Raw genomic sequence first — 144,179 nt, 5'->3', positions numbered from 1 at the left:
CCGACCGAACCTGTTGGGTGTGGAGTGGTTCAAGCCGCTGGGACTTTCACTTCAGGGCATCCACGAGATCCGCAGGGACGAACTCGACTCCATCATCGAAGAGTTCAAAGAAGTCTTCGATGGTAAGCTGGGGAAATTTGTGGGGAGGCCAATCTCCTTTAATCTGGACAAGGGAATCACCCCAATCAGGCTCAAGCCCCGCCGAGTTCCATTTGCCCTGCGGCCCAAAGTAGACGAGCAGCTGGATAAGCTGATCGCCCAGGGCGTCCTGGAACCGATCGATCATGCCTCATGGGAGACCCCATTGTGACCCCACTGAAGCATGATGGGTCTGTGCGCATCTGTGCTGACTACTGTTGTACCATCAACAAGGCGTTGGCACAGAGCGCATACCCAGTCCCAGTGGTGCAACATCTGCTGCATTCCCTGGGATCTGGATCAATTTTCGCGAAACTGGACCTGGCCCAGGCTTACCAGCAACTGCCAGTGGATGACAAAACGGCGGAGGCTCAAACAATTGTCACGCACAGGGGGGCATTTAAATGCAACCGCCTCCAATTTGGAGTCAGCGCTGCCCCTGGCATCTTCCAATCCATGATGGAACGCCTTCTCCAAGGCGTTCCAGGGGTGGTGCCTTACTTCGATGATGTGCTCATCTCCGGTGACTCAAGAACCCAACTCCTTGAAAGGCTCAGGCTTGTCCTGCAGCGGTTCAAGTCCAAGGGTTTGAGGGTCAGGCGGGACAAGTGCATCATAGGAGTACAGGAAGTCGAGTTCCTGGGCTTCCTCATTGATAGCACAGGCATCCACCCCACCAAATCAAAAGTGGAAGCAATCCATGAAGCTCCAAGCCCAAAAAACAAAATGGAGCTTCAGGCTTTCCTTGGGTTGCTCAACTTTTACGCCATTTTCTTAAAACAGAAAGCCACAGTTGCTGAGCCACTCCACCGCCTGCTGGGAAAATCGGCTTCCTGGAAGTGGGGCCAGGAAGAGGAAGCGGCATTCCGGGCCATCAAAGGACTATTGACGTCCAAAAGCGTCCTCATTCAGTACAGCGAGACGCTCCCCATCAGACTGACCTGCGACGCGTCGCCTTACGGGGTGGGGGCAGTCCTCAGCCACGAACTGCCCAATGGCTCGGAAGCCCCAATCGCGTACTTCTCAAAGACTATGTCCGGCGCAGAATGGAACTATAGCCAGCTGGACAAAGAAGCCCTGGCCATCGTGGCTGGAGTGAAGCGCTTCCACGAATATCTCTACGGAAGAAGCTTCACCATAGTCACAGACCACAAGCCTCTCCTGGGACTCCTCGCAGGCGACCAACCAACCCCGACCTTCATGTCCCCAAGAATGACGAGATGGGCAATCTTCCTAGCTGGCTACTCCTATAGGCTCGTGCACCAGCCAGGCACAGCCATAGGAAACGCTGACGCCCTCAGCAGATGCCCGTCGAAGAAGCCGGTCGAAGACCCAGCCCCCACGCTCCACCTACTGCACATTGATGACGACGCCAGCTGCCCGGTGTCATCCGCAGATGTGGCCGTCCACACCCAAAGGGACCCCACACTCCGCAAAGTGAAATCCTGGATCCTCAGAGGGTGGCCATCGGGAAAGCCAGAGGAAAGGTTCAGCCCGTTCGCCAGGAAACAGGAGGAGCTGTCCACCATGAAGGGCTGTCTGCTATGGGGAGACAGGGTGCTGATTCCAAGCACTCTGCAACGGCGAACGTTGGAGACCCTGCACAAGGGGCACCCGGGCATCGTCCGCATGAAGGCACTGGCACGGAGTTATGTCTGGTGGCCCTCCATGGACAAAGACATTGAACAATGGGTCTCCAGATGTGACCCGTGCCAAGAAGTTCGCCCAGCGCCGCCGCAATCCGAGGTCGCGAAGTGGGAGACCCCCAGCAACCCCTGGTCGAGGGTTCACATTGACTTCGCGGGTCCGATGCAGGGGCGACACCTCCTCATCGTGGTAGATGCCTTCTCCAAATGGCTCGAGGTGGTGCCCATGGCATCTACCACAACGGACGCGACGATCCGAGCCCTGCGCCGTCTCTTCGCCACTCATGGTCTACCGGATGTGCTGGTCTCAGACAACGGCCCCCAGCTCACATCCTTGGCCATGGAGTCCTTCCTGGCGGGACTGGGCATCTGCCACGCCCTGTCCGCCCCTTACAGGCCGGCCGGAAACGGACAAGCGGAACGCATGGTCCGACTGACCAAAGAGGCCCTCACCAAGATGGGCCCGGGGGACTGGCAAGAGCGCATAGACAATTTCCTCCTCACCCAGCACATCACGCCACACGCCACCACCCACAAGAGCCCGGCCGAACTGTTGATGGGCAGAAGGTTGAGGTCACCCTTGGACCGGCTGCACCCCCAATACAGCCCGGAAGTGACCGCAACCGCCAGCCGCCCGCTTCGCGCCTTCAGCAACGGAGATTCAATTTTCGCGCTGAATTTCAGCGGCTCTCCTAAGTGGCTGAAGGGGAAGATTGCCAGCACAACCGGCCCCAAATCCTACATCGTCGAGTTGGAAGATGGACAGTTCGCGAGACGTCACATCGACCAACTCCGAAAAAGGTGGGGGGGAGCGCATGAAAACCAGCCTGACGAGGGAGACCTCCAACACCCCGGCGAGGGCAGGCCTACAACAACCCGGCGAGGTAGGCCTACGACACCCCGACGAGGTAGGCCTACCACACCCCTGCGAGGCAGAGCAGCACCACCCCGTCAAGGTTGGCCCAGCCCACTACCAGATGCTGTCACGCCGGCAGCCCAGCGAGGTAGACCAGGGCCAACCGCACGGAGGATGGCAACACCAACCCAGCCAGGTGGGCACCGGGCACAGCAAGGCCAGGGACCACCAACCCAGCCCGCAGGTAGACCGGGACCTGCCCAGAGGAGGAGCAACGCACCCCACCAGTTACAGCAGCCCATGCCAGCCCAGCGAGGGAGACTGCAGTTCAAGGCGAGTAGACCGGGACCCAGCCAAGACGGGCAACCCACGACCCACGGGCGAGGGTGGCACACAACTCACCGACGTGGGGGACCCCCGCCCATCACAAGAGACAGCCAAGAAACGACACCCCGACCAGGATGGCCCCAGGCACCAACCAACGGTAGACCAGGGACTAGGGGGAAGGGGAAGCCGACAACAACCCGGCCAGGGAGACCTGCAACACCCCGGCAGGGGAGACCTCCGCCGCCCCGCGGAGGCAGCGCCGCAACAACACCCTGACCAGGTCGACCACCGCCAGCCAGACAAGGTAGACCAACGCCAGCCCAACCGAGGGGACCAACGCCACCCCTGCGAGGTCGGACGGCACAACAACAACAACGAGAGCCAGCACCACCCGAACCGAGCGGAACCGCCACCCGAGCGGCAGCAAGCCGGACCGAGACCGAACCACAGCGCCCGGGAGACCAGGGAGGAGCAAGCAATGGACTTACCGAGACTCAGACGCTCTTCCCGGGTCGGAACCGAGCAGCCGAGGCGAGGCGAGAGATCCACAGGACAGGAGGAAGACCACCAGGACCAGCGATCCAAGGTCTGCGGTCCGGCCGGAGGCGCTGGGGGTGGCCCCGCTCACTCGACAGCCGAACCGAGCCCGGTTCCGGAGAGGGAACCAGGAGACGAAAGAGCCCCGTCCTTCCAGGCCGGAGACGGAGGAGAAGTGAGACTGCGCAGGTCAGCTAGGGTGCCGAGGCGTCCGGCGTACCTGCGCGACTACGTAACGTTTGTGAATGAGATTGACATTTCGGACTAAGGGGGGAGGAGTGTTATGTCCTTATAAGGGCATCCGCCCTGATTGGCTGCCAGCCATCGGGCGGGAGATTTGAATCCCTGTCAAGGGGCGGTGCGTCTGCCGGGAGCGAATATAAGGAGAGCTCCGGCAGCGCGCCAGCAGTCTTGACTCGTTACTTTGTAATGAATAAAAGTTGCTTAATGTATCGAGCTGGTCCAGTCTTCTTTTCCCTGCGCCGGATCTAACAAAGAGAACTTTACAAGAGCTACATGAAAAAGAGCTAATTTTCTCAGAACTGCATCAGGTTTATATCATTCTTTCCTCTTTGGATGAAAGTTATGATGATTATTTGTCTTCACTGGAAGTTTTGACCAGAGATGAACTAACATTGACTGGCATAACCGGAAGATTGTTAGAAGAGTCCAGAAGAAGGCAAGAAAGAGACCAACTGAGAGAGAGACAACCACAGGAAGAAAAACTGTCTTCAACTGCCTATACTGTTAGAAAATGTTTTTCTTGCGGGGCTAAGGGTCATATAGCTAGATTCTGTAAAAAGGGTAAGAAAATGAATACTGGTAATCAACAGAGAGTCAAAAAGAATGTTAATCTAGCTATATCTAGTTCCACTACTGTAAACCATGATTTGTGGGTAGTTGACAGTGGGGCATCGCAGTCTATCACTAGAAGTAAAGAGAGGTTTGTAAACATGTCTAATAGAAAACAACATATATCATTAGCCAATGGGTGGAAAATGAAAGCATCTGGAGAAGGTATTGCATATTGTTCATGTATAAATGAGCAGTTACCAATGTTGTATATATCTAAACTAAAATTTAACTTGCCATCTGTAGAAGCATTGATAAAAGTTGGATTTGTAGTAAGCTTTAGGGGAGATAAATGTTTGATAGAAAAGGATGGTACAAGTGTTACTGCAAAGTTAGAGAACGATTTGTTTGTTCTGAAAGATGATTCATTACTCATGGCTAATGCTAACTCAGTTTATGATAACAGGAAGCCGCATGATGAATGTATTCATTTGCTTCATAGGCGTTTGGGACATATAAACTTTAAGGTGTTAAAAAGAACTGTAGAATTATCTGAGGGGATAAAATTAAAATCTTATAAAAAATACCTCAATTGTAAGCCTGCTAAGACACCATGCTAAGTTTTAAGCATGGTAATATTCAAAGTCCTGTATTCGACAAGGAAATATATCCTTGATTGGTAGTCTATCTTATATTAGTAATTGGTCTAGGCCAGATATATCCTATAGTGTAAATCAACTGGCTAGGTATAATGCTAAACCAACTTATAGGCATTGGAAAGCTACTAAACAAATACTTAGGTATTTGAAACAAACAATGCATTATGCGTTATATTTGGAGCATAGTAATGATCTTGTATTAACTGCATATGCTGATTTAAGTTTTGCAACTGATTTACCTACACGTAAATCAACATTGGGTATTGCAATACTGTTGGGTAATGCTTTAATAGGCTGGAAGTCCATCAGGCAAAAGCACATTAGTTTATCAACTATGGAAGCTGAGTTTTCCTGTTTATCTTTGATGTGCACAGAACTAGTATATTATAAATAACTGTTATTAGATATCGGCTTAACTGTAAACGATCCATTTGTAGTTTATGAAGATAATCAAGCTGCAATTAAAATGGCAAATAATTTAGCTGTAAGGACACGATCTAAGCACATTGATATAAGATACTTGAATGTGAAACAATGTGTACAGAGTAAAATTATTCAATTAGAATACTGCATGACTGAAAATAATATTTCAGACCATTTTACAAAAGCTCAGGGTGCAATTAAGCATAAAGTGTGTTGTGAGTGTTATGGTTTAAGAATGTAAGCTATTATATATTGTCCTACCCAAAAGGGAGAATGTTAGGAAATAGCTATTGCCTAACTGGTTGGGTTGGCAATATATATAATTCATCAATGCATGTTTGCAGTCAAAATGTAAGGTATAGCTTTAAGACTGTAATGCTGTATTGCATCATATTGTATTCTGATTGGCTAGCTCTGTAGCCAATGTACTTAAGAGGAAACTTGAATCATGGCTTATTGTTCTTATTACATTATTATTGCTACCTCTGCTCCTCTCTGCCTGTTCCCTCTACGCATATTCCTTAACAAGATGCTTCTTGGGATGTTCACAACTAGGAAACAAAGCTTTTTCTCAGTATTGTTCTCCTTCAGGTCATAGTTGGAGGCCTGCTGCCTTCAACCTAGAGGTATCATGGTATCTTCAAGACTCCTATCCCTTGTTAGGCTTTTCTTCCATGGATTTATGTCATTCAAGCCCTTACTTGAAATCCTGAATTTGCTATTGTAGAAAGTGAGGATAGAAAGGAAGCCATAAGGCTGAAAAGCAGGCATTGTGAGAAGGTTCTAATATTTTAAGGTCTCTATTGGTCTGAGCAAAAATCCAAGTAAGATCAACAGACTGTACCAATGCATAATTTCATTCACATTCTGGTTTCCCTTAGATTGTTGCAAGATGCTTCACAGAGTGGCATTGAGACCATAATTTCCCCCTGTTATTTAATCCCACTACTTCGTGATCAGAAGAATATTGTTATGGTTAATCAAAGTTCTGTTCAATTTCAGTGAAACATACTGTAAATTGGCTTACTCTTACAGTCTTACAGGAGCCTATGTCACTAATACAACATGGGTAGCTTGAACTGAACCTAGGAGAAGGGGGAATTCTGAAACAAGGAAGGGGATCTTCAAACACGAAACCCACAACTAATCTACTTTATTTTCTTGGGGATGGAATAGGAGCAGGGAAAAAGACTCGGATCTTGCCCATGGACACAACATGTTATGAAAGCCCATACAGTGATCCTGAAGAGCTCAAGGACCGGAAATTATTCTTAAAAAGGAGCAGTCTGATGATAGATGAAGTGGACCTGGGAGAAGGCAACTTTGGGTGTGTCAGGAAAGGAGTTTACAAAATGAAGAAGTAAGTGCACACCATGTTTTCTGGATAAATTTCTCTTAATGTGCTGAGACAGATCTCTGCGGTTTTCAGAAGTTGCTATTCCCTATGAGAAAAATCAAATTTTATTATTTATTTATTTATTACTCATATTTCTATGCCACCCACTCTCTGAGGACTCTGGGCAGCTTACACCAAAGACAGTATACTAAATAGCATATTGCCCCCAACCATCTGGGTCCTCATTTTACCCACCTCAGAAGGATGGAAGGCTGAGTCAACCTTGAGCCAGTGAGATTTGATCTGCTGATATGCTGAACTAGCAGTCAGCTGAAGTAGCTGCAGTACTGCACTCTAACCACTGCGCCACCTCAGCTTGGGATAAAATATACAGTCACAACATGGGGGTATTACAGTCAATATATTCCTTTGCTTTGAGGTTCTCCTCTTGGTTGTTATTTTAAAACCCCACATTTTGTTTTTAGGAAATTATGTTACATTCATTCTCTTTCATGGAGTTTGCTGTGGTTACTTTTTGTTATATATATCTTTGACCAAGATAAGGGAGCTATGTTGGCAGATATTTTCTGATGACTGTCATTTTATTTTTCCCAGAATCCCAGAAATGTTTTGTTTCAGGGCTAGTATGATGTAAAAAAGATGTTGAGACTCTAGAGAGAGTGCAGAGAAGAGCAACAAAGATGATTAGGGGACTGGAGGCTAAAACATATGTAGAACGGTTGCAGGAACTGGGTATGTCTAGTTTAATGAAAAGAAGGACTGGGGTAACATGATAGCAGTGTTCCAATATCTCAGGGGCTTCCACAAAGAAGGGGGAGTCAAGCTATTCTTCAAAGCACCTGATGGCAGGACAAAAAGCAACGGATGGAAACTAATCAAGGTGAGAAGCAACCTAGAACTAAGGAGAAATTTCCTGACAGAACAATTAATCAGTGGAACAACTTGCCTGCAGAAGTTGTGAATGCTCCAACACTGGAAGTTTTTAAGAAGATGTTGGATAACCATTTGTCTGAAGTGGTGTAGGGTTTCCTGCCTAAGCAGGGGGTTGGACTAGAAGACCTCCAAGGTCCCTTCCAACTCTGTTTTCTATTCTATTCTATTCTATTCTATTCTATTCTATTCTATTCTATTCTATTCTATTCTATTCTATTCTATTCTATTCTATGAAATAAAATTGCACTCATTAGGGGATGACTGCCCAAAATAGTTGACATTTCTAGAAAGAAAGAGAACAACGATGAATCACATGTGTTTGGAGTTATATTCAATTTTTTTGTTTGGAGTTACAGTATATTCATTTTTTTTTGTTTGGAGTTATATTCATTTCGAAACAATTCAGGCTCCTCACATCAAAAGTTCCCTACTTTTGCTATCATGAGTGGCATCTCCATCTAGGGTTGATATGATAGCAGTGTTCCAATATTTGAGAGGCTCCTACAAAGACGAGGGGGTAAAACTATTTTCCAAAGCACCAAAATGCAAGATGAGAAATAATGGATGGAAACTAACTAAGGAGAGAAACAACCTAGAACTAAGGAGAAATGTCTTAATGGTGAGAGCCATCAACGGGTGGAACAGCTTGCCTTCAGAAGTTGTGGGAGGTTCTGTCACTGGAGGCTTTCAAAAAGAGACTGGACCATCATTTGTCTGAAATGGTAAAGGGTATCCTGCTCAAGCAAAGGGTTGGACTAGAAGACCTCAGAGGTGCCTCCCAACTCTATTCTACCTTCTACCTTCTCGTTTTCTCTCTCTTCCAGGAAGCAAATTGATGTAGCCATCAAAATGCTAAAAGATGGCAACGGAGTGGTACAGCAGGATGAAATGATGAAGGAGGCCCAAATTATGCATCAGCTTGACAATCCTTACATTGTTCGTCTCATTGGAGTGTGTCATGCGGAAGCCCTCATGCTGGTGATGGAGATGGCATCAGGTGGCCCCCTGCACAAGTTTTTGTCTTCCAAGAGGTGAGTTGATGCCATCACATCATGCAAGAAATGTATACTTTTCCAGGATGTGGGCTTAGAACCATTTATGACCCATCAGTTCAGTGTCGCTGAGATAATCACAAAGTCATATATTCTGGAAGGGGTCTTTGATGTCAACTACTCCACTTCTCAGCTCAGTGCGGTGGGGTGGGAGAGGACCTGGGAGGCCTGACACAGGCCGTTTGTGAGTATCTCTCTGCTCAGGGCCTGAAAATCCTCCCTGATAAGTTGCCAAGTGTCCAAATTTTGACCACATGCCCACAGGGATGTTGCAACGGTTGAAATATGAAAAACAGTCATACGTCACTTTTTCCAGTGCCACTGTAGCTTCGAACAGTCACTAAAGGAATGCTTGTAAGTCAAGGACTACCTGTAATAAGGAAATGAGTGAGGGAAGGGTTATGCGGTGCTTGTAAGATAAACCTTCCATTATCTGGAATTATCCAAATGTACTTGGTCTACAAATCCTAGAATATAACAAGTAGCCAAGTGGAGAGGTGAAGTTTCAGTCCATAAGGAGCAGATCAAGTAGAGGCAGTCCTTTTTTTTTTTTTTTTAATTAAATTTGTATACCGCCCTACTCCCGAAGGACTCAGGGCGGTGAACAGGCACGAAATAAAACACATAAATACAAAAGTTAAGACATGATTAAAACCCAATTAAATAATTTTTGCCCGAGACAATTTAAAACTCCCAATAATTTAAAACGAATTAAAATTTGAGTTTAAAAATTTAAAAGAAGGGGAAAAAATTAGGCCGGCCTGCTGGAATAGGAGTGTCTTCAAAGCACGGCGGAAAGTGCGCAGATCCGGGATCCTCCGTATCTCCAGGGGGAGCTCGTTCCAGATAGTAGGTGCCCCCACAGAGAAGGCCCTCCCCCTAGGGGCCGCCAGTTGACATTGTTTGGCTGACGGCACCTGGAGGAGCCCCTCTCTATGAGAGCGTACCGACCGGTGGGAGGCTGTTTGTGGTAGTAGGCGGTCCCGTAAGTAGTCAGGTCCGAAGCCATGGAGCGCTCTAAAGGTGGTAACCAAAACCTTGTGGTTGTAAGTCCTTGACTTACAACCACAATTGACCCAAAGTTTATATTGGTGAGACAGTTGTCAATTGAGTTTTGATCCATTTTACAACCTGTCTTACCAGGGTTGTTAAGTGAATCACTGCAGTTGTTAAGCTAGTAGCATGATTGTTAAGTGAGCCCGGCTTCTCCATTGACTTTGCTTGTCAGAAGGTCACAAAAGGTGATCACATGACCAGGGGTGGGTTCTACTTACCTTTACTACCGGTTCGCAGCAGGGCCGCGCGCTGGTTTTACTACCAGTTCTATGACGTTGGGGTCGGTCGGCGGAGCCTCCCGCCGGTTTTACTACCGGTTCTATAGAACCGGTGCGAACCGGGGGCAACCCACCACTGCACATGATCCCCGAGACATGGCAACCAACATGACTCAGTTGCCAAGAATTTTGATCATGTGACCCTGGGGATGCCGCAACAGTCGTAAGTGTGAAAAACGATCATACCTCATTTTTTTCAGTGCCTTTCTAACTTCAAACAGTCACTAAATGAACTGTTGTAAATCGAGGGCTACCTGTAAGGGAACACGGTTGTGAGATTTTTTTTTTCCTCTTCATTTTCCCTTAGGGATGAAGTTCCTGTGAATAACGTGGTCGAACTGATGCATCAGGTGTCCATTGGAATGAAGTATCTGGAGGAAAAGAACTTCGTCCACCGGGATTTGGCTGCCCGAAATGTGTTGCTTGTCAACCAGCATTATGCCAAGATCAGTGATTTTGGGCTTTCCAAAGCTTTGGCAGCTGATGACAGTTATTATATGGTGAGCAAGAAGACAAGATGGGAAATCAATCCTGCTGGCATTTCAGAGAGACCAATAAAGGAGAATATTTGTCGCTCAGAGTTGGCATGAGGGGGGTCCTTGGTGCTCTCTGAACTTGCTTGTTTTCTTGCAGACATTTATTTTCCCCTTATTTCTGACATGTCTACTTTCTTGTCCCCAGATGGGAAACGAATACCGGTATAAGTTCCTTACTAGCATTGATGATGTTACCTAGTTTGGGTAATGAAACATTTGCAAGAAAACAAGCAAGCTCAGAGAGCACAAAAGACCCCTTATTTCAGAGAGAATTTTGTTGGAAAGGATAAGGAGGGTGGGAAGGATGATTTCATTCTCACTTTTTACCTCACCTTTTATTTCACCAGGCTGGTCTGGCCTAACCTTTCCCATTCTTTTTTAATGTAAATTTTAATTTGCTCTTAACCTGGGGTTTTAAATTTGTCTTGGGCTAAATGGATTTAATTTGATGTTATTTTTGTTCTTAATTTTTGTATTTTACGTGTTTTATTCTGTGCCTGTTCACCGCCCTGAGTCCTTCGGGAGTAGGGCGGTATACAAATTAAATAAAACATAAAAACTTTAATGCAAGCATTCTCTGTTAGCGCTTCCTGAATACATAAAAAACAGAGCAGAAAGTCATTTATCTCTTTTTCTTCTTACCTTTTTGCACTTCTGTCCCTAGTCTCTTATCGTTTCTCTTTATTTATTAGAACAGAACAGAACAGAACAGAACAGAACAGAACAGAGCAGAGCAGAGTAGAGTAGAGTAGAGTAGAGTAGAGTAGAGTAGAGTAGAGTAGAGTAGAGTAGAGTAGAGTAGGGATAGGGATAGGGATAGGGATAGGGATTAGGATAGGGATTAGGATAGGATAGGATAGGATAGGATAGGATAGGATAGGATAGGATAGGATAGGATAGGATAGGATAGGATAACAGAGTTGGAAGGGACCTTGGAGGTCTTCTAGTCCAACCCCCTGCCCAGGCAGGAAACCCTACACCACTTCAGACAAATGGTTATCCAACATCTTCTTAAAAACTTCCAGTGTTGGAGCATTCACAGCTTCTGCAGGCAAGTTGTTCCACTTATTAATTGTTCTAACTATCAGGGAATTTCTCCTTAGTTCTAAGTTGCTTCTCTCCTTGATTAGTTTCCACCCATTGCTTCTTGTCGTACCCTCAGGTGGGTAGTTTGGAGAATAGCTTGGCTCCCTCTTCTTTGTGGCAGCCCCTGAGATATTGGAACACTGCTGTCATGTCTCCCCTAGTCCTTCTTTTCATTAAACCAGACATACCCAATTCCAGCAACCGTTCTTCATATGTTTTAGCCTCCAGTCCCCTAATCATCTTTGTTGCTCTTCCACTCTCTTTCTTTATTATTATTTATTAATATTTCATTTTTTTCAAAGCTGCTCATCTCCCATCTCCCTCAAAGAGAGGCTCTTGATTATTAGTTTATGTTGGTTTTTTTATGTGTAGGCTTTGCAAAATGTGATAACATTATTTGAAAAACAAAACTAACTATCATGGGGTGTGTGTGATATACATTATATACCTAAATAAATAAACAAATGAATTGGTAAACACTCTTAAGTGCACCTGTCTGTGTGGGTGCCACAGCAGAGTCTGTCCTATTGAATATCAAAAATCCACCTTGATAGAAATCTGTTTATCTTATGACCTTTAAGATAAAGCTGCTTCTAGAGGTATGTAGAGTTTAAAAGAATTTCAAGAGTTGCAAAGGAGACTACATCACTTTCCGCCATCATTTTGTATTTTAGGAGAAATAAATATGTGCTTGTACAGGTATTCCTAGACTTACAACCATTTGTTTAGTGTATGTCCAAAGTTACAATGGCATTAAAAAAAGTGACTTATGACCGTTTTTCACACTTACGACTGTTGCAGCATCCCTATGGTCATGTGATCAAATTTGGGATGCTTGGCAGTTGGTTGATATTTATGATGGTTGTGGTGTCCCTGGGTCATGTGTTCACCTTTTGCAACCTTCAGACAAGCAAAGTCAATGGGGAAGCCAGATTCACTTAACGTTTGTGTTACTAACTTAACAATCGCAGTGATTCAATTAACAACTGGCAAAAAAAAAAAGGTGGTAAAACAGGGCAAATCTCACTTAACAACTCTCTCGCTTAGCAACATAAATGTTGGCTCCATTATGGTTGCAAGTCAAGGACTACATACTTGGTCTCCTCAAATAATTCATCTCATCCAAATAGTTTTTACCTGGAGAAATTTCCATTCTGTCCTCATCTACAGGCCAAGACCACTGGGAAGTGGCCATTGAAGTGGTATGCGCCAGAGTGCATCCTGTATCGGAAGTTTTCAAGCAAGAGTGATGTCTGGAGTTATGGGGTGACTATGTGGGAGGCCTTTTCTTATGGTCAGAAACCCTACAAGGTAAATATGGATAGAATTTGGTTGTACGCTAGGGAGAGCTCAAAAAAGTTAAGGTACTGCAATTGTATGGTTGTGAGGCCACCTTAAATGAATTTTGTATTTTTGTTATTTTTTAATTGTATTTTTATTGCTTTATGTTGGTTTTGATAAATACATTTTGACGTTTTGGCCCTACTCTGTGGGTGCCTCTGAATTAGAACCTGCTTCTGGATGCGTGCAATTGGCTCAAGATATTTTGTAAACAGGATTCAGCAAAAATTATTTCCCTCATATGAAGCTTTATTAAGTGTCTGCTGCAGATGGGAAGTGAAAATAGTTCACAAGACACCTTTCCAGTCAAAGCACCTGATTTCATCATTTTATTTTCTAAGAATAGCTTTGAGGTCTCTATTTATTTATTTGTATCCTGCTTTTATTATTTGTACAAATAATTCAAGGTGACAAACATATCGAACGTACCTTCTTCCTCCTATTTTCTCCACAACAACAACCTGTGAGGGGGCTTGGGCTGAGCAAGAGTGACTGGCCCAAAATCACCCAGCTAACTTTCATGGCTAAGATGGGACTTGAACTCACACTCTTCTGCTTTCTGACTTGGTGCTTTCACCGTTAGACCAAGGTGGCTTCCTATTGGTTCAGAGGTGATGGCAGAAATACAGATTTTACTTGAATATAAAGCTTGCTTTGTAGCATGTTAGATTCCACTTAATTACTTTTAATATTAAAGCAATCTTTAGATAAAGGATTAGATGTGGCAGGGAATCTGGTGAATATCAAGGAAGGTCTTGCCAAGTGTCTTGATGTCTCCAAAGAATCTAGGAAGTAGGAAGCTGGATTGGTTTGTGTATTTGCTTATTTAAGAGATGCCCATCTTACACAATATAAACCTGGGAAGCTAACAACAATCAAACCTGTATAACATATTAAGAAATTTGTTGTTGTTAGTCGCGAAGTCGTGTCCAACTTATCGTGACCCCATGGGGCCTTCCTGTCCTCTACCATCCCCTGGAGTCCATTTTAAGCCAGGGGTAGGCTTCAAAAATTTTAGCAAGGGGTTCTCTGCCCAGTTGCTGGGTGGGCATGGGTGTGGCCATGGTGGGCATGGCCTAGTCGGCCTCCTGCACCACAGCAGGCGGGGGGAGAATAGGACATTTTTGCCCTCCCCGGGCTCCAGAGGCTTTCCTCAAGGGCGAAAACGGCCTCCCCAGGCTGGAGGCCAGAAACGGGCCCATTTCCGGCCTTCCTGAATTTACAGTAGGCCCATTTTTCGCCCTCCCTGAGCCTCCGCATGTGCCCTGCACTTACTTGCATGCAAAATGAGCCTGTTGCAATATTTTCAGAATCAGACTCAATAAGATCAACAAGAGTTAAAGATTTAACTATATATTCTTTTATTTACATTAGGCATTCTATATTCACTGAATATTCACAGATAGAAGCAAGGGAAATGGTGTAGGTAGCTCCTTATATATACAATGGGTGGAGCTATATGTGGGAGTGGTGAATTATGAATACATTAAGAAGTGAAGAATAAGTTAACCCCTGATACCCTGTCTGTACACTATTTACACATTGGAGAATAAGGCATTTATATCTGACAAATCCCCCTCTAAATGCCGATTCGTTATACAACACCAGTTACATTCAGATTCAGGACAATACAAAACATACAACTTAGAGGTTAAGTATTTATGCTGTTTAGAAGGTAAAGGCTTCGTTAATATATCAGCTAATTGTTCTGAAGTGTCGCAATGCACTGCTTTAATAAATCCATCCTGAGATAATTGTCTCACATGTTTAAATTTTATATCTATATGTCTGGATCTTTGTCCAATGGCATCAGATCTAGATATTTCAATGGCTGCTTTATTGTCTTCATGCATAACAAAAGGCAGAGCAGGTTTTTTCCAGACATCTGAAATTAAATCATTAAACCATACAAGATTATTTGCGGCCTTGGATAAACAAACATATTCCGCTTCTGTTGTTGAAGTAGCCACTAGTTCTTGTTTACCAGTGTACCAGTAAACTGGACAGTCATTTAAGAGAAATACATAACCGGATGTGCTTTTTCTGCATGAGGTGTCTCCAGCCCAATCTGCATCTGCATAACACGTAAGCTTTGGTTCTTTAATATCATTAGGTTCTAACATTAAACAAAAGTCTAGTGTACTTTTTAAATATCTTAAAATTCTTTTAACAGCTTCCCAGTGGTACATTGTTGGTTTGCTGACATGCCTAGATAATAAATTGAGTGGTAAAGCGATGTCCGGTCTAGTCCAATTAGATATGTAAAGGAGTGAACCTATGATTGATCTATAGAATGTATTGTCCTTGAACTCGGGAGAAGACTCATCAGAATTCCTTAGAAAGTCAGTTTGCATAGGGGTATCACAAGGTTTGGCATTGTTTAAGTTGCATTTATTTAAAAGATCTATGATCTTATCTCTCTGGGTAAGTTTGAATCCCCTTTTTGTCTTATTAATTTGGACACCAAGGTATTTGTTTACCTTGCCTAAAGACTTCAATGAGAAATGTTCATTTAGTTTAGTTACAAAAGTTTCTCTTCTTTCTTTATGTTTTCCTATGTATAAAATGTCATCCACATAAATCAATACAAATTCAATGTAATCATCACCCCTCTTGACAAAGAAACAATTATCAGCAGTGGTAGCGTTGAAGTCCATGGTCTTAAGTACTTTTACTAAACAATCATACCACCGTTTACCAGATTGTTTTAGCCCGTATAAACTCTTGTTTAACAACCAAGTCTCATTTCTGTTCGTGTATGGACTATGAGGTGCTCTCACGTATATTTCTTTATCTAATTTTGCGTGTAGGTACGCAGTCTGTATGTCATATTGGAATACATCTAGATTGAGTGCTGAAGCTACCACTAGAGCTGTTTTGACACTCTCTGTTCTTACAGTGGGGGAATACGTGTCAGTATAGTCCTCTGGATATTTCTGTGCATAACCCTGTGCAACCAATCTAGCTTTGTATAGAGTATTTCCTCCCTCTAAATTCTTAATTTTATATATCCATCTGGTACCAATAATTGTCTTATCTTTAGGTGCAGATGTAGGTGTAAATACATTTAGTCCTTGTAAACTTTCCATCTCTTTCTTCATTGCTAATTCCCATTTTTCTTTTTCTTCGTGAGGAAGTTTTAACACTTCCTCGTATGTATTGGGTGTTGTTGGTTCACCATTCATGTGCATTACATAATCCTTGTATTTATTTGGCATTTGATTTCTGGTGTTTCTAATGATTTTCTCGGGTTTACTATCGTTATCATGCAAATATCTTGCTTCCTTTTTTGTTAGTGTATCTGTCTTTATTTTGAGTTGGCTATTTGTCCAAGTTTTGGTTTTGTTTTTATATTTGTTGATATTTTGTTTTTCTATAGTCCCTTTCTCATGAGATTTTGTATCTTCATGTTTATTTGGGAATATCTCATTAAGATGTAATTTAGACCAGTTAGCTTGTTCATGGAACACAGCTGTTCTGGAGACTATAAATTTGTTGTTACTATCAATGAATCTGTATCCTTTAGTGCCAGTCTCATATCCCATAAATCTGAGTCTCCTGGACACATTTTCTCCCTTTCTTCTTAATTGTTTAGGTATGTGTACGTCTGCTGTGACTCCAAATATATGCATGTGTGCTAATTTTGGTTTTCTATTATACATCACTTCATATGGTGTCTTATTTATAATGCTGGACCATGTTCTATTTTGTGTGTAATTTGAATAATGTAAGGCTTCTGACCAGAATTGTTTGCTTAAGCCAGCATCTTCCAATGTGCATCTAATCATGGTTTGTAATGTGGAATTTTTTCTCTCTGCAATCCCGTTTTGGAACGGAGAAAATGGACTAGATGTGTAATGTAACATTCCTTTGTCTTTTAACCATTGTGAGAATTCTTTAGACATGAATTCGCATCCTCTGTCTGTCATAATTTGTTTTATTTTGATGTTGTGTTGTGTTTCTATGCGTTTGTAAAATTCTTTAAATTTTTGAAATGTTTCATCTTTGTGTTTTAATGTGTAAACAAATCCATAGCGGCTATAATCGTCCACTATTGTCAGGAAGTAACGTTTCCTATAAGTGATTGATGGAGTTAATGGACCAACTAAGTCCATGTGTACTAAATCAAAAATTTTGTTAGTTGATCTGGTAGATTTTCTTGGCCTGGGACTAGTTTTTAGTTTTGTAGATTTACATACTGAGCATTCCAGATAATTTTCACAATTCTTTATTTTAACACCTTCTGCGTGTTCAGTCATTTTTTGCACTACAGGAAAACTGGCATGTCCTAACTTCCTATGCAGTATGTGAGCACACTCATCATGAATTGGTTTACCTATCTTTGGCTTCTTATCGTTGTGTGCATCTGTGTGATCATGAGATATTTTACATTCATCATTGTCACTGTTGCTAACATTCTCATCATCTATTTCAATACAATCTTCCATATTTGAATCAATGTTATGTAACCATTTTTCTTTTGTTATTAGGTAAGGTAGTCCTCCTTTAGTCACCACAGTGCCTACATTTATTTTATTCTTTTCCAAAGTTGCCTTTCCTTTTGAAAAGACAATGTTAATGTCAGAATCTCTGCTTAGTTTTATGGCACTTAATATGTTATGAGGTATTTCAGGTATTAGTAATACCCCCTCTATTTTTCCTAAACCAGGCAAGGTTACATTTCCTCTACCTAATACTTGAACCTTTTCTTGGTTAGCTACCTTAATTACAAATTTATCTTCTGCAAATGAAGACAATATACTTTTGTTATTAGTGGTGTGATTAGTTGCTCCAGAATCAATAAGCCAATTATTGTTCTCACTTTGTTGTGTGTTAGTGTTGTCTTGTTTATTTAATCCATTCAGTGAACCAGACTTTCTATCCTTTGAATTGTCTCTGCCCCCTCTATTCTCTCTGTGATTTGGTGGGCTCCTATATCTATGCCTTTCTATGGAAGGCTGTCTATAATCGTATTTGTTTCTGTATTCTGATCTATATCTTTCTTTTAAGAATTTTGGGCAATCTCTTCTATTGTGTTCCCTGGATCCACAATTATGACATTTAAATGTTCCACTATATTTTTCTTGGAAAGCTACTTTCCTATATGGTTTATGTTCTGTGTGATTGTTAGAACGATTCCTTCTAGAATTATCTTCTGTTATCAATTTGTTAGATAGACTTTCTATGGATAAATACCCTAGATTGATTGTGTCTAAATGTGACATAAAATTGTCCCATGATGGGTCAAGTGAGTTGATAATGACACTTTTCATTGTTTGGTCTGAAATCACTTCCCCCCTCAAATGCAGTTCAGCTCTTATTTTGTTCAAAGATATTAAATGTTCACTTATGGAAACCCCTGGTTTTATCCTAGATGAAAAGAAGTCTTTAGATATTCTTGTGGTGGTGGCTACACTGTCACTGTGAAACAAATTAAACATGCATTGAATAATTTCTGAAACAGTCAAATTTGGCTTAATGCTGTGATACATTGCAGGAGACACACTAGATATTATTAAGAAAAAAGCTCTATGGTGTAAACAATCTATTTTTAGTGTCCAAGGTCTCTTTGGGGGACTAGTGATAAAAAACAGTAAGTTTTCCTTCATAAAGACAACCTGGAGCTGTTGATACCATTCTTGTAAATTAATGCCATCAACCCTTAGTTTTGGGAAGTCACTGGGTAAATTTCCGACATTATTGGGTCCATTACTTACAACCTGAGGTAGTCCGTGGTCTCGTAAATGCAGAAAATTGCAAAACGGCATGGGGATGCTCGCTACGAGTCTGCATGATCTTCTCTCCTGTTCATGTCTTCCCGGATCGTCAGCGTAGTTTCGCGCATGCGCGTTGCCCATTTCTTCTTCGGCGTCGTCGTGGAAGGTTCTCCTCATTGCGGCCCGCTCGCTCTGCTCCTCTTCAGATGAGTCGGTCTCTGGTTCGACTTTGGGGGTTCTGGCGACGGTGGCTGTTCTTCCTCTTCTATTGAAAGCGTTGGTGCTTGCTTCGGTCTGCGGCGTAGGGCGGTATCGGCAGGGCTCTCTGGGTTCCGGCGTCAGCGCTCTAGTAGTCAGGATGGGAGCGGGCAGGTCTTGAGGCATTGGCTTGCTCGTTCGCTTTTTTGGTGTCTTTTTAGTAATTTTCAGTTTTGGCCCAAATGCAGCAAAGAGCGTTTTCATCGCTGATTTTATTTGGTGTTTTGTTGGATCTTCCTCGCTTTCTGGTTCTGATTCTTCTGAGGTGTTTGAATCTTCCTTTTCGTTTTCGTTGTCCGATAATATTTTTCGCGCCAGAAATTTTGAATTGAGCTTGCTGATTGGCTCTTCTTCGTTCATCTTGGAGGCCGGTTGAAACCAAGATGGCCGCCATTCAAATTTTTGCGCGGGATCATCGTTTTTCTTCTTTGTAATGATTTTCTCCGCAGTCATATTACTCACTATTTTTGGATCTTTGGGTTTTTCATTGGTGATGTTTTTCTCTCTCGCTGCTCCGCTGTTCTTTAGCATATCTTGGAGGTTCGCGATGAGGCTTTCATCATTCTTCTGGCTTTTTAATAGTTTTAATATCTCTGACCTGAGTTCGTTATTTTCTATTTCGATTTCCTCCTGATCATCAATTATTTCTTCGTCTTCAGTGGTGTATTCTTCGGATTCTCTCGAAATTGCATTCGTGGATTCGTTGATTATTTCTTGTTCCGTTTCCATTTCTTTGCTGTAGGCCCTGGTGTTGGGCCTATCTTTCTTAGACATTTTAAAGTTTTTTATTGAGTCAATTAACCATCCTCTGCTACCAGTTTGTTGCAATATTTTCAGAATCAGACTCAATAAGATCAACAAGAGTTAAAGATTTAACTATATATTCTTTTATTTACATTAGGCATTCTATATTCACTGAATATTCACAGATAGAAGCAAGGGAAATGGTGTAGGTAGCTCCTTATATATACAATGGGTGGAGCTATATGTGGGAGTGGTGAATTATGAATACATTAAGAAGTGAAGAATAAGTTAACCCCTGATACCCTGTCTGTACACTATTTACACATTGGAGAATAAGGCATTTATATCTGACAGAGCCGCATGGTGACTCCTGAGAGGAGTGGGGCAGCGTGGGTGGGGCCAGCCAGGAGTGGAATTTGGGGGTTCTCCGAACTGCAAAGAATTTTAGCTAGAGGTTCTTCCGAACCCCTGCAAACCCCCAGCACCCCACCCATGCTTTAAGCTCACACCAACTGCTTCAGTGACTCCATCCAGCCACCTCATTCTCTGTCATCCCCTTCTTGTTTTGCCCTCAATCTTTCCCCGCATTAGACTCTTCTTCAGCGAGTCTAAGAAATACACCCTTTCTAAGAGACAGCCAAGGCACCAAAATAGTTTACAGGGGCTCAACTCCCTTCTTTGCCCAGCACCCAGGGGAAGAGCCAGGTTTACATAGCCTTCTGGAAGGCCAAGAAAGTAGGAGCCCTCCATCTTGTTTTGGGTTTTGTCACTCTGTATAGGCAGTAAGGAAGATGACTTTGATGGAAATATCGCATAGGCTAAAGGAGCCGAAGCATTTTTTTAAAGTCCACAACAGCCAGAACACATTAGTAAACAGCACAAAGCAACACCTCCCTAATTCACAAGAGCATAAGAAGGAGAAGGAGGAGGCATAGCACAATCAGACTTGCAAAACTCTTGTTATAGCCAGTGTCAATCAAAGTAGTTTTAGCTTTCCTGTGCACTTGATTTCATGGTCTGGTCTACTTGAGTGGGGCTGATTCTAGCGTTTTACCAAAACAGATGCTCAGCTTCATTAACCAATCTCTTTCTCCCCTTCTAGAGAATGAAAGGACCCGAAGTCATGGCATTCCTCGAGGAAGGGAAGCGTATGGAACGTCCATCCAGCTGTCCAGAAGAGATGTACAAGTTGATGAATCTATGTTGGACTTACAAGTAAGGCGAGAACCACCACCTTCTCTTTCGGTTTGGCAGCAGAGGCATGCTAAGAGTCCCTCAGCCAAGGAGGATCACATTTCTAGACTCAGAAAACGTGCTTTTCTGTACCGATAAAGAAGAATATTTGTAGCTCAAAGCTGAAATGAGGAGTCTTTGGTGCTCTCTGAAATCGGTTGTTTTCTTGCAGATGTCTGTAGAGATTTTCAGCCATCCAGGTCATGGCTGTCCCAAAGGTGCTTTTTTCAGGAGGCAACTGGACTTTCTTGTTTTTTATTTGAAGATGTTTCGCTTCTCATCCATGAAGCTTCTTCAGCACTGACAGAATTGTGAGTTCCATTCCCCAGAGCTGAAGAAACTTCTTGAATGAGAAGCGAAACATCTTCAAAGACAAATCAAGAAAGTCCAATTGCTTCCTGAAAAAAAGCAACTTTGGGATTTTCTTGCAGATGTTTCATTACCTGATGGTGTTACCTAGTTTGCTAATGAAACATCTGCAAAAAAACAATCAAGCTCAGAGACCATCAAGGACACCTCGTGTTTTTCTGTTGCAGCGTTCGCCTTTTGGAACATGACCCTCCCTATGATTTTGCAAAGCCTTGAACTCTGAAAGTGTTCCCAAGCATGAGGGCGGATTGTTGCAATTGTCATCTCGACATTTTGTCCATACCTGCAAACTAGGCGTGGGCTCTACTTACCTTTACTTTGCAACGCATGCACAGAAGCATTTTGATGACGTCGGAGTCGGTGGGTGGAGCCTCCCGCCGATTTTACTACCGGTTCTATAGAACCGGTGCGAACCGGTGGCAACCCACCACTGCTGCAAATACCTCCATGCTAGAGACCAGATTTCATTGGAGAGGGAACTTTGCCATGTATGTAGGTGTGTCATTCAGACAAGTTTATTTTACCCTTATTTCTGACATGTCTACTTTCTTGTTCCCAGATGGGAAGACCGCCCAAACTTTGCTGCTGTGGAGACACTGATCCGCACATATTATTACAGCATTGTTGACAAGAAGGAAGAGATGTCGTAGAAAAAAAATGTGATGGACATCATGGACTCATGAAAATCGTTGGAAGGCACATGTGCTGCATTACCTCTTGCCAGCTTCAGCATTTCTGAAGGGATGGTGTGCTGCAGAGCTCCATTTTTTTTTTCTCAATCATTCAAAGAATCTCCCACTCTCTCCCTTTTTACCTGGGACAGCAGGATGCTCATGACTGTTAATACTGTGATATATATATATATTGAACAAATCATAGGGAACATTCACCAAGGAAATATCTTAGGTGCAATGTTGACCTTCCAGTTTTTATTATCTGTTAATGAGACTGTGGGGATTAGAATGTTGTGAGAGCTCCCTTGGGTTAGGAAAGGAATTTTAATTTGGGGGCCATTTCTGTTTTATGCTTGTTTTTTGTTGTTTTTCCTATGTATTTGTTGGATTGTTGTTAATTGTTTCAGATGGGAATGTACAAAAATGGGAATTGTATATGCTGCACAGGGTCATTTTGATTGGACTGGCTGATCAGCACTGTAAAATAAATAAAAATGAAAAGCATCCATTTCTCCGCTATAACGCCTCGATGCTTACTCCTTTGCAACAGACAGAATCACAGAATGACAGAGTTGAAAGGGACTCTAGAGGTCTTCTAGTCTAACCTGCTGCTCAAGCAGGAAACCCTATAGCATTTCAGTCAGATGGCTGTCTAATCTCTTCTTAAAAACCTCCAGTGTTGGAGCACCCACAACTTCTGGAGGCAAGCTGTTCCACTGATTAATTATTCTGTCAGGAAATTTCTCCTTAGTCCTAATTTCCATCTATTGCTTCTTGTCTTACCTTGTCGTACCTTCAGGTGGTTTTCAAAATAGGTTGACCCCCTCTTTTTTGTGGCAACCCCTTAAATATTGAAACACTGCTATCATGTCACCACTAGTCCTTCTTTTCATTAAACTAGACAGATCCAATTCCTGCAACTGTTCTTCATATGGTTTAGACTGCTGGATCTTAGGGGCAGTGAGTCTGGCAGCTTCCCTACATCTGCTCCAGGGGTGAAATGCTACCGGTTTACACCGGTTCGGACAAACCAGTAGCAGTGGCGGCGGGTGGTTCGGAGAACCGGTAATGGCGTGTCAGGTTAAATGTCTAACTATCTTACACAACAACCCCACAGCCCGGTGAGAGTTAACAAATCACATATCCCATCATCCCCATAACCACACCTTACCTCCTGACTCCTCCCCCTGGGTATAAAACCTTCCACCACAAGGTCATCCAGCAGTTCCAGATGTATACCTGCAAGGGAAAGAACAAAGGTCAGTTAGGTTTAACTGAATAGGCCTAGGATTAATTCAGGCCTGCAATAAAAGGATTTAAGAAATATATATATGCTTGTCTTGTGAGTTATTGGGTCAGATCCATCCCTATAACATGGCGGCAGCGCAAGGCTCCGCCTACCCACCTGGACATTGTTATTTCCTGGTTTTAACCAGGAAGTAACCTGTTTTTTACCTTCTGTGCATGCACAGAGGGTACAAAATTGTGCACGTGCAGCGCACACACTTCCAAACCAGTAGGGAAGATAAGTAGATTTCACCCCTGAACTGCTCCCATTTGATGCCTTAGGATTGCAAATCCCAGAATTCCTAGTCAGCTGTTCCAGACAGGGGAGGGGGGGGACAATTGGAAAGTGAGATTGGTCACAACAAAAGGGTATGACAGGCCATCAAAACCCTCTTCAAAAGCCAGCAATCTCAGGGTTCCCACATTGTGTCTGCAGAGTATGGTTAAAAATGTCAAGATGTCAACCATGATGTTTTTTAATCTGTCTTGCATATGCAGTGTGTGTAGAAAATGGATGGAGCTAGCTGTCTTGATGTTTTTGTTCTGCAAAACGTGAAATCTGCTAAACATGGAAAGATTAACTCCTCTTTTGTTTTACAAATGGAACAATTATGCTTTTCATGGATGTTCTGGTTTCCCTGATCCTTTTCTGGCTGGCGGTTGGCAGGAAAAACCTCTGGCGATTTCATGATTTTTTAAAAAGATGTCCTGGAAGTGAATAGGTATAGGAATAATTCTCAAAAATATTTGCTACAAAAAATATTTTAAAGTTAGCCCTGAGAAATGCTGGATCAATATGTTCATGAGCACACAGTAATTCTGTATGATGCTTTTATGTGTGTGTGTGTGTGTACGTGTGTGTACATTTGTGCAAAGTAAACTCCAAATATTGGGAAAGCAAGCAATTCCTTTTTTTAAAAGCAAGAATAATATTTTTATATATTTTAATCTGCAATAATGTAATCAGGGTTTCTTACACTTTTTTTTTCTCTCAGGACTTCTTCCCACTTTTAAAAATTATCCAAGACCCAAAAAGAGTTCTTCTTTTTATAGGTTACATTTATTAATATGTACTGTATTGAAAATTAAAATTGATGCGCCTGCTGCTGCTACCGCTTCTCACAATTGTTTGGTGGGATGTTAATATTGTATTCTATTTCAACATTGGCTGGCAAATAAATTTGATTTTGCAGATCCCTGAGAGGATATTGGGGATATAACAGCTATATTTATTTATATTTATATAATTAAAATAATTATCTTAATATATAATATAAAAGCTGCTGCAAATTCCATATTTTGGATAATGGGGGGAATGGTCAGGGTAAGGTAAAAAAAAATCAAGATAGCGGCTGCAACAATAGTGACATCAAACTACTGCCTGTTTTTTATGTACATCACCCACACAACCCTATAAAAAACAGGTGGAGCTTTGATGGCACTATCATAGTTGCCATCCTAATCTTTTTGACCACATCCTGCATACATGGAACATTTTATGGTATCACCACCCTAATTACAGAGTTCATATCCTGGAAAAAAAGTCCTTAATCTCACAATAATAGTTATGGATTCCTATCAGGAATGGCCAAATTCTGAAGCATATCTATCTCTTGGGCACCCCTTAAGTCAAAGTGGAACTCTTTCCTAGATTCTACACCTATCCTTCTGAAATTAAACAGGCTTAATTCGGTAACAGTATTTGCTAAGATAGATATCATTTTAAAAAAATAAAAATTCCAAAATGAAACAACATAAGGTAGGGTAGGTGAAATAGGTCTATATGCTAAACAGAAGATGTTCTTTCTGACTTAAAAGTTGCAACTATGTTCAATTCTGCAAGTTTATTAGGTAGTTTGTTTTTCAATTGTAAGTCATTCTCATAATTTTCCATAAATATGTTCCATAAGTATGTTTTGGGGGGAAATTTCAGAATGAAAATGTGACCTTTGCACAATTCCTCTGATAGTTATTACAAAACAATATACTAAACATTTCTTTAAAAAATTTAGCTCCTTCCTTCCTTCCTTCCTTCCTTCCTTCCTTCCTTCCTTCCTTCCTTCCTTCCTTTCCTCCCTCCCTTCCTCCCTCCCTCCCTTCCAAGTACTGAATCTGGATTTAAGACCTGTATCTGGATTTAGGACCTAATGTGTGTAAGACAGAGAAAACAGTAGAGTGAAGAAGCTAAACCCTGAATTAGGGAACATATTTCTTTTGCTATCTGCTTTGCCTATCTATTAAATATACTATTCCTAAGTAGTGGTATCAGTATCAGTTGGATCCCCTTTAAATGTAATGTATAATATAATAGTGGATCTCTTTGCAATGTTTCTCCATCTTAAAAATACTTCTAGCAGTTCTGATCACTGAACCTCTCAGAAATAGTTTATTCATTCCAAGAAGTCTATGAGAACGGACCATCTTATCATTTTTTTTCCTTTGTGGAAATGTGATACTTGCAGAATAAGGTCCAATGGTTTTAAGGAGCAGCTATCTTAAAGAAGGAAATAATTGGTTTCTCTTATTTAGGACAAAGAACCCAGAGGGTTGATTCCCAGAAGGTTTGGAAATATCTTTCAAAATGAATGAGTATAAAAAAGAGGATTTTGACTGAGAACTGAAAAGAGCCAGAATGTCTGCAGGAGTTAAGAAAAAGTCAATGCTAAATCTTAGTGGTTTGTGGGGCTGGTTTTAGAATTGACAATGAAGATACTGAAGTGGTAGATAGCTCTTGACTAGCTGATAGGATCAACTAACAAGTTAGGAAACAAGCAGTGAAGAAATATGCTGTAGACTAGCACTTGGTAGAGCAGCTATGAAGATCTTGGCAAAGATATTGAGATGTTATGAAGATCTTGGCTGAGCATGAAGCAGCTATGAAGATCTTGGCAGAGATATTGAGATGTTATGATGTGTCTACCATAAAGATCAGAATTATGCAAGCAATGTTTTCCATGTGGCATTCTATGAAAAGTTGGACTTTGGTAATAGTGTTGACACTTTTGAATTTTTGTGTTGGAGAAGATCCTGAAAATACTGTGGACAGCCAAGAAAACAAACAAATGGATCATTGGATAAATCTACTCAGAGTTCCCACTCAAGGCTAAATGACTAAGCTCAATTTAGGTCCTTAGGTGAAAACCTAATTCTCTGGAGAAGGATCTGATGCAAAAGTGGGTTTCAGCAGGTTCTGACCAGTTCTGGAGAACCGGTAGCAGAAATTTTGAGTAGTTTGGAGAACCGGTAGTAAAAATTCTGACTGGCCCCTCCCCCATCTATTGTCTGTCTCCTGAGTCCCAGCTGATCAGGAGGAAATGGGGATTTTGCAGTAACTTTCCCCTGGAGTGGAGTGGGAGTGGAGATTTTACAGTAACCTTCCCCTGCTACACCCACAGAACTGGTAGTAAAAATTTTTGAAACCCACCACTGATCTGATGCTGGGAAAGGTGGAAGAAAAGAGGAGGAGAAGATAATAATTGAAAACAAAGTGGATAGATTCAGTTACAGTAGCAAAGTGGCATTGGAGATTCTGTTGGAAAATCTAAAGCAGGGCTGTCAAACTCCCAGCCCATGGGCTGGATGTGTCATGCACCAGCCACACCCATTCCCGGTTTAGCGAAGGGTCCCAATACGTCACATGACGCTGCTGTGACAACGTGAGTTTGACACCCCTGATCTAAAGGATCAATTTGGGGTCATATAACCATGGAAAAAAATCTATGTTAAGCTGCTAAGAGTTGACACTAGATTGGATGGAACATAATCAATCTTTATCGGCAGTATTGTGACTTTTTTTAATTTTTGTTGAAATAATGCAGTACAGGTTTTAAAAAGATGTATTAACTACCTGGAGGTCTCTTATTGGAATGTGCAACGTGGTTTATTGTTGGAACTGATTGTTGCCTAATTTGGAGAATACACAACGTGTTTGTTTATTGATAGAATAATAGTGAATAGAATTGAAAAATATGAAGAGCAGAGCAGAGCGTTCCTCCTTCACATAGGAGGAATATCTTCTTTTAAATAGTTTGTTGCAACTCTGATTAGGCAATAACCGTTATGTACAAATTGGATTCTTCTTTTGGGTGATGAACTCTCACAGTTTCAGTCTTAATAAAGTAAATGACTTTCTTACTGGAAATCTAGTCAAATCTTTTCACTATTTTTTTCCCATGGGTTTTTTTTTTTAAGTAGTTCAGATATGTGTTGAGATTAGCTCACAGACGTGAAGAAATGAGAGGAATCTCTTCATCAGTTTTTAGATTCTATATAATCCACTGTATTGTTTTATTTTTATTTTTAAAAGCATTTTATCAGTTGCCAGCAATTCACATCCAAGATTTGTGTTAAATTGCAAAGAAAGAAGCGGTTCTGTGTAATAGCGATGCAGCCGTTTCAGTATTTCTGTATCACATGGTCAATTTCTTGAGAAATCTTTTGTGTTTTTGTGGGTCTGTTGTGTGACTGTGTGCGGATTGTAGAATTATATTTTTTAGCTGGTTCTGGTTTTTAACTTTTTGATCATTTTATTCTCTTTGATTATATTCAATTTTTATCTGCAGAAAATGCCTCAGCAATCCCATTTAGGGACCAAATGATATTATCAATAATTAAAACTATTTGAAAGGCCCATGAAATGATCCTGCTTCTTCTTGTAATATGGTACACTGAGTGCATAATGCAAACCTTTTACAAACCAATTGTCCATAGCAGGAAGCTGTTTTTTTTAAAAAAATTCCAGGTTTTTTTTGTTGATTTCTCTTCCTTTTCCTGCTATGATAAAGTTATGCCAGGTAAAACAGGGTTGTAATTTTTATACTGAAAAGATTAAGGTAATAATTATAACAGGGGGTTGGCAGAATCTGGGGATTCAAAGGGAACAGTGCTGATTAGCAGTCCTCCTTTTACAGGCAGAGAAATCCAGAGACTTTCTTCATTGGAAGGGCAGATATTTGTATAAAACCCTTTTCCACACAGCATTTCTTCCTGACGGAAGTATTCATACAGGTAATCCCCAATTTACTACCGTTTGTCTAGTGATCATTCGGAGTTACAACAGCACTTTAAAAAGTGACTTATGACTATTTTTCACACTTATGACTGTTGCAGCATCCCCATGGTCACGTGATTAAAATTTGGAAGCTTGGCAACTGGCATGTATTTACAGTGTCATGTGATTTCCTTTTGAGACCTTCTGATAAGCAAAGTCAATGGGGAAGCCAGATTCACTTAACAACCATGTTACAAATTTAACAGCTTCGATGATTTACTTAACATCTGTGGCAAAAAAGATCATAATCTGGGGCAAAGCTTACTTAACAACTGTCTTGCTTAACAATAGAAATTTTTGGCTCAGTTGTGGTCATAAGTCAAGGACTACCTGTACAATACATTTAACCTAATTACTGAATTAATCAATGTTCTTGTTCTTCCAATACAATTAACCGTAAATTAATCAAACAGGCTGGACTCACCTAACATAGTATATTGGAAAAAGAATGTAATCACAATGAACACTAAACAAGCTTAGCATGATATGTAAATGCACAGGTTAAATCTTTACATAGTTAAATTTGTTGGAATTATAATGCAATCTTATCTCCAGTTATCAAAGAGCAGGTGTAAAAATGAGGACCCAGTTTGTGGGGGCAATAAACTGACTTTGTACATCATACAAAAGTATGAAGGCTATTGCTTAACACATTGTAAGCCGCCCTGAGTCTCCGGAGAAGGGCGGCATATAAATCAAATTAAAAAAAAAAAAATTCTGACTAGAACTAGAAAAAGTACCCTCCTGAACCCCCAAAAGACACAAGGCTAGAGCATCTGAAGGACTACAGCAGTGTTTCTGAACCTCAGCAAATCTGATATTTCTGGATTTCAGCTTCCAGAATTCCTTAGCCAGCCCATATATTCAAAGTTATGGAGGTTGAGGACAGAGGTGAAATCTAAAATTTATTACTACCGGTTCTATGGGCGTGGCTTGGGGGGGTAATGTGACTGGGTAGGCGTAGCCAACTTTTTTTTTTTTTAAAGCATTTTTTTTACAACCTCTTCAGATGAAGAGGTTGCAGAAAAAAATGCTTTTAAAAGCCTCTGACGATTAGGCAATTCAGCTGGGATCGCTAGAAGCTTTTAAAGGCATTTTTTTTCCCCTACAACCTCTTCAGCCAACACAATACTGCCTTAGGCCGTAGGATGTCAAACCACCCAGTAGGACTGTTTTACTATTATCCTTCATCTTTCCTTTTACCTATTCCTTTAGGTAAAATATTATGACTATCACTTTGTTGTTTGTATCTTATGATTTATGATGATTGCTTTTATTTAGTATCCTATGACTATCACTGAATGTTGTTTCTTATGATTTAGGATGATTGTATTTTATGATTATGATCTATGACTTATCACTTTGTTGCTTGTATGTGCACTGAGAGCTTATGCACCAGAGATAAATTCCTTGTGTGTCCAATCACACTTGGCCAATACAGAATTCTAAGTTCTGGAGTATAAAGAGAAAATAAAGAGATTTGCTTGAAATAGAATGTTTTGCAGCAGACACAGATTTATCACTGTTGGTGTTCATATTTGGTTAGGAGCTCTAAATCCCAGCTTTCCATATAGCCTCTAATGCCATCCAATCTCTTTCATCATGATGTTTATACTTCATAAATAGCAGCCACAAAACCTGCAGCATAATTTAAAAACAAACCAACCAAAACACATCTATAAATACTGCTGCTCTACCACAAAGTTTTCAGAGAATGAACTAAATCAATTGATCCATTTTTGCACCTTGAATGCTATGTGTGAAATCCTGCTAAAATACCAAAATTATTTTTTAAGAGCAGCCAAAACTTTCCGTTCCATGGAGCACATAAACAGGACTATATAATCTATTTATTTATTAAGAAAGTTTATAGGGTCACCCAACTCTATGTAACCCCTCTGCCGTTCAAGATATATGGAGAGAAACTGCAGCACAGTTGTGAATGCTCCAACACTGGAAATTTTAAAGAAGAGATTGGACAAGCATTTGTCTGAAACGGTATAGGGTTTCCTGCCTGAGCAGGGGGTTGGACTAGAAGACCTCCAAGGTTCCTTCCAACTCTGTTATTCTGTTCTGTTCTGTTCTGTTCTGTTCTGTTCTGTTCTGTTCTAAAAGAATAATGTTGGCAATCTGAAACACAGTTTTGCTGAAAGGATAGCTCTCTCTCTAGTGTGTGCGAATCCACATCCACCCACCTAACCCAGAGAGAGAGGTGGGGAGAGAGGAAGAGAGAGAGAGAGAAAGAAAGAGAGAGAGAGAGAGAGATTCTGTTCCAGTGACTCATTTCCCACTTTCTTATGATAAAAGCAATCCCACCAAACCTAGGGTGTCCTCCCTCCTTACATAACAGTGACATCAGTGCCATCTTTCAGGTCGAAGCAAGCAAGCAAGCAAGCAGATAAGTTGCTCAAGACTACTAACTACTACAGATTTTCAGAGTCTGTAATCTCGCATTCAATCTTTGGTGCTGGCAGGTAAGCATCGTCTTCTTTTCCTCCCTTGATCTCAAGATCTGCATTTGCAGTTTATCTTTACTTTTTTGGGCTCACCTGTTTTCTGATCATATATTACATTGAAACACAAGCCATCCAAACAGACCAGATTTTAACAAAATAGTAAGCCACCCCTCCCTTCCTGCATAAAGCAACCAACATTAACCAAATTTCATCTATTTGGCATCTATAACTTGGAGGTTTTTAATTGAGCATTTGTAAAAACCATCACAGAATGTACAAAATGAAACTATTGTTTATTTCTCTTTAGGGGCAACTGAGAAGTCCAAATTGTCCAGAGAAAATGAACTGTGTTCTCCAAAAAGGCCTTTGCTCAGCATAGTCCCATGCATTTATTCAGCATTTAAATTCTAAATAAGTATATACGATATTACATACTTGTACCACAATGAAGTCAAGTTTAGATGGAAACAAATTCAGTTTGTTTCTGGTAAACAAATTTAGAAGACTTTCTCCTTGTGTGTGAACACCCCCCCCCCGGTTCTCTGTTCTTCTTTAATCATTTCTAACCTTTCTTCCAATCTTTCTCTCCCTTCATACAATTTCTTTCACTTTCTTTCTCTCCATTCTCTTTGGATTTTATTCAAAGTCTTTGGAGTAAATGATTCCTCTTGACTCCATCCTACTTCATATGACTGCCCAGAGTAGCTGGGAGTTGGACAGCATATAAATTTAATAAATTATTCAAATTATTATTATATATGTTTTTGGATACTTAGCCAGAGATTTTCTCCTAAAATGTTTGCTCAGCGTATGTAATGTATGTGTTTATTACAGTATTTCATAAATCATCCTGGTAAATGGATGGGTTTGTTTTGCTGAGGAAGCAGAGCCTCAAGAAGCAGGCTTTGTGGAGATCATAAAAATCATATTAAATCTGAATTTGCAATTGTACAACAAATTTCTTTTCAAAATAAGCATATAGGAGAGGAAGGTATTTCACCAAAGAAGGGATTTTGAAACTCAACAGAGAGATCCTGAAAAAAGGCAATATTTTTAGGAAATGGATCACAAAATGATTTATCTATGAAGATTTTCATTAAGTCCTAAATTATCCCATATGCATTTTGATTACATCAAGACCCTCCCATCAAAGCATATCTGTTGTTATCCGCGCTAATCACTGTTTTCCTCTTTTCGGAGTTATCATACAAAATTTCTTAGAAATTGTTTGCAAGCAGCCAGAAAGTAGCCATCAGAAATGTAATTTCCAAATAAAATGTTTGTAATTTAGGATTCAGAAATTAGCAAATATTTAGGAAGAAACAAGTATGGTCTTGTGGAATTATTCTGGTTTATTAGTTCATTAAATTAGTTGGATCAGATGAGACAAGATTTGGATTAAAGTTAAGATACTAATGTCCAAAATGTATGAAAGAATTGGGCAATAACTTACTGTCCAGCCAAGATTCAACATGATGCTGGAAATCTGATCTAATAAATTATTTTTATATCAGGCACAGTGACAGCCTTGTAGAGTATTCCGTTTTTTCAGATACCTAGTATAGGGTAAAATTTAGTTGAGAGATAGCTTGGTGATGGTTAAAGTTAACAGGCTAGAAATTGAGAGACCATGAGTTCTAGTCCTGCCTTAGGCATGAAAGCTGGTTGGGTGACTTTGGCTACTCGGTATCTCTCAGCCCAACTCATCTCTTAAGGTTGTTGTTGTGGGGAAAATAGGAGGAGGAAGGCGTGTGGAATATGTTTGCTGCCAAAAAAAATTGCCAAAAAACCTCCAGGGAGTTGTACACATCTAGCTTTATAAACGGGACTTCTAAATTTCAAAACTGATTTGCACAACAAGTTAATGTTTGAAGTGATTTTGTTGCTGCTAAAATTGTGCTAACTTGAATCTAGAATGTCCAAGGGATTCACAATTACACACTGGATAGTTAAAATTCTGAAACAAATTTTTGTGTTAGAAGAAATGTTGCCTTTGCGGAACTTTCTAAAAAAAAAATGACCCTCCATTTATTCGCTGCTGAAAAAAATGTAATGCTATTGAAAAGACATTAAAGAATTTCCCTTTTTTATTAATAAAACGTCTAGCTTGGTTTTCAATTTAAAATAAACTCAGAATGACCTTTTTTGCCAATTGAAACAATTGGTAATAAAGCTACTTCATAATTTAAACCTTCTTTAAAAATTCTGTATCTTTTTTTAAAAAAATAAACAAGGTTAAAAATGGAATAAGAATGAAATAGAATATCGACAACAAACGTAGTTTCTTTCCATAGAAACATTGAGCGGGAGAGAAAAACATTTGAGAAATCCTAATTGGTTGGAACTGATGAACATAATTGAAAAGAGATTTACTTATTCCAAGTATTTGGTGGTCAAATGTAGAGCTCAGAATATAGTTGGGGAGATATTTATTTGAGATATTTGTAGCCCAACATTTCATACAACCTGGCATCTTTGACTTTGTGTTGTGTGATCAATGGGCTAAACAAACTAGCAACATGTAACATTGGAAACATGTAACAGACATGGAAAGACCTCTAGATTCCTACAATGGAAGTTAATGGAACTGGCTGATATGGAAAAATTATTTACTTTGATTAAAGAAAAGATTTTTTCTAGCTTTGTTTCTATGTGGAAACCAAATTTCACTTTTTGCTTGTAACCAAAAGAAATGCTATATTCATTTCAGAAACTGAGAATTAGAATTGCTTATGGTAAAATAAATACAGCATATTATTGAATTTTAAATCAAAAGATTAAGGTATTTTGCTTCTCTAACTGTATCAAAAGAAAGTTGGAAGCTCCCTCACAAATATTTTTTTCTTTCTTTATTCTATTATACCCCCTTCCTATTTTTTCCTTTTAATTTATTTGCTATATTTTATTTTTTCTAGAAATTTAATAAAGTATTTTTTTTTAAAAGAGAGAATTAAACATTGCAGTTTTAATAAATCTTGCTGATTTGCTGATCCCTAATCAAAGGAGAGAGAAAAAATGAAAAAGAAACAACTTTTCCAGGATGCAATAAAAATATAATCTAGAAAATTGGTAGAAGCTTGTTCTTAAATTGGTCTTTTAAATTAATTTTTTTGAATACCTTATTTTTGGCGCTGTGATATTTTCTCATCTCTCTTGCTCCTAGATCTTTTTAGATGCTTCTTTGATGCTTACTCAGTGTAAGTATAATTACTCAGCATCTAGAGATCGGCTGTATATTACAGTTACGCTGTTTTGTTTCAAAAATAGAGGTGTTCATTTTACTTTTGATTTGGTTGTGATCCAATCATCGCTGTCCTCTTAGCCCTCAAGATAGATAAGGATGGGCTAGAACAGTTTTTCTCAATCTCAGTAATTTGTGTGGACTTCAGCTCTCCAAATTCTCCATCATTATTGAAAGTTCACATTTTTAAATTTGCCAAGTTTAGAGCCTCATCCTATCTAAATCTGGCCCAATTGCAGTCTTTTGTGATTCAGATAGTTTTCCTTTTTGCATTGAACAGTCACTAAAGTGTAGAATAGAACAGAATAACAGAGTTGGAAGGGACCTTGGAGGTCTTCTAATCCAACCCCCTGCTTAGGCAGGAAACCCTACACCACTTCAGACAAATGGTTATCTAACATCTTCTTAAAAATTTCCAGTGTTGGAGCATTCACAACTTCTGCAGGCAAATTGTTCCACTGATTAATTGTTCTAACTGTCAGGAAATTTCTCCTTAGTTTTAAGTTGCTTCTCTCCTTGATTAGTTTTCACCCATTGCTTCTTCTCCTGCCTTCAGGTGCTTTGGAGAATAGCTTGACTCCCTCTTCTTTGTGGCAGCCCCTGAGATATTGGAACACAGCTATCATTTCACCCCCAGTCCTTCTTTTTATTAAACTAGACATACCCAGTTCCTGCAACTGTTCTTCATTTAATATGTTCACTAAAAGTGAACATCAGCGAACATTCACTGAAAACCTCCCTCCCCATAGTATACGGTGCTCTGTTCCCCAAAATGATGTACGCAGCTTCCTCCTTCCTGGCTTTTTACCCACAAAAGTCTTATTATATCTGATTTTATGAGGAATTATATCAGAGGAATTATATTGTTATTGTTTACTATGTTCTGTTGGAAGCAATGCCACAGAGAAATGCTACTAAAATAAACATGTGCTGACCTTTGAATAATCTGTTTCATAAAAATAGAAGCTAATAGTGCTATTTTAATTCCCCTGATAATTGGAGGTAAACTTAGAAATATGAGCATGAAATTGAATTCCAAAATTACTTAATACTGTTTAAGTTATGTTTACTGTTTATACTGTATACAGTATATACAGTATATACAGTTTACAGTATATACAGTATATATACTGTTTAAATAAGGGGTGATTGATGGACTAAATGAACCAACAACACACAAGAGAATTTAACATTGGCGATTTTAATAAGTCTTGATATAGGATCCGCTGACCCCAGATCAAAGAAAAGAGAAAGAGAGAGAAAAAAAGGAAAAAGGAGATACATTTTCCAAGATGCAACAACAACAACAAAAGTAAACCAGAAGATATATACAAGCTTTTTTTTAAATTAGGCTTTTAAATTTTAAATTAAATTTTAAACCATTTACTTTATTATAGAAGAGTTATTCTTTAAGATTCGGCTTTATCATTTCATTTCTTTGTTCTTCTAAATTCTTTCAACACCCAGTTCTATCACCATACATGTATCTAGCTTTGGTTCCTGCCACCTGTATCTGTTTTTTCCTTAAAATTTTTTGTACTCTTGCAAAATTAGAAAAGATTTCTGTACATCAGAAATCAAAAGAGCAATAGGTGAATTATCATAGTCAGAAAGTAATAGAATTTTCAATCAGACTTTATTTATTTATTTTAGACAAAACTTTTCAATAGATAAATTCTGGGCAGTAATATTCAAATGAATTATCTTTAAGGACCTGATTAATATGTAAACTTCTAGAGTAAATTAGTTAAGAATTAATTGTATGAGATGCGTTTAATTAAGTAAATTTTACTTGAGTTATGTTTACATCTAGTGTTTACTTAAACTGTGCTTAGTTTTCAGAATAACTTTCCTTCTTTAACTATAGTTAATCTTGTAACACATGGAGTTTAATTTTTAAAAAATGCAATTTAAATTGTTATGCAACTTTTCTGAATTTATACTATGTTTAATGGTTTGCTCCCCCAATAACTGTGAATAGTGGAAAGCAGCTGCTATTTTAGAATAGAATAGAATAGAATAGAATAGAATAGAATAGAATAGAATAGAATAGAATAGAATAGAATTCTTTATTGGCCAAGTGTGATTGGACACACAAGGAATTTGTCTCTAGTGCATAAGCTCACAGTGTAGATATAAACAGCAAGTAATAGGTCATATATCATAGTTACAAACAATAATTGATAAATTAATTAAACAAGTGTTGGTCTGGTAGAACATGATATTCTGAGACAGAAGAAATAAATAAAGGGTATCTTTCATATCCCTAATACGGAATTCTCAATGAGATATCCTCCAAATTCAACAAGACTCCAGCTCTTACACTTTCCAGCCATGCAATTCCAACACATCAAAACTGTACCCCAATAAAAGATTGGCCTGAGATCCAGCTTTATACTGGATTTTTAAAAATTTAGTTCCATATACTTCTATTCTTTGTCAGCCTTTGCCTGCTCCGTTCCTCTCCCATTCTCTACATCAGTATTTCTCAACCTTGGTAGCTTGAAGATGGGTGGACTTCAACTCCCAGAATCCCCCAGCCAGCGCTGCTGGCTGGGGGATTCTGGGAGTTGAAGTCCACCCATCTTCAAGCTACCAAGGTTGAGAAACACTGCTCTACATCGTCAACAGTGCAAAAATTGAAAGAACCTCTAGTTAGCTGCAAAGAGTTGTTTTCTCTAACTTTTAACTAATCTCCCTTGGATTCTGATCACCCTAATATGGCAGAACTACTCTCCTAATATCTTGTGGGGCAGGACTCAAGAGGTTGTAAAAATATGTGCAGATATGAGGCTGACTCTTGACAGCAAAGTTACAAACAATACCATACCTTTGAAAAACAAGAACATCACAGGGGGTTTTAAGATGCATTCAAAAGATTAAAAGGTTTAGTTTACATAAATTTCTGAACACTTAAACTCGATAGCTATTCTTTTGACAGTTAATCGGAGAATGGGATGAGGTTCTGAAATTCGTTTTCCAAGTGCCTTCCTGTTTTCCAGGCAACGAGAACACTGATATAATGGATTTAAATTTTCAGAGATAGCCTGATATCTTGAAAGATCAATTGCAGAAGAGGAGCGGAAGCAGAGGTGGTATTCAGCAGGTTCTGATCAGTTCTGGAGAACAAGTAGTGGAAATTTTGAGTAGTTCAGAGAACCGGTAAATACCACCTCTGAATGGCCCCGCCCCCATCTATTCTCTGCCTCCCGAGCCCCAGCTGATCGGGAGGAAATGGGGATTTTGCAATATCCTTCCCTTGCCACGCCCACAAAGCCACACCCACAAAGCCATGTCCACAGAACCGGTAGTACAAATTTTTGAATCCCACCACTGAATGGAAGGCAATTTCTTTTATTGGATGCCAAGTTTCTATTCCATTCCTAATGTTTAGTGTCTGCAAAGGAGAGGTCCAAAAATTCAAGATGGATGGCATAACCACACAAAGTAACAACCTCCCTTTTTAAAATCTGCATCATGACTGCCATCTTGATTTTTTTTTTTATATCTGCCAGGATACTCCAAAGCATACAAACAAAGATCCAAAGCTACTAACCAAGGTTTAAAATGAACCAAGCTTTTCACGCTATTCTCAGCATTTTCACAAGCTTGATTAAGTGTGGCTTGAGTCCCACAACATCTCAGGGAAGAGCTTATCTACTTCCTTGCCTCCATGCATTGATCAAATGCTTAAAAAATAAAACAATAATCTGTGTTTGTGGCCTTGTGGTCACAACATTTATAAATGAATTACAAGTGTGAAAAAAAAAACCTTAACAACTGTAGTGTTTAGGTCCAGATTTCAGTGAGTCAACGCTCAACTCTGATTATTAGAAAGACTGGGAAGTGAGGCCTTTCTCTGTCAATTCTGACTACAATAGCCAGATTTCATAAGTATTGCTATCTCTCTCTTTTTTCCCTCAAGTTAAAGCATCCAGCTCTTTGAACATTCCCCTCTGTTCTTCATTTGTAGAGAAAATGTGCATTCCCAAGACTACAAAGCTAATAGCTATAAACTCATAATATTGGTTTTATTGGAAGGTGAGCATTATGGTTCCTAAATGTCACTTTGGGCTTCGATTTAAATAAATTAAACCTCCACAAGTCAACCTATCACACTGGATAACAACTCTTACCAGTAGAAAATTCCTCCTAACTGTCCACCCTCAGATAGAAGCTGGGTGTTATATAGTTTTGTATAAACAAATCAAACGCACAGGAATATAAAGGTGGGTACTTATGTTGGTGGTAATCATTGTGGAAAAAGATGTTGACATAGTAGTTGAATATGAGTCAGCAGCAACGAAGGTAAATGCTATTTTAGGATGTCTCAACAGAAACTAGATGGTTTCCCAATCTTGGGAATTAATTGTTCTACTTTATTCTAGTTTGATCAGACTACACATCTCAAGTTCACTATCCTGTTTTTGGGGTACTACATTTAAGGAAGATTCATGGAAATGGGTGAATGGGGAATAATGGACTTAAAATACAGGATGGTAGATTCTAGATGAATATAAGGGGGAAAAAAACCTATATAAAAGTAAGGAAGCAAATCAACAGTGCCTATTTCTATGATTCATACCTTATTTTACTGAATAAACCATCGATTATTGGAATTGCACATCATGCAAAATTGCTATCCTTCACTATGATTCTTTCTAGAGTTGTTGTGTGAATGTATGAGGACAGAGAAGATACAACTTATGTTTTATCCAGGAGTACAGAGGTAATCAATGGCTTCTGAACTTGGATATGAAACAAGCAAACACTGGCTTGGCCAAGATAGAATGAGTCTTCATGTAGACTTTGATAGCTTTTGATTTTTCAGGCCAATAATATGAAATTTATCAACATGTAGTTGAAAGTTATTTCAACCATAAGTATTGTTTTATAACCTCAAGTATTTCCTCTTCTCCCACGCAAGTTGCAATTTATATCAGTAATAAAAGTAGTAGCTGTGGTTAGAGCTAAAAGGGGAGTGCGTGACATTTTTAAAAGGTTGCAAAGTTCTTCCTAATACTGTAACACATCACTTCTAGGTAACTGACATTCAACTTTCATCAGTGAGGCAGGTTTCATTTCAGATGTGGTTTTCTGTGATCATCAAAAATCTTGGATTTCTATTGTTGCCTCCATTGGTAACAAAATCCACCTCAGGGTTGCCCAGTTTTTTTCTAAAAGATAGATCTCCTTTTTTCTTCCAGAACTAGAGAAGAAATATATTTATATCAATATCCTGCTATGGATGGATGCATGCATGAAGAATTCCCCAGATATTTTCAAATAGCATCGGGAATCTAGAGGGATCTTGGCTTAATGGTATGGAGGTGGGTGGATTAATGATCAAATTCAGTACAAGGAGGTTTCCTATACCCCATTCAACTTGTTCTTTTCTTCAAAATCATAGAGAACAGGGCCCTGATATTTAGAGAAAGTTTAGATATAGGAAGATGATCTAAGTTTTGGTTCCAGATATAGCTAGAAAACCCTGGAGAAGAATTGCCTGACTTGATAGACCAGGCTACTCCAGATGTTTAGGTCTATAATCCATCAGGCATAACCATTGACTAGGCTGTGAAGCTGACAAAGTTCAACTTCCTTCCATGAAGTTGACAAAGAAGGATGCATCTTATGGAAAACTGCTATAAACAATATGCAATTAGAAAATCCTTGTTTGGTTAGTCAGGAAGCAGTTTTCTCCAGGGATCTGGCTTTGCTTCACACATAGGACTATGAACAACCATGATCTGGTCTAGTCAGTGGACTTGGACTTGTGGCATCATTCTAAGCTTATGTGTGTTTGCAGTGGATCAAAAGACAAGGCTGCTGTAACAGGAAGTTGCAAATAATATTTGAGGTTCGTGAGTTCATATGTTTTTGTGCAACAATTCAGGGTGCTTTCCATTAGCATGTTCATCAATTTCTATTTGTTCTTACCACCTACACAATATTCAACACCTGGATTTCCCACTATTAAGACTGAGAAGTTTGGCATTATGGGTTATATGTTGAGAACTCAGCATCTTGATATATAAAAGGGTGCTATACAGACTACAGAAATACACTCTTTGCCATGGCCACAGAAAGTAGGCCAGAAATAATACGCAGAAGTTGCAGCTACTGGAGTTTTGTTTAAATACAAGGACAAACTTCCTAATTGTCTATACAACAGTGGAACTGTCTTCATAGAGTGTAGATTTTTCATCTCTAGAGATCAAGAGAGCCATCTCTTAAGGATGGCTCAATTGCTGTTCCTGTACATTGCCAGAAAATTGGCCTAGATAATCTTCATGGTCCTTTCTCACACCACAGTTGATTTTCTAAGCCCACCTCAATGGCCAAAGAATCCAATATCTTCGGTTAAGGAGCAAGATTTAGAAGGCATAAATTCAGCTTGCTGGGAAGGAGCTAGTTGCCTGAAATCATGGATCAATCATGAGCAGAAAGTCTGTATCAGAAAACATTAAAAGCTACAAGATGACTAAGAATCAGAAACTGGATCTAGAAGCTATAAGTTAAGAATCAAAAATGTACACTTATCAGGAATCATAACTCCTGTATTACTATAAACCCAGACTTGAATACAGGATTTAGAACTTAGAATCAAGGGCCGTATGCCAGTGGTGGGATTCAAATTTTTTTACTACTGGTTCTGTAGGTGTGGCTTGGTGGGCGTGGCATGGCTTGGTGGGCGTGGCTTGGTGGACGTGGCAGGGGAAGGATACTGTAAAATCTCCATTCCCTTCCCACTTCAGGGGAAGGATACTGCAAAATCCCCATTCCCACCCCACTCCAGGGGAAAGTCACTGCAAAATCCCCATTTCCTCCCAATCAGCTGGGACTCGGGAGGCAGAGAATAGATGGGGGCGGGGCCAGCCAGAGATGGTATTTGCCGGTTCTCTGAACTACTCAAAATTTCTGCTACCGGTTCTCCAGAACTGGTCAGAACCTGCTGAATACCACCTCTGCCGTATGCCATGACAAGGAGTTAGAAGGTTGACATCATAGACTGGGACTCAAAAGTCAAGAGTGGATTCATGGATGCAGAGTCAAAAAGTTGCACCCTCAGATCGGAAACTGTGTTGTGGATACCAGAAAATAAAGTTGCTTGAGAAAATTCAAAAGTGGTAAAGAAATCTTTTCTGGAGTTACTCTAGTTCTATGTTTTGAAAAAAAGGACATTCTCACAAGCAGCTGTTTATGTAATGTGCTGTTCATTAGCGTATAAAATTTATTTAAAATGTGTTCATTTACATTTCTCACCTAGAGTGAAACTGAGCATGCCTCATGAAATCAGTTATGATTCCTTTGATTCTTCTGAAGCAATCTTTCAAAATCGAAAGTCTGTCATTAAAAGCAGTGTCTGTGCTGCAGAATAAATCAAATTAAAAATAAATAAATTTCAGGTCTCTGCAAACACTATCAGTGTTTGCAGAGGTAGCCCTCGATTTATGACCACAATTGACCCCCAAAATTATATTGCTAAGTGAGACATTTGTTAAGTCAATTTTACTCCATTTTACAATTTTTCTTGCCGTAGTTATTAAGTGAATCACTGTAGATATAAAGTTAGTAACCCAATTGTTGAGTGAATCTGGCTTCCCCACTGATTTTGCTTGTCAGAAGATTGCAAAAAGGGATTACATGACTCCAGAACACTGTAATTGTCATAAATATGAGTCAGTTGCCAAGCATCTGAATTTTGATCACATGACCATGGAGATGCTGAAATGATTGTGTGAAAAATGGATATAAGATACTCTTTTCAGTGCCATTGTAACTTTGAATGATCATTAAATGAACAGTTGTAAGTCGAGGACTATCTGTATTCTGATACACTAAGACCTCGTGCTACCACTAAACCAATATTATGGTAGGAAACTTAGTTTTTGCCATGAACCTCAGTAGTTATGATATGACACCACAAATCTCTGACACCTAAACTAGGATTTAGATGAGAGTTTTTTAAACTTGGCAACTTTAAGAAGTGTGGAGTTCAGCTCCCAGAATTGATGCTGGCTGTGAATTTTGGGGAGTTGAAATCTATAAATCTTAAAGTTGCTAAATCTGAAAAATACTGGTTTAGATTTTTTTCTGTGTCTCTTGTTTACCAACTCTTTCTTTCAAGTAACAATCGAATCGAATCGAATCGAATCGAATCGAATCGAATCGAATCGAATAGAATAGAATAGAATAGAATAGAATAGAATAGAATAGAATAGAATCCTATCTAAATCTGGCCCAATTGCAGTCTTTTGTGATTCAAATAGTTTTCCTTTTTGTATTGAACAGTCACTAAAGTGTAGAATAGAATAGAATAACAGAGTTGGAAGGGACCTTGGAGGTCTTCTAGTCCAACCCCCTGCCCAGGCAGGAAACCCTACACCACTTCAGACAAATGGTTATCTAACATCTTCTTAAAAATTTCCAGTGTTGGAGCATTCACAACTTCTGCAGGCAAGTTGTTCCACTGATTAATTGTTCTAACTGTCAGGAAATTTCTCCTTAGTTCTAAATTGCTTCTCTCCTTGATTAGTTTCCACCCATTGCTTCTTGTTCTACCCTCAAGTGCTTTGAAAAATAGTTTGACTCCCTCTTCTTTGTGGCAACCCCTGAGATATTGGAACACTGTTATCATGTAATCCCTTGTCCTACTTTTCATCAAACTAGACGTACCCAGTTCCTGCAACCGTTCTTCATATGTTTTAGCCTCCAGTTCCCTAATCATCTTTGTTGCTCTTCTCTGCACTCTTTCTAGAGTCTCAACATCTTTTTTACATCGTGGCGACCAAAACTGGATGCAGTATTCCAAGTGTGACCTTACCAAGGCATTATAAAGTGGTATTAACACTTCACGTGATCTGATTCTATCCTTCTGTTTATGCAGCCTAGAACTGTGTTGGCTTTTTTGGCAGCTGCCGCACACTGCTGGCTCATATTTAAATGGTTGTTCACTAGGACTCCAAGATCCCTCTTACAGTTACTTCTATTGAGCAAGGTACCACATATACGGTACCTGTGCATTTTGTTTTTCTTCCCTCAATGTAGAACCTTTCCTAAATGTAGAAACAAACCAAGACACAATCTAAAACTGCCTCAAACTCTGGATTAGACCTTCTAGTATCTTCTGACCACTCCTCCTCTCCTTCATGTACCAATCAGGAAACAACAGAAGTGATTCTCTTTCCTGTAGAAATTGGGAAGCACCATCTTAAGTTTCTTTTGAATTCTGAGCATTTGAGCATATTTTTTGCTCCCGGATGTACTAAGCATGACTGAGTAAAAGTGGGACATAGCTAAGAAAATGTGGACATCTAGTAACCCTGTCGATTCCAGAATGGACGCAAAGGCCAACTTGACAAGGCAAAGAATAACTTTAGAGTCAAAGAATAAGTAATACATTTCTATCTTCCCAGTATAATTTCCAAATATTGTGTTATAAAACATGTATGATTCCAACCATCTGGACACCTGGTTTGAGAAATCTACCCTAAAATTTCCTCTCAAAAGTGCCTCTTAGCACCCGATAGTAATCCTGCCTGTCAATTGGAGTTTCAGTTGAATGAGACACACTTTTGACCCACAGAATTAAGAAAACATGTGTTCTCTCTCAGCTGCCCCTAGATTTTGCCCTTTGCAGCAATATATATATATGTATGTATGTATGTATGTATGTATGTATGTATGTATGTATGTAAAGGTAAAGGTTCCCCTGGCACATATGTGCTAGTTGTTCCCGACTCTAGGGGGCGATGCTCATCTCCGTTTCAAAGCCGAAGAGCCAGTGCTGTCCAAAGACATCTCCGTGGTCATGTGGCCAGCATGACTAAACGCCAAAGGCGCACGGAACACTGTTACCTTCCCACCAAAGGTGGTTCCTATTTTTCTACTTGCATTTTCTACGTGCTTTCGAACTGCTAGGTTGACAGAAGCTGGGACAAGTAAAGGGAGCTCACCCCGTTATGCTGCACTAGGGATTCGAACCGCTGAACTGCCGCCCTTTCAATCAACAAGCTCAGCATCTTAGCCACTGAACCACCACATCCCTTAGGTAGGTAGGTAGGTAGGTAGGTAGGTAGGTAGGTAGGTAGGTAGATGATAGATAGATAGATAGATAGATAGATAGATAGATAGATAGATAGATAGATAGATGGAAAGAAAGATATAGATAATGTAGATATGGTTCACACAATCACCCTAAACTTAAATCTGGGGTCATAAAATCTAATTGCTGTTTAAACCATGTGTAATGGCCTAATAATCAGATCTTCTTCTGGCTTTAGCCTGCATTGCAACTTGTTTAGAAAACTGTTGTGAAAAACCAGCCAATGAATTCTGGCAATAGGAGATCCCAGAAATAGGGCTCAGGGGATCACAAGATGCCATTCTTTGAAAAGGTAAGATTGCTGTTCTCTTTCTTCTTCCAGGGTGAGGTAGCAGATGAGGTGGTGAAAAGGAAATTGTGGTTGATCTTACCAATTTTCCAGGCGGGTCTGAAGTGATTCAGAGTTGCAGCACTAAGCAGACTGAAAAGGTCAGGCATCCCCAGCTCTTCTGTGATTTCACTGCACCTTCAATATCGACATCAAAACAAGAAGAGAAAGCATCCTGTAAGTGCTGAAACCTGAATTATGTTGCAAATCTCAGGTAAACCTGGGGAAAGACCAATGCTGACAGGGTTGATTTTTGTGATGTTAGCCTGCAGAAACAGCTAAGTTTTGAAAGCATGGTTTTCTGCTTCATTTCTGGATCCATTTCTATTGCTAACATCCACACAAATTCCTGCTTGAGCTGTTTGACTTTGATTTTTTTCAACAATCAATCAATTTATGGGACTTTTCATCTTAGGGTGTGGGCAGGGGTGGGTTCTACTTACCTTTACTACCGGTTTCCAATGGGACCGTGCGCTTGCGCTTCTGCACATGCGCAGAAGCTTCCTGATGATGTCCGGGTCGGTGGGCGGAGCCTCCCACCCAATGGTGGGATTCAGCCAGTTCGCACCACTTCGAGAGAACCGGTTGTTAACTTTCTGAGCAGTTTGGCAAACTGGTTGTTGGAAGAAATCATTAGGGCAGAGAACCGGTTGTTAAATTACTTGAATCTCACCACTGCTCCCACCGGTTTTACTACCGGTTCTTGCGAACCGATCTGAACCAGGGGCTCCCACCAATGGGTGTGGGGATAGGCTTTGAGTAGGGGCATCTACAGTTGAGGAATAGCACAGTGGTGAAATCCAATTTTTTTTACTACCAGTTCTGTGGACTTGGCTTGGTGGGTGTGGTGTGGCTTGGTGGGCGTGGCTTGGTGGGCATGGCAGGGGAAGGATACTGCAAAATCTCCATTCCCTCCCACTCCTGGGGGAAGGATATTCCAAAATCTCCATTCCCACCCCACTCTGGGGCCAACCAGAACTGGCATTTGCCGGTTCTCCGAACTACTCAAAATTTCCACTGCCAGTTCTCCAGAACCTGTCAGAACCTGCTGGATTTCACCCCTGGGATAGCATCAAAGATGTTCAAGATGGGTGCATGATCTAGACCTCAGTCCTTTTTAAATGCAGAATTCTGGACTTTCACTCTGCTTACTGTAGTCATTGAATTCTTAAGGGGCAAGGGCCACATTGGTACAATTGTAGATACTGCACCAATTGCAACCTTTCCTGTTTCACTCAGATTTAGTTGTCTATGACTTGGTTGCATTGCATTGACTACTGCAATGTGTTTTATGGGGAACTACCCTTGAAATGTATCCAGAACTTGCAATTGATGCAGAACACACAGCTAGACCATTAACCAGCAAGAAAGCACTTCCTCTCCCAAGCTTTTATCTTGATTTTTTAAAAAGCATTTTATTGAATTTACTACATTTATACATCACGACATCACCTTAAAAGAGAGATGGGCAGCAATTTAATTTATAAATTTATAAATTTAAATTTAATATATACACTGCTCCAAAAAATAAAGGGACCACAAGCAGAAGACATCCGAGATCTGAATGAATGAAATAACCTTATTAAATACTTTGTTCATTACATACAGTAGTTTTGTGTTCCCTTTAGTTGTTTGAGCAGTGTTTAAACTACTGTATGTAAAGAACAAAGTATTTAATAAGGCTATTTCATTCATTCAGATCTTGGATGTCTTCTGCTTGTGTTCCCTTTATTTTTTTGAGCAGCATACATAAATGATATATTTTGTGTTTTTGTTTTAATTGCTATAACCACTAGTTTTGGCTATATGAACAGAATGGCTGGTATGTTGTATAACTCTCCTAAAAGAGGATAGAAAGATTCGTAGTTAAAGCACCTCTTTGAGGGAAGACAAGAGCTTCCTTTGTAAGGTAGGCCTTTAATTGTTGACAGTTGCTTGTATTCTGGATTTATAAAACTAGAATAACCAATGTAGGGCAAATTTAACAATAAATCATAAATACATAGCTAATTGGTCCCTTTGCAGAAAAATTGGTGGAGAGGTCTTGATTGATGAGAAGATTCTCTCAATTACTCATTCCACAAACTCAGTCAAGCCTTTTACAAAGCTGTTGGTTCATAGCTCTAATCTTTTTTTTTTTAATTTTCTGCTAGCAATTGAGAAAAAATATACAGGCACCATGAACCCTTCTCAGGAAATAATGGGGCCTTTGGGTCCACTGTCCATTTGCTACAAAAATGCCACAAGCAAGGCTTTACGTCGGAAACGAGAATTCATCCCAGAAGAAAAAAAAGACACCATCTACTGGGAGAAGAGGCAAAAGAACAACGAGTCTGCCAAGCGTTCCCGGGAAAAGAGGAGGTTCAGCTATTTTGCAATTGAGAGCCAGATGGCTGCACTCCAGGAGGAGAATTTTCACCTCCGCTGGGAGCTCCAAGACTTAAAAGCCCGTTGTGGTCTCCTTAATCATAATCCAGAACCACAAAATGCCAGTGTTAATTCTCTGCTCTGCACACAAGGTAACTGCTGGTCTAGGGCCCAATGCACCGTTCCTCCAGCAGAAAGGTTGATGGATTACATGTGGATCCCAAGAGAACATCTTGATTCCAGCCCAAAGCATACGTCCTTCTTCAAGCAATACAACATGGTTCTTTCACAAGGAAAGAATAACCCTGCTTTTTCCAATTCTGCCTTCCTCCCTACTTACTTCAACTGCCAATTTATACAGAGATATTCCCACCATTTCCCAATATATGACAGATCTCACTTTCCAGTCAAGTTGCCAAATACAGGTGAGGTAGGGAAGGAAAATCCTCAAAACGATGGCAGTGAGAAGGAAACAAGGTCAGATGTTTCAGTATATCCAATGATGGCCCCAAATTATTCTGCTCTGCCTCATAAGCTTAGGATTAAAACAAAAAAACATCAATTTCTGTGATAAGAATGTCAGTAGGCATATTTCAGCTGAAAATAATAAACCAAAAGGAGAAATATTTCGGTTGAGATCAAACTGGACTTCTCACACTTTCATAATCTAGGAAGAATTTTGTTTTTGGCTTCATGGAACTGGAATACTGGGTCTCAAAGTATTGTGGTCAGGAGAATTGATGTATGTCAGTTGGAGCTGTGTATTCTTTCTATCTCTTTTGAGTTTTTATTTCTGAATTGTGGGGGGTTATAAAATGGAATAAAATCTTTAACCCTATACAGTTGTACATTGGATCTCCAATGTATTTTTCTGTTTGTGCTAACTTTTACCTTCAGTGCCTCAGATGCAGGAGCAAAAAATTTCAGGCTTATGATACAAGTTTTTAGACCTAAATTAGAAATTTCAATGTGTGAAACTCAATTCGAATTCACACTCTGGTTGCAACCTTAAGTTTAAGTCACAGCTTGTAAAACAAAGGTGGGAGTCCTAAGGCTGAACAACACAAGCAGTTTGTCCCAGGTTAAACACAACCACCTAAGCATGTGTTGAGAACTGGAATACATAAGATCATCCTCTAGCCCCCCCTCCCCCCATCTTATCAGGAAGGGAATCAATCGATCCTTGTATCCATTAAAATACTGTCCATTTTCTGGTTTGTGCTAGCTCAAGCAGCGCTGTCCATTTCCCCTGTGCACTTCATTTCATTGTGTAAAGGTAAAAGTTCCCCTTGCACATATGTGCTAATCATTCCCGACTCTAGGGGGCGGTGCTCATCTCTGTTTCAAAGCCGAAGAGCCAGCACTGTCCGAAGACGTCTCCGTGGTCATGTGGCCGGCATGACTAAATGCCAAAGTCGCACAGAATGCTGTTACCTTCCCACCAAAGGTGGCCCCTATTTTTCTACTTGCATTTTTTACGTGCTTTCGAACTGCTAGGTTGGCAGAAGCTGGGACAAGTAACGGGAGCTCACCCCGTTACGCGGCACTAGGGATTCTAACCGCTGAACTGCCGACCTTTCGATCGACAAGCTCAGCGACTTAGCAAGCAGTGCTGTCCATTTTCCCTGTGCATTTCATTTCATTGTACTATAAGCAAATACAGGCAGTTCTCAACTTATGACAGTTCATTTAATGACCATCTGAAGCTACAACAGCACTGAAAAAGGGACTTATTACCATTTTTCACACTTAACAACTGTTGCAGCATTGCCATAGTCACAAACGATGAAAATTAGGATACTTAGTATCTGTCTCATATTTATGACGGTTGCAGTGTCCTGGGATCATGTGATCACCTTCTGCAAAATTCTGACAAGCAAAGTCCATGGGGGAAGCCCGATTCACTTAACAACTGTGTTATAAACTTAACAATTGCAGTGATTCAGTTAACAAGTGAGGCAAGAAAAGTCATAAAATGGGGCAAAACTCACTCAACAGCTGCCTTGTTTAACAGCAGAAACTTTATGCTCAGTACTTGTAGCCATAAATTGAGGACTACTTGTACTTTAACAGTAACAGAGTTGGAAGGGATCTTGGAGGTCATCTAGTCCAACCCCCTGCTCATGCAGGAGACCTGTACTAGGGATTCGAACCACCAAACTGCCGACCTTTCTGATTGATAAGCTCAGTGTTTTAGCCGCTGAGCCACCTAGCCAGGCAGGTGGCACAGTGGTTAGAGTGCAGTACTGCAGGCTACTTCTGCTGACTGCCGGCTGCCTGCAATTTGGCAGATCGAATCTCACCAGGCTCAAGAGGTTGACTCAGCCTTCCATCCTTCTGAGGTGGGTAAAATGAGGACCCAGATTGTTGGGGGCAAGAGGCGGACCCTGTAAACCACTTAGAGAGGGCTGTAAAAGCACTGTGAAGCGGTATATAAGTCTAAGTGCTAATACTATTGCTATTGTAGTGGCCAAAGTAAAGAAAGACTCTGAAACCTGTAAAGGAACTTCTTATATTGGTTTTATTCCAAGCCAGTTTATGCAAGGAAGTTAAGCAGACTTAGTTCCTGGCATAGGTGTTTGAACTCTATTTCATAAGATTAGCCTACTTTCATGATAGCTTTCGCTTTTCTTACTTCAATAGACATGAGATCTCTGGTTTGCTTTCTTTCATCTGATCAATTTGTGATGTTAACCATTAAGTCCTATTCCAAGTTTCCATCTCCTGTTTACCGCAGTCATAAGCAATGGTTCCCACAGATAGTGCCCTCCATGCCCATCATAGCTTTAGTCAATCAAGACTTTTCAACAATGCTTTTTAGTCAGACAGAGAAGATGTAGATTAGATTACCTGCCTTAGTCATACCAATCAATGGTGTACTAGTAGTTTTTTCATCTGTACTGCCAATGAAAGGACAACATCCGGTAAGAGAACAAAGAATTCTAGAAGTGAACCACTGGCTAAAGGGTTGGTGTCGACCAAAAAATTTTTGGATTCCTGGACCATGGTCTGTACTATCTCCATGATGGGCAAGGGATGGGCTGCACCTCACCAAGACTGGGAAGAACGTTTTCAGAAAACGACTGGCTCAACTTATCAAGAGGGCTTTAAACTAAAATTGAGGGGGGGGAGGGTGACCAATATTTAGGATCTCCAGGACCTAATTCCAAGCAAAACACCCCTAGAAAGCAAGCCAAATAATGAAGTAAGGAAGGATAGGAAGGAAGACAAACTCAAACACCAAAGGAACAAAGCTGTTACAGAATCTAGTCATCATTGGCATTCTTCAGTCTCAAGAGACTATGGTATCGTGCTCTGGAAAGAGATCCTACAACAGCATCTGGTGTGACTAAAAAGGCCAATTCGAGAGTGGCAATCCCATCCACTGGTAGGGTAGATACATTCTGTCCCCTGCCCAGCCTCCAGATTTCGCTGATTACGGGACTGCCTCTTTGCCTCAGCCTGCCAAACAAGTGTCTCTTCGAATTGGAGAAGGCCATGCTGCATCTTTAGCCTCCAAGCTGAACGATCGGAGGTCAAGGTTTCCCAGTTGTTAATGTCCATTCCTAGGGCCTTTAGGTCCCTCTTGCAGATATCCTTATATCGCAGCTGTGGTCTCCCTCTGAGGCGCTTTCCTTGCACTAATTCTCCATACAGGAGATCTTTCGGAATCCGACCATCAGCCATTCTCACGACATGCCCCAGCCAGCATAGACGTCACGGTTTCAATAGTGTATAGATGCTAGAAATTCCAGCCTTGTGACAGAATCTAGTAGTCCTGCTATAAATACTTCGAAACCTCCTCCTAGAGTGGAGCAACAGAAACAGACCTTGAAGTGGGTGTGTGGGGTCTCTAATCTAAGGATCTTACCCATCAGTCTGGGCATGTTTTGACTGGTTTAGCACAAGCATAGCTGAAGCCCAGTTTTACTGAAAAAAAAAAAAAGAAAAGAAAAAAATGCTGATGTTATTCTATGTAAGCCAGAACCTCTAATCTAGAAAACCATCTGGCAGACCAATGTTCTATTATTGCTTGTATCTCACCTACTGGGGAATATATTCAATCCTCTCAGAATATGGGAGGTAATGCTGAAGTACCACAGGAGCTTCTCCCCTCGCATCCCCCCCCATTGGGTAATTTAGGTACAGTGGATAGTTGGATGGATGGTTGAAGGAAGGGCAGGCCTCAGAGGAGAGATTGCCAAAGCTGAGGGGGACGAGGCACCTCAGGTGTCTCTGGCTGGGGTGATTTATTTATTTGTTTGTTTGTTTGTTTGTTTGTTTGTTTGTTTGTTTATTTATTTATTTATTTATTTATTCAATTTATATGCCGCCCCTCTCCGAAGACCCAGGGCGGCTCACAATACACTAAAAAAAAATCACTATAAAAACACTTAAAAATTAAAAACCTTAAAGACATTAAAACCCATTCACACCATTCATGGCTGGATCTCCTCAGATCACAAAGCGAGATCAACGGCCCCAGGCCTGCTGGAAAAGCCAGGTCTTCACCGCTTTTTGGAAGGCCGATAGGGTGGGGATGGTCCGGATCTCAGGAGGTAATTGGTTCCAGAGAGCTGGGGCAGCCACAGAGAAGGCCCGCCAGCCGGCATTGTTTAGCTGACGGGACCCGGAGGAGACCAACTCTGTGGGATCTTACCGGTCGCTGGGAGCTATGCGATAAAAGGCGGTCTCGAAGATAACCTATTCAAGTGATGACAGGCATGGGTCATCTAGATAGGAGCCAAAGGGGGTTCCATTGCAGGGGAAGATGCAGTGGTGGGTTGCCCCCAGTTTGGACCGGTTCGTAAGAACCGATAATAAAACCGGCGGGAGCCCCCCCCACTGCCCTGGATGTCATCATTGGTGATCTGCACATGTGCAGAAGCTTCCCGTTGTGCAAGCGCGATCCCGTTGCGAACCAGTAGTAAAGGTAAATTCCCAGCCCTGGGAAGATGCTACCGATGTTTAAAACTAATGGTGTGTTCTGGACTTTTAAGCTCGCATCCAGACTTTGGACAGCAATCCCTCGGAGGCCTGAGTCTTGGATTCCTGCTAATAAACACCAGGTCAATAATAAGCTCTCCCCCTTATTTGTGATCATATTGGGGAGGAGCAAGCATGCATTACCGAGACCTGGCTGACACCAGAGTGGAGACTTCCCCTCTCAGAAATGTGTCCAGTTGGGTATAGTGTTTGGCACCAACCAAAGCTGTAGGACAGCGATGGGGAATTATGGCTCTTTTATGACCTGTGGATTTCCTGGCTGGCTCAGGACTTCTGGGAATTGAAGTCTACAAGTCACAATGGGGCCGTTGTTCCCCACCTCTACCATAGGGCAAGGGAGGGGGAGTGGCAGTTGTCATTCGAGAATCTCTTCTGGATTTCAGAGATCATGCTCCCCAAGTTTCTTGACCATGTTTTGGAACTGGCCTTGTGGGATCAGTTGGGATGGTTGCTGCTGAACCAGCCTCCCTGCTGCATAACTAGCTCCCTGCCTGTGTTAATGGAGGCCATCTCAGGGTTGGAGTTATCCAGCCTTATAGTCCTGGGGGACTTCAACCTGCCATCTCTGGCTTAGAAGCAGCTCAGGAATTCATGGCCACCAGAACAGACATGGGCATATCCCAGGTCATCCATGGCCCAACTTAATACTCTGGATATGATCTTGTCAGAGCAATAGCAATGTGACCTGGTGCAATATCCCCTTTATCTTGGTCAGGTCATGCCCAAGTGGCTTTGAGATTCTCTCATGCTTCCCCCTCCATAGGGAGGCTGGGCCAATTTGAATGGCTCACCCCCAGTGACTGATGGACCAGCTCAGGTTCTAAAAGGAGCTGGGATAGAACCTGGTAACACTGCTGCATACTCCTATGGTGGCTTTGGCCTGGAATCAGAGAGCAACTGAAGTCCTGGACAGGATCGTGTCTATGGGCCCTCTCATGGCCCTTTGGCCCCAACATTTCCCATGGCTCACATTTCCCATTCTGAAAAGGACCAAGAGATGGCTGGAGCATTGTTGGTGGAAAACAAAGAATGAATCCGACCAAACACAGGTTAAAGCCATAATTAAAGTCTACCTTGTAATGGGAAGAGAGACAAAATGTCAATCTTTCTCCACACTTATTGCATCTGCAGGATGTCACTGTTCAAGGTCACCCAGTCCCTCCTCAAGACAGAGGGCTCAGATGATCATCTTTAGGGCTGCACGGAGGAGTTTGTGCAACACCTGATAAATTAAATTACTGAGATTCATTCTTGGTTGGAGCCCAAGTGTGGTACAATTCTGTTAGAGGCCATCTCAGGGTTGTCAAAAAGCTCAGGAAATGGACTTACTCTGTTTTCTGGGAGCAGTTGGATCCTATTGGACCTGAGGAAATGGGCAGGGTCCTTGGGCTGTCAGCGCAAGTACTTGCTTATTAGATCCCTGTCCCTCCTGATTATTGAAAGCTTCCAGAACGGTGACTTCTGGGTGGGTGCAGGAGAGGCTTCCTTTGTAGGAAGGGTGGTGGGAAAAGTGGTTGCACTGCAACTCCAGAGGAAATGGATGACATGGATTATCTGGAGCTTTAAAGCCTTTTATGGCATGGATCTGCAGAACTGTCTTTCCCCAATGGGTTTGGCCCATCCCATTTGTGCTGGAAGAAGGGGCATACTGCGGATTCCATCTGCCAAGGAATTTTGGCTGGTGGGATCCAGGAGAAGAGCCTTTTCTGCCATGAATCCTGGCCTTTGGAATATTTTGCTGCAGGAGGTAAGTCCTCCCCTTCTTTTTTAGCCTTCAGGAAAAGCCTTAATAAAACCTGGTCATGCGGTGTCATGAAGGAGAATCTGTTGGCTGGAAGTAGTTGAGAGCTGAGGTGGCGCAGTGATTAGAGTGCAACACTGCAGGCTACTTCAGCTGATTGCTAGCTGCAGTTTGGCAGTTCAAATCTCACCGGCTCAAGGTTGACTCAGCCTTCCAGCCTTCTGAGGTGGGTAAAATGAGGACCCAGATTGTTGGGGACAATATGCTGACTCTGTAAACTGATTAGAGAGGCCTGTAAAGCACTGTAAAGTGGTATATAAGTCTAAGTACTATTGCTATTGCTATTAATGCACCAACAGAGAAAGTATCACCACCTCTCTGCTCCAAACCTGTGTTTTTTATCTTATGTTGATTTTTTTGTAGTTTTAATCTGGCTTTATATTTATAATTGTTTGAATATTTATATATTTTATCTCACTATAAGTCACTCAGGGTCACCTCAAACTACTAGGTGGGTAGCAAATAAATTTAATGATAAATAAAAATAAATAAATGTTGAACTTGTATACAGAAGATGGTTACAAAATCTAAATACTACTTTTATTTTTAAAAAGATCAAATCTCTCTCTGATTTTTCTGCAACAGAAGTTTTTTTTTTAAAAAAACAAACAATAAAAAGCAGCATTTACATTTTGTACCCAGTCTTTTTTTATTTTACATACAAATTTGTAGTCCAGATTTTATGAATAATTCATTTTGAAAACATAGGGTTAACATCTCATTTTGCAGGGATCCATCCACAGTATTAATCTAGGCTAGAAAGACAGCATGTTCTGTATCTTTTTGTTGTGTCTTTTCATCATGGAGGTTTTTGCAGCCCACATCTCACAGCTCTGTAAAACAAGGCATTTTAAGTACTGTTCAAGGAGCTTCCATTTTACTTTTGCTCTTTGTTAGCTTCCGCTATTAAGATGGTCTTGGTTTTTGCATGATATGTCCACACAGCTGACATCTGACAGGCCACGCTGAATCTCTCAACAATAAATGCAAACCACATTTCAAGCCTATGCAACAGAGATTTATTATGAGTTGCTTCTCAGCCATTTCAGCCCTAGCTATCCTAGGCTTCATTTGGGTCATCTCAATAGCACTTCCTATGGACAATGTATGGCCCATTCTCGTGGTATTGTTCCTTTCTGATCCAACATGGTTGAAAATTTTTCAAGGAAGCAAGTATGGATCCCCCTGTCCAGACGGAATAGTGCCTCAGTGGAACAGCCGCGACTTTGACTTTTGTATTTGTCTGCAAGTGGGACATTACATCATGGGTAAATCTCCTTTCAAATCCTTCAAAAAGTGATGACCCTCCACATAATATTATGTTTTCATACATTTCCTTCCTGGATTGTTCAGGGACCTTCCTTAAGCTTTTTTGGGCCATCCCATGGATTCCTACAAGTGTAAGTCCAGGCATTTGAGGAGGACTGAACAACATTTCTGGACACTGAAATCTCTCCTTTCCCAAAGTGATTACTTGACCATCTGGTAACTGGTAGTCCACCATGTATTCCCTCTTTGGACGATTCCATTCACTCTCAAAATCAAGTGCAACATAACAGCATTTTTGTTTGATATCATCAATAACATCCAACATTCTTTCATCAAAGTAATGCCCCATGTCTTTGAGGAGATCCATCAAAAAAGATGTCATATTGGCTCCAGCAATGTCCATCCTTTCTATAGCATGTGGCAAATTGTATCCTTGATGGACTGGTACTGAGTGTGTCATAGCGTGGCCTGTATCTACCACCAATCCACTAATTTTTCCATGAGCATACACTGATAGTACAGACTGATATGCCACATACATTCCAGGAGAATTGAGAGACTCAAAGACAACCTCCACCAATTTTTCCCGGTTCGTAGTTGGACAGAGAGGAGGATCAGACATTAAAAGTGCATGGTCTTCTGGAGCAACTTTGAGCTCATGGTAGAACAGGTGCCTCCACAGTGCTTCAGCTGCTTCCCAGTCTATGATTATGCCATGCCTTACTGGAAAAATAATATCGGTATCAGGTTCCAATCGAGCGTGATCTCCAATGAATGTATCTGGTCTATCTCTTTTAGTCCTCATAGATTTTTCTGTAGGGTGTCCAACTAATGTCCCAATGACTGACTGGGGGGTCTGCTGACCTGCAAATCCAGCTTTACATGTCCCTGTACCAGTATCTATGACAATAGCTCCTGTCTTGACAACTGAACGCCCTCTTTCTGGAGTACTTGACCTTCTCATGGTAACCCCTCGTTCTCTGGAAGATGCTCGAGATACGGATGGCTGGTCCAATGCATATCCTGTGGATGGGGTCCTTTTTCTTGAGTATCCTGGGCTCACTGGCCTTGACCCTGGGCTCTTTGATCGTAGAGATCCAGGACTCCTTGGATAAGAAGGCCCTGGACTGCTTGTCCTGTGACTTCTGGGTAACATAGTAAATATGTCTCAAGATACCTTCTCCAAGAACAAATCACGTTCTGTAATACCTAAATGTCAAGGGCCTTCTGTTTGCTTTGGCTAAGGCAAGTAGCACTGCCCAATGATGATCTCTTCCCTCCAATCATTGCTCGGGAGGAAAGTGCGTCAGCTCATTCTGCTACTGTCCTGTCCATCTGGAAGCTTTGAAATGTTCCACAAGGAACAATGGCCAGAAGGAAAGAATCTTAGAATCTTAAGAACTCATAGAATGCCATGAGTCATCCAGATCAACTCTCCTTGAGTGACATAAATACATTCAAAATTGTTCCCAGGACTTCTTTGATAACCACAAAAAAGGAAAAATATTTAGCTGAATCATGGCAACTACAATAACTGTTCACAAAAGATAGTGCACTTGCTACTAGCCTTTCCCCGCTAAGAATCTGAAGCTAAGGAATATGATGGCTGAATTTTCTGCTATGGTAGGATCATGCATTAGCTTTCAGTCATTTATTTCATTTTAAGAAGATTAGACAAATTCTACCTGTTCAGGATATTAACCCATCCAATTCTGCATTCTGCATCACACAGTGATCAGCTAGATACATTCAAGAAGCTCAGAAGCATAGATGGATGTCTTCCACAGCTGCATTCCTGCAGTTGGTATTTAAATGATATTCTTTATTATTAAGGAGGTAGTATTTAATAATGAAATCTAGGACTTACTGGTAATTTGATCTACCACACGTTTGTCCAGTTCTGGTTTAAAGCCGTCACTACATGCAATAGTAATTCAGCTTCTAAATTATGCATTGCCATGTTTATCTATTTGATCAATAGAGCATAATATTTGGGGGAGAGATCAAAAAGAGATTGGTTAATCCAATCAGTTACGGTAACTTTAGCCTCAAATCATTCATAAGTAAAACTATGTTAAAGTATCTCCATTCAGTCAATGTACATAGGAATATCCCAACCCAGTCTACTAACCTGTTTTGCTTATCTAGTCCAAGAGATGGAGAGAGAGAATGTTTAATAAAATCAAGTCTCATTGCCAAGACCTGGCAGGGCTGGATACACTTTATCCTGGGTAGCTGCAGCCATGCCCATTGCTAGTCTCTTGATGGAGAGGCCCATAAGAGCAGGCATTTCCTTAAAATGTACATACTCTGTATTCCTCAAATAGGAGGTTCTCACCTACAGCATTTACTGTGCTGCTGGAATCACCATCAAGGAGATCTGTTTGGAATAGCAGGTAATTGCATTCTGAGTGGTGTGGAACAAGATCATTGTGAGGTACTTTCTTTTACAGGTGCTAAATCAGCGGTGTCAAACTGGATTTCTTCGAGGGCTGGATCAGCATTGTAGTTCTCCTCTGCGGGCCAGTGGGGGTGGGGTGGGGAGACAAGATGGATACTTCCCGCAGCACCCTGCTGGCAAAAACAGGGCATGGGAGGGGCCGTATGAGGCCCCTGAAGGGCCTATTTTCTGCCTCCCCGGCCTCCTGCAGCACTCTGCCAGGCAAAAACAGGCCCTGCGGAGGCCCTGCGAGGTCCCCACGGGGCCCGTTTTTGACTTCTCCGGCCTCCAGCAGCACTCTGCCGGCCAAAAACACACAGAGAAAAAGCTCTGTTTGATCATGATTGTCTACATTATACAAGGCCATCAGAGGAGTATCTGGTGAAGGGGGATGAAGCAAAGTCAAAACTTGCAAATAGTGTATGCAGTGTCATGACCGAACACTTGTACCTAGAATAGAACTGGACCTATGATTGCAACGTTGCCTCTGAAATCTTGCATTGTTGAACCAATTCCCACATGTCTCGTGCCTTTATACACCTCTGAAATGATTTGTTTTACCTTATCTAAGCAAAAAAATAAATAAATATCCAATCAGTTTTTCAAAATAGAGAATGTGCTTTTGCCCTTGAATTATTTTCTTTTATCTCTATTTCTCTTGGCACCTTTTTTGGATCTACAGTGTATCTTTTTTTAGAGGTAGTGATTAGAACTACCTCTAAATGAAGTTTCATCACAGCTTTATACACACTGGTATTCACATTTGCATCTCTAGGAATTCATTTGACATCTTTGAACTGAACTGAACTGAACAGTCCTTTTAAGTTCACATGAACTTTTTCTTAATTTCAACAACCTGATCTAGAATGTGACTGAATGAGGAGGATGTACAACCTTTTTGTAATTGTGGCTGTGAAACAACTGACGGTGTGAAATTCCACTTGCTAGAAGCCAGAGATCAAGCACAAACTTGATTTTCGTTCTTATTCCTAGTTTGTTTGTTCATTTATTTATTTATATGCCTACCCATCTCCATCTCATGACTTGGACTGTCAACCTTTTTCCCACTTCAGAAATCTATATTTAAACTCTCCGTAGACCACAGCTCATATACTTCATTTTTCTCTGTCCTTTCTTACCTTTGTCTTTATAACTATTTCTTCTCTGTTCTCCCATTATTGTTTTCTCAATTTCATCCCAGATATTTGAATAATAATAATAACAATTTTATAGTAGGGATACTACTCATGTGGCACGTCTTATCTTGAAGAATAACCAAATTTCCCACATTTTAGCCAGCAAGGCACAAAGAACCAATGTGAAATAGCAAGAGTTTACCGTAATAACTAGTTTGAGATTATTCTTAGCCATGAAAGCTCATTGGCCAATTTTGGAGCCAATCACTATCTCTTAGCCTAGCATCCATTCCAACCCTATTCCAAGAAAATTGGAGGAAGAAGCATTATGTTCAAACTATGGAATGTTAACACAACAGAACTTTTCTTTTTTCCAGGCTGGTGTGTGTGTGTGTGTGTGTGCGTAAAATATGCCTTCAAGTCAGTCTTGACTCCTGGACTAGTCCCTGCAATTTTCTTGGCAAGGTTTTTCAAAAGCAGTTTGCCATTGTCTTCTTCCTCGGACTGAGAGAATGACTAAAATCACCCAACTGGCGTCATGCTTAAGGTGGGACAAACTCACAATTTCCACATTTCTAATTTGGTGTCTTAACCACTACATCAAACTGACTCTGCTCAAATATGCTTAAAGAGGCACTATTTTGTCATTATAACTTGGAGTAATAAAGCCTGATGCCAAATATATAGGATTACCCACGTTTTTATTGACTGTGAGTTGCAAGGGTTGTCTGCAATAGATTCAGAACATGCCACAGCAAGGATTGCTGAGTTTTGCATGTATTCAGTTATTAATGTCCATACCATCAAACCTGCATATATTTTTTTTGCAATTTTCCCTAACACACACATTGAATACAACTTTTCCTAATCTGTTTTCTTTTTTGAACATAACTTTCTTTAATATTCATAATTTTGCAAGTGGTGCTTCATAATATGCAGATTATTCTCCCAAGATATACATATTTCCCAAATATAAATTTCATATACAGGAGTGCACTGCATTCAAAATCCAGAAAAGTGCAAAAGTCACACAAGAGGTTTTTTTTTGTAAAGATATTATTTTCATCTAGACTCTGGACTCTTTCAAGCTTTCTGACTGACATTGCTTGCTCATTTGGAGAACTGAGTCATTTATCTTTAGTCATATATGTTTAGATAAGGGGTGAGATCCAGCAGGTTCTAACAGGTTCTGGAGAACCAGTAGCGGAAATTTTGAGTAGTTTGGCGAACTGGCAAATACCACCTCTGGCTGGCCCTAGAGTGGGGTGGGAATGGAGATTTTGCAGTATCCTTCTCCTGCCACGCCCACCAAGCCATGCCCACAGAATTGGTAGGGAAAATTTTTGAATTTCACCCCTGATTTAGGTGATTAATGGCTTCCTGAGAAATAACGATATTAGTTGGTCGCAACAGCATCTGTAATTATATCTGTGGAATCTTAAGACAATGACTGAGTTGGTTAGTTTTGATGATCAAGATGATCGCTTTAGGATGGCGAGATTGCATGAAATCAAGCCTAACAAATGGATAGTCATGTCTCATAAGTGTATAGAGCTACAGTTCTGAAATATATATATATATAATGGCTGGGTCCCTTGTAAGTTGGAGTGAACAGTTATTAATTCTGAGACCAGATTTAAATATGCAGCCAATAAATACAAGTCACATTTCAAATCTAAGCAAAGTTACTAATTTATTATGGGCCATCTCCTATCCATTTTAATCCTTGTTAACCTGGCTGGGCCCAACTCAGTAGCATTTCCTGTGCACAATATATGGTCCGTACTCTTGGTATTGTTCCTTTGTGATCCAACATGATTGGAAGTTTTTCAAGGAAGCAAGAACTGAACCTCCAGTCCAGACAGAATAGTGCGTAAGTGGAACAGCTGTGACTTTGATTTTTGTGCTAGTCTCCAAATTAGTCATGATATCTTGAGTAAATCTCTTTTCAAATCCTTCAAAAAGTGACGACCCTCCGCATAACATTATATTTTTATACATTTCTTTCCTGATTTGTTCAGGAACTTTCATTAAGCTTTTTTGGGCCATGCCAGGGATGCCTAGAAGAGCAAGTCCAGGCATTTGTGGTGGATTGAACAATATCTCAGGGCACTGAAATCTCTCCTTCCCCAAAGTAATAATTTGGCCATCTGGCAATTGGTATTGTGCTGTATTGTCTTCCTCTGGACAGTTCCACTCACTCTCAAAATCAAGTGCAACATAGCAGCATTTTTGTTTGATATCTTCAATCATATCCAGCATTTTTTCATCTAAGTAATGTCCCATGTCTTTGAGGAGATCCATCAAAAAAGATGTCACATTGGCTCCAGCAATGTCCATCTTTTCTGTGGCATGTGGCAAATTGTATCCTTGATGGACTGGCACAGTGTGTGTCACAGCATGGCCTGTATCTACTACCAACCCACTAATTTTTCCATGAGCGTACACTGACAGCACCGACTGATATGCCACATACACTTTGGGAAAATTAAGGGACTCAAAAACAACCTCCACCAATTTCTCTCTGTTTGTAGTTGGTGAAAGAGGAGGATCAGACATTAAAAGTGCATGGTCTTCTGGAGCAATCTTGAGTTCATGCTGAAAAATGTGCCACCACAATGTTTCTGCTGCTTCCCAGTCTGTGATTATGCCATGCCTTAATGGAAAAATTATATCAATATCAGGTTCCAATCGGGCTTGCTCTCCAATGAATGTGTCGGGTATATCACTTCCAATCTTCATGAATTTTTCTATGGGCTGTCCAACTAATGCCCCAATAACTACCTGGGGGGTCTGCTGACCTGCAAATCCAGCTTTACATGTCCCTGTACCAGTATCTATGACAATTGCTCTTGTCTTGACAATGGAACACTCTTTATATGGAGAATGTGACCTGCTCCTGGTGGGCTCTTCTTTTTTTGATGATGTCCAAGATTGAGACATCTGGTCCAAAGCATATCCTGGGGAAGAGATCTCTTCACTTGCGTGGCCCAGCCTCATTGGCTTCTGCTCTGGACTCTTTGATCCTGAGAATCCCAGGTTTGTTTCTTGCAAAGGCTCTGGAGTGGTTGGTCTAGAACCGCTGATTGACATTGTAAATAGAACTTAAATTATCTTCCACTAGATTACACTATGATTTACAACATTTAAACCCCACCTTCTTTCTTCTACAGCTTTAAAATGAAAGGCACTTGCTTTCACTCAAGACACATAAAGGAGAACTATGACATCACATTAGAATTTTCAGCAGATTTTTCAGCTAGCCAAGTGTGACAGTATTGTTAACTCCTTATCGCTATGAAGACTTGGGAACGTTAGATAGGAAATGATGGATAATGAGCTACAATTTGGAAATTGTATATGTGCAGATAGCATCATGAATTACTTCATACAACATCACTCAATTCCATTTTTGCTCAACTTTGTTCAAATGGAACTGTGTGAATCCAGACTACCATATGAGACAATCAGATGAACTCTACAGTATGAGGAACAGAGGGAAAATACAGACCTGCATTTGTTTTCAACTCTGGATTTAAATATAATGGTCATTTCCTATGCCTGTTTGCATGCTGTTTCTCTCCAAACTATACTAATTTAAGCAGAAGATACAGAATGTTGTTGGAGTGTGAGCTTTTTGTAGCCAGAAAGTTGCAATAAAGTTGAGAAATGGCAGGAATTTGCAGTGAGAAGCTAGAAAAATATTGTGGGTGCTAAAAATGTAATTACACAAGTATTTAATTGAAATGAATGAAAGGAAACAGGCTCTAAGTCAAGGGAGACTTAGTATGACTGGCTTTAAAGGTAAAGGTTCCCCTCACACATATGTGCTAGTAGTTCCTGACTCTAGGGGGCGGTGCTCATCTCCGTTTCAAAGCTGAAGAACCAGCGCTGTCCGAAGACATCTCCTTGGTCATGTGGCTGGCATGATTAAATGCCAAAGGCGTATGGAACGCTGTTACCTTCCTACCAAAGGTGGTTCCTATTTTTCTACTTGCATTTTTTACGTGCTTTCGAACTGCTAGGTTGGCAGAAGCTGGGACAAGTAACGGGAGCTCACCCCGTTATGTGGCACTAGCAATTTGAACCACTGAACTGCCGACCTTTCGATCGACAAGCTCAGCATCTTAACCACTGAGTCACCGTGTGACTGTGTCCCTTAATATGACTGGCTTTAGGGACCTGCTTTCCAGGGAATTGAGGATATGGGTAATTATTTGAATGCAAACCATGTAAGAAACCTGTTCTTGTCTTTGCATACATAGAGGTTTCTACTTTTCTTACCAGATCCAAAGAGGGAGTCAGGAAATAATCCATTAGAGGTGGTTGGAGAGTTGGCAGCAGGGGTGGTTATAGACTAGAATTGGAGCCAAAAGGATCCTGCTGGTAGCTCTCCTGTTGAATCACTACTCAAACTCACAACAAGCTTCTGTTATAGCAGGAGCTTCCTATGAGCTCCACGTATAGTCCTCAACTTACAACAGTTCATTTATTGACCGTTCGCAGTTCAACAGCACTGGAAAAAGTGACCTATGACCGTTTTTCATATGACAAGTGCAGCATCCCCATAGTCACATGAACAAAATTCAGATGCTTGACAAAATTGATTGAGCCCAAAATTTCTGTAGCTAAGTGAGTTTTACTCCATGTTATATTTCTTCCACAGTTGTTAAGCGAATCACTGCTGTTGTTAAGTTAGCAAAATGGTTTTTTTTACTAACTTAACAACTGCAAAGTTAATGGGGAATCTGGCTTCCCTATTGACTTTGCTTGTCAGAAGGTCACAAAAGGTGATCACTTGATCCCAGGATACTGCAACTGTCATAAATACATGCCAGTTGCCAACCGTTTGAATTTTGATCACGTGACTGTGGAGATGCCGCAAAGGTGTGAAAAACATACCTCACTTATTTCAGTGCCATTGTAACTTTGAACAGTTACTAAACAAACTTTCTCCAGGAAGCTCCACAGGTAGAAATGAGGTGTAGGTAGGGAGGCAGCCAGCCCTTTACATCACAAGCCAGCTTTTTGTGCCCAAAAAAGGAGTCACGTGACCCAAGACAGCCAGTAGAAATAGAGAAGGGGATTCTGTCAGGGTTTGGCGGGAAGACTTTCGTGAGAGACTTGGCTGGAATCCTGAAAGGTGAAGGGGGCATTTACCTCAGACAAGGTTAGAAAACTGAGGAGTTAGAATTTTTAGTTAGAATTGCCCTAAAGGGTTGTTTTTCATGTTCTTTTTAAACTGACAATTGTGTCCGTGGAAGCTAATTTTATTTTAATATCTTTTATAAAGTTAGTTAGTTAGTTAGTTAGTTAATTTATTTATTTATTTATTTTCTTAGTTACTTAATTACTTATTTATTTATTTATTTATTTATTTATTTATTTATTTATTTATTTATTTATTTGTGTTTTCTTTTGTATCAATTGTGGAATTGGCTGATGGCCTTCAATCACCCTCCTCAAGTTGGCTGAGCGACAGACATCTAAAATTTTTAGCTTCCCCTTCTGTATTTAGCTTAGGGGTTAGAGTTTTGGCTGGAATCCTGAAAGGTGAAGGGGGCATTTACCTCAGACAAGGTTAGAAAACTGAGGAGTTAAAAGTTTTTAGCTAGAATTGCCCTAAGGGGTTGTTTTTCATGTTCTTTCAAATTGTCAATTGTGCCTGTAGAAACTTATTTTATTTTACTATCTTTCACAAAGTTTTTATTTATTACTTTATATATAAAGTCAAATCACATTTGGCCAACTGAAGTTCAATAAAGTAAGGATGAGGACAGGAACCTCCATATTCACTTTTTTCACATACCCACGAAGTTTTCATGGTATTACTTCTTGAGAATGCAAATGGTTTATTAGGCTGAAATAGGGGAATCCAGTCTTTATCTTTGCATGTTATATGACTCAGATGTTGTGTTCCAAATATTTAAAATGGAAATGAGATTTTATGCATGCATATTTTGCAGTTTTATAGATATACAGACTCATGAAGGAAATTTTATAACCGTACTGAAGCATATAACATATGGGCAGATTCCCACCCCCCCCATTGCATCTGGTCTACTTAAGCTGAAATCTATCTAACTGAGTAAATTTATTACTTACCTGTATATAAAAGACAAAAAACAGATCTTTTGGTGAAAAAGTGAATGATCACTGTGTAAAGAAACACAATAAATTGGACTTTTAAACAGATTTAACATATTCACTACTAGCTGCTAATACAAAATTGTTAAGTAAGGTTTAATTGTTTATAATTGGCTAGCCTTTTACTGTGAATGAATGAGAGGCAAAAAACACTGTAATTGTATCGCCACACATCTAAGGTACTTTGTTGCTAGAAAAAGAATTGAAAAGAGAAAGATTTCAAGAAGATACTGGACTGTCATCTGTCACAAATGGTGTAGGGTCTGCTTGGCAGGGTGGGGTGGGGGTTGGACTAGATGACCTACAAGGTCCCTTCCAACTCTGTTAATCTATATCTGTTATTTTCAAAGATAGGTTTGGTGTAAATACTTTATCATTTTGGGATGGTGGCAACTAAATTTTAGCTGTATACTGTATAACCGCAAAATTAATGCAGAAAGAATTATGCCATTTCTGACTAAAACTGATTTCTTCATACTTACATTTTTCTTGTACACAGTATTCTAAGACTTGAGTTCATAGTCATATATGCTATGATTGTCTTTAAAAAAAGTTACTGTATTTTAGATTCTTGGTAGAAGTTTTGTTTTGTTTTTCATTTTCTTGCTCATGTTTATTGGTTTGTAAAAAATAAGGAACATTTGAAATATCTAAAAAAGGATTGAAAATCATCTCTACCCAAAATACATTATTTTGAAAACAGATATTACAGTACAGTGTAGCACAGTACAGTATGACATAATTGCAGCTCAAATAAAAATACTGTAAGTCTTCCATTTCAACAACTTAATTGTCTTTGAAAGACAAAAATTCATGCTTTAAAAAACAAACACAAGTGAAATGTTTACTGATTGAGCAAAAGAATACAGTATATATATATATATTTACATTTTTAAATGTGCAAGAGTTCATTGATGCTTTGCAGTCTCAAAAGAATGCAAATTGTTTAATACTGATCCATGCTCCAGGCAGAATCTCTCTCTCTCTCTCTTTTTTTGGCACTTAAATAATCTAATCTGTAGTTTTTATAGATATTTAAAAAGACTCTAAGTTTCACAACACATAAAAAATAAATATGACAGGGCACCCCATCAATCTATCAGTCTGGCAGTCTTCCACATAATATGCAGTATCTTTGTTCATCAAGAAATTCATTCCAGCTATAGTAAACATATTTTTGTTGCACAATATGTGCAAGATGGAAAGGGTCCTCTTGCAGGGATGAAGTCAAGTTTCCAAAATCCACATCACTATGATTTTTGCATGCCCATGCATGGGAAATAGAGGCCAAAAATGTTCCTTTGGATCTGGTACTTGCCTGCTCTCCTCTTCACCCACACAACAGTCTGATTAAAGAGAGAAATAAATACATTTTATACAAGTGAAGTGCCTTCCTTCTTTTGTCCATTTTCTCTCTCATGATGGACATTCCTTCAGGAGCTAACAGCCTCAATTCCATCTGACTTTGTCAGAGGGAGAAATGAAGCAGAAGACTCCTTCCATTGGCTCCATTAACTGCTTTTAGGGTCCTTCATTCCCAGAATTGCCTCGATTAACAGCATAGGAGGTCTCAAGGAAACTGTTTCATCACATTCCCATCCACTATTATTAAAATTCTTCTGAGAAAACATACACTCTCCTCAGGTATTTATTGGAAGAGTGCTGAGGATTCCTTATATTAGAGACTCATCATTAGCCCTCTACTTTGAAGCATAGTTCATACATACCAAGACACACAGAAGAAAGAAAAAGATAGAACCCAGTAAGACGGAGAAGCATATGAGGATGATGGCCCAGTAAGGGAGCTCTGGAAATAAGAAATAATGCAAATGCATAAATTTAATGATGAAATTTACACCCTGCCCATTTCCACATGCATGTGTGTGTGTGCTTTGGGTAGACAATGCTGATTCTGTTTCAGTTTATAGCATCTTCTGCAGGGACGGATACAATAACAATTCTACATTTCTTCAGTTTAACGCAGCGGGAATGGGGGTATTGAAATCAGAAGCTAAAATATATTGGGATAATATATTTTATACTAAAGGTGGTATATTTGATAATTACCTTGTTTGGGTGGTTCTGTTGTTGCCATGGCTGAAGGATATGCTGGAAAAGAATGGAAAGGAAGGAAGGATTCCATTAAATATGGAAGGGGCAAAAAATAGGCAGAGTCCTGCAGGGATCAAACAAGTCAAGATGACAACCACCACCATGCAATAGAAGGTTTCCCCTCTCTTTTATATGTGATGCTTTTATTGCATGGTGATGGCTGCCATCTTAATTGTTTTTTTACACTCACCCATCTATGGAAATCCCTGGCAGAGTCCAAGATTCTCACTTCGACTCATCTCTCCTTTTCTAATTTATAGCATCTACCTCTGTCAAACATACCTGTGTTTCCCTCATCTTACCGTTAATATTTATGCTGTTATTGTCCAGGCTGTATTTCCCCATTAGGGAGGCATTCTGAGTCAGGTTTTTAAATATATCATACACAAGGTCTTTGTCAAAAGTCCTTGAGCCAAAGTCCACTGCAAATGTGCAGAGAGAACTGATATCAGTTTGACTTTCATGGCTAGTGGGTCTGAAAAAGAGAAATGCAAGCCATGGTAAATATTAAAAAGTGAGGCTGAGAAGATAAACAGCTGAGATTTTTATTTGTTAATGTAAAAAGAAAGGACTCATTAGAGTTTTGAAACAGTAGTGGCAGTAGCAAATACAAGCAACAAATAGATTTGTGAATGTGGACTGGATACTCAATTAGCTTTGCATTCTGTTTAAAAACGCACCTCAAGTTTTTCACAGAACAGCCCACAAAACTCTTGTTCAGATCACTGCGTTGATATAGATGGTTGAGCTGTTCCAAGGAAAAAGAAGAGGATGGATTAATGGATTACCAGGAATGATAATGAATTAAGAAAGAACCAAATCTATTCCTCTTGACACTTTTTCTTCAGGTTTGAATGGAAAACTTCCATATTTAATTCTGCTTTAAAGAACATGCTGGCTAAAGCTGCAACATTATCCTTCACTTAAGAGGTGTAAAATGCTGATGGTGTCAAATGTGGGATGACATATATAAAAGAAATTCACTACAGATTCATATTATGTGTTATGGAGTTGCCTGGACCGATGAGAACCCCCCTGTCTGTATTAACAACTGCAAATTTTCCATCTTGGAATTCTTCACCTTTTGAAATTTTGTAAAACAGAGTCTGGTTAATAAAACTTTTAAGGGGCTCTGACTGGTGTACAAAGTAATCAATAAAATTAAATATAAAAAACAGAATAATTTAGGATTATTTTTTTAAAAAAAATGTAAAACATTATAAAATTTCAAAAGGTGAAGAATTCCAAGATGGAAAATTTGCAGTTGTTAATATACAATGGACATCATAACTAGCCTACTCATGTGAATTGTAAAATGGAGCAAAATTGGGGTGATCTGCTCATTCCTACGGTATTCCTAAGGAGTTAGGCTGGCTGTTAGATACTGTATCTGTTGCTAATTGGTGGTTCTGCAGGGCATTATATTTTCTGGCTATATTAAACTTCCCAAGATGTCTTTTAGGTAATGGAGAAGATGACCCAAGTCTTACTCAATCCTCCACTTCAGTATCTGACTTCCATTTGGCAAAAATATCTATCAATGAGGAGAATTTGTCAAAGGGTCACTTTCCCTCTTCTAGCTCTGAAATGGAGGATGAATAGAACAGTTCTTTTGGTAAATATTCTTGCATTTCTTTAAAAGCAGGGGGCATGTGGACTAATATGCAGGTACATTAATTTTTCTTTCCAAAGTCAGTCTTATTGTAATTACAATACTTTCTCTTAAAATCTAATAAAACTCTAAAATACTCTAATTTTAAAGACTTTGCTTGGGAGCAGAAATGAACACACTTGAAGATTTGGAGAAGAAAAAGATGATCAGGGGTGGGATTAGGGGTGAAATCTACCAGTTTTTGACAAGTTCTGGAGAACCGGTAGTGGAAATTTTGAGTAGTTCAGAGAACCAGCAAATACCACCTCTGGCTGGCCCCAGAGTGGGGTGGCAATGGGGATTTTGCAGTATCCTTCCCCTGCCATGCCTACCAAGCCACACCCACCAAGCCACACCACACCCACCAAGCCACGCCCACAGAACTGGTAGTAAAAAAATTTGGCTTTCACCGCTGGGTGGGATACATTACTATTGATCAATCTTTTTTTAAGGGAAGGCACTTAAAAAAACCAATCACGCTGCCTTCTATTGTGCTATAACATTACATTAGCATTGTTCCAATGCACAATGGATAAACTGTAGAACTATTGCTGTTTCTTCGTGTTGGCAGAAAATCTAGACACATTTTGGGGACTTTAACATCAATGAAACCTGTAGATGTTTTCAGCCATTTACCTCATCCTTGATGCTCGCTTTGGTTTTCTGATAAACTTCTGACTTTGGATCCTTCATGTCCTTGTATGGCAAGTTGATAATGGTGAAATTTACAGTGAAGTTCTTCACCTTTAGCATGTGTGGGGGCTGATTGGTTACTGCTTTGGTATTTGTTTCAAGAATTTTCAATAGAAAAAGGAGTGCACAAATATAACAAACATTTCTTTTATTGTAAATTTAATAGTCACCCAGTTATTATAAGGTTCTGAAAGACCCTAAGAGTGTTAAAAATCTGCCTGCCTGCCCGCCCATCCCATCCCATCCCATCCCATCCCATCCCATCCCATCCCATCCTATCCCATCCCATCCCATCCATCTGTCTCCCTTTTTACAACCCTGTAACCCCTTAATTTGGGCTAGAGTTGTGGTGACTGAATGGAGCTTAGTATTTACTGGCCAGATGCCTTTCCTGACACCAGGTGGAGTTTGCAGTAGATATTTTTTCTTTGTGCCCTAGGAGAGAAACATCTGCTGCTACCTAGGATTGACTTCTCATCTTCTGAGTGGCAGGTGAGTATCTTCACCACTAAGCCATCATGCTGCTCAGATCTATCTGTCTGTCTATCTGACATAAGTAATAGGAAAGGAGATATTATAGATTTCTTAAAGGCGTGAGGCCTACATTAATGACCATTACCATTTTAGTTCATGCCAAACTTTATACCTTCAATGGTGAAGCTCATGAATTGGAACCTGCTACCCAGCCACTGAGAGGTGGCATTCTGGGTCTCTTGTTGAAAGACATTTTTGACGGTTTCTTTGCTGATATTCCTTGCAGGATGGAAGTAACACTTGCAATCAACTATGATGGAACCGATTCTAAAAAATATAGTGGGGATTCAGAAAGAGAGAGAAAAGAAACATGAGTTGACTTCAGACTAAAGCTAAGAAGCAAGTCGGATTAACAGTAAAATGTTTTAATGCACAAAAACATTTCAAATTGTATTACTGCTAGATAAAGTCAGACATTTTCAGAGGCAACTTTCAAAATCATCTTGAGTTTTGATGTTTTGATGACATGTCTAAGATCAAAATGCACACAGAACAAAAGACTCCTACTATATAGTATACTGAAACTTCATAATCAAAGTATTTTGCTAATATATTCTTTGCCATAAATGGCATTTTCTAGCCAGCAGAACCACTGAGAGCTATATTTCCTACTATCTTAGTTAAAGGCTTCTCAACTACCCAGAAAGAAATATATTGCTCTTGGCATCTTTTACTGAAAAAAGCAAATTTGGGTAGGTCACTAAACAATAAATTCAAAAATAAGGCCTGAGGTACAGTGGCTGAGGTTAAAACCCAACAGACTCAGCTAAAATCAGACAAGCCACATGATGAGTTATTATGTAAATTTATCTACTAGGAGTGGGCCAAATTTACTTTGATGGAAATAATAATAATGCATCTCCATGAAGTTTCTGTATTTCAACACATTAAAAAATGAAGAGTTCCTAGAAACATTTCCCATTCTGATATGTGCATTAGATAAGCAAGATAACTTTTGCCTTATTTATAAAATAAGATTGGGTTCACACAATTAAAATAGGCTACAATAACAGCTTATTGGGTGATTCAATGTGCTGTAGCTATCAGACACTGACAATAAGTTGTATGAGCAGGCCAGCACATTAATCATAAGATAGTCCATTAGTTTAGGATTAATATATGAGCATGCAGTATTTTTCTTTATTAAGCTGGGTTTCTTATGTTATCAGAACTCTACATAAATGAGGAACATTCAACTAGCTGACTATCATGACCTGAGGTACTTCTATGACTGATTATTAATCAATGCTGCAATACTCCAAGTGAACCATACTTTTATTTTTAAAAATTCATTTTTTCAATTTATATGGCCGCTCATCTCAAATTCATGATTTTGTGTAGCTAACAATATTTAAAGCAGGGAAAAGACAACACACACATTGTCTTTTCCCTATTTTAAATATTGTTAGCTACACAAAATATATATATAAACCTCAGCCAGGGGGAAAAAAACAAGCTTATTAATGATAAATGAACATAACCATAGCATGGCCTCATTCATACCTCCTGACACCCCAGGCCCATTCATGTCTGCTTTTGCTTTCACTCAATATCAACTGGACTGGAAGATTTCAACATCTTGAGAGAAATCTGGCCATTCTCATATCTGATTATTTTGGAATGCCTTTCCTAAAATACCTAGCTCAGCAGCAGCAGGGCCTAGCAACCTTTTTAATGCCAAGAGCTGCATTTTCCAGGACTAATCTGTTAGTGAAGGAAGATCCACATGGTAGGCCTAGTAAGGAATGAATGCAGCCAGTGCAGTGGTGGGTTCTAACTGGTGTTATCACCGGTTTTCTTTGCACACGCGCTTTGCGTGCAATCACCGTGCATTTGCTCACTTCACTTGCACGTGCGCCAAACTTGCGCTCTGCGCAAGCACATTAGGTTTCTGCCCAGCTGAGGTGCGGCAATCCACTCTGCCATGCCTATCAGCTGGGGTAAAAAACGAGAATTAAAGGTAAGTTTAACGTGGGGGCAGGCGGGAGGGCCCAGCTCCCAAAGAGAACCGGTTCGGTGATGTCACATCATCACCACCACCGGCTCACACGAACCAGCCCGAATCAGGAGCAACCCACCATTGGGCTAGTGCCTAAAATGGACATTCCGTTTCTGATACATAGTTTGTTATTCTTTCTGACTCCCCCCCTTTTTAAAAAAAATAAATCTCTTAGAGGCACTTTTCTTCTCTCTCTCTCCCAAGCTGCAATTTAGAAAGAGCTCCTGATGCACAGACTTTTTGTAATTAGGCCCAGCTATCTAGTGCTAGCTAATGGGTAAGTGGATGGAAAGCAATGGTCTGTGTGCAAGAAAGAGGTAAGGAATGAAATTCTCCTTTATTTTCAGTAGCTCTAAATTGTATCATAGTTGAGAAGTCTGAAGAAATGTAAAAATTGGGGAGTGCTATTTTATTTATTTATTTATTTATTTATTTATTTATTTATTTATTTATTTATTTATCAAACTTCTATACCGCCCTTCTCCTTTCGGACTCAGGGCGGTGAACAGCCAAAATAAAAAACATATATACATAAAGTTACAATTAAAAATAGATTTAAAATAATTAGATAAATCTGGCCCGTAGTTTAAAATTTGTCAATTTAAAATCCATATCAAATTTTAAAACCAACCATAAAATCAAGACAGACCGGCTAACTGAAAAAGATAAGTTTTTAGGGCCCGACGAAAAGTCCGGAGGTCTTTTGATGTCTACCCTGCAGTATCTGCTCTACTTTACTTGGAAAAGTGGGTAAGGAAGTTCCTTTACAGACATGCTGGTTTGGAATTCTGGAAGTTAAAAGTCCAACGTGCGTGGAGAATGTGAGTTGGGAAATACTGTGCTTTCTTATTTTTATTTTATTACTTGTAGGTTAATGCAACATTGACAAATAGTTTCCTAGTATGCTGTAAAAACAATCTCTCACCTAGAGAATACTATCTCAGTTAAAAGTTTTATGTAGCCAGATTTAAGTGGTATCTTCAAGTGCTTGGTATTGAGGACAGATAAGATCCAAACAATGAGTGTATAAGCATAATTTAAATATTTTATGAAACCATAATTTACTTAAGTGTAGTTTCTTGAGTAAGCCATATCTGGCTGAATTCACGTACCATAATAAGCAATAACAATTCACTTGGTTTTGATTTAATTGTTTATAAACTCAATGATGTCATCAAGATTTTGCTCAGAGACACCTTTGGTAAATACTGACCTTAATTTAGTTACAGCACAAATTTTGAATCCATCGCTGATGGAACTCTGGTGGAAGAGTTGATTCAACTGGAATCAAATCAAATTAAATCCTATTAAGCTTAAATCTACATTTTAAAATCTCTTGTTGTTTGGTGCACAATAAGTCACTTACACTATGAAAGTTCAGTTATGAAAGAGGTGAGTACCAGAGGTGAGTTTCAGCAGGTTCTGACCAGTTCTGGAAAACTGGTAGCGGAAATTTTGAGTAGTTCGGAGAACCGGTACTAAAAATTCTGACTGGCCTCATCCCTATCTATTCTCTACCTCCCAAGTCCCAGCTGATCGGAGGAAATGGGGATTTTACAGTATATTTCCCTTGGATTGGGGAGGGAATGGAGATTTTACAGTACCCTTCCCCTATAGTGGGTGAGAACGGAGATTTTACAGTATCTTCCCCCTGCCATGCCCACCAAGCCACGCCCACCAAGCCACACCCACAGAACCGGTAGTAAAAATTTTTGGAACCCACCACTGGTGAATACCCAAAACAGATCTGAGAACAAACTGTTCTAGAAGAACTACACTACAGTTGCAGTTTAATAACTAAGTGTTGTATTTTATGATTTAGGATTAATGTATTTTTATGATGACTATGATCATGATTTATCACTTATACCTGTTATGTACAATGAGAGTTTATGCACCAAAGACAAATTCCTTGTGTGTCCAATTACGCTTGGCCAATAAAATTCTATTCTATTCTATTCTATTCTATTCTATTCTATTCTATTCTATTCTATTCTATTCTATTCTATTCTATTTTCTATTCTATTCTACCTTGATTCATTGGACTCAGATCAGTGGTGAAATCCAAATTTTTACCTACCGGTTCTGTGGGCGTGGCTTGGTGGGCGTGGCAGGGGAAGGATACTGCAAAATCTCCATTCCTACCCCACTCCAGGGGAAGGATATTGCAAAATCTTCATTCCCACCCCACTCTGGGGCCAGCCAGAGGTGACATTTACTGGTTCTCCAAATTACTCAAAATTTCCGCTACCGGTTCTCCGAACTGCTAAAAATTTCCACTACCGGTTCTCCAGAACCTGTCAGAACCTGCTGGATTTCACCTCTGATTCAGATACAAAATTTTCACTCTGATTCTATCATTAAATGGAGTAAGATCTGTCCAACTGAGATCATCCCAAAGGTGCTTTTTTCAAGAGGCATCTGGACTTTCTTGTTGTTCTTTGAAAATGTTTCGTTTCTTATCCAAGGAAAAGAAGAAAGTACAGTTGCCTCTTGAAAAAAGCACCTTTGGAACATCCATGACCTGGATGACTGAGAATCTCCATAGATATGTCTAATTGAGAGTTTGCCCATTAAATCAAGATTTAACTATTACACTGAGATTATAGTACAGACAATCAATTTACATCAATGATGTATTTAGACATATGAGGCAGATTGATAAAGTGACATGTTTGAATTTAATAGACCTTCAGATTTAATGGACATTCTTTTCCTGAACTACTTTATTGTTATTATAAAGTTGTAGGTATGTCAGTTTGTGGAAGGAATGGATGCAAATTAGGAAAATTAATTCAAAAACATCTTACAAAAAGAGGGAATTAGAGAATGTGAGAGAGACTTGCAATGGCATTATTTCATGGTAGTTCCCTATCATGTTTCCATTCAGGGTTTGCAGTAGAGGACTTCTAAGTGAAAATCCTCACCTCGTTACTGATGGAACCCATCAATTGCTTATATTCTGGTGATAATGGATTTGTATTAGTCAAGTTGTTGTTGATAATTTTGAAACCAAGCTCATAGCCTACTAGATCTGGAGCTGAATCAGTTGTAGATGGTGAATATCCTAGAGGGAAACAAGAAGTGATCTGCTATTTTTTCTTTTTCTTTCTTTTCCCACTTTGCTATCAAGCAAAATTCAAAGCAGTCATCGTCATGGCTGCTTCCTTGATTATAATTTTTATTATGAATTTTGGTTATAACAGTAAAATCTAGTACAAAGTGAATTTAATGAAAAAAAAAAGAATACAGAAAAGCAAAAAGTGTTTGGAAAACGAAAAAAAGAGAAAAAAGAAAAGTAAGAATATAATGAAGAAAGAGAAAATAAATGTATGAAGAAGTGATTTCCAACCTTTATAACAATATGTTTAAACGAATTCTTCACCCCTAATAAAGTTACTTTTTAATAAGAATTTTATTAAGGACCAAAAAACTAACACAAACTAATAAAGAGTAAAAAAGCAAAGAAAGAAAAGCAAGTGTGAAAAAGAAAAAAGTTTCTAATTTTCTTGGCAGCAAATATAAGTACAGTTACAAAATTGTATCTTACTCTATATTACAAAAAAGTACACTTTTTATTATCAATTTTTTTCTAATCAAAATCACAAATCATAAATGCATTTTTTCTGTTTAATGCAAAAAGTATAGAAGGAATTTCCAGTCAGCCACAAATGTAGATGTTGGGTTTTTTCCTGATCAAAGAAGTTGATTTAGCCATCTTCATTATTCCATCATCTTCACCATCTTTTCCTCTATTGCGGTTAGAGCTGAACTGTTCCACTTTGGAGCATATAATAATCTTGCTGCAGATATCATACATAAATCAAAGTTCCATGGCTTTTTTCTAGTTGCCTGTCCATTGGTCCCAAAAGGAAAGTCGCTGGTTTCAGTTTTAACCTTTACAATCTTCTTTATGTACAGTATGTATTTGCATCCAGCCTTTTTTATTTTTTTACATGTCCACCAAAACATGATTAAAATGTCCCTTCATATTTTCATGTTGTTCCTTCACATTTCCAGCAAATATTCAAAGTGCCTTTATACAATCTAAACAGTTTTTCTGCTGACAGATAGCAATGTACATCATTTTACAAAAATTCTCATTGAGATTACATCCTTATCTAAATTTCAGCCTTTTAGCCACATATTTTCCCATTGAACCATTTGTATATTGTAGCCAAAAACTTTAGCCCATTTTATTATATATTCTTTCATGTGTTCTTTTTCTGAAGTTTCATCAGACATTTATACATTTTAGCAATAACATGTTCATCATTAATAGTACATAGTTATATTTCAAACTCAGTCTCATATTGTTGAAAACCATAAAATCTTTTATCCACTAAAACTTTCTGTTAAGTGTACATAAGAAAAACATTTAACAAGAATATTTTGTTCTCAAATCTTTTCTTGATTTTATTTTATAATCCCCTTGTGAAAAATTTAGTACATCACAATAAATAAACCTCTCATTTCTCTTCTATAAAATGCTTTTTGCATTGAGAGCCAAAAAGGTGTTTTCAGGCAGAATCTATATTTTATTCCACATTCCACATAAATAAATCTTTATTTATTCCACATTCTAAAGAATAGCCCATCTGACATGAGTTCTAAAGTCTACATTCACTTAGCAACATCTTCTTTTATCTGCTCTCTTAATTTTACAAATCTTTCATCCATTCTTTCTTCAAGATCATCAATTTTTTTCCCATCTGATAATATCTATCATTTCTGAAGAAAAGTTTGAAAGTACACACCATGCAACCATTTTTAATTGCTTGACACATTAGGCCAGGTCCATCCTAACCATGAAAGGGTATTTCAAGATTATGACTATTTCTATAAAGTACAGCAAGCAATTTCAATGTTCTAAGGAATTCTGCATAAAATTTATGTGAGGTGATAATCCTCTTTGGGTAGAAATTATTTGCTCTCTAATAGAATAACAATAGCTCAATATAAAATGTCCATCTAGCCCAATGTTTACTTGTAGAAGGTCCTGGGGCATCAGCAGACAAAAGTAAATTTAGAACAGTTACCAGCTCTGGACTACAAAATTCCAAATGACCATGAGGTGTCAATAAGCACTGCTGCCATCTAGTGTTCAACCAGATTTTTGTAATCCAAATCCGGTAGACAGAAAAAAAATTGTAGCCCACTGGTATCTCTTCTTGCTGTCATTGAGACACATCGCCATTTAAGTTCGATAATGTTGGTCAGAACTAATTCAGTGCTGAACAGCCTCAAACGTTTTTAGTCACGAAAGCAAAATTACCATTACTTCTTACCATTAACAAAAAGGCTGTTTGGATCCAGGTTGTACCTCCCCATCTTGGTGAAATGGTTGGTTTCATTTATGAATTTCTGATATATATTGATTGGATCGAAAGTGGGGGCTGTAGCAGCTTTACGATAGCAGCACACACTGTCTACTCCAGTGTACTTCCTCTGATTTACAGATCTGAGAAGGAAAAGATCCAAATAAAAATATATTCACGAGAGGTGTACAGATCATGGAACTGCCTGGCAATCTGAAGTATAAAATGATTATACTTCAGTTCAATTTCAGTTCTATTGTATTTCAGAAACCTATATCCTTGATTCTTTTCTTGACACTGTTTTGTATCATTTTTTCTTCCCACCGGTTAGTTTGCCCCTGTTTATTTTCAAACTCATTTCAAACAAACATTGAAGCAAAGAAATTGTTCGGATGAAAATGAGGGACTGAAGTTTTTTAGAAATTAGAATGGGGATAATAGTGACGTTGAAAAATGGAACTGAAATAAATCATGGGTTCTCTCAAATGTGACAAGATGTTGTGAGAGATCTATATTAGAATCCATTAATCCCCATAGTAAGGCATTTACGGATCACTAAAAAATTTCCAACCCATATTGCTTACCTTAATGTTGATAAACGACAGTTGATCAAATCAGGACCAATGTCGCTCTTTTTCAATATATCTCCTAACTAGGTATAAAGAAAAAAACTATGTAATTATTGCCAATAGTAAAACACTATTGCTGACTATATTATGAAAGTCCTATGTGGAAGACTTATTGGACTAATTGGTCTTCTTACCAACTTATCGAAGAATCGTTGTGTTGTGCTGAAAATCCTTGATGTGGGATTAGCCATTTCTGACCTATAGATCAAATTGGTCGCAGTGAAGTTGACCGTAAAGCATTCAGTTGCCGCTGGAAGTTTGGAGGTGGGAGAAAGAGCTGGAAGAGATACAGTGAATTTCAGATATGGAAATCAGAGTTGATAGCATATAATCAGTCCATCAACACTATTTTGTATTTTGCACTTCCTGTCATGAACACAGGGGGTTCAGTGATGCATAACAGAAGTTTAAGCATATGCTTTTCACAGTTTGAAAGTAACTGTTATTCTCAATCTATTGTGGGTCCAGAAAAGGACAAAAAGGAAGATCAGGGGCTGGAAACCAAATTGTGCAAAAGAAAGATTGATGGATTAAACCTGGAGAACAGAGGATTGAGCAGGACTATGGTAGCACTATTCAAGAATATAAAAGAGTACTTTGCAGAAGGGCATGGCCACCCCAGATCACCCCAACGATGCCCTTGAAGTGATGTCCCAGTGCCTGGAGGCCGTACGGATCTGGATGGGGAGGAATAGGCTCAGGCTCAACCCATCCAAAACCGAGTGGCTGTGGTTTCCGACGTCCCGATATAGTCAGTTGGTGTCATCACTGACTATTGGGGGCGAATCATTGGCCCCCACGGAGAGGGCGCGCAACTTGGGCGTCCTCCTGGATTCACGGCTGTCTTTAGAAGAGCACTTGACGGCCGTGACCGGGAGGATTTTTCATCAGGTTTGCCTGATTCGCCAGTTGCGTCCCTTTCTGGATCGGGACTCGTTACGCACGGTCACTCATGCCCTTGTCACCTCTCGCCTGGACTATTGCAATGCTCTCTACATGGGGCTCCCCTTGAGGAGCACCCGGAGGCTCCAACTGGCGCAGAGTGCGGCCGCGCGGGTGGTAATGGGAGCGACATGGCGTTCCCATGTAACACCTCTCCTGCACGAGCTGCACTGACTCCCAGTGGTCTTCCGGGTGCGCTTCAAGGTTTTGGTTACCACCTTTAAAGCGCTCCATGGCTTAGGACCTGGGTACTTGCGGGACCGACGACTACCACCAATAGTCTCCCACCGGCCGGTACGCTCCCATAGAGAGGGGCTCCTCCGGGTGCCATTGGCCAAACAATGCCGACTGGTGGCCCCCAGGGGGAGAGCCTTCTCTGTGGGGGCACCTACTATCTGGAACGAGCTCCCCCCAGAGATACGGAGGATCCCGGATCTGCGCACCTTCCGCTGTGCTTTAAAGACCTTATTATTTCACCAGGCGGGCCTGGCCTAATTTCCCCCCTCTTTAATAAAAGATTTTTAATATTTAAATATCTTTTAGTATTTTATACATTCAATTTTAAAATTGGTTTTAAAAAGTTTGGGGTTTTAAATTTGTCGGGGCCAAAATTATTTAATTTGATTTTATTCTACTTTTAAATTTTGTATGTATGTGTTTTATTGTTTGGCTGTGCACTGCCCTGAGTCCTTCGGGAGAAGGGCGGTATAGAAATCAAATCAAATAAAATAAATAAAATAAAGTCCCAAGGTGCGGAATAAATTCACAAGGCCATTTCTTGTTCAGTGTTACAGAATAGTTTCTAATGGTCATAATCAGAGTTGGAATATCAGAAATCAGTATCCACTCTCTGTTTGAAGATCTCTATTGAACACACCACTTTGGAAAGTGACATGGTATACCGGTTGAAACCTTTTACTATCTGGAAATTTTTCTAATATTGAACCTGCTCCTACATCCCTGTGGTCTCCACCTATCACATGTGGCAAAAGCCTCTAGAGCAGTGATGGCTAATCTTTTCCAGGCCAATTGCCCAAAGCGCGTGAATTCACATGTGTGCACCTGAACCAAAATGCAATGTGAGTGTGGCCCCTGCACATGCCCCCTGCCCCTGTGCATGTGCATCTCCCCCCACACGCACCCCTGGGTGCCCTGCTGAACCCCCACAATGCAATGCGCATATGGCCCCTGCACATGCCCGTGCCCCGTGCATACACATGCCCCCCCCATGCGTAGCAGAGACCTGACGACCAGCTGGCCAGCAAGAGGCATACGCGCATGAGCAGTGGAGCTGAACTGGGGCAACGGCACACATGCCCAGAGAGAGGGCGCTGCATGCCACCTGTGGCACGCATGCCATAGGTTCGCCATCACAGCTCTAGAGCATATTGCTTTACTTGCTCTGCAATCAGTATATTTGGGACAAGGTTAGACATTTTAGATTGTACACCACAGTTGGAGTCCATGGCTCATGATACTTCTGTAATGTGTACTTACTGGTCTGAGGTGGTGCTTCATGATAATCTGAAATGGAAAGAGAATTGCAAAAATGGAAAGAGAGTCACAAAAGAAGGCACAAGAACACACTAAAATGGGAAATCTTTCTCAAGCTCTCCACCAAGAGAAAAATAATATATGATAAATTTTTCTTACACACTTCCAATTATTCCGGGTCAACAAATCTCAGATAGTTGGGTTTTCAAATAATCCGGAAGGTCACCAAATAGTAGCAGCCTTTAGTTTTAGTAGGCCACTGTGAACTAACTCTATATAAAGTGTCCACCTAGTGGTTGCTTGTAAGAAGGTCCTGGGACAACTTCAGAGGAAAATCATCCAGAAGAACAGAGGCAGCAAGCCTGAACAGAAAAGCTCCAAATAAGTATGAAGTGTTAGTAAACACTGCTTTCATGTACTGGTCATCTAGATTTTAGTAGTGCAAATTTGGTATACCTGAAGAAAGTCTTGCAGCCCTCTGGCATCTCTCCAAGGCATCACAGAGAGAATTGCAAAAATGAAAGGAGTGTCACAAAAGAAGGCACAAGAGCACACTAAAATGGGAAGTCTCTCTCAAGTTCTCCAACATGACAAAAATAAGATACGATAAATTCCTCCTACACACTTGTAGCCCTCTGGCATCTCTCCAATGTATTTCAGAGAGAAACTATCATTTAAGTTACATAACATTGGTCAGAACCGATTCAGTTCCAGCCAACCTGATAACCTCTTTGGTCTTCTTCTTACCGTTAACAAAAAGGCTGTTTGGGTCCAAGTTGTACCTCTCCATCTTGGTGAAACTGTTGGTCTCATTTCTGAATTTATGATATATGTTCACCCGATCAAAAGGGGGAGCAGAAGTGGTTTTACGGTAGCAGCAGACACTGTTTACTCCGGTGTTCTTGCCCTCATTCACTGGTCTGAGAATGAAAACACACAATTTAAGATATATTCAGAGAAGCTGTAGAAAACTTAACAGAAAGAAGGTCGCACTTGGATCTACCTGGCAGGCCAAAAAATAAAAGGTGAGGACTTCCAGTTCAGACTTAATACAGGTCTTCTGTATTATTGCAACCTTGACTATTTTGTTGACAGTGGTTTGTTCCATAAGCGTGGCACCTCACAGTTTTCTTCCCCCTGGTTTAACTATTCAGGACCCCCTCTGGGTATTTCCTAGCTGATTTCATTCTTGAATGGCTCCCTACATTAGAGGGACACAGTTCTACCACCCTCTTTTTGGAGTTTTTCTGTCAGTACTCATGTTTCCTCAAATATAAGACCCGGTCTTATACTTTTTTGCCACCAAAAAAGGCACTAGGTCTTATTTTCAGGGGGTGTAGTTACACCTCGTGGCGACGGCACCAACAGCCCCACCCAGCAGGAGTCTGCTGCAGGCCTACTTCTGCAACCGCTTGCCACCGGTCACATGTGTTGCCCCTGGCCTCCGTTTTCCTGTTATCGGCTGCAGAGGGCTTTCCGGAAGGCCTCTGATGGTGAAACGTGGGCCGAGGGCAACACATGTCAATCCGGACTTCGCTTCTCAGCTGTGGAGGGCTTTCCGAAGGCCTCTGATGGCAGAACGGAGGCCGGGGGTGTGAGGTGCGAGTGGTGGCAAGCGCCCATAGAAGAAGTGGGCCGGCAAGGCAGGTGTTGGGGTGTGCGAGGCCTGGCAAGTAGGGCAGGTCCACCCCCCCATCCCCACCTTAGCTTACTTTTTACCATTGCACCTTGCCCCACCCCCTGCACCCTGGAGTGGGCAGGGAGCTTAATTATGGCTTATTTTGGGGGGCAGGTCTTAAATTGGGCACACATGTAAAAATCAAGCTAGGACTTACTTTTGGGGTAGGTCATATTTTTGGGGAAACACGGTATGTTTAATCTGGTGTTTCATTTTAACTTCCACTTCAAACCTTATTGTGGGAAGGAGTGGATGAAGCTAACCGTAGTGCCTCTAGCTAAGTGCTAGGAACTGAATTTTGAAACAAAGAAATCGTTTGGGATGAAAATGTGGAAGGGAGCCTTTTAGAGATTTGTATATCAATGTGATTTGTTACAGACTGGAACTGAAATAGTTTGCTCAAATATCACTAAATGTTGTGATAAGTCATCCCTATATCAGGGCATTTAGATATCACAGAAAAAATCTCCATTCCCTATTACTTACCTTAATGTTGATAAACTACAGTTGATCAAATCAGGACCAATCTTGCTGGCCTTCAATATCTGTCCCAGCTAAGTTTAAAGGAAAAATTATGTATTTATTGTTGGTAGTAAAATACTATTGCTGACTATTTTATGAAAATCTTATGTGGAAGAGCAACTGGGGTAAGCATGCATTTGTCTCCTCACCAATTTACTGAAGACTCTTTGCGTTGAGATGTAGAGCTTTGACTTGGGATTACTCATCTGTTGCCGATAGATCAAATTATTTGTAGTGAAGTTGAGTGTAAAGCATTCAGTTGCCACTGGAGGTTTGGAAGTGGGAGAAACAGCTGGAAGAGAAATAATGGATCTCACATAAGGAAAGCAGAATTGATGATATATAATCTATCCATCAACCTCTGTTTCGTATCTTGCAGTTCCTGTCATGAACACAGGGTTCAGTGGTGCATTACAGAAGTTTAAGAACAAGCATATGCTTTTCACAGTTTGAAATTAACTATTATTCTTGATCTGTTGTGGGTCCAGAAAAGGGCAAGAAGGACGAGCAGGGACAGGAAACCAAATTATGCAATAGAATATTGATAGATTAATCCTGAAGAACAGAGAATCCTGAGCAGGACCCTTTACATTTCAAGAATGTAAAGGGGTATAATTATACAGAAGGGCATGACCAAGATGCACAATAAATTCACAAGTAAGATTCTTGTTCAGTGTTACAGAATAATTTCTAACGGTCATAGTTAAAGATGGAATATCAGAAATCAGTATCCACTCTCTTTTTGAAAATCTCTATTGAATGCACCACTTTGGGAATTGACATGATACACTGGTTGACACCTTTTACTGTCTGGAAAATCCTACATCCCTGTGGTTTCCACACATCGGTTGTGGCAAAAGCCTCTGGGGCATACTGCTATAGTTGCCCTGCAATGGGTATATTTGGGACAAGGTTGGATGTTTTAGATTGTGTACCACAGTTGGAATCTATGGCTCAAGAAACTTCTATAAAGGTGTACTTACTGGTCTGAGGTGATGCTTCATGATAATCTGAAATGGAAAGAGAGTTGCAAAAATGGAAAGAGAGTCACAAAAGAAGGCACAAGAAGACACTGATATGGGAAATCGCTCTCAAACTCCCCACCATAAGAAAAAGAAGCTACAAGAAATTCCTCCTACTTCCAAGTATTCCGTGACAATGAATCTCAAATAATAGGACTGTGAATAGGAATTGTAATAGGATTGTGAAGGTCCCCAAATAGCAGCAGTTTTTGTTTAACTAGGCCACTGTAAACTAAAGTGTCCACCTAGACCAATGATTACTTGTAGGAAGGTCCTGGGACAGCGTCAGGGAAAAATAATCCAGAACAACAGAGCTGAGGTATTTATTAATAAACACTGCTGTCATGTTCTGGCCATCTAGATTTTTGTACCCCAAATTTGGTACAGCTAATGGGAGTCTTGCAGCCCTCTAGCCTCTCTCCATGGTGACCCAGACAGGAACTATCACTGAAGTTACATAACATTGGTCAGAACCGATTCAGTGCCGGCCAACCTCATACTCTGTTAGTCATGTAAGCAATATCTGCTTCTTACCTTTTACAAAAAGACTGTCTGGGTCCAGGTTGTACCTCTCCATCTTGGTGAAACCATTGGTCTCATTTATGAATTTACGATATATATTCACTCGATCAAAAGGGGCAGCAGTAGCGGTTTTACGGTAGCAGCAGACGCTGTCTACTCCGGTGTTCTTGCCCTGATTCACGGGTCTGAGAATGAAAACACACAACTTAAGATATATTCCAAGAAGCTATAGAGGACAGTTGTTAGAATGCAGTATTGAAGGCTACTTCTGCTGATTTCCGGCTGACTGTAATTTGGCAGTTCGAATCTCACCAGGCTCAAGGTTGACTCAGCCTTCCATCCTTCCGAGGTGGCTAAAATAAGGACCCAAATTGTTGGGGACAATAGCAGGGGTGAAATCCAGCAGGTTCTGACAGGTTCTGAAGAACCGGTAGCAGAAATTTTGAGCAGTTCGGAGAACTGGTAGCGGAAATTTAGAGTAGTTCGGAGAACTGGCAAATACCACCTCTTGCTGGCCCCAAAGTGGAGTGGGAATGGGGATTTTGCAATATCCTTCCCCCAGGAGTGGGGTGAGAATAGGGATTTTGCAATATCCTTCCCCCAGGAGTGGGGAGGGGATGGAGATTTTGCAGTATCCTTCCGGTGCCACGCCCACCAAGCCACACCACGCCCACCAAGCCATGCCCACAGAACCGGTAGTAAAAAAAATTGGATTTCCCCACTAGGCAATAGGCTGACTCAGTAAACTGCTTAGAGAGGGCTGTAAAGCACTGTGAAGCCGTATATAAGTCTAAGTGGTATTGCTTTCACAGAGGTAAGTTCGCACTTGGATCTACCTGGAAGATTGAAATGTAAAAGGTGACGTCTGCCAGATCAGACTTAATACAGATCTGCTGAATTATTGCGACCTCGATTCTTTTGTTGACACTGGTTTGTTCCATGAGTATGCCACCTCACATTTTTCCTCTCCCTGATTTAACTATTCAGGATCCCCTCTGGGTATTTCCTAGCTGATTTCATTCTTGAATGGCTACCTACATTATAGAGGCACAATTCTATCACCCTCTTTTTGGAGTTTTGCCATCAGTATCTTTAATCTGGTATTATTAAATACTAAATTCCACCTCAAATCTAATTTTGGGAAGGCATGAAGGAATCTAACCAGGGCACCTCCAGTACAGTGATAGGAACTGAATATTGAAGCAAAGAAATGATTGGGGATAAAAATGCAGGAAGGAGACCTTTAGAAAATTCTATATCAATGTGATATGTTATAGACTGGAACTGAAACAAATTATGGGTTCTGTCAGATATGAGTCCATTTTAGAATCATTTCCTCCCCATAACAGGACATTCATGTGTTACAAAAAAAATTTCCATCTCATATTATTTACCTTAATGTTGATAAATTACAGTTGATCAAATCAGGACCAATCTTGCTGGCCTTCAATATCTGCTCCATCTAGGTTTAAAGGAAAAACTATGTATTTATTGCTGGTAGTAAAATACTATTGCTGACTATTTTATGAAAATCTTATGTGGAAGAGCTATTGTGGTATGCATGCATTCATCTCCTCACCAATTTACTGAAGACTCTTTGTGTTGAGGTGAAGAGCTTTGACTTGGGAATACTCATCTGTTGCCGATAGATCAAATTCTTTGTAGTGAAGTTGACTGTAAAGCATTCAGTTGCCACTGGAGGTTTGGAAGTAGGAGAAACAGCTGGAAGGGAAATAATGGATCTCACATATGGAAGCCAGAATTGATGGTGTATAATCTATCCATCAACCTTTGTTTTGTATCTAGCAGTTTCTGTCATGAACACAGGGGGTTCAGTGGTGCATTACAGAAGTTTAAGAACAAGCATATGCTTTTCACAGTTTGAAATTAACTGTTACTCTTGATCTGTTGTGGATCCAGAAAAGGGCAAGAAGGACGAGCAGGGGCAGGAAACCAAGTTGTGCAATACAAAATTGATGGGTTAGCCAGGGGTGAAATGCTCCCGGTTCGGACTAGATCGCCCAATCTGGTAGCGATGGCGGTGGGTGGTTCGGAGAACCGGTAGCAAAAATCCTTGCCCAACTCTCCCCATGCCAAGCTGAGCCACGCAATCATGAGAGGCTTTTTTTTAATTTTTAAAAGCATTTTTTCTACAACCTCTTCGGCCGAAAAATGCTTTTAAAAGTTTTTTTAAAAAAGCCTCTGACGATCGTGCGGCTCACCTCTTAAGGTTGTAGAAAAAATGCTTTTAAAAGTAAAAAAAAAGTTGGCCATGCCCACCCAGTCACATTACACCCCCCCCCAACCAAGCCATGCCCACAGAATCAGTAGTAACAAATTTTACATTTCACCACTGGGTTAAGCCTTGAAAACAGAGGCCTGAGCAGCATTATGGTAGAATATTTCAAGAATGTAAACAGAAGGGCATGGCCTGTTGTGTAAATTACCAAGATGAACAATAAATTCACAAGCCAGATTCTTGTTCAGTGTTACAGAAAAAATCCTATTGGTCATAATTGGAGATGGAATATCAGAAATCAGTATCCACTCTATTTCAAGATCCCTATTGAATACACCATTTTGGGAAGTGAGATGGCACACTGATTGAAACCTTTTACAGTCTGAAAAATCTAATATTCAACCTGCTCCTACATCCCTGTGTTCTCCTCCCATGGCTCTTGGCAAAAGCCTCTAGGGCATATTGCTTTACTTGTTCTGCAATTGGTACATGTGGGACAAGGTGGACATTTTATATTAGATACCACAATTGAGGTCCATGGCTGAAGAAACTTCTGTGACATGTACTTACTGGTCTGAGGTGATGTTTCATGATAATCTGAAATGGAAAGAGTTACAAAAATGGAAAGAGAGTCACAAAAGAAGGCACAAGAAGACACTGATATGGGAAATCGCTCTCAAACTCCCCACCATAAGAAAAAGAAGCTACAAGAAATTCCTCCTATACAGAACACTTCCAAGTATTCCGTGACAATGAATCTCAAATAATAGGACTGTGAATAGGAATTGTAATAGGATTGTGAAGGTCCCCAAATAGCAGCAGTTTTTGTTTAACTAGGCCACTGTAAACTAAAGTGTCCACCTAGACCAATGATTACTTGTAGGAAGGTCCTGGGACAGCGTCAGGGAAAAATAATCCAGAACAACAGAGCTGAGGTATTTATTAATAAACACTGCTGTCATGTTCTGGTCATCTAGATTTTTGTACCCCAAATTTGGTACAGCTAATGGGAGTCTTGCAGCCCTCTAGCATCTCTCAATGATGACACAGTCAGGAACTATCACTGAAGTTACATAACATTGGTCAGAACCGATTCAGTGCTGGCCAACCTCATACTCTGTTTAGTCATGAAAGCAATATCTGCTTCTTACCATTTACAAAAAGGCTGTCTGGGTCCAAGTTGTATCTCTCCATGTTGGTGAAACCATTGGTCTCATTTATGAATTTATGATATATGTTCACTCGATCAAAAGGGGCAGCAGTAGCAGTTTTACGGTAGCAGCAGACGCTGTCTACTCCGGTGTTCTTGCCCTCATTCACGGGTCTGAGAATGAAAACACACAACTTGAGATATACTCAGAGAAGCTGTATAGGATTTAGGATGATTTCACATAGGTAATCTTGCACTTGGACCTACCTGGCAGGCCTAAAAGTAAAAAGTGAAGTATTCCAGTTCAGAATTAATACAGGTTTGCTGAATTATTGCAACCTTGATCATTTTGTTGACACTGGTATGCTACCTCATATTTTTCTTCCCCCGGTTCAACTATTCAGGATCCCCTCTGGGTATTTCCTAGCTGATTTCATTCTTGAGTGGCTCCATGTATTACAGGGGCACAATTCTATCACCTTCTTTTTGGAGTTTTGCCGTCAGTATTTTTAATCTGTTCTTCTTAAATTTTAAATTCCACTACAAACCTGATTTTGAGAAGGCATGGAGGAATCTAACCAGGGCGCCTCCAGTACAGTGATAGCAACTGAATATTAAAGCAAAAAAATGATTCGGGATAAAAATGCAGGAAGGAGTCTTTTAGAGATTTCTATATCAATGTTTCAGTTCACAGACTGGAACTGAAACAAGGGCCTGGTGGCTCAGCAGACTAAAAGCATTGTGATTAACACCAGCTGTCTGCAATTACTGTAAATTCGAATCTCACCAGGCTCAAGGTTGACTCAGCCTTCCATCCTTTCTAAGGTAGGTAAAATGAGGACTCAGATTGTGGGGGTAATAAGCTGACTTTGTATAAATATACAAAAGTATGAAGGCTATTGCTTAGCGTATTGTAAGCCGCCCTGAGTCTCCGGAGAAGGGCGGCATATAAATCAAAAAAACAAAAACAAAAAACAAAAAACTATGCATTCTGTCAAATATGTCCATTTTAGAATCATTTCATCCCCACAACAGGACATTTATATGTCACGAAAAAAATTTCCATCTCATATTATTTACCTTAATGTTGATAAATTACAGTTGATCAAATCAGGACCAATCTTGCTGGCCTTCAATATCTGCTCCAGCTAGGTTTAAAGGAAAAACTATGTATTTATTACTGGTAGTAAAATACTATTGCTGACTATTTTATGAAAATCTTATGTGGAAGAGCTACTGGGGTAAGCATGCATTTGTCTCCTCACCAATTTACTGAAGACTCTTTGTGTTGAGATGTAGAGCTTTGACTTGGGAATACTCATCTGTTGCCGATAGATCAAATTATTTGTAGTGAAGTTGACTGTAAAGCATTCAGTTGCCACTGGAGGTTTGGAAGTGGGAGAAACAGCTGGAAGAGAAATAATGGATCTCACATAAGGAAAGCAGAATTGATGGTATATAATCTATCCATCAACCTCTGTTTTGTATCTTGCAGTTCCTGTCATGAACACAGGGTTCAGTGGTGCATTACAGAAGTTTAAGAACAAGCATATGCTTTTCACAGTTTGAAATTAACTATTATTCTTGATTTGTTGTGGATCCAGAAAAGGGCAAGAAGGACGAGCAGGGGCAGAAAACCAAGTTGTGCAATAGAAAATGGATGGGTTAACCCTGTAGAGCAGATGTCTGAGCAGGACTATGGTAAAATTTTTCAAGAATGTAAAGAGGTACTATACAGAAGGACATGGTCTGTTCTATAAATTCCCAAGATGCACAATAAATTCACAAGCCAGATTCTTGTTCAGTGTTACAGAAAAATTCCTATTGGTCATAATCAGAGCTGGAATATCAGAAATCAGTTTCCACTCTCTGTTTGAAGATCTCCAATAAAGACACCATCTTGCGGATTGACATGGTGCACTGGTTTACACCTTTTATCTTCTGGAAAATCTTCTCAATATTCAACCTGGCCCTACATCCCTGTGTTTTCCACCCATGGCTCTTGGCAAAAGCCCGTAGGCCCTACTGCTTTACTTGCTCTGCAATCAGCATATTTGGGACAAGGTTGAACATTTTAGATTGTGTACCACAGTTGTGTTCATGGCACAAGAAACCTCTGTAAAGTGTACTTACTGGTCTGAGGTGCTGCTTCATGATAATCTGAAATGGAAAGAGAATTGCAAAAATGGAAAGAGAGTCACAAAAGAAGGCACAAGAGCACCCTAAAATGGGAAGTCTCTCTCAAGCTCTCCACCATGAGAAAAATAAGAGACAATAAATTCCTCCTACACACTTGTAGCCCTCTGGCATCTCTCCAATTTGTCGCATAACATAACATTGATGAGATCCAATTCAGTTCTGGCCAACTTCATAACCTCTTTAGTCATGAAAACCATCTTCTTCTTACCATTAACAAAAAGGCTGTTTGGGTCCAAGTTGTACCTCTCCATCTTGGTAAAACCGTTGGTCTCATTTCTGAATTTATGATATATGTTCACCCGATCAAAAGGGGGAGCAGAAGTGGTTTTGCGGTAGCAGCAGACACTGTTTACTCTGGTGTTCTTGCCCTCATTCACGGGTCTGAGAATGAAAAGACACAATTTAAGATATATTCAGAGAAGCTGTAGAAAACACCACAGAGGTAAGGTCGCACTTGGAACTACCTGGCAGGCCTAAAAGTAAAAGGTGAGGGCTTCCAGTTCAGAATTAATACAGGTCTGCTGTATTACTGCAACCTTCATGATTTTGTTGACACTGGTTTGTTCCATGAGTGTGCCACCTCACATTTTTCTTCCCCCTGGTTTAACTATTCAGGATCCCCTCTGGGTATTTCCCAGCTGATTTCATTCTTGAATGGCTTCCTATATTAGCAGTTCTACCACCCTCTTTTTGGAATTTTTCAGACAGTATTTTTAATCTGGTGTTTCATTTTAAATTCCACTTCAAACACGATTGTGGGAAGGAGTGGAAGAAACCAACCATGGAGCCTCTGGCGAAGTGATAGGAAGTGAAAATTGAAGCAGGGAAATGGTTTGGGATGAAAAGGAGTCTTTTAGAGATTTGTATATCAATGTGATATGCTACAGACTGAAACTGAAACAAACCAGGGATTCTCTAAAATGGGTCTCTGATCCCTGTCCGTGCCATGTCAGAAACCAGGCTCTGCAAACAAGCAGAGTGGGATAAAGACAACATGCCAAACCATGCCCCCTCCAATCCATGGAAAAAACCTCTCTCCACAGAACCAGTCCCTGGTGCCCAAAATGTTGAGGACTTCTGCTCTAAAATATGACTAGATGTTGTAAGACGTCCATATCAGAATCCTTTCGCCCCCATAAAAGGGCATTTAGGTATCACAAAAAAAAAAATCTCCATAACATATTACCTACCTTAATGTTGATAAACTACAGTTGATCAAATCAGGACCGATCTTGCTGGTATTCAATCTCCGTCCCAGCTGGGTGTAAAGGAAAAATGATTTATTGCTTGTGGTAAAACACGATTGCTGATTATTTTATGAAAATCTTATGATGAAGAGCTGCTCGGATAAGTATGCATTTGTCCCCTCACCAATTTACCTAAGAGGCCTTGCCTTGGTTTAATGAAAAAACTATACATTTATTGTGAATAGTAAAATACTGTTGACTGACTATATTATGAAAGTCCTAAGATAAGAGCTATTGGGTATGCATTGACTTTCTTACCAAATTAACGAAGAGTCGTTGTGTTGATCTGAAAATCCTTGATGTGGGATCAGCCATTTCTGGCCTATAGATCAAATTGGTCACAGTCAAGTTGACCGTAAAGCATTCAGTTGCCACAGGAGGTTTGGAGGTGGGAGAAAGAGCTAGAAGAGATAAAGTGAATCTCAGATATGGAAACCAGAGTTGATGGCATATAATCAATCCATCAATCACTATTTTGTATTTTGCAGTTCCTGTCATGAACACGGGGGGTTCAGTGGTACATTACAGAAGTTTAAGAACAAGCAGATGCTTTTCACGATTTGAAAGTAACTGTTATTCTCGATCTGCTGTGGATCCAGAAAAGGGCAAGAAGCACGAGCAGGGACTGAAAACCAAGTTGTGCAATAGAAAATTGATGGGTTTACCCTGTAGAACAGAGGCCTGAGCAGGACTATGGTAAAAGCTTTCAAGAATGTTAAGGGGAACTATACAGAAGGGCATGGCCAGTTCTGTAAATTCCCAAGATGCAGAATAAATTCACAAGCCAGATTCCTGTTCAGTGTTACAGAAAAATTCCTATTGGTCAGAATCAGAGTTGGAATATCAGAAATCAATTTCCACTCTCTGTTCGAAGATTTCCAATAAATACACCATTTTGGGGATTGACATGGTACACTGGTTTACACCTTTTACTGTCTGGAAAATCTTCTAATATTCAACTTACTCCTACATCCCTGTAGTTTCCACCCATCACCTGTGGCAGAAGCCTCTAGGGTTATACTCCTTTACTTGCTTTGCAATCAGTATATTTGGGAGAAGGTTGAACATGTTAGATTGTGTACCCCCGTTGGCATTCATGGCACAAGAAACTTCTGTAAATTATACTTACTGGTCTGAGGTGCTGCTTCATGATAATCTGAAATGGAAAGAGAATTGCAAAAATGGAAAGAGAGTCACAAAAGAAGGCACAAGACTACTCTCTCAAGCGCTGCACCACAAGAAAAATAAGATAGAATAAATTCCTGCTACACACTTGTAGCCCTCTGGCATCTTTCCAATTTTGTCGCAGAGAGAAACTATCATTTTAATTACATAACATTGATGAGATCCAATTCAGTTCTGGCCAACTTCATAACCTCTTTAGTCATGAAAACCATCTTCTTCTTACCATTAACAAAAAGGCTGTTTGGGTCCAAGTTGTACCTCTCCATCGTGGTGAAACCGTTGGTCTCATTTCTGAATTTATGATATATGTTTACTCGATCAAAAGGGGGAGCAGAAGTGGTTTTGCGGTAGCAGCAGACACTGTTTACTCTGGTGTTCTTGCCCTCATTCACGGGTCTGAGAATGGAAAGACACAACTTAAGATATATTCAGAGAAGCTGTAGAAAACTCCACAGAGGTAAGGTCACACTTGGGTCTACTGGCAGGCCAAAAAGTAAAACGTGAGGGCTTCCAGTTCAGACTTAATACAGGTCTTCTGTATTATTGCAACCTTGATTATATTGTTGACAGTGGTTTGTTCCATGAGTGTGCCACCTCACAATTTCTTCCCCCTGGTTTAACTATACAGAATCCCCTCTGGGTATTTCCTAGCTGATTTCATTCTTGAATGTCTCCCTGCATTACAGGGGCACAGTTCTATCACCTTACTTTTGGAGTTTTTCAGTCAGTATTTTTAATCAGGTGTTACTAAATTGTAAATTCCATTTGAAACCTAATTATGGGAAGGCATGGAGGAAGCTAACCGGGTCGCCTCCAGGACCGTGATAGGAACTGAATATTGAAGCAAAAAAATGATTTGGATAAAAATGCAGGAAGGAATCGTTTAGAAATTTCTATGTCAATGTGATATATTACAGACTGGAACTGAAATAAACTATGAGTTCTCTAAAATATGACCAGATGTTGCGAGACTTCCATATCAGAATCCTTTTGCCCCCGTAAAAGGGCATTTAGGTATCACAAAAAAAAAAAAATCTCCATAACATATTACCTACCTTAATGTTGATAAACTACAGTTGATCAAATCAGGACCAATCTTGCTGGTATTCAGTATCCGTTCCAGCTGGGTGTAAAGGAAAAATGATTTATTGCTTGTGGTAAAACACGATTGCTGATTATTTTATGAAAATCTTATGACGAAGAACTGCTCGGATAAGTATGCATTTGTCCCCTCACCAATTTACCTAAGAGGCCTTGCCTCGGTTTAATGAAAAAACTATGCATTTATTGTGAATAGTAAAATACTATTGCTGACTATATTATGAAAGTCCTAAGATAAGAGCTATTGGGTATGCATTGACTTTCTTACCGAATTAATGAAGAGTCGTTGTGTTGATCTGAAAATCCTTGATGTGGGATCAGCCATTTCTGGCCTATAGATCAAATTGGTCACAGTCAAGTTGACCGTAAAGCATTCAGTTGCCACGGGAGGTTTGGAGGTGGGAGAAAGAGCTAGAAGAGATAAAGTGAATCTCAGATATGGAAACCAGAGTTGATGGCATATAATCAATCCATCAATCACTATTTTGCATTTTGCGGTTCCTGTCATGAACACAGGGGGTTCAGTGGTACATTACAGAAGTTTAAAAACAAGCAGATGCTTTTCACGGTTTGAAAGTAACTGTTATTCTCGATCTGCTGTGGATCCAGAAAAGGGCAAGAAGCACGAGCAGGGACTGAAAACCAAGTTGTGCAATAGAAAATTGATGGGTTTACCCTGTAGAACAGAGGCCTGAGCAGGACTATGGTAAAAGCTTTCAAGAATGTTAAGGGGAACTATACAGAAGGGCATGGCTAGTTCTGTAAATTCCCAAGATGCACAATAAATTCACAAGCCAGATTCTTGTTCAGTGTTACAGAAAAATTCCTATTGGTCATAATCAGAGCTGGAATATCAGAAATCAGTTTCCACTCTCTGTTTGAAGATCTCTACTGAACACACCATTTTGGGGATTGACATGGTGCATTGCTTTACACCTTTTACTGTCTGGAAAATCTTCTAATACTCAACCTGTTCCTACATCCCTGTAGTTTCCACCCATCGCTTGTGGCAGAAGCCTCTAGGGCAGACATGTCAAACCTAAGGATTGCAGGATTGTAATGGGTTTAGATCTGGCCCGCGCGGCTGTCCTGGTGGCAGCAAGGGCCTGGCTCCTGCCACCTTGGCCCTGGCCCACCTCCACCTGGCCGGGTACTCCCCCTGGATACGCTCCCTGGAGGCGGAAATGCATGGGTACTGGTGGTGCCCAGCAGCAGCTGCATCTCGTTGGTCCCTCGGCTGCTCATTGGCCGGCAGTGATACCCTGCTAGATGTGAGCCTAGGGCATCCATTAAGCGACACTCAGCCCCGTCCCACCTATACTGCACTTGTGCACCTCGGGGTCTGGCAACTAGGCCACCCCTCCCCGCCACCTGCCTTGCCTCGCCTCGGAGGCACTAGCAGCAGCAACAGCAGTGCCTTCCAGCAGAAGCCACTCCGCCCCCTGGGAAGCCTGCGGGCCCAGAGGGGAAGCTGTTGTCGCAGTCTGCTGGGCGAAGTAGCCACCTTGGACCTTTCTCAGCCCAATTTTCTCAGTTGTCACTTCTTTTCATCAGAGCTGTCTATCTTTCAGTTTGCCTCTTTATTTTGACTTCTGAGCTTTGGGTTTATGGTAGCAGCGCTCCCAGGGTGACATTTTGGTTTCCTTCTCCTCCCTGTTTCCTGCCCAAAGCTCCTGTTTGATTGGCACTGCTGCTTTGATTAGCAGATGGGTCCTTATGATGATGGGGAAGGTTTAGGAAAATGGGGACAGAATTAGCACAGGGATTTTTAATCTGCTCAGGTAAACTGTCTTTCCACCTGCAGTGTGTAGACTTTTTGTTGGTGTGCATATACAAAAGAGAATGACTTAGACTAGAGAATGTCTTCCATATGGTACACAGAATTGCTTCCATAAAGTGGTCAAATTCTTAAGTCTTAAGTCTTTAGCACTATAGAAGCAAAGAATGATGACACAACGGAAAAGAAAAAAAACCTTCTTTTTGAATTGCATATATAAAGATTCGATTTAAAGCTGGCTGAAGCCACAAATAGCAGCAGTTAGGAAATAGTTGTGAAAATGCTGATTAGACAAATGAATATCCAGGTTTCAATGAATGAAATAAAATGACTAATGAAGAAAAAACAAAGGAAGTAAACCTAAACCTTTGTGTATAGACACCAAAAGTTTCCCTTCAAAAGTTGTTTTCAAATTATTTATTTATTTATTTATTTATTGGTTCGATTTATATGCCGCCCTTTTCCGGAGACTCAGGGCGGCTTACAATGCGTTAAGCAATAGCCTTCATACTTTTGTATATACCTGCTTAGTAGGGCTTTCGCCACCCACCTAAGCGGTGTTCTTTTTTATACAAAGTCAGCTTATTGCCCCCACAAACCGGGTCCTCATTTTACCTACCTTTGAAAGGATGGAAGGCTGAGTCAACCTTGAGCCTGGTGAGATTTGAACTTGCAATAATTGCAGGCAGCTGGTGTTATCTTAACAGTGCTTTAGTCTGCTGCACCACCAAGGCTCTATTATTCATTACAATATCAAATGAGTATTAATAAACGTGGGGAGTAATTTTATTTAATCAAGGTTTTTTTTTTAAGGCACCAGGCTAGAAACTGGGAGACTGTGAGTTCTAGTCCAGCCTTAGGCATGAGAGCTGGCTGGGTGATTTGAGCCAGTCATTCAGTCTCAGCCCAATCCAGCTGAAAAGGTTGTTGTGTTGTGGAGAAAACAGAAGGAAGAAGGACATTGGGTTTGTTTGGGTGATATGTTGGTTAGTCAATTCCTGTCATAACCAAAGGATCAACACTGAGGAGACTTTACGCTTGTAGAAAAAGGCTAGGAAAAAAAAAGATATACTTAATCAAGTATATTTTGCCCTAGTTCCACCTGTTATTTGGCTCAAAGTGTCCAGTGTATTTCTCAAATTCATTATATTTTTGTTTCTTTCACACTATGAAAAGCATAATGTGACAATAAAACAATTTGTATAGCTGAATTATATAATTTTCTAAAATATCCTATTATTCTTATAAAGAAAAGGTAAGAAAATGAAAAGGCATCAATATATAAGCTACAAAAAGATAAAAAACTCATAAAATACCTATTGTAGATAAGATACACAACTTGTGCTCTAGGGCTGACCCAACCAGAACTGAACTATTTTTGTTTCTTATTGCTTCTAAATACTGTACGCAATTTTTTAAAATGTCCATGAATCTTCATGTGTAAATATGATTTTTGAACACTTGTTCTCCAAAATGCTAAATATGTTTCTGTTCATGAAAAATGAAACATATTAATTCACTCCTGAACTAACATGATACATAGTCTTACGTGCAACTGGCTCTTTGAGGGCAACTATAATGCTGATGCAGCCCTCAATAAAATTTAATTTTACACCCCTGCTCTAGGGCCTACTGCTTTATTTGCTCTGCATTCAGTATATTTGGGACAATTTTAGATTGTGTACCACAGTTGGCATTCATGGCACAAGAAACATCTGTAATGTGTACTTACTGGTCTGAGGTGCTGCTTCATGATAGTCTAGAAGGGAAAGAGAATGGGAAAAATGGAAAGACAGTCACAAAAGAAGGCCCAAGACTACTCTCTCAAGCTCTCCACCACAAAAAAAATAAGATACAATAAATTCCTCCTACACACTTCCAATAATTCAATGTCAACAAATCTCGGATAGTAGGGTTGCAAATTATCCCAAAGACCCCAAATAGCAGCAGTCTTTACTTTAAGTAGACTGTGACTAATTCTATATAGGGTATCCACCTAGTCCAATGATTGCTTATAAGAAGGTTCTGGGATGGCATCAGAAAAAACACATTCAGTAGTACAGAGCCACCACGTGATGGCTCCAATAAATAAATGAATGAACAAATAACCTCTTTAGTCATAAAAACCATCTTCTTCTTACCATTAACAAAAAGGCTGTTTGGGTCCAGATTGTAATTCTTCATCTTGGTGAAACCATTGGTCTCATTTATGAATTTATGATACATGTTCACTCGATCAAAAGGGGGAGCAGTAGTGTTTTTACGATAGCAGCAGACACTGTTTACTCCGGTGTTCTTGCCCTGATTCACAGGTCTGAGAATGAAAAGACACAACTTGAGATATACTCAGAGAAGCTGTAGAATACTCCACAGAGGTAAAGTCACACTTGGATCTACCTGGCAGGCCTAAAAGTAAAAGGTGAGGGCTTCCAGTTCAGAATTAATACAGGTCTGCTGTATTACTGCAACCTTCACGATTTTGTTGACACTGGTTTGTTCCATGAGTGTGCCACCTCACATTTTTCTTCCCCCTGGTTTAACTATTCAGGATCCCGTCTGGGTATTTCCTAGCTGATTTCATTCTTGAATGGCTCCCTACATTAGCAGTTCTACCACCCTCTTTTTGGAATTTTTCAGACAGTATTTTTAATCTGATGTTTCATTTGAATTCCACTTCAAACCTGATTGTGGGAAGGAGTGGAAGAAACCAACCATGGAGCCTCTGGTGAAGTGATAGGAAGTGAAAATTGAAGCAGGGAAATGGTTTGGGATGAAAAGGAGTCTTTTAGAGATTTGTATATCAATGTGATATGCTACAGACTGAAACTGAAACAAACCAGGGATTCTCTAAAATAGGTCTCCAATCCCTGTCCATGCCATGTCGGAAACCAGGCTCTGCAAACAAACGAAACCCCATCTGTGAGATAGAGACAGCATGCCAAACCATACCCCCTCCAATCCATGGAAAAAAATTCTCTCCACGGAACCAGTCTCTGGTGCCCAAAAGGTTGGAGACTTCGGCTCTAAAATATGACTAGATGTTGCGAGACTTCCATATCAGAATCCTTTCACCCCCATAAAAGGGCATTTAGGTATCACAAAAAAAATCTCCATTCCATATTACCTACCTTAATGTTGATAAACTACAGTTGATCAAATCAGGACCGATCTTGCTGGTATTCAATATCTGTCCCAACTAGGTGTAAAGGAAAAACTAATTATTGTTTGGTGGTAAAACACGATTGCTGATTATTTTATGGAAATCTTATGACGAAGAGCTGCTCAGATAAGTATGCATTTGTCTCCTCACCAATTTACATAAGAGACCATTTCTTGGTTTAATGAAAAAACTATGCATTTATTGTGAATAGTAAAATACTATTACTTACTATATTATGAAAGTCCTAAAATAAGAGCTATTGGACTAAGTATGCATTATATTCTTACCATATTAATGAACAATTGTTGTGTTTTGCTGAAAATCTTTGATGTGGGATCAGCCATTTCTGACCTATAGATCAAATTGGTCGTAGTGAAGTTGACCGTAAAGCATTCAGTTGTCACTGGAGGTTTGGAGGTGGGAGAAAGAGCTAGAAGAGATAAAGTGAATCTCAGATATGGAAACCAGAGTTGATGGCATATAATCAATCCAATAATCATTTTGTATTTTGCAGTTACTGTCATGAACATAGGGGGTTCAGTGGTGTATTAAAGAAGTTTAAGAACAAACATGCTTTTCACAATTTGAAAGTAACTGTTATTCTCGATCTGTTGTGGATCCAGAAAAGGGCAAGAAGGAAGATCAGGGGCTGAAAACCAAATTGTGCAAAAGAAAGATTGATGGGTTAAGCCTGGAGAATAGAGGATTGAGCAGGACTATGGTAGGACTATTCAAGAATATAAAGGAGTACTTTTCAGAAGGGCAAGGCCTGTAAAGTTCCAAGATGCGGAATAAATTAACAAGGTAGATTATTGTTCAGTGTTTCAGAACAATTTCTAATGGAAATTGTTGGAATATCAGAAATCAGTATCTACTCTCTGTTTGAAGATCTCTACTGAACACACCACTTTGGAGACTGACATGGTGCAGTGATTAACACCTTTTACTGTCTGGAAAATCTTCTCAATATTCAACCTGGCCCTCTATCCCTGTGTTTTCCACCCATGGCTCTTGGCAAAAGCCTGTAGGCCCTACTGCTTTACTTGCTCTGCAATCAGTATATTTGGGACAAAGTTGGACATTTTAGATTGTGTACCACAGCTGGCGTTCATGGCACAAGAAACTTCTGTAAAGTGTACTTACTGGTCTGAGGTGGTGCTTCATGATAATCTGAAATGGAAAGAGAATTGCAAAAATGGAAAGAGAGTCACAAAAGAAGGCACAAGAACACATTAAAATGGGAAGTCTTTCTCAAGCTCTTAACCATGAGAAAAATAAGATACGATAAATTCCTCCAACACACTTCCAATAATTCCATATCAACAAATCTCAGATAGTAGGGTTGCAAATTATCCGGAAGGTCCCCAATAGCAGCAGTCTTTAGTTTTAGTAGGCCACTGTGAACTAACTCTATATCAAGTGTCCATTTAGTGCAGGGGCAAAATTGCAAATGACAATAAACACTGCTTCCATGTAGTGGTTATCTAGATTTTAGTAGCACAAATTTGGTATACATGAAGAAAGTCTGGTAGCCCTCTGACAACTCTCCATTGGGTCACAGAGAGGAACTATCCCTTAACTTAGTCAGAAGTTAACATTAATCACATTAGTCAGAACCGATTCAGTTTCAGCCAACCTGATAACCTCTTTAGTCATGAAATCCATCTTCTGCTTACCATTAACAAAAAGGCTGTTTGGGTCCAACTTGTAATTCCTCATCTTGGTGAAACCGTTGGTCTCATTTATGAATTTACGATATATGTTCACTCGATCAAAAGGGGGAGCATTAGCTGTTTTACGGTAGCAGCAGACACTGTCTACTCCGATGCTCTTGCCCTGATTCACAGGTCTGAGAATGAAAGGACACAACTTAAGATATATTCAGAGAAGCTATAGAGGACTTTGGATGATTTCACATAGGTAATGTTGCACTTGGATCTACGTGGCAGGCTAAAAAGTAAAAAGTGAGATCTTCCAGTTCTGACTTAATACAGTTCTATCATCCACTTTTTGGAATTTTTCTGATAGTATTTTTAATCTGGTTTTAATTTTTAATTTTAATATGGTTTTCCCAGTTGCAATGTATGGCTGTTAAAGTTGGACCATAAGAAAGACTGAGCGCCAAAGAATTGAGGCCTTTGAACTATGGTGCTGGAGAAGACTCCTGTGAGTCCCATAGACTGCAAGGCGATCAAACCGGTCAGTCCTAGAGGAGATCAACCCTGACTGCTCTTTAGAAGGCCAGATCCTGAAGATGAAACTCAAATACTTTGGCCACCTAATGAGAAGGAAGGACTCACTGGAGTAGAACCTAATGCTGGGAACGATTGGGGGCAAAAGAAGAAGGGGACGACAGAGAACGAGGTGGCTGGATGGAGTCACTGAAGCAGTAAATGGTGAAGTGAGCTTAAATGGACTCCAGAGGATGGTAGAGGACAGGAAGGCCTGGAGGAACGTTGTCCATGGGGTTGCGATGGGTCTGACACGACTTCGCAACTAACAACAACAATAATTTTTAATCTAGTATTTCATTTGAATTGCACTTCAAACCTTATTGTGGGAAGGAGTGGAGGAAGCTAATCGTGGAGCCTCTAGTGAAGTGATAGGAAGTGATATTGAAGCAAAGAAATTGTTTGGGATATAAATGCGGAAGGGAGTCTTTTAGAGATTTCTATGTCAATGTGATATGTTAGAGACTGTTACTGAAGCAAACTATGGATAGTCTCAAATAGATTAAATGTTGCGAGTAATCATCCCCATAACAGGACATTTATGTGTCATGAAAAAAGTCTCCATCTCATATTACTTACCTTAATGTTGATAAATTACAGTTGATCAAATGAGGACCAATCTTGCTGGTCTTCAATATCTCTCCAAACTAGGTTTAAAGAAAAAACTATGTATTTATTGCTGATAGAAAAATACTATTGCTGACTATTTTATGAAAATCTTATGTGGAAGAGCAACTGGGGTAAGCATGCATTCGTCTCCTCACCAATTTCCTGAAGACTCTTTCTGTTGCGCTGAAGAGCTTTGACTTGGGATCACTCATCGGTGGCTCATACTTCACATTCTTTGTAGTGAAGTTGAGTGTGAAACATTCAGTTGTCACTGGAGGTTTGGAAGTGGGAGAAACAGCTGGAAGGGAAATAATGGATCTTAGATATGGAAGCCAGAGTTGATGGTTGTTGTGGTCTGCCGGCGGCCTGCAGAGCTGGCAGCAGAGTCAGACAGTGAGGAGGCTGGGGCGAAACATGGGCCAGTCCTGGAGTCTGGGGAAGGCTCGGACGAGGGCTCTGTGTTGGAGGCAGAGATGGGGCCAGGGCCATCTGGGAGTTATGTGTGGACTCCGGAGCCTTCAGAGATGGACATCAGTGAAGCAAAGGAACAGGGGGAGCCTGTTCCCAGTGCGCGCATGCGCAGAGCTGCCAGAAGGCAAGACCAGTTAAAACAAAAAGGACAACTTAGGAGTAGGGCTTGGAGATGATTGGCCCCTCCCATAAGACATAAAGGAGGAGCAAAGGCACGTGGGCCTTTGTAGGAAGCAATGTTGTTTATTCTGGCCAGTTTAAATTTTGCAGCTCTATTTTGACTCTGTATTCCGTGTGGCCTTGCAAAACTAATTGCCAATTAGGTCTTGACAGCATGTTAAGGGAGATAAAGGTGGGTTCTTATCAGCCTTATCCTGAAGGACTGTGGCACACTTCTGTCAGACTCTTTACAACCATTTGTGACTCAACTGTGAATGAACAGAATTCACAACTGTTGAAATAAAAAGAGCGTTTTTGGAACTAATTGTGTGCTTTTTACTGTCTCAGGAAGCCTAGATCAGAACAGTGGTATATTATCAGCATATAAATCACTGTATTTTGCAGTGGCTGTTATGCCCAGTGGTATTTCAGTATTGGATAATTTAAGATAACAGATCTCAGATACGGAAACCAAAGCCATCTTTCCTTCCTTCCTTCCTTCCTTCCTTCCTTCCTTCCTTCCTTCCTTCCTTCCTCCCTCCCTCCCTCCCTCCCTCCCTCCCTCCCTCCCTCCCATCCATCCATCCATTGTACTTTGCACATCATATCTTGAACTCAGTTCTGTTGTGGATACAGTAACAAGTTTGGCAACTAGGATATAGGTTCCATATTTAGTCTTCTACTTTTGACCATAACTGAGCCCAAAATTTCTGCGGCTAAGCAAGACAGTTATTGTTAAGAGAGTTTTGCCCCATTTTATGACCTCTCTTCAGGGGTGAAATGCTCCCGGTTCGGACCGGATCACCCGATCCGGTAGCGATGGCGGCGGGTGGTTCGGAGAATCGATAGCAAAAATCCCTGCCCCCCCCAATGCCCAGTTGAGCCACGCGATCATTAGAGGCCGTTTTTTTTTTTACTTTTAAAAGCATTTTTTCTACAACCTCTTCCAAAGAAAAAATACTTTTAAAAGTTAAAAAAAAAAGCCTCTGATGATCATTCGGCTCATCTGGGATCGTCAGAGGCTTTTCAAAGCACTTTTTTCTGCAACCTCTTGGCCGAAGAGGTGGTAAAAAAAATGCTTTGAAAAGTCTCTTGCAACTCACAGCTGAGTTGCCTGATTGGCAGAGAGGCTTTTCAAAGCATTAGAAAAAATGCTTTGAAAAGTTAAAAAAAAAAAAGGTGGCCACGCCCACCCAGTCACATTAACTCCCCCACCAAGCCACGCCCACAGAACCGGTAGTAACAAATTTTACATTTCACCCCTGCCTCTCTTGCCACAATTATAAGTGAGTCACTGCAGTTGTTAAGTAAGTAGCACAGTTGTTACGTGAATCTGGCTTCCCATTGACTTTGCTTGTCAGAAGGTTGCAAAAGTTGATCACATGACCCCATCGTGAATATATAGTTGCCAAGCATCCGAATTGTGACCATGGGGATGCTGCAACAGTCATAAGCGTGAAAAATGATCATAAGTCATTTTTAGTGCCATTGGAACTTCAATTAGTCATTAAATGAATGATTTAAATGGTTTAGAATGGTCAAGAAAGAACTACCTATCATTGCCAGAATGGGTATTGGCCCAGAATGTCCTGCCTATATGTGATATACTCTCACTTATTTTATATCTTGCTGAAATATTTTGCTCCCATCCTATCCAAATGTTTTGATTGTACAGTAAGGTGACCAGATTTTAACATTGGTAAAGCGGGACACTATTGTGGGCGTGGCTTATTTTGTGGGCGTTGTTTGGAGGTCATGTGACTGGGTGGGTGTGGCTAGCTGGTCATGTGACCAGGTGGCCATGGCTATGTGTATAGGGACTACTCAGAGGGCTGAAAAAAGTCATTTTTGACAGGTCCTCGCACTTTTGACTGGTCCTCACACTTATGACCATCCTCACATTTGTGCCCGTGCAGCATTCTTAACAACCATGTCACTCATTTCACAACTGCTTCTCTTCACCATGGTGATAAGATAGGGCAAAAAACGTAAAATGTGAGGACAGTCGTAAGTTTGAGGACTGGTCAAAAGTGCGAGGACCAGTCAAAAATAACTTTTTCAGCCTTCTGAGTAGTCCCTGTGCACAAAAGGACTACCCAGGGGGCTGAAAAAAGTCATTTCTGACAGGTCCTCGCACTTTTGACTGGTCCTCACACTTATGACCATCCTCACATTTGTGCCCGTGCAGCATTCTTAACAACCATGTCACTCATTTCACAACTGCTTCTCTTCACCATGATGACAAGATAGGGCAAAAATGTAAAATGTGAGGACAGTCGTAAGTTCGAGGACTGGTCAAAAGTGTGAGGACCAGTCAAAAATAACTTTTTCAGCCCTCTGAGTAGTCCATATGCATAAAAGGATACAGCAATAGAGAGGGATGAAGGAAGGGAAGGGAAATTAGAGTAGGAGTGAGGGTAAGAGAGGGAGGAAGAGAGGAGGAGAAGGAGAAAGGAAGAGGAAGTAGGGAGAAGAAGAGGATGGGGGAAAAGAAAATAAGAAGGAAAGAAAAGAGAGGTGGTAGGTTTGAGGAGAAAGATTGCTGTACAATAAAAAAGATGAAAGGGAAGAAAGCCAACCCCAAACAAATATAAAGATATTAAGATAAAGAATGAATTGTTAAACTTTAAAGAATAAAAGAGAACAAATATGAATAAATAGCAATAATTAGAAACACACATACAAACATACAATGTATTTTCTTTGAACAGAATATTTGGCTGGTTCACAAATTTAAACAGTGTTTAGTCATTTCAATTAAATTTACAATTTCTATATTTCCTTTTTGCCATATTTATTCCTCATCTATTTTTGTAAAAAACCAATATTACCCTTCATCCTCATCTCTAATCTTAATCAAATTCAATTTTTCCCTTCTATTCTATATTATACCCCTTCCCATTGTCATCTATTTTTATATCCATCCTCACATTGGTTAATTATGTAATTATGTAATACAGTTGTTTAATACAAATTCAACATTTTAATATAAATCAATTAGTTATATAACTATCTTTTTTGTATATTAATCAATATGAACATGAATATTCCAATTATTTCCATGCAATCCAATTTCTTACAAATCAATTAATTATATTTACCAATAATAATAAACCAAATAATTTCCCCCATATATTCCTCCAAACCACAACTTAACCATTTCTGCTTTCAACACAATATACAATTAATAGTATCTCAATTATTACAATTCCCTAGTTAAATAGAGCTTTTTTTCTTTTGTGTTTTAAAATCTTGAACTCTCCTCTTTTGCCCTAAATTTCCCATTGTTTGCAGTTTTTGTACCTACCTTTTTTGGTGAGGAAAAAGAAAAAGATAAAGAAATGTCTCTGCCTCATTTTGCCACGTTGCAGAAAAGACCCTGCTTTACTTTTGCTTTCGCTTTTCAGCCTAGCTAGGGGAAAAAAATCTTTCCAGGAACTCTTTGCTAGCAACAGAACAGAGCCCTGCCCAAAACAGCTGAGAGCAAATCAGCTGAGAGTGGGGAAGCCGAGCTAATCAACTTGTGCTAATTAACCTATGCGGAAGCTGTAAGAGGCTGTTTTTTCTATTTTTGCAGGCATCAGTCTACTCATTTGTTTTCTTTTAACACTGATCAGCTGTAGGGCGGCCCTTTGAAGCCCCACGGCAAGAGTTTAAACAGTTTTTTTCCCTCTAGCCATCAGCTGGGACTCAGGAGGCAGCCGGGACTCAGGAGGAAGAATGAAAAATCGGGACTTTTTTAAAACGCCGCAGGACGAGGGACAAATTGCTAAAAATCGGGACTGTCCTGCCAAAACGTCTGGTCACCTTATTGTACATGTAATCCTCAACCTATGACCAGGTTGCCTCTGTTGTGTGAAGGGCCCCATTTCCTGGTTATGCTGACAATGATGATTGTAATATCTTTTGGCTACTATTTGTATTTAATTTCTTTTTCTGCATTATGTTTTAAGTGTTTTTATAATTGTTTGCTGCCCAGAATCAGTGGTTTGAGATGGGCAGGTGTAACGAATGCATGCAAGAAAGGAAGGAAAGAAGGAAAGAAAAGAAAGAAAGGGAGAGAGAGAGAGAGAGGAAGGAAGGAAGGAAGGGAGGGAGGGAGAGAAGGAAGGAGGAGAGAAACAGAAAGAAAGAAGGAAGGAAGGAAGGAAGGAAGGAAAGAAAGAAAGAAAGAAAGAAAGAAAGAAAGAAAGAAAGAAAGAAAGAAAGAAAGAAAGAAAGAAAGAAAGAGAGGACTCCATCCTCAAGAATTTTCCAGCCAGAGAAGTCATTTTTAAAAATGCTGGGCATTGAAAATCACATATCAGGAAACCATCAAGGTTATGAAAGGCTGATTATTATTTTTCTAAACAAGATTGTCTACTTACTTTCAACTGGTGTTGTGCTAAGTAATGTGGATGCAATATTGGCTTCACTCGTAAAGAGATTTCCTTCAGGAGAGGGGCTAGGGGTGGGGGTAACAGGCCCTGTTGATAGAGAAGAGACATAATCCAGTTGTATTCCAGTTATATTACAAAAATAACGTGTCACTTAGTAATTTAGAACATGTTGCAAATGTTACATGTTACAAGCTTACCTCTCCTTGTCTCTGAAGTAGAAGTTGATATTATATTTGTAGGGGATGTAGAAGTCCTGAAAGTGCCCAAGCTCGTCATACTCATCTCATGAGGACTAACAGATTCTGTTTGGTGTGAGACTGAAGAAATCAAAGTGGCAGTAGTAGAGATCTCTCCACTTACAGGAATCAAAGTTGTTCTCTCCAGAATAGAAGAGGTGGAGAAAGTCACAAGCGATTCTTCCAGTTTCACAGTGCTACTCTCTGGGGAAGATGTGGAGGATACACGACGCTCTGGAGTTGGTGTTGTGGTTTTGGAAATAGAAGAAGTTACTGTGCTCTTTGCTGATGCCGTAGAAGGCACTGCACTCATTGGAGAGCTGGCTGCTTCTGATGTGATGGATTCAGGTGTGGTGGCCTCGGGAGAAGTAGCTAAGAATTGTGTGGTCGTTTCTGAAGAGCTAGTAGTCTTGATAGAGCTGGAGGTCATTGTGGTCTCTGGGGGAGAAGTGGCTGTTGCTGTTCTTGCGGTTTCCAACGTGGTGGTTTGTGGAGAAGTAGTTAAGTATTCCATGGTGGTTGGAAGTTGAGTAGTGGTTTTTGTTTTACTACTCCTCATTGTGGAACTCTCAGGAAAAGGGCTGGATGGCTCTGTGGTCACTGGAGCAGATGTGGTAGTTTGTGATGTGGTGGATGCAGTCAAGGTGGTTGCTGGGATTGCTACCGAGATTGCTATGCTCTCTGGAATAGTACTTGTGGTTTCCATCGTGGGAGAAGTCACCATGCTACTCTTTCCTGAAGCTGTCGTGCTCTCTGGAGGAGCCGTAGCTGTTTCTGATCTGATGGATTCAAACCTGGTGGTCTCTGGCAAAGGTGTGGAGTATGCTGGGCTCTCCAAAATGGAACCTGTGATTGCCGTACTAGCAGAAGTGGTTATGGTGCTCTTTTCCGAAATTGTCGTATGTGGTGTACTCTCTGGAGCAGAGGTGGATGTTTCCTCAGGGGTAGAAAGACGTCTGGAAGCGGTAGTGGGAGTTACAGATGCCCCACTACTTGATGAAGCAGAAGCAGTGGTCATTGGCGAACTGGATGGCGGCATGCTAGTCTGTGAAAAAGATGTGGAGGACACTGCGCTCTCTGGAATTGGTGTGGTGGTTTCGGAAATAGAAGAAGTTACTGTGCTCTTTGCTGATGCCGTAGAAGGCACTGCACTCATTGGAGAGCTGGCTGCTTCTGATGTGATGGATTCAGGTGTGGTGGCCTCGGGAGAAGTAGCTAAGAATTGTGTGGTCGTTTCTGAAGAGCTAGTAGTCTTGATAGAGCTGGAGGTCATTGTGGTCTCTGGGGGAGAAGTGGCTGTTGCTGTTCTTGCGGTTTCCAACGTGGTGGTTTGTGGAGAAGTAGTTTCCATGGTGGTTGGAAGTTGAGTAGTGGTTCTTGTTTTACTACTCCTCATTGTGGAACTCTCGGGAAAAGGGCTGGATGGCTCTGGGGTCACTGGAGCAGATGTGGTAGTTTGTGATGTGGTGGATGCAGTCAAGGTGGTTGCTGGGATTGCTACCGAGATTGCTATGCTCTCTGGAATAGTACTTGTGGTTTCCATCGTGGGAGAAGTCACCATGCTACTCTTTCCTGAAGCTGTCGTGCTCTCTGGAGGAGCCGTAGCTGTTTCTGATGTGATGGATTCAAACCTGGTGGTCTCTGGCAAAGGTGTGGCGTATGCTGGGCTCTCCGAAATGGAACCTGTGATTGCCGTACTAGCAAAAATGGTTATGGTGCTCTTTTCCGAAATTGTCGTATGTGGTGTACTCTGTGGAGCAGAGGTGGACGTTTCCTCAGGGGTAGAAGGACGTCTGGAAGCGGTAGTGGGAGTTACAGATGCCCCACTACTTGATGAAGCAGAAGCAGTGGTCATTGGCGAACTGGATGGCGGCATGCTAGTCTGTGAAAAAGATGTGGAGGACACTGCGCTCTCTGGAATTGGTGTGGTGGTTTCGGAAATAGAAGAAGTTACTGTGCTCTTTGCTGATGCCGTAGAAGGCACTGCACTCATTGGAGAGCTGGCTGCTTCTGATATGATGGATTCAGGTGTGGTGGCCTCGGGAGAAGTAGCTAAGAATTGTGTGGTGATAGAATGTTGAGTAGTCGTTTCTGAAGAGCTAGTAGTCTTGATAGAGCTGGAGGTCATTGTGGTCTCTGTGGGAGAAGTGGCTGTTGCTGTTCTTGCGGTTTCCAACGTGGTGGTTTGTGGAGAAGTAGTTTCCATGGTGGTTGGAAGTTGAGTAGTGGTTCTTGTTTTACTACTCCTCATTGTGGAACTCTCGGGAAAAGGGCTGGATGGCTCTGGGGTCACTGGAGCAGATGTGGTAGTTTGTGATGTGGTGGATGCAGTCAAGGTGGTTGCTGGGATTGCTACCGAGATTGCTATGCTCTCTGGAATAGTACTTGTGGTTTCCATCGTGGGAGAAGTCACCATGCTACTCTTTCCTGAAGCTGTCGTGCTCTCTGGAGGAGCCGTAGCTGTTTCTGATGTGATGGATTCAAACCTGGTGGTCTCTGGCAAAGGTGTGGCGTATGCTGGGCTCTCCGAAATGGAACCTGTGATTGCCATACTAGCAAAAGTGGTTATGGTGCTCTTTTCCGAAATTGTCGTATGTGGTGTACTCTGTGGAGCAGAGGTGGACGTTTCCTCAGGGGTAGAAGGACGTCTGGAAGCGGTAGTGGGAGTTACAGATGCCCCACTACTTGATGAAGCAGAAGCAGTGGTCATTGGCGAACTGGATGGCAGCATGCTAGTCTGTGAAAAAGATGTGGAGGACACTGCGCTCCCTGGAATTGGTGTGGTGGTTTCGGAAATAGAAGAAGTTACTGTGCTCTTTGCTGATGCCGTAGAAGGCACTGCACTCATTGGAGAGCTGGCTGCTTCTGATGTGATGGATTCAGGTGTGGTGGCCTCGGGAGAAGTAGCTAAGAATTGTGTGGTCGTTTCTGAAGAGCTAGTAGTCTTGATAGAGCTGGAGGTCATTGTGGTCTCTGGGGGAGAAGTGGCTGTTGCTGTTCTTGTGGTTTCCAACGTGGTGGTTTGTGGAGAAGTAGTTAAGTATTCCATGGTGGTTGGAAGTTGAGTAGTGGTTCTTGTTTTACTACTCTTCATTGTGGAACTCTCGGGAAAAGGGCTGGATGGCTCTGGGGTCACTGGAGCAGATGTGGTAGTTTGTGATGTGGTGGATGCAGTCAAGGTGGTTGCTGGGATTGCTACAGAGACTGCTATGCTCTCTGGAATAGTACTTGTGGTTTCCATCATGGGAGAAGTCACCATGCTACTCTTTCCTGAAGCTGTCGTGCTCTCTGGAGGAGCCGTAGCTGTTTCTGATGTGATGGATTCAAACCTGGTGGTCTCTGGCAAAGGTGTGGCGTATGCTGGGCTCTCCGAAATGGAACCTGTGATTGCCATACTAGCAAAAGTGGTTATGGTGCTCTTTTCCGAAATTGTCGTATGTGGTGTACTCTCTGGAGCAGAGGTGGACGTTTCCTCAGGGGTAGAAGGACGTCTGGAAGCGGTAGTGGGAGTTACAGATGCCCCACTACTTGATGAAGCAGAAGCAGTGGTCATTGGCGAACTGGATGGCGGCATGCTAGTCTGTGAAAAAGATGTGGAGGACACTGCGCTCTCTGGAATTGGTGTGGTGGTTTCGGAAATAGAAGAAGTTACTGTGCTCTTTGCTGATGCCGTAGAAGGCACTGCACTCATTGGAGAGCTGGCTGCTTCTGATGTGATGGATTCAGGTGTGGTGGCCTCGGGAGAAGTAGCTAAGAATTGTGTGGTGATAGAATGTTGAGTAGTCGTTTCTGAAGAGCTAGTAGTCTTGATAGAGCTGGAGGTCATTGTGGTCTCTGGGGGAGAAGTGGCTGTTGCTGTTCTTGCGGTTTCCAACGTGGTGGTTTGTGGAGAAGTAGTTTCCATGGTGGTTGGAAGTTGAGTAGTGGTTCTTGTTTTACTACTCCTCATTGTGGAACTCTCGGGAAAAGGGCTGGATGGCTCTGGGGTCACTGGAGCAGATGTGGTAGTTTGTGATGTGGTGGATGCAGTCAAGGTGGTTGCTGGGATTGCTACCGAGATTGCTATGCTCTCTGGAATAGTACTTGTGGTTTCCATCGTGGGAGAAGTCACCATGCTACTCTTTCCTGAAGCTGTCGTGCTCTCTGGAGGAGCCGTAGCTGTTTCTGATGTGATGGATTCAAACCTGGTGGTCTCTGGCAAAGGTGTGGCGTATGCTGGGCTCTCCGAAATGGAACCTGTGATTGCCATACTAGCAAAAGTGGTTATGGTGCTCTTTTCCGAAATTGTCGTATGTGGTGTACTCTCTGGAGCAGAGGTGGACGTTTCCTCAGGGGTAGAAGGACGTCTGGAAGCGGTAGTGGGAGTTACAGATGCCCCACTACTTGATGAAGCAGAAGCAGTGGTCATTGGCGAACTGGATGGCGGCATGCTAGTCTGTGAAAAAGATGTGGAGGACACTGCGCTCTCTGGAATTGGTGTGGTGGTTTCGGAAATAGAAGAAGTTACTGTGCTCTTTGCTGATGCCGTAGAAGGCACTGCACTCATTGGAGAGCTGGCTGCTTCTGATGTGATGGATTCAGGTGTGGTGGCCTCGGGAGAAGTAGCTAAGAATTGTGTGGTGATAGAATGTTGAGTAGTCGTTTCTGAAGAGCTAGTAGTCTTGATAGAGCTGGAGGTCATTGTGGTCTCTGGGGGAGAAGTGGCTGTTGCTGTTCTTGCGGTTTCCAACGTGGTGGTTTGTGGAGAAGTAGTTTCCATGGTGGTTGGAAGTTGAGTAGTGGTTCTTGTTTTACTACTCCTCATTGTGGAACTCTCGGGAAAAGGGCTGGATGGCTCTGGGGTCACTGGAGCAGATGTGGTAGTTTGTGATGTGGTGGATGCAGTCAAGGTGGTTGCTGGGATTGCTACCGAGATTGCTATGCTCTCTGGAATAGTACTTGTGGTTTCCATCGTGGGAGAAGTCACCATGCTACTCTTTCCTGAAGCTGTCGTGCTCTCTGGAGGAGCCCTAGCTGTTTCTGATGTGATGGATTCAAACCTGGTGGTCTCTGGCAAAGGTGTGGCGTATGCTGGGCTCTCCGAAATGGAACCTGTGATTGCCATACTAGCAAAAGTGGTTATGGTGCTCTTTTCCGAAATTGTCGTATGTGGTGTACTCTCTGGAGCAGAGGTGGACGTTTCCTCAGGGGTAGAAGGACGTCTGGAAGCGGTAGTGGGAGTTACAGATGCCCCACTACTTGATGAAGCAGAAGCAGTGGTCATTGGCGAACTGGATGGCGGCATGCTAGTCTGTGAAAAAGATGTGGAGGACACTGCGCTCTCTGGAATTGGTGTGGTGGTTTCGGAAATAGAAGAAGTTACTGTGCTCTTTGCTGATGCCGTAGAAGGCACTGCACTCATTGGAGAGCTGGCTGCTTCTGATGTGATGGATTCAGGTGTGGTGGCCTCGGGAGAAGTAGCTAAGAATTGTGTGGTCGTTTCTGAAGAGCTAGTAGTCTTGATAGAGCTGGAGGTCATTGTGGTCTCTGGGGGAGAAGTGGCTGTTGCTGTTCTTGTGGTTTCCAACGTGGTGGTTTGTGGAGAAGTAGTTAAGTATTCCATGGTGGTTGGAAGTTGAGTAGTGGTTCTTGTTTTACTACTCTTCATTGTGGAACTCTCGGGAAAAGGGCTGGATGGCTCTGTGGTCACTAGAGCAGATGTGGTAGTTTGTGATGTGGTGGATGCAGTCAAGGTGGTTGCTGGGATTGCTACGGAGACTGCTATGCTCTCTGGAATAGTACTTGTGGTTTCCATCGTGGGAGAAGTCACCATGCTACTCTTTCCTGAAGCTGTCGTGCTCTCTGGAGGAGCCGTAGCTGTTTCTGATGTGATGGATTCAAACCTGGTGGTCTCTGGCAAAGGTGTGGAGTATGCTGGGCTCTCCAAAATGGAACCTGTGATTGCCGTACTAGCAGAAGTGGTTATGGTGCTCTTTTCCGAAATTGTCGTATGTGGTGTACTCTCTGGAGCAGAGGTGGATGTTTCCTCAGGGGTAGAAAGACGTCTGGAAGCAGTAGTGGGAGTTACAGATGCCCCACTACTTGATGAAGCAGAAGCAGTGGTCATTGGCGAACTGGATGGCGGCATGCTAGTCTGTGAAAAAGATGTGGAGGACACTGCGCTCTCTGGAATTGGTGTGGTGGTTTCGGAAATAGAAGAAGTTACTGTGCTCTTTGCTGATGCCGTAGAAGGCACTGCACTCATTGGAGAGCTGGCTGCTTCTGATGTGATGGATTCAGGTGTGGTGGCCTCTGGAGAAGTAGCTAAGAATTGTGTGGTCGTTTCTGAAGAGCTAGTAGTCTTGATAGAGCTGGAGGTCATTGTGGTCTCTGGGGGAGAAGTGGCTGTTGCTGTTCTTGCGGTTTCCAACGTGGTGGTTTGTGGAGAAGTAGTTTCCATGGTGGTTGGAAGTTGAGTAGTGGTTCTTGTTTTACTACTCCTCATTGTGGAACTCTCGGGAAAAGGGCTGGATGGCTCTGGGGTCACTGGAGCAGATGTGGTAGTTTGTGATGTGGTGGATGCAGTCAAGGTGGTTGCTGGGATTGCTACCGAGATTGCTATGCTCTCTGGAATAGTACTTGTGGTTTCCATCGTGGGAGAAGTCACCATGCTACTCTTTCCTGAAGCTGTCGTGCTCTCTGGAGGAGCCGTAGCTGTTTCTGATGTGATGGATTCAAACCTGGTGGTCTCTGGCAAAGGTGTGGCGTATGCTGGGCTCTCCGAAATGGAACCTGTGATTGCCGTACTAGCAAAAATGGTTATGGTGCTCTTTTCCGAAATTGTCGTATGTGGTGTACTCTGTGGAGCAGAGGTGGACGTTTCCTCAGGGGTAGAAGGACGTCTGGAAGCGGTAGTGGGAGTTACAGATGCCCCACTACTTGATGAAGCAGAAGCAGTGGTCATTGGCGAACTGGATGGCGGCATGCTAGTCTGTGAAAAAGATGTGGAGGACACTGCGCTCTCTGGAATTGGTGTGGTGGTTTCGGAAATAGAAGAAGTTACTGTGCTCTTTGCTGATGCCGTAGAAGGCACTGCACTCATTGGAGAGCTGGCTGCTTCTGATATGATGGATTCAGGTGTGGTGGCCTCGGGAGAAGTAGCTAAGAATTGTGTGGTGATAGAATGTTGAGTAGTCGTTTCTGAAGAGCTAGTAGTCTTGATAGAGCTGGAGGTCATTGTGGTCTCTGTGGGAGAAGTGGCTGTTGCTGTTCTTGCGGTTTCCAACGTGGTGGTTTGTGGAGAAGTAGTTTCCATGGTGGTTGGAAGTTGAGTAGTGGTTCTTGTTTTACTACTCCTCATTGTGGAACTCTCGGGAAAAGGGCTGGATGGCTCTGGGGTCACTGGAGCAGATGTGGTAGTTTGTGATGTGGTGGATGCAGTCAAGGTGGTTGCTGGGATTGCTACCGAGATTGCTATGCTCTCTGGAATAGTACTTGTGGTTTCCATCGTGGGAGAAGTCACCATGCTACTCTTTCCTGAAGCTGTCGTGCTCTCTGGAGGAGCCGTAGCTGTTTCTGATGTGATGGATTCAAACCTGGTGGTCTCTGGCAAAGGTGTGGCGTATGCTGGGCTCTCCGAAATGGAACCTGTGATTGCCATACTAGCAAAAGTGGTTATGGTGCTCTTTTCCGAAATTGTCGTATGTGGTGTACTCTGTGGAGCAGAGGTGGACGTTTCCTCAGGGGTAGAAGGACGTCTGGAAGCGGTAGTGGGAGTTACAGATGCCCCACTACTTGATGAAGCAGAAGCAGTGGTCATTGGCGAACTGGATGGCAGCATGCTAGTCTGTGAAAAAGATGTGGAGGACACTGCGCTCCCTGGAATTGGTGTGGTGGTTTCGGAAATAGAAGAAGTTACTGTGCTCTTTGCTGATGCCGTAGAAGGCACTGCACTCATTGGAGAGCTGGCTGCTTCTGATGTGATGGATTCAGGTGTGGTGGCCTCGGGAGAAGTAGCTAAGAATTGTGTGGTCGTTTCTGAAGAGCTAGTAGTCTTGATAGAGCTGGAGGTCATTGTGGTCTCTGGGGGAGAAGTGGCTGTTGCTGTTCTTGTGGTTTCCAACGTGGTGGTTTGTGGAGAAGTAGTTAAGTATTCCATGGTGGTTGGAAGTTGAGTAGTGGTTCTTGTTTTACTACTCTTCATTGTGGAACTCTCGGGAAAAGGGCTGGATGGCTCTGTGGTCACTAGAGCAGATGTGGTAGTTTGTGATGTGGTGGATGCAGTCAAGGTGGTTGCTGGGATTGCTACGGAGACTGCTATGCTCTCTGGAATAGTACTTGTGGTTTCCATCGTGGGAGAAGTCACCATGCTACTCTTTCCTGAAGCTGTCGTGCTCTCTGGAGGAGCCGTAGCTGTTTCTGATGTGATGGATTCAAACCTGGTGGTCTCTGGCAAAGGTGTGGAGTATGCTGGGCTCTCCAAAATGGAACCTGTGATTGCCGTACTAGCAGAAGTGGTTATGGTGCTCTTTTCCGAAATTGTCGTATGTGGTGTACTCTCTGGAGCAGAGGTGGATGTTTCCTCAGGGGTAGAAAGACGTCTGGAAGCAGTAGTGGGAGTTACAGATGCCCCACTACTTGATGAAGCAGAAGCAGTGGTCATTGGCGAACTGGATGGCGGCATGCTAGTCTGTGAAAAAGATGTGGAGGACACTGCGCTCTCTGGAATTGGTGTGGTGGTTTCGGAAATAGAAGAAGTTACTGTGCTCTTTGCTGATGCCGTAGAAGGCACTGCACTCATTGGAGAGCTGGCTGCTTCTGATGTGATGGATTCAGGTGTGGTGGCCTCTGGAGAAGTAGCTAAGAATTGTGTGGTCGTTTCTGAAGAGCTAGTAGTCTTGATAGAGCTGGAGGTCATTGTGGTCTCTGGGGGAGAAGTGGCTGTTGCTGTTCTTGCGGTTTCCAACGTGGTGGTTTGTGGAGAAGTAGTTTCCATGGTGGTTGGAAGTTGAGTAGTGGTTCTTGTTTTACTACTCCTCATTGTGGAACTCTCGGGAAAAGGGCTGGATGGCTCTGGGGTCACTGGAGCAGATGTGGTAGTTTGTGATGTGGTGGATGCAGTCAAGGTGGTTGCTGGGATTGCTACCGAGATTGCTATGCTCTCTGGAATAGTACTTGTGGTTTCCATCGTGGGAGAAGTCACCATGCTACTCTTTCCTGAAGCTGTCGTGCTCTCTGGAGGAGCCGTAGCTGTTTCTGATGTGATGGATTCAAACCTGGTGGTCTCTGGCAAAGGTGTGGCGTATGCTGGGCTCTCCGAAATGGAACCTGTGATTGCCGTACTAGCAAAAATGGTTATGGTGCTCTTTTCCGAAATTGTCGTATGTGGTGTACTCTGTGGAGCAGAGGTGGACGTTTCCTCAGGGGTAGAAGGACGTCTGGAAGCGGTAGTGGGAGTTACAGATGCCCCACTACTTGATGAAGCAGAAGCAGTGGTCATTGGCGAACTGGATGGCGGCATGCTAGTCTGTGAAAAAGATGTGGAGGACACTGCGCTCTCTGGAATTGGTGTGGTGGTTTCGGAAATAGAAGAAGTTACTGTGCTCTTTGCTGATGCCGTAGAAGGCACTGCACTCATTGGAGAGCTGGCTGCTTCTGATATGATGGATTCAGGTGTGGTGGCCTCGGGAGAAGTAGCTAAGAATTGTGTGGTGATAGAATGTTGAGTAGTCGTTTCTGAAGAGCTAGTAGTCTTGATAGAGCTGGAGGTCATTGTGGTCTCTGTGGGAGAAGTGGCTGTTGCTGTTCTTGCGGTTTCCAACGTGGTGGTTTGTGGAGAAGTAGTTTCCATGGTGGTTGGAAGTTGAGTAGTGGTTCTTGTTTTACTACTCCTCATTGTGGAACTCTCGGGAAAAGGGCTGGATGGCTCTGGGGTCACTGGAGCAGATGTGGTAGTTTGTGATGTGGTGGATGCAGTCAAGGTGGTTGCTGGGATTGCTACCGAGATTGCTATGCTCTCTGGAATAGTACTTGTGGTTTCCATCGTGGGAGAAGTCACCATGCTACTCTTTCCTGAAGCTGTCGTGCTCTCTGGAGGAGCCGTAGCTGTTTCTGATGTGATGGATTCAAACCTGGTGGTCTCTGGCAAAGGTGTGGCGTATGCTGGGCTCTCCGAAATGGAACCTGTGATTGCCATACTAGCAAAAGTGGTTATGGTGCTCTTTTCCGAAATTGTCGTATGTGGTGTACTCTGTGGAGCAGAGGTGGACGTTTCCTCAGGGGTAGAAGGACGTCTGGAAGCGGTAGTGGGAGTTACAGATGCCCCACTACTTGATGAAGCAGAAGCAGTGGTCATTGGCGAACTGGATGGCAGCATGCTAGTCTGTGAAAAAGATGTGGAGGACACTGCGCTCCCTGGAATTGGTGTGGTGGTTTCGGAAATAGAAGAAGTTACTGTGCTCTTTGCTGATGCCGTAGAAGGCACTGCACTCATTGGAGAGCTGGCTGCTTCTGATGTGATGGATTCAGGTGTGGTGGCCTCGGGAGAAGTAGCTAAGAATTGTGTGGTCGTTTCTGAAGAGCTAGTAGTCTTGATAGAGCTGGAGGTCATTGTGGTCTCTGGGGGAGAAGTGGCTGTTGCTGTTCTTGTGGTTTCCAACGTGGTGGTTTGTGGAGAAGTAGTTAAGTATTCCATGGTGGTTGGAAGTTGAGTAGTGGTTCTTGTTTTACTACTCTTCATTGTGGAACTCTCGGGAAAAGGGCTGGATGGCTCTGTGGTCACTAGTGCAGATGTGGTAGTTTGTGATGTGGTGGATGCAGTCAAGGTGGTTGCTGGGATTGCTACGGAGACTGCTATGCTCTCTGGAATAGTACTTGTGGTTTCCATCATGGGAGAAGTCACCATGCTACTCTTTCCTGAAGCTGTCGTGCTCTCTGGAGGAGCCGTAGCTGTTTCTGATGTGATGGATTCAAACCTGGTGGTCTCTGGCAAAGGTGTGGAGTATGCTGGGCTCTCCGAAATGGAACCTGTGATTGCCGTACTAGCAGAAGTGGTTATGGTGCTCTTTTCCGAAATTGTCGTATGTGGTGTACTCTCTGGAGCAGAGGTGGACGTTTCCTCAGGGGTAGAAAGACGTCTGGAAGCGGTAGTGGGAGTTACAGATGCCCCACTACTTGATGAAGCAGAAGCAGTGGTCATTGGCGAACTGGATGGCGGCATGCTAGTCTGTGAAAAAGATGTGGAGGACACTGCGCTCTCTGGAATTGGTGTCGTGGTTTCGGAAATAGAAGAAGTTACTGTGCTCTTTGCTGATGTCGTAGAAGGCACTGCACTCATTGGAGAGCTGGCTGCTTCTGATATGATGGATTCAGGTGTGGTGGCCTCGGGAGAAGTAGCTAAGAATTGTGTGGTAATAGAATGTTTAGTAGTCGTTTCTGATGTGACGGATTCAAACCTGGTCGTCTCTGGCAAAGGTGTGGAGTATGCTGTACTCTGTGGTGTTTTGGTTTCTAACGTGGTGGCTTCTGAAGTGCTCATAGCCTTCGTAGAGCTGATTGTAGAAAAATTGGATGGCACTGTGCTCTTTATAGAAGATGTGGCTGTTTCTGATTTGGTGTATACATTAGTTGTATACACCATATTTTCTTTGCTTGTAGTAGTGGAGGATGTTTCAATTGTAGGTGTTCCCTTTACTCTTCCTGTTGGTGCTGAAAGGATATAAATACTTGGGATTAAATTAAAGTAGTATGAAGGACAGAACAAAAGTTCTAAACAGCAATTTGCTAATAGAACACAAAACATAGCAAAGTTTTCATTCTTTTTGCTCTCATGACTGTTTCTTTACTTTTTGATCCTTTTACCATGCAGATCGTTTTGTATGGTAATGCTATGGATTTCCTTACAATAAGCACCAATTTTATTGCTTCCTTCATCAATTTGATTAAGTATATTAATTCCCTCTGTAGTTGTTTGGGGCATTTGTCAGTCTTTCCCTGTCTTATTTTTCTTAGCTACTGATTTTCATGAGGTTAGGCAAAGATATTCAGCTATACTTATTATAATTGAATATATATATTGGTTGTATATTTCATCTTTCATTTAAATATCCCCCCTTCTTCCTATTTTTCTCACAAAATTCTATTTGTTATGTTGGGGTGAGGGAGAAAGATTGGGCTAAATTCACCAGAAAGCTTCTGTGACTGCAGAGGGTTAAGCATTGTACCACATTGTCTCAGAATTTCACCAGAGAAGTTGGAAACTGAGAACTTGCATGCAGTGATGTGGTCTATCCTTAAGTGAAGGCCTTTTCGCTATAAGTCAGTGAAGGCTAACCTTTTTTTCCTCGGGTGCCAAAAGCGCGTGCCTCTGTGCAACAGTGCGCGCGTGCCTGCCCACATCCATAATGCAATGCCTCCCGCGTGCCCCGCCCTCCTGTACATGCATGCTCGTGCCCCATGTTGCCCCACCCCCTGTGCATGCACGCGCATGCTCCATGTTTCCCTGCCCCCTGCACATGCACGCATGACTCCCCCACCCCCATGCTCCCCCGCCCCCTTCACACATGCCGGTGCCCCCACTGGCCCATTTTTGGTCCCAGGAGGCTTCAGGGAGGCCTGCTAGGCCCAGAATCGGGCGTTGGGAGGCACGTCGTATCCCCTTGCCCCCCCGTGCATGTGCGCATGACCCCCCCTGTCATGTGTGCACAACCCACCCACCCAGTCCCCCCCGACATGCATGCGTGTCTCCACAGACCAGTCAGCTGGCCAGCGGGAGGTATGTGTGCATGCACAGTGGAGCTGACCTAGGGCGACGGCTCGCGTGCCTGCAGAGATGGCTCCGCATGCCACCTGTGGCACCCGTGTCATAGGTTCGCCATCACGGCTATAGGTCATTTTATAACCTCAGTTGGGACCAGCAATTCAATCATTAAGTGAAGCATTCACTAAGTGAAACTGTGATGATCTTCAACTATTCCTTGACTATTAGAGCTGTGAAGGTTGTAAATGCAAGGATTGCTTGCAAAGTTACTTTTTCATCCCATCAATACTACAATGGTAACTAAATAAGTTAGTCACTAAACAAAGATTACCCTTATAAAAGTCCTAAATAAAGGGCAAAAAACCCCATAATCATCTGACGATACATTTCTTCAGTCCTTCACTCAGCAGAAAAATATACCAGCATAAATTACATTGCCTGATGGTTTAGTTCAGTTCTTTCTTAGCATCAGGGCTGGGAAAAGGTACCGTTCTTACAACTGTAATTCAGGACAAATTAAGGGCCTCAAATAGTGGATTACTTCAGTGGTGGGTTTCAAAAATTTTTACTACCAGATCTGTGGGTGTGGCTTAGTGGGCGTGGCATGGCTTGGTGGGCATGGCTTGGTGGGCATGGCAGGGGAAGGATACTGTAAAATCTCCATTCCTCTCCAATCCAATGGAAGAGGAAAATACACAAAATACGCAAAATCCTAATTTCAAGGTGTTGGTGACCACCTTTAGAGCGCTCCGTGGCTTAGGGCCTGGATATTTACGGGACCACCTTCTGTCACTGAGAGCCTCCCACCAGCCAGTACTCTCCCACAGAGAGGGGCTCCTCCGGTTGCCGTTGGCCAAACAATGCAAACTGGCGGCCCCCAGGGGGAGAGCTTTCTCTGTGGGAGCACCTGCCCTCTGGAACGAGCTCCCCCCGGAGTTATGGACGATTCCGGACTTACGTACTTTCCGTCGGGCCCTCAAAACCTTTTTATTTCATCAAGTTGGGCTGGCCTAATCTCTCCAATTGTGTATTTTAATTTGGATTTTTAATGGGGGATTTTAACTGTCGGGCCAAAATGTTTAATTTATTTTTAAATTGTTTTTAAATTTTATATTTGATGTTTTTTACTTCTGGCTGTTCACTGCTCTGAGTCCTTTGGGAGAAGGGCGGTATATAAATTTAAATATTAAATTAAATGAAATTAATTTCCTCCCAATCAGCTGGGACTCGGGAGGCAGAGGATAGATGGGGGTGGGGCCAGTCAGAATTTTCACTACCGGTTCTCTGAACTACTTAAAATTTCTGCTACCGGTTCTCCAGAACTGGTCAGAACCTGCTGAAACCCACCTCTGGATTACTTTGAATATGATTCCTTTCCCTCCCTTGTCAGCATCAGTGGAATTGAGTGAGTTGAGGATGGGTGACTGGGATGGAGGATTCAGCCACCTTTCAAATTGCCCAAGTATGTCCTTCCTGTTTCAGCCAATACCTCCTTCCCACACTCCACTAGCATGTCCCTAGATTACTTTTGGATAAGGGTGTTAGTCCTTCAAGGTTGGCAGGTCAGGAAATAAGACTTCATAAGGTTTATTGGACTCTGCTTTATAGTTTTTCGGGTATTCTGGCAAGTTTCCTCTGTCCTTTCTTGTAATATGGCATTACTTTAAATCTTTTTTAGGCTCTCTTCTTTCCCAGGGCTGAAATTTGTGTCTTTGAGTCATTATTGATTTCTGGTGACCACCTGGATCAGTTCCTGTAGGTTTCTTGGCACTATTTTCAGAAGTGGTTTGTCCTTACCTTTTTCTTTCTAGGGCTTAAGAGAGGGAGGCTGGCCCACACTCACCCAGTGGACTTCATGCCTAAAGCAGGACTAGAACCCAGGATCCTGGCAGTAGCTCCTAGCCTGTTGTCTTAACCACTACCCCAATTTGGCTCTTGAGATTTCATTTACAGTCTCTTTTATCAGTTAAAAGTTGTGTTCTTTTGCTCACGTTTCTGCCTGCCTTTACACCAGATTCAGCATTCTTTCAGAAGAATTCATAAAAAACCCATGTTTCAGGTCACCAGCATGGTGGAGAGATTATGAGGAATATTAGACAACTTCTCCCTCTTTCTCCCTTTGCCATATAACTATGCTTGTGACCTGGGACAGAACTTTTGTAACTTTCATCCTTGCTCCCATTTATCTCACATAGATGGATGTTGAAACAAATGTCGATGCTGGCAGTGAATGCTCATGGCCAGCAGCACCTAGTAGTATTCTGCAGATAAGTGAAATAACATCTCCCCTCCCCCAATTAAAGCAAAAACAGAAATAAAACAAATAAATCTCAAACAAATAATATAGACCAATGCTTTCTCTAGGGAATGGGGAACACTAGTTTTGTTTTCTTACATAAAGGTCTACTATCCTTCCTTGTGTTTTAAAAACAGTATTCTTTAAGAAGCGAGCTAATCTGGAAATGTCAGGCTGGCATTTTCCAAAGCACGGGTCAGGCATTACGCAGGTTGATGTCACTGTGGAAGCCAGGTGTCCTGCAGTTGAAGCCAAAAGGGCCAGGGAGGGCAGTTACCAGTGGCCTAGGAAAGATGACGTGCCCACAACGTCCTCACATGAGCAATCGGTGGTGGACAGATTACCTGAATATGTTATCACCAACTTCATCAATGAATCACTATAAATCATTCATGCATTGGGAGTGGTGCTGGAAGAAGAGAAGAAGACTACTTTATAAAACTGCCTCTAAAGATGAATTAAGCTGCCTCTGCAGCAGGTGAAGATGAGATGCTGAGATGAAAACAATATTTGAGCTGCCCAGGGTCGTTTGTGGGTGGCTATAGAAATCAAACAACAAACAAATAAAATGTCATGGAGGCATAACCTTGTAAGATAATGAAGGGGGCATAGTTATTCTATGGGAGGATGAGCCCTCAATCACTATAGGTGCTTGTCACTATTGGTGGCACACAACAAGGTCTCTTCCAATCTGATGCATTGAATTCTACAATTAGTGGAAAGGTAGTAGATTAAACCTTTGACTGCTTACATGGTCTGTGAACTATATCACTGAATTATAAGGGCTCTGGACAGAGGTGGTATTCAGCCGGTTCGAACCAGTAGTGGAAATCACAGGTGGTGGGCCCACCCACCCTCCGCCGCCCCGCCCCGGCTCTATGCTGTCCTATTTAGGCACGTTTTTGAGGCTGTGTGCATGCATGGAAGGCACACCCACAAACAAAGTACATGCATGGAAAGTCGGGCGCATGCATGGAAGGCCGGGCGCATGCAGAAAAGGCATGTGTGTGAAGCAAGCGTGTGTGCACGCACGCAGCAAACCGGTGGTAACAAAATGTGAAACCCACCGCTGGCTCTCGATAAAGATTTATCTCAGCTTAACTCATTGCTCCAAACAGCCAACTCCACTCTGTTCCAGGGTATGGATGCCAATTTATCTGCAGTTCCCCTAAATGGTATCTACTGAACGTCCATGTCACTTGTTGCAATTTAATTTAATAATTTGAGCATGACCAAAATCATTATGAAATCAGCAGAAATTGTAAGGTTTTGAAAGTCTCACACAAGAACCCATGAGATATCAAAGCAAAGTCTCGTTGTTACAAGAGATTCTGTGAAAATTCAGCATTCTCACATGAAAGCGTGGTGCAAATAGCAATGACATCAAAATGGTAAAAAAGGCATATGCCAAGATGCCACAATGCAAACTCCAGCCTTTTTGGAAACAAATGCTTAAGTCACAGGATTTGTTTATAATGTCATGACCCATATTTTGTTTTGCCTCCTTTCTCCTCTCATGGACGTCCATATATGAGAATGAAGAATCTGGCAATCTCTCAAGACTCAGGGCATTTTAAAAATGTTTATTCTTTTTTTCGGTGTGATGCTTCCTAGTGCATCAAAGGTTACTTTCTCTGGCTTTGCAGAAAAGCAGAAAAGGGTGTGTTTCATCCTGCATTGTTTGATTATTTAAAATTGGGATTTTCTGCCTGCCAAACCTGTCTCTACCCTGAGCCATGAAACCAACTCTAAACACAATATATTGCATTCACATGCTGTGCTTAACCTGTTTTTTGCATTGTTTAATTTTCTGGCTTCACACACCCCTGAACCATAAACTACTAAAGTGTCTCTAAGCTTACATACCACACTATACCATATACATATACACATGCATACACATATACTGTACATACACACATACGCAAATATAAAATAATACACTATGGTTAAGTTATGTGATATATTATAAAGCTGTACGGTACATTTATGTTAGGCTTGCTCCATCTCACTGGGAGGTCACCAATCTTTTTCAGACAGTTGTAAGTTTGAGGACTGGTCACAAGTCCCCTTTTCATTGCTGTTGTAACTTTGAATGGTTGCTAAACAAAGCATTGTAAGTCAAGGACTGCCTATATAATAAGTCTGAGTTTAGTTTGCTTAGGGGGAAGCCAGTAGATTACTGGATTAGCCCAATTTAGAAGGTATTCTTGGATGAATTTTTCTTAGAGCCTAATCCAATCCTCAATCTGATATTTAACTAATCACCTGAATCCTCTTCTCCCATATTAAAATCTTCTTTTTGTTTGATCACATTCTGTTCTATAATATTAGCTGCAGGACACAGAGATTATCCCTATAATAAAGTGTCACTTCCCTCTTAATCCTGCAATGTGCCAGTAAAAAAAAAAGAAAAGGTTCATCCTGAATCCCTTTTTCCCCCCCGGTAAAAAAATAATTTCACTTCTATAATCCAGAGATGGATGTCATCTTTGGTTTCTCTCATTTTCCAAAAAGTTCTATATAGATTATGATGTGAAATTGGGACTATCCCATCAGCCAAAGTATTAGTAAATGTATTCCATCTTCTTTCACTATGATCAGACCTGTTAAGTTAAAAAAAAGGTTCTTTTTTTTAAAAAAAGAAAACTTAACTGGTTCTGTGGCCTGAAAAAAGTCTGAAAACCTGTTCTAGAGGACTAAGCTGGAGACTAGGAAAAGAGATTGGAATGAAAGAAAAAAGCTATTCAATGGGAAATGCTATTCATGAAATAGACTGCCCTGGTAGATGGATCACCTGCTCAATTAAATGCTTTTAAATGGAAGTTGGACTGCCCTGTGTCAAAGAGGCTGAAGGTGTGAGATTCCTGCATTCAGCAACGAGGAGGAATATAAGGACTCCAAGATCTCTTCTGATGCTATCACTGACCTTGTCATGCCCTGGTTCGCATACGATGCTAAAACACTGCTTGAGTTCCAATGGCATATGATCAAAGATGATTAGGGGACTAGAGGCTAAAACATATAAAGAACCGTTGCTGAAATTGGGTATGTAATGAAAAGTAGGACTAGGGGTGACATGATAGCAGTCTTCCAATATCTAAGGGGCTGCCACAAAGAAGAGGGAGTCACGCTATTCTCCAAAGCTCCTGAGGTTAGGACAAGAAGCAATGGGTGGAAACTAATCAAGGAGAGAAGCAACTTAGAACTAAGGAGAAATTTCTTGACAGTTAGAACAATTAATCAGTGGAACAACTTGCCTGCAGAAGTTGTAAATGCTCCAACACTGGAAGTTTTTAAGAAGAGATTGGGCATCCATTTCTCTGAAATGGTATAGGATTTCCCACCTGAGCAGGGGGTTGGACTAAAAGACCTCTTAGGTTCCTTCCAACTCTGTGATTCTGCTGCGTACTGAACCCCAAACTATCCAATATCATTTTAACTAGCTAATATGTGGGACGAACCCAGCTAGTGAATTGGCATTATGAGCAGGATTTTTCTAAAGATAACTGAAGGACAGGCTGTTTGTTTCTTGTAACCCTCAAGCTCTTTATGAAGAAATATGAAGACTTTGGCAAACTCTTTTAAATGCTGTATGAACTGGGATGGTAGAGAGTGTCTGGGATGGTTAAAAAGAATGGCAGGAAACAGTTTAACCTCTGAAACATACAGACATTTTTTGAGTGTATCCACCATATCCACTCAATATCCACTCAATATTTCAACTACACCTAATGACCAAAAGTTGTGTAGTTTGGCATTAGCATGGTTCAGGTATTTCCACAGAGCACGTGTGTTAAAAATGCCAATACAACAGATCTGACTGCATCTCTTTATATGTGGCTGTGATGTCAACATATATCCAAAGGGGTAGGTTTCAGTTGAGTCATTGCGCCTGCCATCCTGACATTTTTGACCCCACCCTGAGGGGTCAAAATGCTGTTTTCATCAGGAAAAAACAGATGTGATCAATTATATTCAATCAACTGCAAGGGCAAGCTTGGTATAGTATTGGTAACAGGAAAGGAAATTGCTAGCAGATTAGCCTAAAAGACCTAACCATGTAATATCCTCATTTTTGGAAACAAAGTTAACCTTACAGCAACAAATCACAATATTTGTACAGACTCTCTGTCCAAGATCAACCATACAAAGAAGCCAATTAAAATAATACAGACACATACGCAACCTGTGTTTGTGTGTGCCTGTTTGTTTGTTTGTTTTAGCTTGTTATCTCTTCCTCCTTCTCCAAGCTTTAAAATACACAACCATACCCTTTTTTGTCCTGACCTTTTTCTCAAAAGAACATTCTGTTATTATTTAGTCTTGTACAGCCACCTTTTATGCTGGCTCTAGGTCAAGTGTTGGAAGTTTGATTTAAACCCACGCTTTTCTCTTTCAGCCAAATCAATTGGATTGCGAGCCATGGGTTTTGAAGGATCTGTAAAATATCTGAAGTATCTGTAAAATTCAGGCTGCTCTGCCAGTCAAATTTCAAATGGGTATTTTGAATGAGTGTTTTTGCTAGCGAATGCAAGAACTTGTTGAGACCAAATCGCCAGCACCTTGTAAGAATAAAATCAAAAGGAAATCAAAAGGAATTTGAAAGGATTCAATATGACACTGGGAATGTAATGGAAAACCAGAAATCTTTTAGAGCAGGGCTGTCAAACTTGATTTCATTGAGGGCCACATCACAGTTGTGTTTGACCTTGGGGTGGGGTGGGTGTGGCTAGGGTGGGCGTGGCCAGCTCGACATCACTCGTGTCGGGAGTGCCTGTGGTGGCCCGAGCGTTTTTCCAGTGAAAATGGGCTCCCGAGCTCTGTTTCAGCTGCCTCCTGCAACCCTCTGCCATAGAAAACGGAGCTTGGGGGTGCCGCCTCTGGCCCTTGTGAGCTCCGTTTTTGCTGGCAGAAGCACCGCGGGCCAGTCCTTCGCTGTTTCTAGGGTGGCCCCGCAGGCCAGATCTAAGTATCCTGTGGGCCGGATCTGGCCTTCCAGATCTTGAGTTTGACATCCCTGTTTTAGAGGGAAACTAAAATAACAGGAAGTTAGAAAACAGATTTTAACATAGGATTGGGCTAACTTTTACAATCAGAGAGTTGGAGAGCTGTATACAGACCTTGATCCCCTTTGCTACCCCTCTCAAGGTAGGGGCTGACATTCAGTGATACCATTTCCTGCCATTTTGAGATATGGTAAGATGCAGGGGTGGGTTCTAAATTTTTTTACTACCGGTTCTGTGGGCGTGGCTTATTTTGTGGGCGTGGCTTGATGGTCATGTGACAATTATTTAGGATTTAGCAGAGGTACTGGTCTACCAGGCTTTTAACTTCTTGCAGAGCTGTACCGGTCTACCCATTTATTTTTGCGGGCACTGGTCTACTCATGTATTTTTGCAGGCATTAGTCTACTCATTTGTTTTCTTTTAACACTGATCAGCTGTAGGGCGGCCCTTTGAAGCCCCACACAAGAGTTTAAACAGTTTTTTTCCCTCTAGCCATCAGCTGGGACTCAGGAGGCAGCAATAGATTGGGGTGGGACCAAATAAAAGGTAAGAATAATGCAGGGGGGCGGGGGGGCAGAACCGGTTCAGTGATGTCATATTGTCACTGCTACCGGCTCGGTGGAACCGGGCGGAACCGGGAGGAACCCACCACTGGTAAGATGAGGCTTGGCATAGCAAGAAGAGGCACCATTTAAAAACGGCATTTCTTAATGTATCTCCTTCTGGGCAGAAAGTAAGGCAGGAGATATACATTTCACCACATTTCTTGATGACAGTAAGAAATTTTCCAGTCATATCTCAGGATTGGAAGGTTCATTAAATAGTGACAAGAACGAAGTTCATTGTTCTCCTCCTCCTCCTTTACAAGTAAGTTAAAATACAAGTAAGGATTTCTCTCCCTGGATTCTATCCATTCTTGGAAGAACTAATCTTACTGAATTAAACTGGAGATGGTAGCTCAGGATTTAATCCAGTTCAGGTTTCAAGAATAATGGCTATGCAGGTAGTCCTCAACTTACAACAGTTCATTTAGTGACCATAGTGAAGTTACAACAGCCCTGAAAACGTGTGACCATTTTTCACTCTTACGACCATTGCAGCATCCCCGTGTTCATATGATTTACATTTGGAAGTTTGAAAACTAGTTCATATTTATGACTGTTTCCGTATCCTGGGGTCATGTGATCCCCTTTTTGGCACCTTCTGGCAAGCAAAGTCAACGTTGAAGTCAGATTCACTTAACAATGGTGTTACTAATTTAACAGCTGCAGCAATTCACTTAACAAATGTAGTAAAAAAAAGTCGTAAAATGGAGCAAAACTCACTTAACAAATTTCTCACTTCGCAACTTAAATTCTGGGCTCAATTGTGGTCATAAGTACCCGTACTTATACTTTTCTACATAGACAGGAGTTCTTCCCTCCCGCCCCCCCCTCCCAATTCCAAATGTAGGACAAAAATAGTTCCAACCTCCTCGTTTTTCCTTCTCTGCATTGCTTGTATTGCTAGATTGACTGGGTGTTACACGAAAGAAAACTTTGTTGCGCAATATGCATTTAATGACTTAAAAGTCTCCCTTAATCTCCTGCTCCGTGTCAACGGCTTGTGGCTGTATTAGAAGACGACAGATGGTATCACAAAAAAAGTAAACTTGTGCCAAGACAGTTTCTGCCTTATAAAAACATATCCTGCTCCGTTTTGACACTGACTCAGGCTAAAAAGCCGAGAAGAATAAACATTCGCTCATACCGAAAGGGAGGGAGGGGGGAAGCATACGCAGGAGTGTTGCAATTTCATGAATCAAAGAAAGTGTTTGATTTTTTCACTTCCTTGCACCATTTAGGCCCTGAAGGTGAATGACATTTCCAAACAGACTGTTCAGTGTCAGCTCTGAAAATAGATCTGGTACATCCATGAAAGAGACTGGCTCAGGGGTGAAATGCTCCCAGTTCGGACCGGATTGCCTGATCCGGTAGCGATGGAGGCGGATGGTTCGGAGAACCGGTAACAAAAATCCCTGCCCCCCCACATGCCCAGCTGAGCTGCACAATCATCAGAGGCTTTTTTTTACTTTTAAAAGCATTTTTTTACAACCTCTTTGGCCAAAAAATGCTTTTAAAAGTAAAAAAAAAAGCCTGTGATGATCGCGCGGCTCAGCTGGGATCTTCAAAGGCTTTTAAAAGAAAAAAAAATCCTTTTTTTTTCTTTTAAATGCCTCTGACGATCCCAGCTGAGTTGCCTGATCGGCATTTTTAAAAAACTCAGCTTGGATCATCAGAGGCATTTAAAAGAAAAAAAAAGGTTTTTTTTTCTTTTAAATGCCTCTGACGATCCCAGCTGAATTGCCTGATCGGCAGAGGCTTTTTAAAAAAGCCTCTGCCGATCAGGCAACTCAGCTGGGATCGTCAGAGCCTTTTGAAAGCATTTTTTTACAACCTCTTCGCCGAAGACGTTGTAGAAAAAATGGTTTTAAAAGTAAAAAAAAATTGGCCACGCCCACCCAGTCACATTACCACCACCACCCAAGCCGATAGTAACAAATTTTAGATTTCACCACTGGGCTGGCTGATCAATGTCCAAGACCAAAATGGCATCTCCAAAAGCAACATACCTTCAAGGAGCAAGTCATTTGGAAGATGAAGCAAAACTCATAGGGAACGTGACAGAAAAAGGGTGGAATAAAGTGTGGTGGGCTGGTGCGATGTAGGGATTAAGACATGGAGTGGGGTTGTTGGGGAGATTTGATTTGATTTGATTTAAATCAAGCCTCAGGCATGGAAACTTTAGTGGCTCACTTTGGATCACTCTATCATTTCCAACCCAAATTACCTCAGAGGGTTGGTTTTTAAGGAGAAAAACTGAAGGAGAGAGAACTATGTGCCTTGTCTGAAGCTTCCGGGAGAAAGGCAAGGATCGTGGTTTGAATTAATCCAGTTTTTCCTTTTCTTTCATTGGGAATAAACAAATATTGGGAAGGAAAGGGAAGAAATTGCAGCGGACAAGGAAGGGAAGTGGTAGCCTGATAGAAGTGGCCTGATCAGGTTTCAAGTTTATTTTATTTATAAGTTTTATTTTACTTTTTAAAAGGCCCAGCATCTGCTCACTCAGGTCGCGCCAGGGCTCTCCTTTCTCCTTTCATTTTCTTTGGAAAAAAAGATCAAAGTGGTTTAGTCAATAGAGACAATATTATCGGAATATCTTTCTGAAAAAGGCGGAAATAGAGCCATTGGAATCTTACAGGATTTTTCAAAATCAAAATGGAAACCATTTGGAAAAGCATCAAATAAGTCAGTGGGCCTATTGTAGTTTAGCTATCGGTTTCTGAAGGCATGTGGTGGGCCACCTTATTACTGAAAGTTAAGGAGATTGGAAGAACTGAAAAACTGTCAGTATAACAATACATTTACATGCGTATAAAGTAATATAAAACTAATAAATAAAATAAACATGGAACCTGGTCAGGATCATACTGGGATTGTTTCATAGGCCAGGTCAAAAAGCAAGCATTCCAGGGATGCTACTTTATTTAGAGTCACTGAGAATCAAGCAGTATACAAATTTAATGAATTATTTATTATTAGAGTAGGCTAGAATAATAGAATCTTAAAAAGCTGTCTGTGTTTCTCTGTATCCCATCTTGCACTAAACTACCATTTTATGACCCTATAATCCCTTAATTCGGAGTAGATTCGGGGCACCTGGATATAGCTGAGCAATTACTAGCTGGAATAACAAATGTATTAGATAAATGCAGGCATAGAATAACAAATGCAGACAGAGGGCAATTATTCTTGTTCATATACTGAAGTTAGTCAACCATGAGAATTAAAGACAGTATTTCAGGACAAAGGGGGAAAAAGGCATCTTATGTAATAAATCCTTAAGATCCATTCATTATCATCAGTTATGGAAATGGTCATCAATTTAGGGGGGTTTTCAGAGGGGATTGCATTGCAGAGGATCAGAATAAATGGCCCTAGTCTTGAATCTTGTAAACTTCTCCCTGAATCTCTGTATTTATGAGCTTTCCAAATGTACCTGGTTTCCACAGGGAGCAAATTAAGGCTTCCCTGATGAGCCACTTCTTATGAACCGGAAGCATACAACATTATTTAACTGGACCACTGGATTCTGCCACCAGCAATCCTATCGTGCCTCACACCTTCCAAAACAGGGTGGAGAAGTCCTGCTCTGTTGCTTGTGACAAGATCTGGAATCTACCCCAGCCAGGCAAGGCCCACGTCAGGTGTGTGGTGCCAGCCAGGAAGAAAAATATCAGCTTTTATTACCTGCTGTATTAATTCAAAGAGAATGGGAGGGGTACATGTGCACCTACACCCATAGCATGATACCATGCAGTGAATTCAGAGCAATATGCACTCTTCGCCTCTTAAAAAGAAGTTGATCACAGTGAGTTATTCTCCAGGTTTATGGCAACATCTACAGCATAATTTGGGGCCCTAGACTAGAGCTGTATCCAGATCCAGAAGGCCTTGGATGTGGTCTCCAAAGGCCTCCAGAAAGATACTTGAATCTTTATGGGAGCAGGAAGTGGAAACAGTTAAATAAATAAGCTATATAATCATTATGAAATAAACTGACATAATGATTAAATCAGTTTTAAATCTGTTTAAATACTGAACAGATTGTTCAATTACATCGTTCTTAAATAAGTTACTGGAATGGAATCAATTTAGCTACCTTGTATGCTTAAAGGTGAAAGAAATGGAATGAAATCTGGATTATCCTTTAACATAGTAATTTTGGGACTGCCATCTCCAGATGCATCACTCTGTAGCAGTGATGGGTTGCCCCCGGTTCGGACCGGTTCGCAAGAACTGGTAGTAAAACCGGCAGGAGGCCCTGCCCATCGCCCCGGATGTCATCATCGGTGATCTGCACATGCGCAGAAGCTTCTGCGCACGCACAATCCCGTTGCGAACTGGTAGAAAAGGTAAGTAGAACCTACCCCTGCTCTGTAGCCAAAAATTGTCCATCCAGAAAACTTAACTCTGCATTGACTAAGGCAATGCTTCTCAACCTAGGCAACTTTTAAGATGTGTAGACTTCAACTTCTAGAATTCCCCTGACTAGGGAATTCTGGGAGTTGGAGTCCACACAACTTAAAGTTGCCATGGCTGAGAAACACTAGAATAAGGGAACGTGGAATGTAGAATCACTTCCTTTTTCTGCCTTAAGCCCCTGGGGATACGTTTCACAGAATATCCTTAAATCACAGTAATAAGAAATAGAGCAGAAATGTCTCATTCTCCCTTTGCAACATCATCCTGTAGAGCTTGATAGAAAAAGTATGCTTGTGGGATTTGCAGCTACCAGGTGTGGTGATGGTTTATAAAGGGATTAGGGGAATTCTTTTATGGTGATCAAACAACGGTGCTAGTCATGGAGCTTCATTTTTGTAATCTGCCTGTGAAATTCTTATCTGGCTGACCTTCACCCAACAGAGAATGACCCATATGTATATGCATGTGTTGAAATGTCAAGGCAGCAACTGTAACCACACAATCACAATCCCATCCTTGTTTCTTATATGTGGTATGTGCAATGCTGTCTATATAAAAATGTGGCAGGGTGTCAATCACATAGTTGTGGCCACCATCTCGATTGTTTTGAAGACAACTCCCCAAGACTGCCTATGTTGATGCAAATAGTTAGGCTGCTTTGATTTACAAATCCATCTGTTTTTTAGAAAGCAGAATAAAGATGCCTGTCAGTCAATAAACTGGTTTTCAAAATAGGCATCATTCAACACACTTTGTCTTAAAACATCTGCTTTTGCTATATAGATTGGATACATTTTTGTAGACCAAACTAAGCACTACCTAGTAAAAACACGAACTCTAGAATTCTCAAATAGAACAGTTCTGTCCAATCAACCTTGGCCAATAAAGAATTCTATTCTACTGGAATATCCCCACCCACCCACAAAATGTATATAGGATATGGGCCTCTTCATGCCCCCACATTTTGGCACTCCCATCCCTTGGAAGGACACTTAGTCTTCTCCGCACTGCTACCCCATAAAGCAATGAAAACAACTTTATTCCATTGTCTCGGTGTGTGTCTATTTTGGTGTTTTTAATAAGCTTTTGAATCCTTATGACTATGTGGACAAGTCCCTGTAGTTTTCTTAGTAAGGTGTTTGGAAGTGATTTGCAATTGCTGGCTTTCTAGGCCTGAGACAAAGACACTGGCACAAGGTCACACAACTAGTTTCATGCCCATGGCAGGACTAAATTTCGAAATGCCCCAGTTAATTAGCGATTAAGTAAGGCTTGATGCCTTTACCATTATACCGAACTGGCTCCTTAGTAGTGTCTTTAGTCTTAACTAATTGTTCTGTAAAGGTAAAGGTTCCTCTCACACATATGTGCTATTCCCAACTCTAGGGGGCGGTGCTCATCTCCGTTTCAAAGCTGAAGAGCCAGCGCTGTCCGAAGACGTCTCTGTGGTCATGTGGCCGGGCATGACTCAACGCCAAAGGCACACGGAACGCTGTTATCTTCCCACCAAAGGTGGTCCCTATTTTTCTACTTGCATTTTTTATGTGCTTTTGAACTGCTAAGTTGGCAGAAGCTGGGACAAGTAATGGGAGCTCACCCCGTTACACAGCATTAGGGATTTGAACCGCTGAACTACCAATCTTTCGATTGACAAGTTCAGTGTCTTAGTCACTGAGCCACCGTGTCCCCTTTTGTTCTGAGCATCCATCAAATGTGGCTTTGATCTGCTTTGAATTTTTACTTTCTTGCCACATTTGCTAAGTGAATCACTGAAGTTGTTAAATTAGTAACACGGTTATTAAGTGAATCTGGTTTCCCCATTGTCTTTGCTTGTCAGAAGTTGCAAAAGATGATCACATGACCTCAGGACACTGTCATAATTATGAACCAGTTGTTCAAGCATCCAAAGATAAATGACGTGACCGTGGGGATGCTGACACAATCATAAGTGTGAAAAATGGTAATAAGTCACTTTTTTCAATCAGAGTAGAGCTGGAAGGGATCTTGGAGTGCCACTTCTTCTAGTCCCACCCCCTGCTCAAGCAGGAAACCCTATACCATTTCAGACAAGTGACTGTCCAATCTCTTCTTAAAAACCTCCAGTGATGAAGCATCCACAATGTCTGAAGGCAAGCTATTCCACTGGTTAATTGTCCTAACTAAACTGTTAGGAAGTTTCTCCTTAATGCCAGGTTGCTTTTCTCCTTGATCAGTTTCCATCCATTGTTTCTTGTCCTCCCTTCTAGTGCTTTTTTTTTTTTTTTTTGCTTTAATTTATATGCCGCCCTTCTCCGGAGACTCAGGGCGGCTTACAATGCGTTAAGCAATAGCCTTCATACTTTTGTATATTTATACAAAGTCAGCTTATTGCCCCCACAGTCTGGGTCCTCATTTCACCTACCTTAGAAAGGATGGAAGGCTGAGTCAACCTTGAGCCTGGTGGGATTTGAATTTGCAGTAATTGCAAGCAGCAGATGTTAATAACAGTGCATTAGTCCACTGTGCTACCAAGGCTTTGGAAAATAGATTGATCCCCTCCTCTTTGTGGCAACCTCTCAAATGCTGGAATACTGCTATCATGTACCCCCTAGTCCTTCTTTTCTGTAGACTAGCCAAACCCAAATCCTGCAACTGTTTTTCATATGTTTTTGTCTTCAGGCCTTTAATCGTCTTAGTTGCTCTTCTTTGCACTTTTTCGGTGCCATTGTAACTTCAAATTGTCATCAAATGAACTGTTATAATTCAAACTACCTGTACCAGGGAGATGACTCACTATGGAAGTACAGTATGAGTTACTTTCATGTGTGATGAGGGGCTATACAAATATGATTGATACATAAATAATCAGTCCTTTTTCCTTCATCCTAATTTCCCTCACCACTTCATATCTCTCCATATGTACTGGTTGTAATGTGTAAATTCTCTTTTTTAAATTAGATTTTAGATTTAGATTTTAGATTAGCAAACAAGAAAAATGAAAAAGCCTTATATTTCCAAAAACAGTAAATCTGAATTTTGAATTGTCAATGCTTTCTATTTAAAAAGGGAAAACAGTTTGCAATATCTTGATCAGCAATTTGCAACCACCACACATATAGTATAAAAGTTTCTAGATATTAACTGTCAGTATTAACTCCAATAAACCAACCTGAGAGACCTTTGATTTGGTTTTGCATTTTGCAATATATCCATTCCTAAATACAACAAAATTGTAGTTTAAAAAATTAAAGCACAAGGTATTGCAGTGAGAGGTATAGGCCAGCATGCTATTTGCACTTTCTGGCAAATCCAACTCCTGCAACATCTGCAAAAATAAATAAATAAATAAATTAAATTGCACTTACCCAAGAGACAAAAAATGACCAAGAAAATGCCCATTTCCTGGAAACTGCCCGTTGTAAAACAGATAACAAAATCAAAGTTCTGCTTCTTCTTTTCTCGCATCCAAACTGTAATGTTTGTTCTGACTCTCCTCTAACTTTCTAGAAAGGATCGTTGTAATTCCTACAACAAGTATCATGTCTATATTGCCATTTCTTGCTGGGTTGGTCTAATTTTTGTAGTAGGACAGTGAAAAGAGGACACACCTCTCTCTGTCATTACACAAGCACCTTAGAACTCTTCATTTCACGCCCTTGATAAGAGGAACTTTAAGAAAAATATCTTTTGGAAAGGTCATCACAGCATAAAAGGCTATGATAAACTAATATGAACAATCAATTCAACACCCACTGCAAGAGAACTCTCTCCCATGAAACTACTGGCCAAAATACAGGTTGTTCCCAACCTATGACCACAATTGAGCCCCAAATTTATGTTGCTAATAAGTGAGAAATTTGTTAAGTGGGTTTTGCCCCATTTTACGACTTTTATTGCCACATTTGTTAAGTGAATCACTGCGGTAGTTCAGTTAGTAACACGGTTGTTAAGTGAATCTGGTTTCCCCACTGACTTCACTTGTCAGAAGATCACAAAAGGGGATCACCTGACCCCGGGACACTACAACCGTCATAAATGCGAGTCAGTTGTCAAGCATCCGAATGTAAATCACGTGACCGTGGGAATGCTGCAATGTTCATATGTGTGAAAATTGGTCATAAGTCACTTTTTTCAGTGCCGTTGTAACTTTGAATGGTCACTAAAGGAACTGCTGTAAGTCGAGGACTACCTGTGCTTAAGTTTCAATGGGAACAGCTCTCTGCAATCATGTTTTGTCTAAGTTCTACAAAGCTTTTTAGATCTGGGTAGGATGGAATGCCTTTATGCCTCCATCTGTAGAAACACCAAGTTCAAGAGCAGTCTGTCTTTGAAAAAAAATAGGAGAAGCAGTTCCCTTGAAGACAAAAGTTATGTTTTTGTACCTGCCTCCTGAATTATCATATGAATTGGCATTCTCCATTAATGATAAGTGTACCACTTTATTATGGAACTTTATTATTTCTTATTAGTTATTAAATTTATGTGCTACCCATTTCCCAGGGGTGAAATCCAGCAGGTTCTGACAGGTTCTAGAGAACCGGTAGCGGAAATTTTGAGCAGTCCTGAGAACCGGTAGCGGAAATTTTGAGTAGTTCGGAGAACCAGCAAATACCACCTCTGGCTGGCCCCAGAGTGGGGTGGGAATGGAGATTTTGCAATATCCTTCCCCTGGAGTGGGGTGGCCCCATTGTGAACCGGTAGTAAAGGTAAGTAGAACCCACCCCTGATTCTAACCCCTGCTCTAACCATGGCTCTATCAAGAAACTCTGGAAGTAATTTTGAAGTAGTCTATGTGAAATGCAGGGTAAGTTGGCAAAGGTTTGTCTTTAATTCTTCTCTTGATTTATAAATATAACAGAAACCCTATAAGTATGTGGCTTTTTTTTCTAGTATAGTGAGACACATATCTTTTTAGAGCGATTGGTGAAATTGATTCAAAATGATTAAGGTTGACCAAATCTTGCAAATTATCCAGATGATCCCTAAATTGCAAGAAAGGTTAACGAGAAGAGCTCTGAGGAGAAGAGTGTTTGGATTTTTGCAGCCCTGATCTGATAGTTGTAGAATCTGATATAAATGATGTTTACTAATATTACTTACGGAACCAAAAATGAAGCAACAAGATAAACTGACTTTCTGGACCATGTAAGAGTAAAAGTGAAGTAAAGTAAAAACTAAATATACACAGTGAAGCATCCATAGTATCAAGACAATAGTAGTAGTGAAGGAAATTTCATTAGAGCGATATTCCAAATCTAAGCAAGCCCTTTCTCCAAATTAGCGAGGGAGGGAGGGAGGGAGGGAGGGAGGAAGGAAGGAAGGAAGGAAGGAAGGATTTCTCCTGAGGGTGACTTTGATTTTATAATAGATTTCTCCCTCATAATCTCAGGATTTACAGTGAAATCAGCTTGCAGATTAAAACTTTACAAAATAAAATGCTTTATCATTTACTTAAAAGCTTATTGGCTATCGAAACTTCTTGGGATAAAGTTTGTGCTGAGATAGCCGAGAAAAAAAAAAGATTCATGAAGCATACCACCAACCATGATCAATAACTGAAATTACAGTTGTTCTTATCCTCGATATAGTAGGCAATGTCTTGCTAAATTTGAATCTGCCTGTCCAGTCTGTACGTCAGAGGAAGGCCTGTTGAACACCCCCCACCCGGACTCTCAATATGGGGTGTGCGGTCCAAACAAGCTTCTTGGAGGTAGACCCAATGTATAGAATAATCTTACTACCATGAGTAGGTGTGGCTTGTCCTTTTTTTGTTTTATGCAAGCTAGTAAATTCATTCCATTCCAATGAGCCTTGCACCATCCCTGATTGTGAGTATCTATTTTCTTGTATTAACACTGGTGTTGTTTTTGTGTTGCTATAGTCTCTTTTGCCTCCAGAAACTGTTGGAATTGAGGCTCGATACAAATCCTGCTAACTAAATAAGAGTAATGCATTGTGAGGAGTGGGTGATAGAATTAAGTTATGTCTAGTGTGGAAAAGAGAAAATGGAAGATGTGTGCTTGTAATCGTCAAACAACGCTCCAAATTGTGGTTGTGCTATTTGTTTATATGCCCTTAACTTTGAAGATATCTAAGAACATTAAAAACAATAATTTTTTATTTCTTTGGTTTATCTTATCCTAATTTAATTTCATCGCTTAATATCCCATCAGCATTTAATTTTTTACTAAATTCAGAAGGTTTGCTCACCTCTTTGTGACTTTGGATTTGGTTAAAGCAGGGATGTCAAACTCAAGGCCTAGGCCCCGGATCTGGCCTGCGGGGTTGCCCTGGAAACAGTGAAGGACCAGCCCGCGGTGCCTCTGCCAGCAAAAATGGAGCTATGGAAGACCACGAGGGACCCTCCTGAGCTCCATTTTCCCTGGCAGGGTGTTGCAGGAAACCATCATAGCCAAAAATGGAGGATGCGAGTGCCACAGGTGACCCTCCCAAGCTCTGTTTTCACTGACAGAGGGTTGCAGGAGGCCATTGCAGCAAAAAAACGGATCTTGGGAGTCCTTTTTCACTGGCAGAGTGCCCGGGCATCCCAACACAAGTGACGTTGAGCTGGCAACATCCACCCTGGCCATGCCCACCCCAGCCCCCCCGAGGTCAAACACAACTCTGATGCGTCCCTCAATGAAATCAGGTTTCATTTAACACCCTTGGGTTAAAGCAACTGTTAATACTGCTTGAATGACAATAAAGTTGAGTGTGTGGCAAATTCATTCTTCTCTAAGCTTAAGCTGAAACTTATCTCCTATGATCGCACACATCCCTCTGCTGGATCTAACTGAGAACCGCCACCCACAACCAGTGTGGTGAATTAGTCAACAACCTGAAATCTGAATTCTCTGCACGCAACAAATGGGAATTTCCTAATAGTTCAACTATCATTACAGTTCTAGTCATCAATCTTTCGAATACCAAATCTAAGTGTTCCTGTGCCAATCACTGACAGCCAAACAATAGAGCCATGGCTTATATGTGGTATGCACGATAAAAATAAATATATTTGTAGAATTAAAGAGGAAAGAAGAACATTACTCCTGAATGTTAAAACCAGCCAAGTATCATGTGAACAAAAGAAGAGGAAACTAACAATATTGGCTGGTTATTTTTAGTCTCCCTGCTTCTTGACCAAGACTGCTGCCCCAAAAGAATCTTATCATGTATTTACCAGATCACAGGAGCAAAGAAACAGAATCTTGTGTTCAAGTGACACTTGAGACATTTTTGGAAATCCTTTAAAAGGTATTTTAATAAAATTTTCACTAAATCTGAGTTCATTTTATGACACTTCTAGACTATCCCACTCCCATCGGATTTATGGGTCAGACAATATCCTGTATTGTTTAGGGTTCATTTGTAGCTTGTCCTCCTCTCTTTTTTTAACCGGATTGGAAGATTAACAAACAAAAAAAATGAACAAGCTAATAAGGTATGCAAATCAGCCCTACTCTGCTTTGATTCAACCATTTTGGCATAGGACCCGGGTACCTTCGAGACCGACTTCTGCCACCAATAGCCTCCCACCGGCCAGTCCGCTCCCACAGAGAGGGTCTCCTCAGGGTGCCATCGGCCAAGTTATGTTGGCTGGCAACACCCAGGGGGAGGGCCTTCTCTGTGGGAGCCCCAGCCCTATGTAATGAACTGCCCCCGGAAATGCGTAAGATCTCCGATCTCCGTGTATTTCGCTGTGCCCTCAAGACCCTGCTGTTCCGCCAGGCCGGGCTATCAATGTAATGATTTTAAATTGGGTGTTTTAAATTTTTGGGGTTTTAAATCTGAGCCGAAATTATTTAATAATTTTAATTATTTTTAATTGATGTCTGTCTTTGTGCTTTTAATAGGCTATACACCGCCCTGAGTCCTTCGGGAGAAGGGCGGTATAGAAATAAAATAATAATAATAATAATAATAATAATAATAATAATAATAATAATAATAATAATAGTAATAATAGTAATAATAATAATATTTATTACTGAAAAATATTTGCACAATTGGCAAGATCAGTTCAGACTATTAAACCGGACATGTGCTGAAACCTTCAAATTATCCAAATCGATTCAAACAATTCAATTCTATTTCACAACTGGATTTGGAAATTCAATTAAGAGGTTCAGCTGAATTATCAAACTAAAATTCCAAATTGAAACTTTTGTGCAACTTTGAGAAGCATACTGGATCCACTTTTCCCCTGAACAGTTGTCCAATCCCATCTTTCAAACTTTGATTAAATATCTTGCTACTCCTTATTTCTGGCAAGATTGCAGTACAACCCTTTCATTTCCACATCTTGTTCAGAAGTTGTCAATCTGTTATTGGTCTGTAAACCATGTTTAATTTCATCTCAAGTTGGGAGAGTATTAGTCCTGCAAGGTAGACTAGACTAACAAAGCAATGTTACCAAGGTCAGTATGTATGTATGTGACATTTATATGCTTATAGTAAGAGCTATAATAACAGAATATATTGAGCTATGGTAACAAAATCTTGCATGTCTGGATGTGCTTTCCCCTCCCTCCTTTTATCTCCATGTGAATTAGGGAGAAGCAAAAAACCCAACACAGTCTTAGGCTGCATTAACAAAGGGATAGAATCAAGGTCATGTGAAGTATTAGTACTGCTTTATAAAGCCTTGGTAAGACCACACTTCGAATACTGCATTCAGTCACCACAATATAAAAATGATGTTGGGACTTTGGAAACAGTGCAGAAAAGAGCAATAAAGATGATTAGGGGCCTGGAGGCTAAAACATATGAACAGTTGCAGAAATTGGGTATGTTTAGTCTAGTGAAAAGAAGGACGTGTGTGGGGGGGTGACATGATAGCAGTGTTTCAATATCTAAGGGGCTACCACAAAGAAGAGGGGAGGGGGTCAACCTATTTTCCAAAGCACTAGAAGGCAAGGAAAGAAACAATGGATGGAAACTAAACAAGGAGGGAAGCAACCTAGAACTAAGGAGAAATTTCCTAACAGTGAGAACAATTAACCAATGGAATAGTTTGTTTTCAGAAGTTATGGGTGCTCCATCACTGGAGGTTTTTAAGAAAAGACTGGACAGCCATTTGTCTGAAATGCTTGAGCAGGGGATTGGGACAGAAGATCTCCAAGATCTCCCTTCCATCTTGTTATACTGCTATTCTGTTTTCTCATATTACTTTCTTAGCCCAGGGCCAAGCTCCTCTTATCTGACCATTGCCTTGGTATAGCTCTTTCTACTGTCCTTCAAGGCCATTTCTTCTACCCTCTGCAGAAATATAGAGAGCAAGAGAAAAAAAAATAGGCAGGACAGGTTTAAAATTGATAGAAGGGGAAAAAAAGAAGAAGAAGAGATAACTCTTCTGGGAGAAACTGATTTAGAGAAATCAACAGATTGAACAGATTGCGTTCAGTAGCATGTCTTAGTTTTAGATTGTAAATACCAGAACCACTAGATGGCAGTACTTTAAAGAGAAACAGACATTTTTGCTGCCATCCATCCATCCAGAGGTCATTTCAATCACTACAGCCTATACTTGATAGCCAACTAACCACAAAATATTGTTCATTATATGCCCCAAAATGGAAATGGTCCAACCACAAACAGAATTAACCAACAAAAACTAGTAACAGTAAAAATTACATCACATCAATAAAGGCAGTATAAAGCTAAAGTAAAGGTTCCCTTTGCACATATGTGCTAGTCATTCCCGACTCTAGGGGGCGGTGCTCATCTCCATTTCAAAGCTGAAGAGCCAGCGCTGTCCGAAGACGTCTCTCTCCGTGATCATGTGGCCGGCATGACTAAACGCAAAAGGCGCACGGAACGCTGTTACCTTCCCACCAAAGGTGGTCCCTATTTTTCTACTTGCATTTTTTACGTGCTTTCGAACTGCTAGGTTGGCAGAAGCTGGGACAAGTAACGGGAGCTCACCCCATTACACGGCACTAGGGATTCGAACCGCTGAACTGCTGACCTTTTGATTAACAAGCTCAGCATCTTAGCCACTGAGCCACCACATCCCCTAAAAGCAGCATACAACATGATATATTTAGTCACTATAAAAATAGCATGATACCATAAAGAGTTGATCAGATGGTCTCAAAAATCAAATAAATAATTAAATAAACACCTAAAATCCTGCAGTTAAAGCTGACAATTAACTTGACTAATAAGATTTACAATGCTGTATCCCTGCCTTTTAGCTTTACTGTCTTTCTCAATAACCATTTGCAATGCTTTTACCAATTTGTCTGTTTAATTAAATCAGTAAGTTTTCAAATGCATGCAAAAATGTCTAGAGTTAAAGTACGAGAAGGGAACAGAATGATCTAATTGGGGACCAAGGTACTGAAATGAATGTAAACAAGACAGACATTTGAAATAAGTCTCTGTCCTGGTCCTGTTCTGTAAATTGGATCATACCAAGACAGGACAGGAGAAATTAACAGAAATGGCTAACCTATGGTCCTTAAATGCAATAATATTAAGACTTTCCCTCCCCCTATGCCTGAAGAGTAAAGTTTTCGATCCGTGTGTGCTACCTGTTCTAATGTATGCTGGTGAACCATGGACACTAACCTCACAATCGATAAAAAAGCTATGAATGGGGCAAGGAACCATGGAAAGATACATGCTCAGTATCACAAGACAAGATAGAAAGACCTGCACACGGATTAGAGAAAAAACGAAAATACACAAGGCCACCAAGAGAATAAAAGAATGAAAATGGAAATGGGCTGGTCACATAGCAAGAAGAACTGATGGCAGGTGGACCAAGGCAGTCATAGAATGGATCCCACTTGATAAAAAGCATCCACAAAAGAGAGCTAGAACCAGATGGATTGATGACATCAGCAAGTATTGCAGGGCCAAATGGCAAAAGAAAGCTCAAGGCCGTATTGGTAGGGAACACACAGAAGAGGCCTCCATCCGACAATAGATAGACTACAGCTAGAATGAATATTAAGAATTTACTTTGGGCTCTGACTCCCACAGATGAAATGTAACCAAGTAGATCAGGGGTCAAATCTAAAATTTGTTACTACCGGTTCTGTGGGCATGGCTTACTGGGGGGGTAATGTGACTGGGTGGGCACGGCCAACTTTTATTTTATTTTATTTTTAAAAGCATTAAAATACTTTTAAAATACTTTTAAAAGCCTCTGACGATCAGGCAACTCAGCTGGGATCGTCAGAGGCTTTTAAAGGCTTTGTTTTTTCTACAGCCTCTTCGGCCGAAGAGGTTGCAGAAAAAAATGCTTTTAGAAGCCTCTGACGATTAGGCAACTCAACTGGGATCGTCAGAGGCTTTTTAAGGCATTTTTTTTTCCTACAACCTCTTCGGCTTAAGAAGTTGTAGAAAAAATGCTTTTAAAAGTTAAAAAAAATAGCCTCTGATAATCACGCAGCTCAGCTGGGCATGGGGGGAGGGCGCAAGGATTTTTGCTACTGGTTCTCTGAACCACCCACCGCCATCACTACTGATCCGGTCCGAACCGGGAGCATTTCACCCCTCAAGTAGATACAATTATTTCGGGTGGGGGGGGGAATCACAAAATCAAAGCAAACTTATCTTCTTAACCTATTTTTGCATTACTTTACAGGGTCCTCAAATACTATACAAATGGGTGGCTCACCCTGGAATGTGGTGCTGATAAATTTCGTATCTCTTCCTCAATTTTAGCTCAGCCTTCCACTAGCAAGCAACAACATGTATATAAAAATACAGATCATTCTCATTTGGTAACCACAGTTTGGACCAATCCTTATGCGAAGCAGTTGCTGAAACCATGAATACATTTACAATCTTACTTCAGTTTCCCTTTGCTTACAAACCTGCGAAGATTGCAAATGCAAGGACTGGTAGTTAAGTTAGTTTTTCATCACCATTGTTAACTTTGAATACTCACTACCTGTATTTAGCATTGGTTATTTTAAACCGTTTGCAATTGACTTAATTCCATACATATAAAAATCAGGTAACTTACCAAGCATATTGGTAGTTTCCATTGTGTGAAAAGAGACCAGAGATGGCATTGATGATTGAGAGGCTGTCTTTCGGTGCTCTGCTCCTTCTTGACCAACTGTGACAGAATGTATTATATCGCCTAATAAAAGAGTAAAAAACTTAAGATAACTATTACAAACATTCCTATACTTGAAGTTATCAAATATACTCATCCCCCCTTTTTAAAGAATAATTTTGGGCTTTTTAATAGTGCAGAAGTCCAAAAAAAGGATAGCCTTAAAGCAACCCAAACTTTTACAATGAATATAAATATAAAATATGGGAAAATAACATCAAACTATTTTTAATTAAAATTAAAAATAATTAAGATCAGAACAAAAGGATCTATTGGCATGAGCACAATGATATAAAATGACAATGCCATCACTTTATGCTACATTTACAAACTCAGGATAATGAAATTGAAATTTTGCCAAAACATAAAGTGCAAAGAAAAGACAGCAAAGGAAGTCTCAAACCAGTTTTGCTTATGACGACGACATGAATATCACCTATGGGGAAAAAAACAGAATCAAGGTAAATACAATGAAAATAAAATGGTAGAATAAAGTATTACCTCCTCCAATAGAAGAAGATGGAGACACTATTGATTCATGAGATTTAATGGTCATTTTACTACTTCCACTCTCAGTAAATGATGAGACATGATCAGTAACAGAAATAATGTTCACTGTGCCAAAAATTGCTGAAGAGCCAGAATGAATGAGTGGAGTTGTTCCTCGGGCAGAGATCAACTCCGGTTTACTCACTGAAGAGCCAGAATACAGATTTACACTTGTGCCCTCCTCGGTAGGGGCAAGCGAAGAGTGGTCAGTAGAAGAGACAGAAGCTGGCCTGGGAAGGGTGGTTCCTCGAGCAGAGCTCAGCTCCGGTTTGGTCGTGGAAGAGCCAGAATGCGGGCGTGGGGTTGTGCTCTCATGCAGTGAGGTTGCCTCCGACTGCATGGCAGAAGATTGGGCGAGGGAGGGAGCGGTTGGACGCTGGACGGAGGTTCGCTCAGTCGTGCCAACAGCAGCCGTCGTGGTGACAATCGAAGCCACCGACTCTCCAGAGGACCTGGTTTCTGGCACTGCAGTGCTTGAGCGTGCAGAAAGCAGGGAAGACGTGGTGCCTCCTTCGGCTGGGGTGGATTCTGCCCGAGGAGAAGAACTCGTGCTGTGGGATGCAATGGTGGTCTCCGGAGGGGTGGATGGCGGCGAGGTCCGA

The 144,179-nt window shown here is 41.1% G+C and overlaps 4 protein-coding genes and 2 long non-coding RNA genes across 10 annotated transcripts in view; 2 read left to right on the top strand and 4 right to left on the bottom strand.

Annotated features, from left to right (window-relative positions):
• The window catches only part of ZAP70 (zeta chain of T cell receptor associated protein kinase 70), a 45,779-nt gene extending 23,259 nt beyond the window's left edge, over window positions 1–22,520 (top strand). The window contains exons 8-13 of the mRNA XM_034437758.3: window positions 6,555–6,738; window positions 8,493–8,699; window positions 10,362–10,554; window positions 12,847–12,987; window positions 20,839–20,951; window positions 21,898–22,520. Coding sequence (XP_034293649.1) covers window positions 6,555–6,738; window positions 8,493–8,699; window positions 10,362–10,554; window positions 12,847–12,987; window positions 20,839–20,951; window positions 21,898–21,988 — 929 coding nt within the window. The 3' untranslated portion in view covers window positions 21,989–22,520. The remainder of the gene's footprint in view (window positions 1–6,554; window positions 6,739–8,492; window positions 8,700–10,361; window positions 10,555–12,846; window positions 12,988–20,838; window positions 20,952–21,897) is intronic.
• On the bottom strand, window positions 20,822–44,610 carry LOC117677514 (uncharacterized). Its single transcript, XR_004594799.2, has 3 exons — window positions 44,526–44,610; window positions 23,184–23,251; window positions 20,822–20,903 (listed from the first exon to the last, which is right to left on the bottom strand). It is a non-coding gene; the product is annotated as an uncharacterized LOC117677514 (long non-coding RNA).
• A 9,671-nt stretch (window positions 44,611–54,281) lies between these two features.
• LOC117677513 (actin-like protein 9) lies at window positions 54,282–56,263 on the bottom strand. The gene has a single exon (XM_034437760.2). It carries the CDS (start codon window positions 56,080–56,082, stop codon window positions 54,739–54,741), a length of 1,344 nt encoding a protein of 447 aa, XP_034293651.1. The 5' UTR covers window positions 56,083–56,263; the 3' UTR covers window positions 54,282–54,738.
• Window positions 56,264–60,178: 3,915 nt separating this feature from the next.
• Window positions 60,179–62,174, bottom strand: LOC117677516 (actin-like protein 9). The gene has a single exon (XM_034437761.2). It carries the CDS (start codon window positions 61,593–61,595, stop codon window positions 60,252–60,254), a length of 1,344 nt encoding a protein of 447 aa, XP_034293652.2. The 5' UTR covers window positions 61,596–62,174; the 3' UTR covers window positions 60,179–60,251.
• A 1,823-nt stretch (window positions 62,175–63,997) lies between these two features.
• Window positions 63,998–70,080, top strand: LOC148116339 (uncharacterized). The gene is made up of 3 exons (XR_015730434.1): window positions 63,998–64,082; window positions 69,545–69,597; window positions 69,866–70,080. It is a non-coding gene; the product is annotated as an uncharacterized LOC148116339 (long non-coding RNA).
• Window positions 65,325–143,628, bottom strand: LOC117677378 (uncharacterized). 5 transcript variants are annotated; one of them, XM_060694624.2, is made up of 44 exons: window positions 143,530–143,628; window positions 142,933–143,052; window positions 105,870–117,593; window positions 105,661–105,759; window positions 100,819–100,961; window positions 100,634–100,701; window positions 99,500–99,672; window positions 98,967–98,993; window positions 98,111–98,253; window positions 97,792–97,859; window positions 96,805–96,977; window positions 96,396–96,422; window positions 93,155–93,297; window positions 92,841–92,908; window positions 92,009–92,181; window positions 91,730–91,756; window positions 90,859–91,001; window positions 90,544–90,611; window positions 89,562–89,734; window positions 89,288–89,314; window positions 88,420–88,562; window positions 88,235–88,302; window positions 87,156–87,328; window positions 86,575–86,601; window positions 85,345–85,487; window positions 85,160–85,227; window positions 83,778–83,950; window positions 83,205–83,231; window positions 82,371–82,513; window positions 82,186–82,253; window positions 80,769–80,941; window positions 80,025–80,051; window positions 77,720–77,862; window positions 77,541–77,608; window positions 76,927–77,099; window positions 74,566–74,705; window positions 72,852–72,919; window positions 69,752–69,906; window positions 69,049–69,188; window positions 67,442–67,509; window positions 67,064–67,236; window positions 66,717–66,758; window positions 66,377–66,456; window positions 65,325–65,995 (listed from the first exon to the last, which is right to left on the bottom strand). In XM_060694624.2, the coding sequence occupies exons 1-44, from the start codon at window positions 143,582–143,584 to the stop codon at window positions 65,900–65,902; spliced, it is 16,221 nt and encodes a 5,406-aa protein (XP_060550607.2). In that variant the 5' UTR covers window positions 143,585–143,628; the 3' UTR covers window positions 65,325–65,899. The 5 variants fall into 5 exon arrangements, with proteins under 5 accessions (XP_060550607.2, XP_087737091.1, XP_087737197.1 ...); XM_087880965.1 differs by having other exon boundaries at window positions 69,049–69,185; XM_087881026.1 differs by lacking the exons at window positions 65,325–65,995; window positions 66,377–66,456; window positions 66,717–66,758; window positions 67,064–67,236 and having other exon boundaries at window positions 69,049–69,156; window positions 143,530–143,627.
• Window positions 143,629–144,179: the final 551 nt, after the last annotated feature.

This window comes from Pantherophis guttatus, chromosome 1 (genome assembly GCF_059756535.1).
Source record: "Pantherophis guttatus breed Tessera chromosome 1, ASM5975653v1, whole genome shotgun sequence".
NCBI lineage: Eukaryota > Metazoa > Chordata > Lepidosauria > Squamata > Colubridae > Pantherophis > Pantherophis guttatus.
The sequence above is the reverse complement of the archived record's forward strand: the minus strand, read 5'-3'. Positions and strand labels throughout refer to the sequence as shown.

Coding starts and splice junctions, on each gene's coding strand:
- LOC117677513 (XM_034437760.2), bottom strand. CDS start 56,082: ATGTTACCCAGAAGTCACAGGACAAGCAGTCCAGGGCCTTCTTATCCA.
- LOC117677516 (XM_034437761.2), bottom strand. CDS start 61,595: ATGTCAATCAGCGGTTCTAGACCAACCACTCCAGAGCCTTTGCAAGAA.
- LOC117677378 (XM_060694624.2), bottom strand. CDS start 143,584: ATGACCATTAAATCTCATGAATCAATAGTGTCTCCATCTTCTTCTATT. Junction 82,514..83,204: donor TGAAGCATCACCTCAGACCA/GTAAGTACACCT, acceptor TTTCTCTTCCAG/CTGTTTCTCCCACTTCCAAA. Junction 67,510..69,048: donor AAGCGAGCATCAAGGATGAG/GTAAATGGCTGA, acceptor TCCTTGGAACAG/CTCAACCATCTATATCAACG.